General features: G+C 46.2%; 2 protein-coding genes and 1 long non-coding RNA gene across 3 annotated transcripts; 2 read left to right on the plus strand and 1 right to left on the minus strand.

Annotated features, from left to right (window-relative positions):
- Positions 1-4,967: 4,967 nt before the first annotated feature.
- On the plus strand, positions 4,968-21,818 carry LOC144141579 (uncharacterized). The gene is made up of 3 exons (XR_013316647.1): positions 4,968-5,086; positions 16,974-17,093; positions 21,676-21,818. It is a non-coding gene; the product is annotated as an uncharacterized LOC144141579 (long non-coding RNA).
- Positions 21,819-34,744: 12,926 nt separating this feature from the next.
- Positions 34,745-82,061, plus strand: LOC144142966 (uncharacterized). The gene is made up of 13 exons (XM_077674794.1): positions 34,745-34,769; positions 41,822-41,980; positions 44,437-44,667; positions 47,603-47,890; positions 50,860-50,961; positions 51,116-51,193; positions 67,881-68,195; positions 70,017-70,163; positions 71,791-71,943; positions 74,423-74,464; positions 76,243-76,365; positions 80,253-80,339; positions 81,932-82,061. Exons 1-13 carry the CDS (start codon positions 34,745-34,747, stop codon positions 81,952-81,954), a joined length of 1,773 nt encoding a protein of 590 aa, XP_077530920.1. The 3' UTR covers positions 81,955-82,061.
- A 12,121-nt stretch (positions 82,062-94,182) lies between these two features.
- LOC144142967 (uncharacterized) lies at positions 94,183-94,788 on the minus strand. Its single transcript, XM_077674795.1, has one exon. It carries the CDS (start codon positions 94,786-94,788, stop codon positions 94,183-94,185), a length of 606 nt encoding a protein of 201 aa, XP_077530921.1.
- Positions 94,789-105,981: the final 11,193 nt, after the last annotated feature.

Below are 105,981 nucleotides of genomic sequence, written 5' to 3' on the forward strand. Positions count from 1 at the left end.
TTGATACGTTCGATCATCCGCGAGGTACTGGCAGTGCAGACATCGCACGGTTTGTCCGAACCGCGCCGCGAGGCCTCCATACCGGGTCTGCGTGAACTAATCAAGCAGGAACTGGCTTCCCTTGTGCCTCCCTCAGAACCTAGAACGGACGTTCACCCAGTCTCTGACCCCGCCTTGGTGGCTCCACTGCCTTTTGCTCCCAGTGCTCCAGTTCATACGGCACCTCTCCCTGAACCTGCATGTTCCCCTCTGGCAACTGTCTCTGCTCTTGTCAGTCGACCGCCTGTCCTTTCGCATCCAGGCCATGTCAATCCTTACCCAGTGCCACCTGCTGTTCCTCCGCAGTTTGCGTACGGCTACCCGGCTTGGCATCTTCCGCGACCCATCTGCTTCTATTGCGGCATCCGGGGGCATGTCTCCCGCTTCTGTAGACGGCTCCAACAAGACGAAAGACTCGCCTACTCCACCATCCCACAAGGCAGCCGTCAGCCATCCTACCAATATTACTCCCAACGGTTCCACGACGCCATACGTTTTCCCTCGCCTAACGACCACCCGGATCAGCAACGCAGGCCCCGGGTCCCGAGAAGAAGTTCGCCGTCCGCCTCCCGCCGCCGCTCTGTCTCGCCGCTTCGTCCGGCCTCCCAGGGCGCCAACTACCACACGGAAAACTAGAAACTGCAGTTTCTGGGGGCGAAACTGCGTTGCGATGGATTTCTAGAAGTCCCCCTGATCGGCCATCAAACACATTATCTGTTGTTGTTGAAGGAATTGATATGGAAGCTCTTGTCGACACTGGTGCTAGTATTTCTATAATTCGGGAAGACGTGTGTTCCGAATTGCGTAAAGTATGAACCCCCTACCCTGGTCCCTCTCTACGTGGTGCTAACAACGCCATGATCAAACATTCCGGAGTCTGTACAGCCCGTGTTACCATTGCCGGCATTCCACATCCCATTCAGCTCGCAGTAGTACCTTCATGTGTTCATCAGATGATATTGGGTTGGGACTTTCTCAAATCGGCGTCTGCTGTGATCTCGTGCATAGAACCCTTGCTTCGTATGATTGACACTGACCTGGACAGTGTTTCTGATTCCCCAGAACTACGACTGGTGGCCGCCTCCTGCGATTTTTCTCTGCCTCCTGGACAAGAAGCTATGCTCTCCGTTCACTGTGCCGAAATTCTCGATGGCGATGTGTTTATTACTCCTACCGGAAAGTTCTCTCTTCGAGGTCTTCTTGTACCCCCCTGCCTAATACGGTTTTCTCGTGGAACTGCTCTTCTGGTCGCACAGAATACTTCGGCCGAGACTATTTTATTACCTCAAGGCGCGACCATTGCTTCTGTTCCGCGCGACGAAGCAGTGAGCGTCATTTCCTTTGAGTCTATTTCATCTGCAGAATGCTCGGCCGGTCATAAATCACCATCGCTCGCCATTGATGATACTATCAGTCCTGATCTCACACCGGAGCAAAAGAAAACACTATTGGATCTTCTGGCCAAGCACGAAACCCTATTTGACTCCGCCTCCTCCTCCGTTTTGCGGCAAACATCCGCAGCCACCCACCGAATAGAAACAGATGGTTCTTGCATTATTCGCCGCCGCCCATATCGCGTCTCACCAAAGGAGCGAAAAATCATTCAGGAACAAGTCGACGATATGCTCAAAAACAAGATAGTCCGTCCTTCAACGAGTTCATGGTCGTCACCTGTTGTTTTAGTCCAGAAGAAGGATGGTTCCGTGCGGTTTTGTGTCGATTACCGGGCGCTAAATAACATCACCCGCAAGGATGTATACCCGATGCCTCGCATCGATGATGCTCTAGACACTTTGCAAGGTGCAGAATACTTTTCAAGTCTAGACCTGAGATCGGGGTATTAACAAATACCTATGCACGAACAAGACAAAGAAAAAACAGCATTTGCCACGCCTGACGGTCTTTACGAATTTAACGTAATGCCGTTCGGGTTGTGCAATGCCCCGGCGACATTCGAAAGAATGATCGACACGGTTCTGCGTGGTTTGAAATGGAAGACGTGCTTATGTTATCTTGATGACATAGTTATATTTTCGACCACTTTCGAAGAACCCCTTCAGCGCCTTAATGACGTTTTAACCTGCCTTGCCAATGCCGGACTGACCCTTAATACGAAGAAATGCCGCTTCGCAAGTACACCTATTAAAGTATTGGGCCATCTAGTTAGCAAGGAAGGAATCCGGCCCGACCACGATAAAGTGAATGCTGTGCTGAATTTCTCGCGCCCGGACCGCCAAAAAGAACTCCGCAGCTTCTTAGGATTGGCATCCTACTTTCGTCGTTTCATCCGAAACTTCGCTTCAATTGCTACGCCCCTCCACAAACTCCTGGCATCTGGTACCCCATTTGTGTGGTCCGAGGACTGTGAAACAGCCTTTCAAAAATTGAAGCACGCACTTACTTCCGACCCTGTTCTCGGACACTTCGACGAGGAAGCACCGACCATCCTTCAGACCGACGCCAGCGGACACGGAATTGGGGCTGTGTTATTACAGTGAAGACCTTCCAACGTAGAACAAGTAATTGCCTACGCAAGTCGCTCTTTGACACCTGCGGAAAGGAACTACACGATAACAGAACAGGAGTGTCTTGCAGTAGTTTGGGCCGTGCAGAAATTCCGGCCATACTTGTACGGGCGGGATTTCACTGTGGTCACTGACCATCACGCTCTTTGTTGGTTGGCTTCCCTCAAGAACTTAACTGGGAGGCTTGGACGCTGGGTGCTTCGTTTGCAAGAATACAACTACCACGTTGTGTACAAGTCCGGCAAGAAGCACACAGATGCAGACGCCCTCTCACGTTGCCCGTTATCCTCGACCCAAGATGGTATTCAGGCGTCTTCTGAAACAACGCAATCCTTAAATATTGCGCCAGTGGACTCTCGCATGGAACCACCCAGTGATTTCAGTGCTTTCCAAAAAAACGACAGCTACTGCCAGAAGCTCATTGACCAATTGAGCGGTGCGAGTCGACCCAGCAACAGCCGCTCACGACGACAGCTCAACAAATTTCGAATTATTAACGGCACTCTTCACCGCTACAACTACCATCCAACAGGCGATAGATGGGTGCCCGTCATTCCCCGTCTTCTTCAACCCAAAATTTTGGAGGCATTTCACGACGATGCTGTCGCAGGTCATCTAGCCTTCCACAAGACATTCGACCGGATAAGAAGCCGATACTTCTGGCCCGGCCTATCCGCTAGCGTGGCGAAATATGTTGCGTCGTGTGCCGCGTGTCAGTATCGCAAGCGACCCACTTCCGGCCCCGCAGGGACACTCCAACCCCTGCCTTGTCCCTCATCTCCATTTGAAGTTGTAGGGATTGATCTCTATGGCCCTCTCCCCGTTACCTCGGCAGGACATCGGTGGATTGTTACCGCCGTAGACCACCTCACTCGCTACGCGGAAACGACTTCTGTTCCCACAGGCTGCGCTACCGAGGTGGCTGAATTTTTTGTGAAGAATATTTTCTTACGCCATGGACCTCCCCGACTTCTTATTAGCGATCGAGGTCGTGTATTTCTTTCTGCCGTGCTTAGAGAGGTTCTCCGCGCAGCCGAGACTGTTTACCGCACTACGTCCAGCTACCATCCTCAAACAAACGGCCTCACCGAACGGTTCCACCGCACCCTTTTTAACATGATTTCTTCTTACATTCAACCGGACCACAAAAACTGGGACATTATTCTTCCGTTCGTCACGTACGCATATAATACCGCCGTTCAAAGTACTACAGGATTTTCGCCATTTTTCCTTGTTTATGGCCGCCAACCAGCTTCTGTTCTTGATACGTCTTTCTTGTCCGCACCAGTACTTCCCAGAACCAACATACCCGATGAGTTCATTCCTCGACTGGATCGTACCCGTCATCTAGCTCGTCTGAGGACAACAGCTACACAAGAAGAGCGCAAGGCCAATTATGACGCCAAGCATCGCGTTGTCTCCTTCAAAGCTGGTGATGAAGTTCTGCTTTCTGCTCCCCTTCGTGCCCCAGGACTTTGTGAGAAGTTCTTGCCCCGCTACATCGGACCTTACACCATTGTAGAGCAGACTTCCCCAGTGAATTACGGAGTGACCCCCAACGCTAGTGTCACCGACCGTCGCTGTCGTGGACCCGAGATCGTGCACGTTTCCCGGCTCAAGCGATTTTTCTCTCGGTCTACACACTCTTAGCGCCCGAGTCGGCCGCTCCACAAAGGGGGGGATATTGTAAGCGCTGGTTAGTGCCCCGACACCAGAGGAATGTGCGTCCGGACAATCCCCTGGTAGTTGTACACAAACGGTATGTGCGAAGTACTAGCAGAAGGGTATGCGCCAGTGGACTCGTACACCGGAGGCCTGTCTTCCACATGCAATCATGCGTCATCGTCATCAGTTGTCTATCATCATCAACGCCCGGCTTGGTTGTTCTCTGGGGCTCGCTCCCTGTCACGTAGGACAAGGCTCGCCTAATAAAGACGTTCCCCAAGACTACTGGTGCGCGCCTTACAATATAAATATTTTGGTACGTTACAAGTAATCCGCCGGATAAAGGAGAGCTGGGCCACGCTTCTCACATGCTCGACGGTAAATAAGCACTTTTGGAAAACAGTCGTAAGCACGCACTCCTCTGCAAATGTACGATAGCATGAGTGCAAACAGAATTTACATAACGTTTTTGAGAAATATAGCCCCGTATCTTGTTGTAGCCCGGCCCCGTGCAAATGAGTTGTTTGTGTATCAGTTTTTTACCGAATTTCGCTTATCCTGCAGCTTCTAAAATGCTTACTGTTTGCAACGTAACTCCGATATCGCCCCTCGACATCCGGACATTTTTCGTGTCCATGATCCACGTTGAATTTACAATGCGTGATAAAAATATTGGTATCGGCATGAAACATTGCCCGTTGGGTTTATCCTTGGTTTCCTCCCCCTCGCTTCAGGTGCAGACATGGCTGTAAAAGTAGCGGCCGGGGTTGTCGCCGCAGCAGTTGTCGTCGGAGCAGTAGGCGTTGGTGTCGCTGCTGCAATCGATGCTAAGAAACACCCCCGCAAGCGGCGATTACGTAAGTTTTCGTATACTTGTATCAGACAGTACATTTTCAGTTTACGAAAGCCTCGTGTTTTCTTTGATATGTTTGGCCAATGTAAAGTCGGAATTAATGTGTTTTTAGCGTTACGGTGGAGGGTGCGTTGTCAGCAAGAGATATGCCACGTCGGTCGTGACCGGAAAGGTGGTGTTGGAGAAGGCAAAAGAAGACCGGTTACTACACCTGTATCCTGGGTGGTCCTGGCAACTTGAAAGTTAGAACCTCTCGGCTACGTCGTTGGTGACATGTACTCTCTGAAGAGTGTGTCAAAATGAATTTTGCTGCATGACTAAATAAAAAAAACAGCGCTAGGACGGAACGAAAAAGGCAATATGAGAAGGGTGCTGAACAAAGAAGGAGTTCACTTTGCCGTCTCAAATTGTACAGCATATCACAGCTATCATGCACCAAGATTATAAGTAGCAACGGCGTTACTCGAATGAAACCTAGGCCATAAATTTTCCAGTACACCGGAGTATCAGTAAGTATTTTTTTCGTCATTATGATCTAATAATATTCATAATTAATTATCTGACTCGTAAATTACTGCCCTAATTACTGAAGTGTCAAGGGGCACTTGTAGGTACCCATGACAGGAATCTAACTGCGGTATTTTCAGCGATGAACTTAATGCGTACCCTTTTATTCTTGATTGATTGATTGTAGGGTTTTACGCGCCGACGCAACGCAGGCGATGAGGCGCGCCGTAGTGGAGGGCTCCGGATTAATTTTGACCACCTGGGGATCTTTAACGTGCGCCGAAATCTCGAACACACAGGCGTTTTTGCTTTTCGCCTCCATCATAAAAGCGGCCGCCGTGGCCGGGAATCGAACCCGCGACCTCGTGCTCAGCAGCGCAACGCCTTAGCCAGTGAGACACCGCGGCGGGTCCCTTTTATTCTTACTGATACAGAAACACCGATAAATATAAAAAATACCACGTGATGGCGCTCCCACGCGCATCATAAACCAGCGCCCTGAAATAAGCTGATCGAAAGCAACTACTTTGCCTGTGACACGTCCCAAAAGAATGCGCATCACCTTGATAAGGGTGTGCAAGGGAGAGAGAGAGAGAGAGAGAGAGAGAGAGAGAGAGAGAAAGAGAGAGAGAGAGAGAGAGAGAGAGAAGAGAGAGAGAGAGAGAGAGAGAGAGAGAGAGAGAGAGAGAGAGAGAGAGAGAGAGAGAGAGAGAGAGAGAGAGAGAGAGAGAGAGAGAAACTTTAATCACAGTTGAAGTGAGCATATTTGTGGTCGGGGTCGTCAGTCCAAGACTCCGTTGGTACGACCGGCTGTCTTCGCCCTTTCCGCTAGCAAAAGCTGCGTTTCAGGAGAAGAGCTGGTCAGCGTACTCTCCCACTGCTCGCGTGAGGAGTTGGGGATGGGGGGGAGATCTGGGTTCAGTTGACATTCCCAGACAATATGGTACAGCGTGCCTGGTGCTTGGCAGTGAGTACATAGGGGATCGTAAAGAGTAGGGTGGATGGCGTGTAGTCGTGTTTGGTGGGGGTAGGTATTAGCAGAGTCCTTCAATGCTTTACTGGTCACGAAACTTCGGCGCTCGCTTCATATAGGGACCGCGCGCGCCACTAGAGGCGCCACCGCCACACGAAGGTCATCCAGCCGCCGCGCGTGCGGCGTATTGGCCAGCTCTTGGCGTGCAAACGCTCGCTGCTTTTGGTGTCTGCGCGCTGATTAAGTGTGTTTTTTTTCGTAGTAGTTAGCGATGAATAGACCAGTTATTGTGTTTATCACCTGCCTTCAATGGGGTTTTATTTTTTCGAAGTAAGTTACCGTAGACTTCGGCCGCGAACGGCAACGGCTTCTGTGTGCTCTGGCACAAGCGCTGTGCCGTCGTGATTAGGGATATTTAAATCTATATTGCTTCTTTTCTTAAAGCAAAGTTGTAAATACCACACATACGGTAGCTGTGTAGTCACGGACTGCTGCGGGCCTATCGATAATACAATAAAAAAAACTGAAAGAAACTAAGTACGCGTCGTTCAGACTACCCTTAATGAAGCCGTTGATTGCTCTGGAATGCACAGAACGCTAAAAGAGATAGCCCAATAGTATTGTCGCTTCGATGAGTGGGTACATACTTCAGAACATCTAAAAACGCTGCAGAAACGCGAAGGATCAAAACACGGAGATATATATGTTACTCCATGTGTCTTTCTGCTTCCACACTTTGCAATCCTTGCAAAAACAGGAAGCGAAAAAAGAACAATGAAACTGTATTTATCACACGCAACAAAAAATTTCAATGTTACGAAGGGAGACAAAAGAGCGTGGTCCAGCCTACAAAAATTTATTTTTTCGCGCTGCGGTGGAGCACACGGAGGAAACAGAATATTGCCACGTAGCCAAGAACGACTCAAAGCTTTTCTGAACGCAGCGAGCTAGCGATCTTCTGCACTACAAAAAACTAGAATGAAACACAAACGTCTAAGAAGCAGTCCGCAGTGTGACGTGAACAGATGAACGTCGATAAAGTGAGTTGCGCGGCGTTTGCTATGCATATAACTATTGGAACGTTATTAATTTCAGATCCATGGAAATAGGATCGAGAACATTGTCGAAGAAACAAAAAAACCTCCGTCGCATGCCCCCGCGCGAGGGACACGAGTAAATGCAGAGCATTGGGGGTGGTCACGTGGCGTAGGTTGTGGTAGTTGGCGGTGGTAGTTGTAGTTGTTGTCGTACGGGTGCGTCGATGGCGCTTGAAGCCCTAGTACGATGAAATGCGCGAGGCGTTGGAGCACGGGGAGTTTGCGAGCTTGGACGAGTTCCTGCGCGCCTTCGACGTGCGGTCCGGGGAGGAGTACTCGGAGATTCTGCGGGCTGGCGCGTCGCGTCCGTGCGTGCTTCACGCGAGGACCCCCGCCGAGAAGCGCGTGAACGCGTTCAACCCGTGGATCGGAAGGGTTCTCGACTCCAACATGGACCTGCAGATCATCCTCGACCACTACGCGTGCGCGGCGTACGTCGTGGACTACGTCAACAAGGCCGACCGCGGCATCTCGTTCTCGTAACGCGGGGTCCGCCGCTCGCCGCTGACATTTCGAAGCCGTGTCTCTCTCTCGATTCGATGGATCCACAGCTCGACGCTGACGACTGGCGGCGGCCTCTCGTTCTCGACGCTCGGGATCGGCCGCTCGACGCTGACGCTCGAGCGCGCGCAGTAGAGGGAGAGGAGGTAGCACCTGCTGCTGAAACGCCTCTTTCAGCGCCGGAGCACGCGCATGCGCGCCCGCACCTGTTGTTGAGAGCGGACAACGCCGAGGGACGACGGGTGACAGTGCGAGTTAAAGAAAGGTTCTGCATTTAAAATCAAGTTAGCGACAAGGTGGCACCCTTTCCATATCAAACAATATTGCCCGACGGGACGTACGACAAAAAGAGCAAACGGGCGCTCCGGTTGAAACGCCAGATAAGAAACCGGAATCGGCCACGCGCGGTTACAAAACAAACAAAACGAACCCTAAGGGATAATTCGCGGAAATATGAAAAGTAAAAGCACAAGGATGTCCCAAAGCTTTTTTACACGCGAGCCTGAGCGCAAGGTAATACAAGTTTGCCAACAGGTAATGAAGCACCGCTACAACCTGACTGATATGACAAAAATCCGGCTTTAAGTTAGCCTTGTACAATTCTAGGCCCACGATGCTCTCAAAAGGGTACATTGCTTTTTCCATTCCCACACACAGTGTATTTCCACACACTGTCGCACACTTATAATCGAAGCTGAAATCTCCCGTTGCTTGCCTTGGAATGGTGCTCCTCCATTTCTCACACAGCTGCCCGTCGCTCGGTCAACAGAACAAGGAAACATTTTCTGTGGTATCGTTGTACAAGGAACGACATCCTGGGACGCAACACATGTTCGGCATAGTCGTTGCACTACTTAAGTCGCATCACAAGAGCGCGATATGCACGTTACATTTTTTTCCCGCACAAAACAAACACAACTCGCCGCGGCTCCGCCGTTCGAGCCAGCGCAACGCCGCCCGAGGAGTGACCTCAGTGAGAGGGTGGCGCCACCGCGCGGCGGCCAAACACAGCATATGAAGCTCTCCCATTGAGTTACGGAGCAGTTTCGTGACCAGTAAAGCATTGAAGGACTCTGGTATTAGTCTGCAGTTGTGTCAGGAGCAACAACGAATATCGCGGGACTCGTGTGGGAGATTGGTTAGTTGGTTGGTTGGACCCTTGAATCATGGCGCATACCCACTGGGGGTACTGGCCAAGAAGCTGCCTGTAATGATTAGGCTGTGACCAGGTTCATTTTGGAGAAGAAAAAAGACGTAATAGAAAAGATTGTAAGAAGAAAAAAAGAAATCTTGGGATATAGCGGAATAGTCAGCACAAAACATGCCAAACGAAGAAACAGCTGTCAGCACGGCAGCCGGTCTATCGCCGTAACAAAGGAGTGAAAGGCGAGCGCAACATCTCTGTGGCAAGCGCCTAAGACCGAAACACCCAGGCAGAGAACGACGGTGGAAGATAAAGGCAGATTAAGCCGATTAAACGTGCATCCAGGAAAAGCTTGTGCAGTTTAATTTAAAAGAAAGTGTTTTATAGTTTCAGGAGCATTGCAGGAATGAAATTGAGGAGATAAACCCGGACTAAATTTGTGTAGATAAAAATTTAAAAGGGGAATTCTGCATCGAAATTTTGGGATTACTACCTCGCATTTACGAGATTCGTAGAATTTAGGCTTCCATATTTGGGAGAGGTATTTATAGTCGGAGCATGAATGAAGGGCATCTTAGAGATTAATTTGTAAAATTTGAAGGCGCCCGAAGCTTGCACCTCCGCCCTTCCGGAAAACTGTCAATTAGACAAATTATGATGAGAGAACCACAAAGAGCGAAATTGGCTAAGTGGTCTGCCAGTTCATTTAAGATTATCTCTGCGTGGACACAGACCCACGCTAACCGGATCTTGTGAAGCTGTTAGGAACGAATGAACGGAATGACCGGAGAATGGGAGAATGGGAGAAAGCAGTGCACACGGATAGAGAATCAGAAAGAAAAAAGGCCGCCAAAAATATATTGTGTAGTTTATTAAAGGCCAAAGTTATCGCCAATAATTCCTTCTGAAAAATCGGGGTATTGTCCGACAGCCTGATTGAGAAGGACCAATCTAGAGACTGAGAAAGTGAGGCACAAACTCGGTCGCGATTTCTTCTTTTTCTCTGTTCATTATTTCATCCTGGATAATTCAGGCGCAGCCTGTTGGAAAGCATTGCTTTTCAATGCGCGTGGTAGCACCGCCACGGGGTATTTTTCATATTCCTCGGGGTTTCTTTATCGGTCAGAATAACTGAGTACACAATGAGTTTGTCGCTGAAACTAGTGCAGTTGGAGTCCGGTCATGGGTACCTACAAGTGTCTGATTGACACTTGAGGGATTAGGGCAGCAGTTCTCCAGTTGGATAATTATTTAAACTTTATCAATTACATCTTAAGAACAAAAAAGTACTAGCCGCTACTCCACTGTACTGAAAATATTATGCGCTACGATTTGTAACACTACTGCTTTTTTTTAAATCTTGGAGCATGATTACACCTTGTATACTCTCAGGGAAAAAATGGCGGCAATGGGGAAGGAAAAACGCACACTTCGACGATGCAGGATATATGCTGGAAGAGTGCAGGTAATAATGAAGGTACTTCTGCTCATTTGTTCAGCAAATCAATAGACACCCCGCTGACACTGTCATCAAGCGTGTGTGGGCTAGGGGCGCTTCGAAAACTTTCCTGGCTCATTGATCCTTGTAGCGTTGTCGCACAAGTGTCTGATCGAGATTCGTCGCACTTGTGGCGAGCAAGGTTGCTATCGTTTCCCAGCAGGCTGCACTTATGGGAAGAAACTTTCAGCGCGCCTTGCCTGCAGTCAAAGCGTGGGTGCCCTGTTTTAGGCGAAGAATTTTTAGTTACCTCGACGCGCTCTAGAAGTTCTGACAACAAAAACAAGCTATATGCATTTTTGGATTGTTAGATTCAAAACATGTGTACTTTACGTTGGCGCCAAAAGAGCCAAGAGATGGTCGCCTCAGGTCTCTTTAATTTCCAGCTCACATTGCACCAAGATGACCCGTGTTCCAAATATTCTTTCAGCTCTGATAAACTACTGATGATTAGCTCAACGCATTTGATGATCATCAAGACGGGCTTTGCCATCTGGGTTCAAAGGGACGCTATCAACAGGTCCTGCTCGCATTAAATGGTAGCCACATTTTAGGGTCAGGCGAACAGGTTTTCAAAGGCCGGATTCGCCGCAACTACAATGTTCACTTTGTCTGAAACACTCCTGAGCAAAATTTTGAGGCGCAGCCCGGACAGAGAACGTTCGGCGATAGATCGGGAGAAAATGGCACTCATATCGTACATCCCGGCTGTTTTTCAAAGCCAACCAATTCCAACTTGAGGTGGAGTCACACCGAGTGGTCCGCGTGAAAGATTGTATGCAGATAAAATTATTTAAAAATGCCTGTGGCTTATCTCAGCTTACCCTGAATATGCAAAGTGAAAGCTTGGGTTAGCCTGTTAGGTCTTGATTTAACTTAACCATTGATTCAGCTGTAATTATTGCACTGTTCATGCAAAGCCTGCCTTTGTCTGCGGTTGTGGTGGCACTTCTGGCGTTTTCCGAGCCGAACAGCTTGCCAGGCAATGCACGGAAGAACGTCAGGCACCGCTTTCCGACGACCACTCGAAGCCTCTATCTCCGGGCTATGCTAAGAGAAGATGGCCCACCTCACTCTCATGTATTTCCATGTTCCCAAGCATGCGGTGGGTCACGTGTTAAGGTGCGAACCAGCTGCGGAGAGCGCATGCGCCAAGGCGGCGATGGGCGCGGTAATGGTGGGCGTTTTTTTTTCTTTATTGGGCGAACGCGCCCATCTGCGGAGTTCGGCCCTGTGAGTCATGTGACGCCTCGGTAAGGGTACGGCGCAGTTGCAGTCCAATGAAGGTCTACTTTCCACGACGGCGATACCGCTCGACGAGAATATTAATGCTTTGATTTAAAACCGGTTCAAACCAACCAATTGCCAAGCTACGGCAGCAGATGAGATTTATCTTCATAATTTTTTTATTTATTAATACTGCTAGCCTCAACTGTGGAGGCTGCGACAGTATTGGGGGATACATAAATAATAAGCGTGCTGTTTTAAGTGCGAATGCACTTTATAAGCGACCCCAAACCATCCACCGCCGGCGGCGGCGGCGGCGGCGTCCGCAGTGCTCCTCTATATTTAAAAAAGGAACAGCATCCGGCGCCAGGTTTCGATCCGAGGACTTTGCGGCCGCAGCGCGACGCTCTACCGACCAAGCCATGGAGGCGACGCTGATATCAGTGTTAGTGACGCGCCTTATATCTTTAAAGCATTCAAACTACGTCGTCAGCGGCGTGCGTTGGCGACTCAGCGGCGTTATAGCGGCTTGATAACTGCGTGGTGTACACGTGATACTACAAACCCGATGGAAGAGATGGAAGAGAAGGCGGCGAGGCGGTGGGCTGCGGGGGCCGAACGAAAGCGCCGCAAGCGGGCCGACAACCGTGCATTCGCACTTTCACATTCTCCCCTTCGGGGAAATGCGGGGGAATTTTTTTGAACAATTCACAAAAGCAGAATCAAGGGTCGGGGTGAAAACAACAAATACCAGCTAAATGAACTACACACATAAACACGTGTCAATTCAAAGGATAACAACGATTATGCATTACATATAGTAGCACATGAAAATTTCAGCAATAGGCAGTACAGAACACACATCAAGAAGGATTATTTAACAAAAAGTTAGAGAATTGTGAAGCAAAATTATCAAGGGATGGACTAATAACAATTTCTTTTGGAAGACAATTCCATGAGCTTATCACATATGAAAAAATAGTATTTAAAGGATGTATTTTAGAACCTGTACTCTATAAGATGTTTGTCGTGTTTTGTTCTTGTAGACCTAGGAAGAGATGGAGTAATGGAGTAATTTCTTACGAGGTATTTTTAGACCGCCATGGGTTATTTGAAACCAAAATTTTAGGCATAAAGTTTTAGCGCATTGACCTATTGTAGGTAGTTCGTTGCGACGTCATACAGGGGCCAAAGAGGCCGTTGCCTGAATCACCGGCTGAACGCGCATGCAGAGAATATTAATATTGGAACCTCGAGATATCTTGCCCTTCAGTGCGCGAAGTCCGCATGCGCGCCGAAGCATGATCAGACAGGCGTGCTACGAAATTACAAGAATCAACAGGCCAGAGAAATTTTCTAAGCGCTCGTCATCCCCACACGGAATTACTCCTTTGTCAGAATGGCCACGACTTGACCAAAAAGAGAATGAATGTCTTCACGACAGACTGCAATCTTAAAGCATATTTCTTGAATTGCACTGCGGTGCGTTTTCCCTTCACCATTCCAGTTAATTTTCCGTTTTTCGGGGGGTATATCTTTTGCTATGGAGAAATACACTGTTAATAAAGCGCACTGTCTCGCATCGGCTGTTGCGTCCCGTCATAGCGCTGTTTTTTTTATAATTTAGATAAACCATGCTAAAAATTAGACTCACCTGAACAAAATACAGTTACGTGCAGGCTTGAAACCTGCACGCTCAGTACTGCCACGCCACTAACGGAAGTATGAAGCACCATGCAGGGGTTACAGAATCCCTCTGCGCTGTAGAATTACTTGCTCAACGTGCCAGGTTCCCTCTTTGAAAGCGCTGTGTCGGTGTGCGCAAAAGAGGAAAAGAGAACGCTAACGTTTACTTACAGTTCGTTTTCAACCTGGTTTATAGAGGCAACTACACTTGCCGTTTGCGTCTTCTTTGCTTTTAAAGGATTGCCTGGATATAATTCAATATCGGTAATCTCAAACAGATCCTTCCATGTGAATTGAAATGCAAGGATAACAGCTGAGAACGAAATGCGGTCACGGACCAAGTCAAGGTGAAAAACACAGAGACGTTTCGGAACCCGTACGGGTTCCTTGATCACACTAAGCAGGCAAGAGCCGTAAGTCGCTTCTTAGACATTCTAGAATAAGAAGCGACTTACGGCTCTTGCCTGCTTAGTGTGATCAAGGAACCCGTACGGGTTCCGAACCGTCTCTGTGTTTTTCACCTTGACTTTGTCAGTGACTGCATTTCGTTCTCATCATGACACCTGACCAGACGAACTTTCGTCGAACTCTTGACTAAGGATAACAGCTATGCCACTATGCAGCAACAGTTGCTTATGATAACGACGACTGACGTGTACCGCGTTATCTTTTCCCGTTGTAAGAAGGGTAGCAATGTTCTTAAAGCGAAGTTTCTAGCTCTAGCAGGCAAGGGTTCTCTTGCAACCGTCGGCGTCAACAGAAAATTCCCGGAACTAAATAGAAAAAAGTTCGGGCAAGACAGGAATAGAATCTGGATCGAATAGAGAAACGGAGCGAGAGTCCGTTGTCTTGCCAACTGAGCAACGGGCGCACGCAGAGACGGAGGAGACAGGCGGTGTACTCATCGAACACAGCTGCCGATTTTTCCCCTGCGTTCTCGCTGAATGAGACGTGATAGCATCAGGAAACCTCTCGCACCGCTGTGCGCTACGTCCACGGCACTTGCAGCGGCCGTGTGCATGCAAATGGTTTGTCCATTTCGTCCTTGAAGAGTTCGGAATCGTGTGCAACACCTATACCAAACAACCGACTATCATCCGTGGAACGTGCCTCGACCTAACGTTCACGAAGAACGTTAAGTGCAGCGAAAATGCAAAGTCTGAGTGTGTATCACACCGATCATGAGGCCGTTCTGAACGTCGTGCTCAAGTGAAATCATAACGAAATACAGGTACTGTGTAACGTGTTATTAACGCAACTGGGACTAGCCACCCGTGGTAGGTGGTGTATAAAGCTTCGCTTCCAAACCACCTCCACAGGGTGGATTGATGCGCGTTATTTGTATTCAAGTTTGTGCATGTATTTTGATGCCACGCGTTCAGTTGTCACCTTACATTCGAGATGGTGTTAGCAATTTCTGGATGCACAACTTTGTTTAAAATTTCGACACTCAATTAATCATTCCTGACAGCCGTGGAAATGATCTCAGTCCTACCTACGTTTAGCCGCATTCCACGCGTGTAATCGTAAACCCTGCTGCAGCAAATGGGGCGATGAAACTGCTACCAAACACTCTAGTTCTAGGCGATGACTGCTGTATATACTACAGTGGGTACACCCAGATGCTCTACTGAGCCCTTCTCATACAGCAGAATAAAGCAATGGTGCGGGTCCGGCGGGAGTTGAATGAAATAATCTCCGGCGGGAAAAATAAATACAACAGTGCCAACGAAGATGTTCAACCGGTTTTCCCTACCCAATACCGATGGATCCGAAATGAAGCTTTAGCCTGTCCCTTTTCAAGCTCAATGTGTAAGTGGTTGAGGCCAAACTAAAAAAAAACCCTGTTCCAGGAGGGTATGCGATTACAAATAATTTTTCCCAAAACCGGAAAAAGGAGCTAAAGATATTCTTAACAGAAAGAACAACGCCAGGGTGAGCTGCAGGATACTGATGTCCAAAAGCCACATTTACGCCGCCGTGATAACAAGGTCCAACAAGCCCATCGGCATGCACAACCTCAGCACGATTTCCTACACATCACGTGTAAGGAAGCAATATAGCATCTGGTTCTACATCGCGTTACACCTCGCAAGGGTAACAAAACAAAATATAAACAATGCCACCCATGAATAATTTTCTCCCGCATTTTTGGACGCAACAAATACTGCTACAAAAGAAGAGAGAAGGTGACTTACGACGGAAGTGTTTCAGAAAACAGTGACATCCTGGAAGTGGTCGTGAAGGGCGTTCCATGGTGTATTGCACGAGTGTTTACTCAGCTATACACCCCGGCATATTCTCCTGCTGAATAAAAATACAACCTATAAAGAAAGCCCAACAATGGCGGAAGTTTTTCATGGACATGCAACCTTCCATGCGTGCGCAAGGAGTTAATGTGAGAAATGTTCTTGCCCCACTATCGTTGCAGCGTCACAATAACCAACGTAAGTACACATGTGCATAGGAAAATACGTAAGCCAATCAATGAAATCTAAAGGAACCTTCAAGGTCGCCAAATAATCAGGCCTAGGTAATTATAGTCGTAGTCGCAGCCTTGCTTTTTTCTTTCCGATGGGTTTCTTTGCATTTCTGGATTTGAACAGCAATAAAAGCACTATCTTCTACTAAAAAAAGCGCTTTCCTGCGTTTTCGAAGTGTATATTAACTGTTGTTAATTCATTTAATGAAAACACATAAAATTGTTAACATCTTTAAAATTTTTGTGTACTGATTTATTTTTATCATATTGATTTTTGTTTAAGAGCTATATACTTCTGTTCTTGCGTCGTTATATTTGCACTCAATCTTACTGAATGACCACCAATTCTTCGGCTTGAGCCTTCTAGCTATGAGACCCTCATTTGTACGCCTAACTTAACGCTAAAACTTGCTGCAATTTTACAACCAAATTGATTTCACGAGCTTGGTACAAATGGCACAAAACGCCGTTGCCGAAGTTTTACCCAATGCGGCATTTTTAGCTTACAAATAAAAGCTTTTATGCCTTTATTTGTGTTTTTCTCAACACTGAACCACATATTACAGCTCCGCGTAGCTGAAAAGGAGGCTAGTTCAAGCACTTGTCGCAGAATCGTACCTTGCCCACAAATATGTATCGACACACTTCCTGGCAATGCGTAGGCAGCGTTACCTAAGGCGACCAACTATTCGTCCCCAATTTTAAACATGTAAAAATAATTCCTCTGGAATAACACGTATGACAGTGTCCATGCAAATTGCCCATTCTGAATGCAGATGGAGCTCTGAAACGTATGGCCGCGGTAAAAAAGAAAATTGCCGCAGCTGCCGCTGGCCGAAAGCGCAGATCTATTCGAGAGTCCAAGGTTCCAGCAGAGATATTGGACGAAATTCCAAGTAAGTGTTACTCCTAATTAAAAAAACATATTCTTGAACACCTACAAGTCATGATTTTGCATACTGCAATGTCTCAAGCCTCACATAACTGCAAGCTAGAAGAGTTGATATGGGCGAAGAGCAAGTGACAGCAATTATGCGTTTGTTGGAAAAACGTTTTAAACACATGTGTTTCGCAACTATATTTAACTGTAGCTATTGCTATGATGAGAACATCAAGAGGTAAGCAGGTTGGCCGAGTTGAAGAACTAAGATCGTCTGTGGGTTTATTCTTGGGAACATAAAATAATAATAAATGAGAAGTACAGTATGTCATCAACATGTAACAATATTAGCTTTCTGTATAGTACCGTATATTCAGAGGCCATTAAATACAAGAAAAAAATAAACCCTTTCCGTCAACTTGAAAGTGCAGAGCAGTGATTCGCCAGAGAGGTTGTGGCGCCGTTATCCGCTCACGGCTAACATCCCTCACGCTCTTCGCCTCCTGTCTCCCTCCACTCTTGATTGATAAAATGGAGAATTCTCTAATGCAATTAAGATATTCCAACTTCGCAGTGCTCGCGCGCCCTCTGCTTGGAATAGCGCTAGCGCGAGTTCAATTCTTTTTGTGCTAGCGTTCATCTCGCATGTGCTGGAGCCTACTGCGCCACTCTGAACTCGTCGTTTTTTGTTTGTCTTTTCCGCGGCGAGATTTTTTTCGTACTATTGTAAGAACTAACCCAACGAACATTTTTAACTAACCGAACGCGCTGACTGCCGATTCACCAGATATATCTGTCCCAAATGTACCTGTAGTCTTCTTTGCGGTAACTAACTGTATGACCAGTGTCAGCGATTCGAGGGATTCCAGTAGTTCTGCATGTACAAACGTCCTGTTCATGACTCAACTGTTCGTCCAAAGATATACTCGAGGGACAAGCGGGTATTTTTTCGATGTTTTTGGTTGGGTGTGCGACGCGGCTTGACTGCAGTAGTTCGATAGCGGGACAAAGGACAAGCTACTACAACAATCAGGGCCTTAAGGTGCTCTGCACCTTAAAGAATGGCAAGTATTTGTGGACACCACGCGAAGGCTATAAATGATGTGCTCTCACGTGAGTCAGCTCACTTTGCAAAATGGCATGCTCTTTTCAGCAAAAAAAAAACAAGACTGAAATAATGAGCGTAAAAAGGCACGATTGCCGCGCATTACGAAGTACAGGAGCAGTATATGGTTTCAACGAAAAGTTAGCCGGGTGCATGCGACTTTTTACCGGGATTTGGCCGTGCTGCGCAAGGTCTGAGCTTATCTTAAATGGGCAAGATTTAGGTGCAGAGCGTTTTATGGTCACACCGTGTCGTCATAGCTTGTTCGCTGTGACACGGTCTAGCCATCGCAGCAAGCAGGGGACGTAGCGACGTAACAGATCCTCACAGAGCCCCACCGTGCAGCGGTTCAGCGGACCCTAAACAGGCTTCGAAAAACAAGTGGTTTATATATACATAACCGTACGCAACTCCTCAACCGCTGGCGCTTGTTATACATCTACCCGTCATTTAGCGCTAAGGAAACTGCAATTATATTTGAGGCTAAAGTTTAAGTTAAAATTTGAAGTTTGATGTTTATTTGTTTCTTTCCGATGCGAAAGAGGAAGCCAAGACCAAAGGGATTGAAGACTGACAAGTTCTCTGCCCCTTTTCCAGTCTGGAAGCCGTTTACATGTAGCTATTGAACAAGTACAGAAAACAGAATAGGCGCGATAACACATCATTACAAAACCGGACGTACATCTCTACACACGTCCTATAAGCAGGGAAAGACCAAATAACAAAGACAGAACCGCACAGAGGAAAGGTAGAATACATACCTGTGTAGCCCGATACACGTGCAAGAGTAAAAATAAGAAATGTACACCATCTTCGCGCGAGGGGAACCATGGGGTAGATGCAACGCATCGGGGGTTGCCGTTGCTGTGTATATATTTACGCAGCATGTTCACCCCCGATGCGTCGCATCTACCCCATTGTTCCCCTAGCGGGAAGATGGTGTAAATTTTTAACCGAGCGCAAGCTGCGCGCTAACGCACATGTGCACGGCGACGGGAGCGAGCGCAGCCGAGCGCAGCCGAGCGCAAGCTGCGCGCTGACCGCGCTGACGCGCAGATGGCGTTGCGGTGAGAGCGGCGGAGCGCGCAGCTGCCGCGGCGAGGAGAATGGGTGAGGGATGCGGACTACGCCGCGACAACGACGCGGGACAAGGCGAGTTAAAGAGATGCGTTGCATCTAAAAATATGAGCACAACAAAAGCCAAAGTAACAAGTACTGCAACGCACAGATTAAAAGTTGACAATATATCAGTGAAGCCCTGTACACGCTTAATATTAAAAAATACGGCAAAATCGCGCCCGGGATGGCCGTTGCATCATCTTGGAAACACTTCTAGGGCCTCGGTGAGGTTCCGGAAGTGCCGGGCTGGTGGTGGGCGGGCCCGGTCGAAGGAGTACGGCCTCTACAACAACGGCCGCGTACAACAACCTTTCGCTTTGTAATGGCAGTGGTAATTGGCGACTTCGGAATGCTGGCAGCCACCTTTCACAGAATGGCAAGTTGGGCGAGTTGGTGTTGATTCATTTTGAAAACAGGCGCGGGAAGACGTTGACTAAAAATGCAAATACACAGGACGATGCCGGTCGTCTTGTGTATTTCTCTTCTTAGTCAACGTCTTTCCGCGCCTGTTTTCAAGATGGGCCACCTTTCGCAGATGTAAGGGTAGCTCACAACGCGACTAGCGACGGTATTTACGTACCCCAAGATCGGCCACGGAAGACTTGTAGTTTACCTGTACGCATATTGTTGGATAGACGCGCGACGCGTGCCCCAGCGCCTAAACTGGGATTAGGCACCGCCGCCGTCGACGCGGTGGCGTCATCTGTCGGCCAAGCGGGTATCTTCTCTTGGCATGATGAGCATTGACGGACATTGCGAGTCGAAAAACCGTTCTGGTGTGAAAAGATGTCACGAAAAGGAAAGAAAATACTCGCAAAAGAGGACAAGTACTTCCCGGATACTTATGCCTGCAAAATAAAACGATTTAGAGCGGCCAAAACTTATCTAATTCTCTTATTATGACGGAAACAAAAATCGACGTACAATACACCGCTGGGTGTCGTTCCAATCTAACTCATAGTCGCAAGCTGCAGTGACCAGTTTTCGTTCAACCAAATTCATAGATGAAATTCGCTGTCGAAAAATAGCAACAAAGCGTGCCCAACTTTATGGTCCAAAAATAAATTCCCGACAAATGCGCACTTTCAATAGCATGACTAAGCACAGTTGAGTATTAGATCTCGCAGTGAAGGGCATTCAGTTATCGGCACGAACGAGGCTAAAGACAGAGTAACACAGCTGCTTTCCCGATGCGCTCAAATGTGCAGCCCTATCGGTGACTTTCATGTACGCCGCCTTACAAAGAATAACGTAAAAGGAGGCACTATAATTAATAAGAACCTGTTCACCAGGAATGTTGGTGAACACTTGACGACATGGTTTTGTGGGCTTAAACACTGTCATCAGGTCACAGTTTAGGTACCCATGGTAGATAACAGCTCTCAGAATAACTATACCCCCTATCATAAGAAAAAAAACACACCTCCTGTCTTGGATCTGCAATTCACTGTTGGCCCAATATACATGCATTCATTAGCCTTGCACAACATGTCTAAGGTTGATATAATCGTGTCCCTTTCCAAGTATTGATTTAACTAGAGTATATGAGGTTTAGCGTGCACGTGCAACGTTACTTTATATTTTTATGTTAATCTTTATCCCTACCATTGACCACCATAATAAGCGGTCGGAAATATTCTTTACACGTCCTCTCCCCATTCGCAAAAATTGCTATATCACCTGCGCATCTCAAGAGGATGAAATATTCGCCATTTGCTTGCATTTCCAATTCGTGCAATTCTCTTCGTAATTACCACATCTCGGCAGCGTGCAAGTACTGTACACTAGTACTGTTGTACACACCTACAAACGTCCATATAGTTGGTTCAATTGAGAGATTCATGATTTCAGCTAAACCACTTGGTATCGACAGAGTAAACATGAAAAAAATAATTCTGTGCACGCTCTATTGTTACCTTATGGTAAAGTTAGATTTGTTGCGGAATATCCGTACTTTGAATATTTTACATGCTACCATCGGGGTTTATCTCAGTCGAGGCGTTCTGTGGAAACCAAACCTCGAGTACAGAATTCCTATACACATTTTATACGAAAAAACGGCTGGGCAGTGTGGAATATACAACCAACCTAGCCACTTTCTTATTTGCTTACGGTTACCTGAATTTGAACTTCTTGCGCACGCAGTCTCAGAGATTAAGCAAAATATTTTGTTTTATTTAATGTTTAAATAGCTAAAATGTTAAATCTAAACACTGAAAGCGTTTGGTCTGTTGTTGGCCATTCTCCAGTAGGCAATGTAAGCCTACGTATGCACCTATGCGTCACCGTATAAGTTTAGGCAGGCCTGTATACAAATACGCAAAGTTGCCGCTACACGATGCTTATATTTCTTGCTGTGTTCCGTTCTACGCAGTGAATTTCGAGCGACTATACTGAGGACTGCCATGGACTGAAGATGAGGCCTCTGTGTTCCTCGAGCTGTCGAACACCGCGAAATAAACAGAAATGCATTCCTTTGAGCTTACAAAACGTTAGGAAGCGATGTAAATAAATACTTAGAACGAACATATGCGTAACTCACTGATTTTAGAAGTGTGGTACCTTGGGAAACGTTGTAACGGAAAATAAAATATAATTTTCCAACCCTGTGTGAAAACGTTTCCTTCTGGGTGGGCTTTTTTCCTCCCTTTGGTTAGTTAGTGGTAGTGAAATGCGCAGACTAAGCACAGAATATATCTACTACTGGTGTGGGATTATTTCATATAAAAATGTTGTGTCTTGGAACACGTGTAGTCACCCCAGTCAAATAAAATATACTTGGGAAAACCACTGAACAGAGAGCAGCGTTCATCCTGCGTGCGTTCACACGCATTTATTTGTGCTGTATGATCTTTACACCGCCACAGGTAAGATGCAATAGAGAAAATAATTGACTAGAAGTTATCCGCAAATAAAAACTTAGTACAGCATGTTTTGCTAGGCTAGTTTGTAGTGCATTTCAAGAGTAGAAAAACTGCGCGTGAAAGACAAGACCAGTGCGAACGGGACAGGACGCGCGCCCGTCATATCCTCTTTGCATTGGTCTGGTTCTTGACACGTAGTTTTTTTACTCTTGAAGGAAAACCTTCACGTGCGCTTTTTGTCGCATCATATTGTCACAAGGCGCGGCAAAACGGAAGGCTTCTCTACAGATCAAGGTACACACAGTGAATTTGGGTGCACAAAAAACGTCACGAAATAACGTACTTGGAAGATGGTGTGACCCGTGAGCAGAAGTGATGACCCTTTGAATGCTGCTCTGTTGGCGCGTGGGCGGAGAAGCAGGGCACTTTATTCTTATACAAATATGTCTCTGTCCACCAAACAAGAACACGTTTTCAGTCAAGAGCAGTGTTGATACGAGCCTACATATTGGCGATTAAACTAAAAGAATTCACGAATGACGATCTATTCATACAGTTTTTCTGCTATACCAGAACGCTATTGCGATCTGCACCGCTATGGGGTGCAGCGATCTGCACCGCCACACCGCTATTTGGTGCAGCGGTGGTGTAAAAGGGGAGCATCCGCCTCTTGTGCAAAGTGACCGTGGTTGGAATCCCGGTGCCGCACAATTCCCACCGGATTAAAAAAAAACCTGCGTTTTGATGGAATTGCGGAATGAGGCTTGGGATGCGGCTGGATACCGGCGACCATTGCCTGTAGCGCACTCCCTCCCCAGAGCAGGACTGGCCATTCTGGTGTAGTAATGGCACAAACCTCCCATGAATACGCCAATTCACCGTCGGCCCTCAGACTCCAGTGGCTGCAAAGCAACTGACCACGGCGCGGTCAGACCTGTGACGCAGCAGAGGGTGCTAAGAAACTCGTCATCCGGACAGGCTGCCATTGTAATCTGAACATGAAAAGTTTAGCACGACGACTTTATCTAGTGAGGCGAGTCTAGAGGTGTGTTTAGAGGAATAAGAGGGCATTAAATGGGATATAATTTGACCTAGCGAGGTTAAGAGGACAGGTAAAGCCTTTAAAGTCCAGAAGAATGAACATGTCCTATCTTACCGTGGTCTAGTGGAGAGAAGAGAACTGGCTGGGAGTGAGATTGCTGGTCTTCGCTGGTCTTGTAGCTGGTCTTGTAATTAGGCTAATAAAAGGTGCAGACTCAAGGAGGTACCGGGATACGCTCCTACATCCAGCCACGACGACCTAAGACAGTTGACATACGGAAGTGTGATATGGAGACGATTGAGCATGCTGTAAAGAACGGAGGCAGCCTGAATGCAGCGAAGCTGCATCTACGCATGGGAAAAAAATCAGTTGTATGCTCATAAAGACAAGCAAGGCAATGTCATTACAAATAGGGATAAATTAGTTACAATATCGCAGGAGTTTTACAGAGATTTGTACAGTAGCCACGACAAGCAGGATAATGCATTACGACAAAGTAGTACAGAGGAGACAGACATCCCACAAGTAATGACAGAAGAACTAAAGAAGGCTTTGAAAGAAATGCAACCGGTCAAAGCACCTGGTGAGGATCAGATAACAGCAGACCTCTTGAAGAATGGCGAGGAAATCGTACTTAAAAAATTGGCAACCTCTATACCCATTGCCTAATGACCGCGAAAGTACCGTTGGAATAACGTGAACATCATCCTAATTCATCGGAGGGGTGACATAAAGGACTTGAAAAATTACAGGCCGATAAGCTTACTGTGAGTCGAGTACAAGGTACTTACCAAGGTTCTCGCTAACAGAATTTCTGCCAATTTAGGTTTCAATCAACCTAATGAGCAAGCGGAGTTTTGTAAAGGCTATTTAGCAATGTACCATATCACACGATCAATCAGGGGACAGAGAAAACCGCCGATTTGGCTCAACGCCTATATATGATTTTTATAGATAATGAGAAAGCATTTGACTGTCGAAACCTCAAGAGTCATTCCGGCTGTAGACGAGCATTACGTAAGAATACTAGAGGATATCTACAATGGGTACATAGCTACCATCGTCCTCCTCCATAAGAAAAGCAGTAAAATACATATAAGGAAAGGCGTCAGACAAGGAAACCCAATCTCTCCAATGTTGTTGACAGTATGTTTACAAGAGGTATTCAGAACATTAAATCGGGAACAGCTTGGCGTAAGGGTTATAGGAGAATACCTCAGTAACCTGAGATTGCTGATGACGTTGCTTTGCTATGTAATTTGGGGTGTGACTTACAAAGCATGATTACCGCAATGGACAGGCAGAGTAGGATCGTGGGCGTGAAAATTAATATGCAGAAAACTAAAGTAATGCCTAATTACCTCGGAAGAACACAGCGGTTTGAGATAGGTGGCGAGGCAGTGGAGGTGGTGAGCGAAGATATCTATTTAGGTCAAGTAGTGACCCCGGATACCAAACATGAGGCAGAGATAACTAGAAGGATAAGAATGGGGTGGAGTGCATTCAGCAGGCATTCTCAGGTAAGGAATGGCAGCCTACCATTGTCCCTAAAGAATAAATTGTATGAACGCTGCATCTTACCGGTACTCACCTACAGGGCAGAAACCTAGAGGCTCACTAAAAGGGTTCAACCGAAATTGACGACGACTCAGCGAAAAATGGAACGGAAGATGATAGGTGAAACATTTAGGGATAGGAAGAGAGCGGAGTTGGCCAGAAAAAAAACGCATGTTAAGGACATATTAGCAGAAATAGGAAGAAATGTGTGTGGGCAGCGCATGTATTGCGAAGGCACGATAAACGTTGGTCATTAACGGTAATAGAGTGGATCCCTAGAGAAGGCAAGCGGGGCAGGGGGCACCAGAAAGTTAGATGGGCAGGTGTGATCAAGAAGTTTGCGGAGATAGATTGGTCACAGTTAGCACACGACCGTGATAATTGTACACCTATGGGAGAGGCCTGTGCCCTGCAGTGGGTGTAGGTATGCTGCTGCTGCTGCTGCTAGTGGTCGTGGTGGTGATGATGATGATGATGATGACCAGAACGCTTGTATGGGGCATCGCCGGAATCAACGAATGCTTGCTTTTACGGCGCAGCCCCTTGGCGTCCACGTCTGTGGTTTCGTGGCGGCAACAGCGTCGTAACCGAGCGAAGGAACACAGAAAGAAAACGGCAGTGGTAAATGTGGCTAGGGTATGACCGGAGAGCAGTATACTGAGCCCGCACGAGAAGCTTGTCGGAGCGTCTGAAGAGGGTCTGACGGGGAGGGCGGCACTCGCTGCTATGCCGGCACATCTTCCGCTGCATCCCCTTCGAACATACGGGAGACGCTGCTACTACATACGTGGCGATGCCGAACCACGTGACATTTGCGCGTCAGGCGCCTGACGTTCCAACGCTAGTTGTAACACCATGGACGTCGGCTGCGGTGATGGGCGTGAGGTAACGGCAGAGTTGCGGGTCCCACAGTGCGGTTGCTCGACACGCGATCACTTCCCGAGACGTAGCAGGTGGCTTGAGGAAAACGAGGTTGCAACGATTGAAGTCCGCATGATTCCAATGGCTCAAGCCACTAGCGAAACACGGTCCCAACGCAACTGCCGTGTGTTTTGTCGCAGAGGTTGGCATGTACAATAGCCTATATTATGGTAAATAAAGGCAATCCGGCTTTATTATCATCAGTATGGAGCGCCTATGCAATATCCGAGACTATTCTGCTGCAAGAGACGAGTAGAACTGGGCCTGCGACATGCAGTTACCGGAGATATGCCGCTTTTGCTATCCGACGGATCTTTCCTCGATGATCGGTACAACTGGAAGTGACACAAGAGGGTGGTGTTTACGTCAGCCAAGGAATTCCCCACTACGAAGTGCCTACGATGGAATTTGGCAGCAATGCAGAGGTGGTTGCGGTTTTCGAACAGGCAGTATCACTGCGAGGGACTCTCAAGTACAACGAAAAAGAAGAAGTCGTCACCCGTTTGTATTCAGAGCCAGGTTTGACATGCTGTGTTTGGAAAGAAGCCGCCATCTGTTGAGGTAGAGGAGAGGTGAATTACAGGCTTCATTTTGCGGAAATCGCGAGTTCGAGTCTCCCCGGGCATTTTTTTCCTACGGCGGTTGGCATTTTCGAGGACTGAAAACCAATATTTTAGCAGAAGAAACGCCCCTGACTCAAGGAGAATTGTCGGACAGCGCAAAACACGAGCGGAAAGCTTCTTCACTGGGTTCGTTTGCCTAACGCCCCCGTTGATTTTCGGCATGGAGGTTCATTTAGCCACACTGAGTGCAACCCACCGTTGACGCCGGGTAAGCGCGGTGTCTTAGCTCTACATAGTTCAGCCTGATGAACATACGGTGTGATGCCGTGGTTGATTTTCCGCCGCGCGAACTTCGTTGTGAAAGTTCGCTCCATGTATTCTGGCATTCAGGAAGTGTAGTAAGCGTCAATGTTTTATTTCTGCTACATATGCGATAATTCGGCACAGATGTTTGGATACAGAGAACCGAACCTGAAGCACGAAGATTGGCGCTATCAAAGATAAAAAAGCGATGGGTAAGCTTGAATTTCCCTGAATATATATGAGGGTCTCTGAAAAGTAAAAGAAACGAGGGTCGGATCATTCAACCAAATCCTCATAATAACCTGTTTTGTGAGGAGGATATAACTAAAAGATCGAGGGTATAGGTATTAAAATCATATTACCCCACAGTAGGCAGAACAGCACGCACTGGCACCTACGCATTTGCCCAATATAAGCGGTTCTTATTATAGGTCTTCCTAGGTATTCGATTTGAAGAAGCCTACCGTTCTTGTTCGGCGCAAACCACCCATTTAAAACAACAAACGGAACAGGAAATTGTGGTACTTGCCTTTTACGAACTGGTGATGGTGCTCTGCGTAGAAGACATGGTAAGGTAGTGTTTGTGTGAATTTGTGTGAGTCGGCAAAAAGATATCTTTAAAACATAGTTTTTTTTGTATTGCGCAGAACTTAGGCGCCCGCTACTGTGGTTCCACGGCCGCGCCATGCCTCGTAACCGAGCGAACGAAGGGGACACTAAAGGCAATGAAAACGGAGGACCAAAGTGTATCGGAAGCGTGAGGGGAGGGTGGTATGCCAAAGCGGCGCGAGGCACTGTCTGGCGGCAACGCACTACAACACTACCGAGTAAATGAAGAGGCCACTGAAGATGTGCCCGGAGGAAAAAGGAGGATGAAAGAAGCATGGCGCACGTGTGAAAGGGAGGGCAATATGGCGAGGCTGCGCCGCGAAAGCCCAGCACACGCTCAGTGCTGCACATACATCGGTGCTTTGTCACTCTTCTCGTTTCGTGGCTCTTCCGAGCACGTGAAATGTGCGCGGGAGGTTGAAACACCATTACAACAATATGCTCAGCGGCCGCAATGCGCTGTGAGATAACGCCAGAGTATCGTGCGCCGCCGTGGGGTCGCTGATCACGCGATCACTTCCTGAGACGCAGCACATATATACTTTGACCGACAAGACTGCAGTCCACGCTGCGTACAAATTTTGAGTTTGGGAGTGTCGTCATCGTAAGCCTTTTTGGTCAGGTGTTGCCGGTACGGCTTTATAGGGGTGCAGTTCCTTGACTGTATGTGTTTTTTTTTTATTTGTTGCTGGCACCACTGAAAAAGTTGCTTTTTTTGCATATGCGGCTTTACGTCTTTGGTAACAAATCGTAAATGTACACGTCACTCCAGAGGCTAGCCATGGAGGCCCGCTGCTCGGCGGAAGCTCCCTACCCCACCGTGTCCTAATCTTTCTCGTGTCCCGCGCCACATCTTGGTTGTCACACGGCACACTTTGATGTGCTTGGCTGCCACATGACATTCGCCACACTCGGCCTCTCACCGAAAGAAAAATACACGCAGTCTGCAAAATCACCTTCCTGGGGCAGTGTCGCCAGCATTAGGATTTAGAGTTTGACAGGAGGTCCCTCTGTGTTTTCGTCTTCCCAAGAGCGGAATCTAGCTCCTGTTTTTATCCGTCCGGCATTTATTCCATCGACTTGAGTGCGTCAAAGCTCCTCACCGTGTACGCGAGCAGAGCAGCGGCTGTTCTGGTGAAACGGCTGTGGAGGATGCCCATATGTGACCCTGCGTGCATCTAAGCCTAGGGTGCACCTTGTCTGGACAATCGCATTCAGGGGGTAGCAGGCATTTTGGTTATCAACGGCCAGGGTGTTCAGTACAAGTTTCTTCCCCTTGAACTATCCGTAATAAAGGGAGGCGAAATGAACTGCAACTAGAAGCACGCAGGTACAGAACAGGGACGACCTGGAGAAAGTTTGTAACCCCTAAATTGGTTATAAGGTCAGGGAGTCACGAGCAGAGGAAGGCACCGGATGAGGAATTAAACGTGTGTCTATGTGGCAGCGGTGAAAGTCCCCAAATCGTCCTTCGGAGAATACAGGGGCAGCTGGAGCGAACGTTACCATGAGTGTTGTACACAAAAACCAAAACACAGATGTCCAAAAACAGACGCAAAACTAGCTGAGACACATGAAAAAAAAATAAAGAATGATGTGGGACTGATGAATGACCAAATTGATGGGTAAGAAAACGTGTACAAGGAGTAAAAAATTGGCCGCGTATCTGCTCCTTTTGTTGCAAATGCCGACAAAAGACGATAGTCTTTATCGACTTTTGCCAAGTTTGGGGAAAAAGTAATAAAGGGAAGTAGGGCACCTAAAGGACGGAAAGTATCGGACAGGCGCACTGATTGCGAGGAAGAAGGTGAGTGAAAACTAACGGATGGTTGAACTTAGGAGGTAGGGAAGTGTGCATTACCTGGCAGGAACGGCAGAGGTACTCCAATATTTGAAGTACTTTTCATGAAATACACCGTATACACATCAAATTGTCACTAAGTGGTAAGTGCTGAAGTAATCCCGCTAAACTGTACGAGCGTTCTTGCATAAGCAAGCAGGGAAGTTCAGGCGTGGGGCCACGGAAATATGCCACAGCATTGTTTGATGCGATTGTTTCAAAGGTGTTAGGGATAAGTGAACAAAGCATCCTGCAAGAAATACAGCATGAAATAAAATTGTCAGCTTTGAAAAAGTCGCATCTAAAGTGGTATATTCAGGAATTTTGAAGGGAGCATAATGCATTAAAAACACTACAAATGGTTCTTATGATGTATACAAAAAAAAAGAGTAGCAGTTTCACAGTCACTGACCTTGTGAAGTCGACATCCCATAGGTCTGCCGCATGTTCTGGGAGGTCCTGGCGAATGTCATTTAGTTCTGAGAAGGATAATGCGGATTTACGTAATGGCATCCATAGTTTACAATTGAGCGTTTATGAGGGTAATCTTTTGCAGCGAAGATTACAATTACGGGTGGCTATTACATCGATATAAGGATACCGCCTAGGGCTCAAGTGAGGGTACCGACAGAAACAAAACTGAATTTTTAAACGTATTGCGTTTGTTTTAGAGCTAATGTCAACTATGCATACGAAGGTGCGGCCGCTGCAAGAACAATCTATTTACGTTACAAACTTAAATTCGTTTGTTCGTGGGAAATAAAGGCGCTTTTTCTGTACAATGCCTCTGTAAAATCATCGTGGTTATACGGAAAACGTTTCTGTGCCACAAATTCTTTTGTTGGCAGTAAAAAAAATATCAGTGTGCTGAGCTTGCTGGAGGACAAACTCAATGGCTTTAGAACGAAGGTGATTTCACCGATGTTCCGATATGGTGGAGCAGCTTGCAAGATTGAATAGGAGAAATTTTTATTTTTTATCTTGCTTTTCCATTAGGAAGTTACCATCAGGGCACATTCCTAATCTTCCGACGGAGAGGAACGTGATGGGTGCCGATGGCTAGCGGCCGGAGGAAGGAGCTTAGGCCTACATTCAGCCGAGACCTCGCTGCCCGCGACCGGTCAACGTAGGCCTGCATCGCGGCAGATATCTGTTCGCCACTTTTAAAATAAGACCTGACAACAATCCCTAGCACAATTTGTCACCACAGTAACACCTACTCTCTCCCATGCGGGGCTTCTTTTTAGTGCTACCGTGGTCGGCGGCGGTTCGAGCCGCTGAGTGCGCCGAGCTGGCAAGCGCGGCCGCCGTGTGTGTGGACTGCTTCCGAAGGCAGAAAACGCTTCACGAACGCCTGCTTTATCCATTTCTTGCAAACAACACGCGCTATCTACAAATTAAGGTCTGCGATCGTCGTAGTTGACCATGGAGAAAAAACAGTGGGCGGAGCGGCGCCGACGGCGCATCGCACGCGCGCATCGGGCCATGTGTCTCAAATTCACGCGTACGACTAGTCGTGGCGGCAGTCGTAACAATCAGTCCCATGCAATTCGCATCCACCAATCGTCCATGTGTCCCGCGCTTTAAGAAAATTGGTTGATGTGATTGACTAACAAGGCAAGCGACCTGATTAGGCATTAAACGAGTGAAGAGCCCGACAAACATACCCGTTGAAACATACAAGCCCCACTGCCCCAAATGAGAGTAAATTAGGCACCCACAAGGGGAAATCCAGGCGCCGGAGGGAGCCTGCATGCAACAATTTTGGAGGGAGGAGAACCACCGGCAAGACAACAGGAAATGGTCAATTGTTTCCTCCTCTTCACAGAAGCCGCGCATGGCCGATGGCACTATGCGGGCGCTGACGTGCTTTCGCTGCACACTGACGTGCAGCGAAAGCACGTCAGTGTGACCTCGCACAGTCGAGACTGCGCCAATTCACACTTCCAAGAGTACCGGAGATGCTCAATGTCAAGGTAACCAGAGATAATGCCTGGTGGGAAGCTGTCCAGCGAACTGTATCTTTGAAACCTAGACGCAGCACGTAAGCTATCGGAACACAGTATCAACTACAGAAACAGTCAGTACTGCTCCTGTCAAGTAATTAGCGGGTACGTTAAGTTCAATACCACTTCTGAACTACTTCTTCCTTCTCGTCGTCGTCGATGCGGCTTTCCCTTGAGCAAACGTTATGCCACCGGTTCGGCGGATTGGCCACCACTCTGCCCCGGCCCTTCACTACAGTATTATTTCATGGAAGCGTATATGTGTTTACTTTCCCTTTAGCACAATGGCTGGAAGCCAATCAGAAATTGTGTTGGGGTTCATTCCAACTCAACAAGCAGGCACTCCAAGGGGAGGCAGTGCCACCTTCCAACGAGGTAATGCTGACAGGCAGGTGTAAAATGTACCTGCACTGTTTTTCATTGTTGAAGAATACGATTACTTTAGTCGCCTCTGCGTTTGGACACCACTGGTTGTATGTATACGTGCTAGGACTAAGTGGTTAGGTTGGCTTTTGCGAAGGCTCAGATTTATTGTTCTGCAAAACGAATCCACGCAACAACCCTCAACTGTTGCGTTGCTTACCGCCTGGGTTGAGGAATGGTGTTTTATAGTACTTGCTTATTGAGGTTTCTATCTCTTAAAGTACATTATCAGGAAGCATTTTTGCACAGGCTTGTACGGACAAAGTCCTTTTCTGACAGGCTGCTCTGAAAACACGTCAAGGTTGCGGGTACCAGTCACGTTTTCTCATTTATGATTGTTTATGTCACAACGTGTAGTTTAATAAATTGATAACATTGAAAAAATGATAATATCAATTTGTTTTCGCCAGTTTCTTTTTTTCTGCAGAGCTAAGCAACTGCTGCTCTTGAGGGTGGCATTTTTGTATTTACCGCTCTCTACCCTACCGAGAAAGGGCAGTTGCGTGCGCAGTTCAGCGTCTTTTAAAAAAAACGAATGCGCCACTGCACCTCACGCACTAGCAAAGCGGTTACCGATCACTATCCTTCCTATGCCGGACACTTAAGCAGCGTGTGTAAAGTGTAAATGACGGTTTTATGAGTGATGAATAATACTGTTAGGAGGGGATTACCTTATCTTGGTGCCCCACTTACTTCGATACTGAATATTTTTTGAAATCCCAGTGGACATTTACTGCGCCGGAAAATTTTCCCGCGTAGAACTGTGGCATGAGAGAAACCGTTTTAGCTGGGCCCATAGGCTGAACCCAATTCACGTCTTTCTTCTACATCTGTTGATACTATTGCAGTTGGAAACTTTTCACATCGAATCTTATACTTTTCTTAAATATATTTTGTTTTCTGAACTCTTTTCTTACCAAAATAACTAAAACTGAACACTGAAGGCGTTTGGTCTCGTGTCGACCGTTGCACAGTATGCAATGTAAACTTTAGAACGCACGTATGCATCACAGGGAATCAAGATCTGTGACGAAATGTGGAACATTGGCGGTACAGGAGTCTTATATATTGTGTTTTTTTCATGTCATTGTACGCAGTGAATTTCGAGCGACAATATTGAAGACTGCCACTGACGCAAGCGAAGGCCTGCGCGCGTTCCTGGAACTGCCGAACGTCGATCTTTGCGTTTACAAACGTTAGCCAGCATTGTAAATAATTTTTTTTAAAATAGCCCATGTATAATATCAGTGATTTTAAAGCGGAGGGGTTGATTGAGAGATCGTATCGAAAAATAAAGTACGTTTTCAAGCCTGTGTGACAGTAATATTCAAGACGTCCATTTTTGTCGGCTTTGGTTAGTCGGCAGAAGTGAACTACACAAATACGCCTACAACTGACTTAGTGAACACTCAAAATTAGAAATATCATAGATTTAAGCTTGGCTTTATTTCTGGTTAGTCAAGCATAGCATGTACTTCAAAATCACTAATCAGGCAGCGGCTTTCGCACTTCGTGTCGCCTACACCCTCTGTTTGCACTGTAGTCTCCTGACACTGCCACACGTAAGCCAGAACAGCAATATTGTAAACTCAAGAAAATATTCGAATAGTACCAAATCGCAAATTAAAACTTCACCGACAGTTGATATCGCTAAATAGTTTCATAAGATGCAGAAAAAGCGAAGGTTTCTCTACAAGATCAAGGTTGATCAAGCGAACCCTACGGGAAAAACTCCACAACATGACGGACCTGCAAGAAGCAGTGGCGTTTTGAGCAGCAACAATGACCCCTGTATCTGGTTCTGAAAGCACATGGGCAGCAAGAGCAGGGCACTGTCCACGCCACAAGTGGCTCCAGGTCATCCAAACAAGATTAGTCAACATGAGTTCAAAGATGTGCCTACATGTCGATCAAATAAGAACAGTGTACGTGAGTGACGAACGGTTTACACTATTTCCTCTACGCTTCTCTTTTCATCAAGGGAAAGAAAAATTCAGCGCTTTCAGGCACAAATAGAAAACGCAAGAACGGGTTCACAAAGAGTGGTTGCGCAAAATGTCGGGGTACGGGCGTCATAGCTAACACGCGAAAAGTGGTGTAATGATAGCGACAAAGGCGACACATAAGCGGCAATACCTCCCCGTAGGAGAGTCAAAACGTGTCCTTGTCACAGCAAGGGGAGTGAATGCCGTCGTAATAAGAATAGCCGTGATGATACCCCCATTTGCGACGGGAAGTCTGGCCACTCGGATATGAGTTTTAAAATCGCAATATCTCCGCAGAAATAAAACGCAACTCATGAGCCATTGAGGCTATATTCTATTCAAACAACATTGATTGGATGGTTTTTGTTCGGAATAACTTTGAGCAGGTGTCACTTCGTTGTTGTGTTTACCAAACATTAAGAACAATAAAAGGAGCCACAAATCATTGCAGGTCTATTATAGGACAGTGAGATGGTCCTACATCTAACAAACATAATGGCGTAGTATTTGCTTGGGATACTCGAGATGGCATACACGCATCCACAATTTTGTCATATTTTTCTTTGTTTCTTGCACTTATGTAAGGTTTTATAAGGAGCAGTTTTCTACTCGCTAGGCTTTTGTTGCTTCGTCAAAGGCTAGAATTCTTTTTGTATTAGTCGTTTTACAACTTGGAATTATACCAGGGGACGGACGCGTCACTGTTGACAGTAGGCACGGTAGCCCTAAACTTCGACATATTCTTTCGCATAGTTTCACTGCAATAACGTCCCCAAAATATGTATTGTTCTTTCAGGTTACTGGAGTACACTAGTAATTTATGGAGCCCATTACAATATACTTTTGTATTGGCTTTTTGAGTGCATAGGAAACACGATGTTTGGAAGACTGGAAAGGGCATGAGGCTGTGTGCTCTCATTTGCATGACGTGTTCTCCTCCGGAGAAAATGAGGGGCAGAGACAAAAAAGAAACAAAAAAGAAAGCATTTTCTCTCAATATGCGCGTACACAAGTTGCTGAGACGAGAATACACACGGAAGATATTTCTCACACCAACGCATAAGGAAACAAATACGCTGTGCAACAAGACGCCTCGAGCAATAAAAAACTTCAGCTCTCGAACCAAACGAAGTTATATGAAGCCTTAAGGCTATGAAGTATGAAAGATATCGACAAGAAATTAATGAAAGAGGTACCTTTCAATTGCCCGTTTCTTTCTTCCCTACCCTGGTGGCTCACCAAAAGTCTGCAAGAGGAGGGAAGGGCAACGTACAAACCCCGGTATCAGGGTTTAACTAACTGACGCAACACTGCCACAGCTCACCGAGGAATGCATGGTAGCCTCACTGGCCGAGGTAAGTTGAGTACAAACGTTGATGAGGCCCACGCATTCTCCACATTTGCCATGGGCAGCTAGATTGAGAAATAACAGAACACAGCGAAAGTTGCTCCTCCATCCGTCACAAAAGGCATACCTTTCCATTCTCATTCCGCAACATATTCAATCCTTGGAAACAGATTCCAAATACAGAAAGCAGGGTAAGTGGTACCCCAAAAGGTTTTATACTACTAACACTTTTCACAGTGGATTCTTTTTTTGTGACACTGAGAGATGCTTTGGAAATGATAAAAAGAGTACAGCTGCCTCTGAAGGCGACACTGCAGGAGTGGCCTACGATAATTACTGCAAAGCAGTATATGCCTACCCCCCTACCCCCCAGTTTTCATTCCGATGTCATCGATTTTTTCGATGCCATTCCACGGCTCCCCCTACCCACCGTTGGCACCTCTTTCACAACTATTTTCCTTCTCGCCTTCCCCGATGCCCCCTTGTAATGTTGCACAGGCGGCAGCTAATGGCGATATGGGGCTATCAGATAATTGCGAAAAATAAACTGAAGCACAGATGGGCGCTAAAAAATGCACTGACGATTACTACAAATTGTGCGCAGCAGGAGCTGCAGTCCACTCGGTCACGGCGCATTTCTACTGCGTCTAAGGAAGTGTTCGCGTGATCAGCGAACGTATGACGGCATTCGCTACTCCGCTGCTACCTTGCAGTGCACCGCCGCCACCGGCCAGCATGTTGAAAATCGTGTTCGAATCTCCCGCGCTGATTTCCCGTGGTTTGAATTAGCCCCGCGCCAGGGACCAGCGAGCATGTTCTTGCATGTCGTGTTTGAACCTACCGCGCAAAGGTAAATAAGTTTGGTTTAGTGGAGAAAGGAATAGTGTCTGGGGACAGTCTAGGGGGAGGCCACTCCTTGGTGGCGACACATGAAACATGTGTGAAAGAAAGGCAGTGAGAAAGATGACGCGGTTGCCGCACGTGCCATACTCCAATTCACCTCACCCTTCGCTAGACGCTCCTCTCCGTTTTCTATCTTTCGTTGCTGCTGCGCTCGCTCACTCGGTTACGCAGACATAAACAGACGCCGCTCCCGCGAAGCTTACGTTTCGGCTGCTTCAGGGCTGCCCCCTAAAACGACTGAATTCCGCCGTCGCGGCGTATGTCACTTCTAAGCACGCGTACGAGACCGGTTCCCGGTTTATGCAAGCGCAGTTTTGTAGTGAAAAATAGTGGTAGGGAGGAGGGGCGGCGTGCACGCGCAGCTATAGGTTTCAAGCCCGTACTGATGCATGGTATGTCTGTTGTGCTGGTACGAAATTTAAACACGAACGTTAAACGCCCCAGTGTGACCCTACCTGGAGTCCATTGTGGTAGAGCGGATTGGGTTTGTGTGTTAGGCTAAGTTCAGATTACTGACGCAAAATCTATATCGTGATCTATGGACGTAAAATATTAGTGCCTTTCCACTCTGTGAAGAAGGATGACCTGCAAAGCTGGACTCAGTCCACGGGGCGCACAAAGCAAAAGACGTTTGCGATAGAGCATATTTCCTAGGCCATTAGATGAATGACCCTCTGACGGATGAAAGCTTTGGTCTTGCAGATAAACATGGTACTGCCTGTGTCCCTCCGGCGTCGTAAGCATCTTACTGTTTGTGCAAGGCCGGGTTCAGACTGTTGCCGCAACTGTCGCAATGGCTTAAAGTATGACGTTATTTCACGTCTCAGCTAACGAAACTGTGTGACATGGCATTTTTTTACGTCCATATATCGCGGTATGCGTTTGGCGTCTGCTCTACTCAATCCGCTCTACCACTATGGACTCCAGGTAGGGTTACACTGGGCCGTTTAACGTCCGCGTTTAAATTTCGTACCAGCACAACAGACATATCATGCATCAGTACGGGCATGAAACCTATGGCTGCGCGTGCACGCCGCCCCTCCTCCCTACCACTATTTTTCGCTACAAAACTGCGCATGCATAAACCGGGAACCGGTCATGTACGCGTGCTTGGAAGTGACATACGCCGCGACGGCGGGTTTCAGTCGTTTTAGGGAGCAGCCCTGAGGCAGCCGAAACGTGAGCTTCGCGGGAGCGGCGTCTGTTTATGTCTGCGTAACCGAGTGAGCGAGCGCAGCAGCAACGAAAGATAGAAAACGGAGAGGAGCGTCTAGCGAAGGGTGAGGTGAATTGGAGTACGGCACGTGCGGTAACCGCGTCATCTTTCTCACTGCCTTTCTTTCACACATGTTTCATGTGTCGCCACCAAGGAGTGCCCTACCCCTAGACTGTCCCCAAACACTATTCCTTTTTCTACTAAACCAAACTTATTGACCTTTGCGCGGTAGGTTCAAACACGACATGCAAGAACGTGCTCGCTGCTCCCTTGCGCGGGGCTAATCCGAACCACGGGAAATTCGCGCGGGAGATTCGAACACGATTTGCAACATGCTGGCCGGTGGCGGCGGTGCACTGCAAGGTAGCAGCGGAGTAGCGAATGCCGTCATACGTTCGCTGATCACGCGAACACTTCCTTAGACGCAGTAGAAATGCGCCGTGACCGAGTAGACTGCAGCTCCTGCTGCGCACAATTTGTAGTAATCGTCAGTGCATTTTTAACGCCCATCCGTGTTTCAGGTCATTGCGACAGTTGCGGCAGCAGTCTGAACCTGGCCTTGCACAAACAGTAAGATGCTTACGACGCGACAGGGACACAGACAGTTACATGTTTATCTGCAAGAACAAAGCGTGGATCCGTCAGAGGGTCATTCAGCTAATCGCCTAGGAAATATGCTGCATATAAAATTACGAAAAACTTGTTTTGTTTTGTGCGCTCCGTGGACTGCGTCCAGCTTTGCAGGTCATCCTTCTTCGAAGAGTGGAAAGGCACTAATTTTATCTACACTTTCATTAAACAAGTAATTATTATCCCTGTCTTTTATTTTAAATACTTCTTCTGCAGACGACAATGTCCTGACAAAGAGACTCGGCCGCATGAAACAATGGCTAGCGGACTTTGAAGTTCGTCCTTGTTTTTGAAGCATTTCTACTGACGCAATTGTTTGTAGGAAGCGGATGACGAACAGAGAACTGTGTGCCGAATGGTCCATACTTTCCAAAAGTCGTTATCTGTGAAATCGGCATCACGAAAGAGGGGGTGTAATTTTTTTATATGTTAAAATACTGCATACTTTTTTTATTTCGATGTATGTTTCCTGGGAAGTAGTCACGACAGCACTGCAGTGTGCCGACAGCGCAGCATAGGTTTTTTAGTCAGTATTTCAAAATCGGCGTCCCACGTCATGCGGTGCGAGAGCACCACTTTAAAGCCTATATAGGCTTTAATGGCATGTTATCTCTCGATGCAAACAAAATGCATGCGGTCTGGTTCAAAGTAGCTGTTATACAGTTTTTGTTAGACAGGTCGTGCAGTTTGGTGAGGTGGCGGGGCCAAATCAAGCTACGTGCATCAGCAGAGCGAATAAATAAAGTATTATCATTTAGCTACAAATAAGTGGGCGTCTTTAATATTAAACAAGACAAATACTTAAAGAGTTTTTAAGCCTTCCCAGAATATTTCCCCTAGAGAACCACACAATATCTGTTTTATGGAGGTTATACCTATGCTGTACTGGATACCACTCATGATTATTCATATCTGATTCAAAAACATGCGTGGGAGATTACGGATTCCGTATTAGTAATGTTGTGACAAAAGTACGCCATGACGCAGAGAATCAAATGCTTTGCAGTGGTCCATGAGAATTACAAGTATAAGAGTGTTGTGTACCTTTGCTATTGCTTCTCTCTTACAAGCACACAAGACCACGTAAAGCCGCCTATCATTCCCTTTGAGTTTCCTATTAAAGCTCTGAAACTGCATCTTCTTCTGCCGACTTCTGTTTTCGTGGAGTCAATGAGTGGAAAGGCCTTCTTAACCACATCTTTGCAATGGCCTTAACAAAATAAATGACATTGTGCGGGACGGTGTCATACCACGTAAACGTTTTGCAGGTTTTCAAAAGCTCTTTTACGTAAGGGGGTCATCGTCCTAAACCCAGAACTGTGGTACGTACGGGCAGACGAGTTACAGGGTACTCTTGAGAGCCGCAGTTTACAGTTCTTGGAAAGGACGTTTTTGTGTATGCCAGATAATAAAACAAAATCTTATAAAAGGATCATCAAAAGAACCTGTGAATTTTTACATTCTTTGCAGAGCAGGGTTGATAACCCCGCCTAATGAATTGGACCTTGATATTTTGGTTACACAAAGTATTTCTACTCAATAAAGTCAGCACCAAATTAATAAATGTTACCAAAGCCTCAAGCAAAGTTTTCTAATAACCGTTCCTCCTTATAAAAATTCGACAGATATAAGGGCACTTCGAATAAAATTGGAAGTGCATTAGTAGTTCCTTCAAAGCTGCCAGGATGAAAAACGTTCTTTTGTAGGTATGGGCGGCTAGTAACTTCAACCACCCCGTTTCTACACGACAATAGTCGGTCTGACATCTCTTTGTCTTTAAAAGAATTTAGAATCACTGTTGAGTGAGCACTTGGCGAGTGTATCTGTACAGATGTGGCTATGAACACGTGTCTAGTTTCAGAAAAAATTGGTTCTTGAGCCTGCCGGGGTTGAACGGTTCTTTCTTTTCGTTTCACGAACGCAACGAGGCGAAGGGGATGAAAAAACACCTGCATGTTCTTCTCGCCCTGGTGGCTTTCGTAGGCCTAGTCAATGGCAAGTATCCAGAACCAAGGCGATTGTTTATTTAGTTGTTCAAAATAGGTGGCGCAGTATTTAAATTTCTCAAGTGCGGACTTTAAATGTTACTAAACACTTGCTATGAGATTTATTAGTTTACTTTTTATATTCCGGAGCGTATTTTTAAACTGGGACGTAAAATAACCTACAGTTGTAAAATCGGAACAAAGAAATGCATACCTCAATTATCAGGATAACTACTAGCAGAGTAGATTGCTTTTTTGATGTGCTCAGTTGTGCTTGATTTCTCTTAGTATTTCAAAAGCAAATGTTTGCGGGTACCTGATCACAAAAAAATGCACACAATAAAAATTCGCTTCCCGAACTTGGCCGGCAACCACAAGCAGCTGCATGCGATCATGCGCAATTTCGCCTCCTTGAAACCATGATTAGGCCACTGAGGAAAGCCGAAGCACTAATTTCTCAAGAAATATGTTTTGATATAGACACTTAGTCGTGAAAGTGTTCTTCATACCGTCGTTTTGCTTTAACGCATATTCCAGTATACGTGTGAGAGAAGGAAGGGCTAGACCGACACTGCGAGCTCTTTAGGATATTTATTTAGAATAGAGTCTTTTTGATTCAGCACCACCCCGCCCCCCCCCCCCCCCCCCAAAAAAAACAACGTAGTTGGGACTCTTCTGAAATGCAGCTTTTTTACGGAGCTGCAAGTTTACTTACCAAAGTATGTGTGTTACATTTGCTTGGTTGGTAGTATAACAAGAATATGACTCGATTGTTTATTTGTTTGCGTATGAACAACTAGGTATTTAAGAATACGTATTGAAAAGTGGCACGTCTTGTAGAACTGCCAATAACTACATGTATGTTTTCATGGTAATGGGAGAGTTTGCTCGTGATCACTACAAATATTAATTTGGTTTCCGCGTTCGACTTAAAACCCACCTATTATCTGACGTTATAGCAACACAAGCAGGAAACTCTGTTGTTGCTTTGTTTTGACAACCTGATTAGCATTTGCGGCAAGATCCAAAGAACAGAGATGCCCGGAAGTCTTCGCGGGGGAAGACCACAGGTCAGGGGTACCATTCTACGCTATAATGTACCAGGCTCAGTCCTGAAATCTGCAAGTTTGGAAGTTTATGGATAAGCACCTAGCACAAATTCAAGGGACAGATACGTACAGGGCTGCGGAGATGACAGTGAGCGCCATTTTATATGTAGACAAGGCAGGATTCAGAAAGCTTTGTACTTAGCGGTGAATGTACAAGATATATACTGTTTTGTACCCCGTAGAACCTATTTACCCGTTCTCCCCGTTACCACGAAAGACCAGCGTAGCTTCGATGGTGGCTTGGCCGTTAAGCTGCGTTGCCATGTATACTTGGCCCGCAGTAAATCAAGGCCTTCAGTGACTCTTTGCGGTTTCGCGTGGCTGTGCAGATGCAAGTGATACTCTGTAGCATAGCAATGTTTCGTCATTATTTTCAGTGGCCTATAAGGCCGTTCCAAACGCGGCCAGAGGATACGTCGGCGCAATAGGAATTATATACCATTCGCCTGCCGTGGTTTGCTAATGAGCACTACAGTTTTTTGCACTGACCAAGTACTAAACGACATTCAAACGTATGCTCTGGCGAGTGCGGGTGTATTCAAACCATGAAATGTATTGAGACCCACGCCTCCAAACCGGCCGAGCGAGCAATCCGCCTTTCCAGGTGTTGCACTTGTGTTAAAAAACAAACGCACATTAACTCGTATCAAGTGCTTGAGTAATCAGTCCTGTTGCAAACCTATGAATCTTGCGGACAGCAAGAAATTGACGCGCGTCCATAGACCATACTGTTAGTTTAGTATTTTCAGGCTCCTGAACAAAATTTGTAGCTTGGGAAATTTTTATTTCCTAATAACAACTGTCAACACATTACACCACTGTTGCTCCATTTCAAAATGCTTGTTGCAAAATATATAGGGCATTCTTTCAACTGCAACATTTCTTTTGCGTTATGCCCAGATAGTCTGTAGCATTATATTTTCATGGGTGACAGTACCCGTTATCTAGGTCTGTAATTTTCAATGCCACTCAAGTTACAAAAAACTGGACATGTTCAATAATGCAAAAAGTTTGCAGGCTTTGCGTATGCGTCCTAATTTTTGTGTTTGTATTGGCTGAATTGTGGTCCTGCTCAAATACTTGAAGAATTTAAGGCCACAGTTTTCTTTAACATAAGCCGGCCTATTCTTTGGTTTGGATTGTTTATTTGGGGGCAGTCTTGTCACAATTCCAGAGAAAGCAGCGCAATATCGAAGTGATGTGCGATTTCGTGCAGGCCTTGGCGGAGGCGCTAGTGGAGGCGCAAGTTCAAGCGCTAGAAAAACTGGAGGCCTTGGAGCTAGCGCCCCGAAAAATAGTTCAGCGGAGTCCTTGAATGGTAAAGGAAGCTCTGGACCTTCGGGCAACAGCTCCAGTCCGGGCGCCACCACTTCAGGTAAAGAAAAACATACATATTGGGTTAACAACCATTTGCAGCTGCAGTTATCTACTGGTACGGTTATTCACTGTATTGGTTTTGCTGAAAGAAGGGTAATTGTCAGGGATGTCACTGTCTCTCTTATCTTATATTCGATGTAATTGTAGCTGAGTGGCTTAAGTCGCCAATGCTACACCTAAAGATTGATGGAAGCCGTCTTAATAGCTGCAGATTGCTTTGACCACCTGGAGATCCTTAACCTGGGCCAAAAGCTCGGCACACAGGCGTTCTTGGTTTTCGCCTCCATCACAAGAGCAGCACCCACAGTACTCGGGATCAGCGCCATAATGCCTTAGCCACCCAGCCTCCGCTTCGGATTATCTTATATGCGATTTCATGGTCAAGAAGTTTGGACAAAATATGTTCGATCGCAGATTCAACACAGTTGTTTTGCTGTATCTATCATTAGAACCGAGAAAACTAGATATCTGCATGGTTAGAAAAATATCAATAAACCTATTATTTTTCTTGTTTTCTCCTATCTTCGTAATTAAAAGTAGCTTAGACATTCTGAAGCACACTGCGACACAAATCGAAGGCTGGTCAACCAAAACTGTGTGCATAACAAGCACCCCTTCCCCAACTCCCGGCCGCATTAGTACCCGTTACTGTGCCAGCGGCCAAGTTGTTTTAAATTTTTCTGGGTAAGTGTGCGATTCCTAATAAGAGCGAGTTTTAACTGACTGTTTTTTGTGGTCCGCTCCACTCCAATAGGAAGCGGGAGCGCCACTGGGAATGCGTGGCGCACCTGGCCGCGAACGGCATTGGCTCGGGTTTCGCTGAGCGCGCCACCAGTACCAGAGCGTGCTGTCGAACACGGTCAGCTAAAACTGTCTAATATATGCGCCAGCGGCCCCGTGTAGCTGCTGATCTCATGTTTTGGACACTGCCAACGGCACGCAAGAACTTTTCTTAGGCGGTCCTACGAGCCGGGTTTGTCCCACGCATGTAAATGTGCAAAGCCAGAAACCAGTCAAGTCCCTGCACATTGGAGCCGATTTTTTAATCACTAGCGGGTGTAGCATGTAGACCTTTGACCTACCCACCACGGTGGTGTCGCGGGTTCGATTCCTTGCAGCGGCGGCGGCTTTTTTGATTGAGGCGAAAAGCATAAACGCCCGTGTGTCCATCATTTAGGCGCACGTAACAGATCACCAGGTGATCAAAATTAATCCGCCGCCCTCCACTATACGGCGTGCCTCATCGCCTGCGTTGCGTCGGCCCGTTAAACAGTACAATTAATCAATCAAGACCTTTGACTTAAACCTAAATGAACTTAAGCCGAACTAAGAAGGCGAAATTTCTGCCGGGACCGAGTAGTAAAGTTAAAGACACTGTACTTCGTTTTCGGGTGCTCATCAGCCATGCTCGACGGTATGCAGCCTCGCTATTTATGGAGCACACAGCGACCACATTTACATTCAAGTGCAGGACCCTTTCCTCGTCTTCGGGTGTAACAACAAAATTATAGAATTACAACCGTCAATAGACTGTGTGATGGTCAGACATGTGTCATTCAACCCAGTGTTCTTGCCTGGAGACATCGCGTTGTTCCTGGGTTCCAGATTTGACTGGGTTCCAGGGTCATTTTTTATATTTTTGCTTTGTGCTCACGTGCCCATAATAAAGAGACAAAAATGGCTGTATTCACCCGTTACGTCCACAAAATATCCATTCATAGTCCAGACGGCGGGTTTCTATATTAACGGGGCAGAACTGCATGGTGCGAGACCGGTTGACGACAATGTCGTCCTTATTGCGGGGTGTAGATATTATCGGGGTCCATACGAACGCCACGTGACTGTATCATGAGGCCCTTTCTGATCACAGTGACAGCTCCAAAGCATATAGAAACACCAAATCTTTTTTTGAAAGCGGTCTTTATTAAAGAGTTCTTCGTGGAGGGCGCTGACAAACCTGCCGAGAAAAAAAACGTCTTAATACAGCATTTTATTTTTACTTCAATTGACTGACGCCCTTTAGGCGGCGACATCTATAGTGCAGACAATTTTTTCCCCATTCAAAAGCTGCTGTCGGCTGTGAAATATTTGGGAGTGCGACCTACATTTCGGTGCGTTGTCATGGTGCTGGTCGTGTCGCTTGAAGACGAGCTACCTGTTTAGCACAGATAGTCATAAATCGAAGGGTTCCATAGATGTTTGAACACGTGACTAACGCTGAAAACTCTGAGGGTCTTCGGCGCAACCAGCGTGGAAGCAGTCTCTAAGTTGTCGGCTCTGTATATATGCAGAGTCCAAAGCACGCTTGGTGCTTTCGTCTATAATGTCGTTTGGCAGGAAGTAAAAGGGTAAACCTGCAAACCGCAATCCCATTTTTCCGTTCGTTGTTTCATAGATGCAGACTCAAGATAACTACCGCCATAAATTACACGAAATGTAATGACTCATTTCCAGCAGTCCTTGGCGGAGGCTCTGGTGGAGGCACTGGGGGAGGCACTTCAAGAAGCAGATCAGGACGCACTGGTGGAACCGCTGGAGGAAGTGCTTCTAGAGACACCAGAGCAAGTGTTGGTGGATCCGCCAGTGGAGGCGCCGGTGCAGCAACAGCACGGCCGACTTCAGGCACAGGTGGTTCAGTCACTGCGGGCGTAGATAGCCAATCTGGTGGAAGCAACCCCGCACAAGGTAAAGAAAAAAAGCATACCATGTGTAGCCCAGAGCCTTTCATACAATTAGAATGATGTTTCACTATCTACTTGAGAAGTATTGCATTTTATTAGTTGATGTAACAGCTTGTATTGCGTTTAACAAATGACAGCATCCCCAATAAACCAAAAAAAATACTCGTCTATAAAACAGCCTGAGAAGCACATGCCTAAAAAATGAGTTGCATCAGTGATGGCAGTGATGGTGTGAGGAATGTAAGGAAACCCCCTGTAGTTTCTGGAATGAAACACAGGGCGCCAACATTGCTGCCATGCTCATTTGAGGATAACACCAACCGGGAATAGAGTGAAATAAATAGCTTTGTTACAATACCATTTGCCCTTAGCCTTCTCAAATTACTCCTGTAGTCAACAGTATATGCCTTCTGCAAAAGTTGTTTTTTTAATTGACGGCAGCAACGCATTCCCTAGGTCCCCCTATCGTCAGCTATATCAACATGCTATGTTGGTGTTGGGAGGAGTTTCCGTCCCTCATTCTTAAGTTCTCGCTTCCAACTTCACAAACACCCAAATAACCGTATCTCGTTGGAATGATTAGAAAAGTTGATTCACGCTTTTATGATCAATCGGGCGTTACTTTGAGCATTGTTTAATTGGCTATTTTTGTGTAATGAGACTTTTGTGCGACAATATAAGCTATTTTGTGTGCTTTCTTTTTACCATAAGCCCTGGAGCTGGCCCTGTCGAGTTACCTAATACTTCTACATTTTCAGGGAAGTAATGAGTCGTGATTATAATTAAAAGTGAATTTCTCGTGTGTCCTCTTCAGTGTTGATGGGTGAAGTTTGGGGAAAGGTAGTAAAGCAATAAAGGTAACATAGGCACAATTTCACGCTGATAGCTTGAACTACTCTCATACAGGTGGGAAGTTTTTCGGTATACGATTGTATTCTGGGTGTCTACACCGTGTTTAAGGTTCCTGTAGCCGCGTGCTGAGAATGAAAGCACCAAGTGCTTCAGTTTGTTTCTAAATTTCTAACACTAAACCCAAGGTCCTGCTCGAGGGGGGCAGAATATTCTTAACTGGCACAACCTCTGACAACAAAACACAAACACATTGTTTGTGTTTTGCGGTCACATTTTGCGCTCAAAATGAAGAAAACTATTGTGGCAGTAGATTTGGGCCCACAAAAAAACTGAAACCCCATAAAAAATTTCCCTGCCTACCCACACCTAAGGGTTCGCCCACATTCGCGCATCAGGTCAATTCAAAATTTAAGGCAAATGCCTTACTTATATACAGTGACGTTCCCTTGCCTCCCGAAATCGCTATAGGGCTTCTTTGGAAATTTTGTTGGAGAGGTGACTGTTTCCGCAGTCGTGTGCCATGCTAGTAACTATTGAACAGTGTGGGCCTTGGAGTGCCATATACGTGCTCGCTCACTGTTCTTCTCAGGAATAGGGGCGGTCGGCACGGAAGTATCTGTAATTTAGTTGTGTAGTCTGATCCTTCATGGCATCCGCTGTAGCATCTTAGCACACTGTCGTTTAAATTAGAAGCCACAGTACTAACGATACAGTTAAGGTGCTGGCAGGGCGAATGTGTCTATAACAGTGTTATAGGAGTTATAGCAGCCATGGGGTCGATTCAAGTGCCCATTAGTTGTGAGTTCGTCGCTGAGCCCATGGCTGTTTCGCATACTACTCAGGGTTCTCCTACGCGAATATGGTGTAATTTTATTAGATGCGATTGGTGCTATAAGCCTCCCTTGTCGCTGTTGCGTCGTCCACACCACCACTGCACATGCTCGGCTTGCTGAACGCCTGGTGGTGTCTTACCCTTTAATGGCTCCTGGAGCGACAGTGTTACCGGTGTCATCCTGGGCCGGCCCGAGATAAGCCGAGCATGCGCAGTGGGGGTGTGGACGGCGCCACAACAAGGGAGGGACATAGCCCCGACATGGAGATGCTGGAGTGACAGTGTTGCCGGTGTCTTCCTGGGCCGGCACGAGACGGGCACGCTTCCCCTTAAAGGGCTCCTAGAGCGGCAGTGTAGCCGGTGTCTTCCTGGGCCGGCGGATGGATGGACGACGGACGACGGACGACAGAGCGGAGAGCAAGAGGTGCTTTGCATCTAAAACGCAATTTCTTTGTCATGACGCAATAATTTTGAGCGTTTAGGAGCTCGATAACGGTTGGAACGGCTCGCAGCGTGTTTAGGGCTATACCCTACACCACAACGTTGCTTTGCAGTGATAAATACCTCACAGCCTTCCACATCCTTAATGCACTGCTCACTTCTCATCTCCTGTTAGGAGATGCTCTTGTTGTTGGGATGTTCTCAAGACAGATATTGTTATAGCCTAAGAAAATAAAAATCGATTTTGTAGAATTCAAATTTGGCGCCCTTGGAAGACCGCCTCATAGTCTCTACAATGGCAGAAAGAGGGCGCCAGGAGTCCGCTAGAAGTAGGAGTTCCTGTATAAACATCCCCCTCGCGAGGGGCACGATCAAATGCAGAGCATTTCCGGGGGCGCACGTCGTTAAGTAGTTTGCGTTACGTTAATGTTGTTGCACTTGTGGCAACTGCTGACGAGAGAGCGCTCGTCAGCAGTAATTTGAATGAGTCAACGATATAAGGCGCGTTAGTAGCGTCCCACTCTGTGTCGGCTTTGTGGCGCAGTGGGTAGAGCACCATGTACATTGCGTTCCGCCCGCAGGGTCGAGGAATCGAAACCCGGCGCCGGATAGTATTTTTCTTTTTTATATATTAGGGACAACGACGGTGCGGACTACGGATGTCAACGCGGGTGACATCGTGAGTTACTGAAATGCTCTGCATTTAAAAACTAATATAAAACATCAGCTGTTTTTTATGCGAGGGATTCGTGAACAACATTTGCCTATCTTTGACAGTACCTATGTTTTTCGGTGTGTTCACTTGCATGGCTAGCGTCGTCTACTGGCAGAGCTGGCGGAGGAGGTGGGGCAAGTGCTGCCGCTGCTGGAGGGCCATCGCAAGCTCAAAGTGGTGGTTCCAGTAGGTCACCCGGAAGTAGCGCTCCTACAAGCCGCCCTTCCAGTAGGGGCTTTAGTGGTGCAGAAAATCTGAGCCAAGGCCCCGGCGTTGGGAGTTCCGTGGAGAGTGGTAATGGTAGAAGAACTGGTCGTCGAGGAGAAACTCTTGAGCTTGGTCCCCTCGGCAGTGGAACCAGACCCGAAGGTGGCAGCCCTATTCGAGGTAATGTACCAATTGTGGTACGAGCACTAGGAAAGTGGAGCACCCTTATCTATAACACCAATGGCGTATTCAATAAGGATAATATTGGGCTGCGAAAGTAATTACGTAGTTTGTGACGACTAGCTTTTCATGCTCACTGTAAAAGAGTATTATAATTGTTTAACAAAAATTAGTCTAAATCAACTAAAACCTTGCAACTACATACATTTTTTTCGCTAGTGCAAAACATATCTCTGGAAACATAAAGAAATATAGCGTTGTCTACAATTTTTTTTAAATGCGTAAGCTTTAAAAGTGAACAATTAAGAGGGTTTATTTACTCGGGCTTTCCAGTAGGGTCAATGGTCAATATCTAGGCACATAAAAATACTAAGAAAGGCTATTGTAAGGTTACTGTATTACTATTGTAAGGCTATTGTAACACTACTTAAGCATTCCTTGATGCGATACATCAACTCATACATGCCAAACTAATTGAGTCATCTATGAAAGCCCGCCAAAGTAACACTTTTAGGAGTGAAAAAATCAAGGAAGATAAAGGATAAGCAGACATGCTACAAAGATAGAACACGTTTTTGTCCTACACGTCTTTGAATTTTTAGCACAAAAGATGTTGATCGTGCAGTACCAACAAACAGGAACCCACACGTTATTCAGCCAAAGCAATTCATAGCGAATGTTTCTGAAAAACGTCTGGACGTCTTTCACCCGCGGCTTGAGAATAAAAGCGTGGTGAAAAATGAAAACTCTTCCATCCTTGTCAGCAGTACAAACCATAGGTCACCGAGAATCCGAGTGAATCTTTAAAAAGCAGGTCACCAAAACAAAGTAATTTCAAAAGAAACTGAAAGTTTTGAAGATGAGCTGCTTCCAATAAGTAAGTTAATCGGCGCTTAGACAATTACTTATTAAAGCTTGAAGTTTTTTGTAGTGCTCATAGTGCAGACGACATAGTTCTAGCTCGACATTCCTAAAGTTGTCGAGGTAAATTACCTTTTTCCCCCAAGTCAGAGATGCGGTAACGCTGGAATAAATGTTACTTCTATATTGTGACCAACAATAAATTTGGTCACATTAAAAAGTAGAAGTTTAATAAAATTTTAGCAAGAAGAATTGTAAAAATATCTGGCGTTCCCCGGCCTTGCCAGATATTGTTCTTCGTGTTTATTTTTTTCAAGGTTGCTGGTAATTTTAACACAAAAATCTTACATCTCCTAGTTTCAGGCACGCGAGTTGGGATTGACATTAAAATTAGGTGGTCCTAATGCAAAGTTGCACGATCAGGGTAGCGTAAGCCGGTTTTTCACGTCAGGAAATGGCGCGGGCCTTGAAGCATGAAAGGGGTGTTGTGTTCAAGAAAGGGAAACATCAGAGCGGAACGAGGTTAGGAAGAGGCTTCTCAGAAAAGTTTACGCAGCACGTACCGGTAAGGGAAACAGCTATGGGAGAGCAGGGCGAGAAAACGACCGTGAGAAAGGGTGATGCAGGGCTCGCCAGAAAAGAGGAACAGCAGAGCGAAGGGGGTTGGGCTGCTGCCCAAGTGCATTATCAGCCACCTTGACAGGTGAAGATAACGACGGGGATGAACAGGATAATCATAGCTATGGCTGGTGAACGAAAGAACCTTCGAACGCTGCTGCCGAATGGTTGTTCATGGGCTGCCTGGCGTGGCCGCAAAGTTCATCAGAAAGTTCTGCAGCAGTTTAATAGGAGGCTCCGGGCGATGGCGAGAGAGCGGAACAGGACTCTGTCCCCGCTCTTGTTGTGTGCTGTCCGGAGCGGCCACCGAGTTCAAAAGCAGATCAGCAGTAGTCTCATGGCGATGGCGAACGAAGGGAACGAACTTTCGTGTTAAGGGGTTTTCGAGCACAGCCACGACATTGTATATTAGATTCCACAGCATACAAAAAGCTCCAACTAGGTTTCGTGTTCACAATCTTAGAAAGTTTTTAAGCGTCGCCGTTATTTTTTGAGACATTTTCTATATCACGAAATGCAATAAAACTGGCATCTTCATATCTGCTTATATTTCATTATACTTATGATGTCTCCTTCAATTCTGTGTTCTATTGCAAACGTGAGGCGCTTGCTTTCTTCCAAAATATGTGTTGTATTTCTATTTTTGATATTTGGGGACGCGGATTTTTCAGGCTACGACTTGGAAGGCTGCAGATCTTTGAAACCATTTCGTGATATGAACATAGCATGCGTTGTTGGGAATGCCAGGGCTTGTTTAGTCACTAACGGCAGAGCTGCTTTGCAGGCTCGCTGAGCCGTTCTTGGCATAATTCCCGCTTACGTAGGATTGAAAATACCCACTATATAAGAAATATTCACTAATATATACGAAGGTCATGTCAATAATGGGAGTTCTCGTGTGCGATGCGAAACCGATAGGAATCATCAGATGAATATTTTCTGCAGGCACTAATAATGTACGCGTTGCAGTTCGTAGACACACCCTGCTGCAGGTTTTATCCGCTGCATATTATGTTGTTAAAACTATGAATAGAATTTTACTGACTGGTCCCTTTAGCAAATTAGGCATGGTGAAAAAGCGGACTACCTTTGTGTGGTGAGATTTTCGCGGAGCTTAGCTAAGAAATTTGATAAAGCCGAGTTGCATAAAAAGCCACCAAAGCTAAAGTTTGTATCCACTTTGTAAACGAGGGCGGAAAAATTGTTTGCCATCTCAGAAGTCCTAGAACAATAAAACAGTCCCTACAAATATCCTATAGTGCACATTTTTGTCATCATTCCCTGTACTGTGATACACGTGTTAAAAACCTTTTATGAATATCCTCTTTCCATAGTAGCCCTCATTCAGTTCATCGAACAGTTAATCGCAGTTACAATTCTCTGAGTTTAAAGCTGCTTATACACGATTTCCTCGAAGTCACTGAAATTTTGCCCACGAAAAAACATTAGCCCAGCTCTGACAAGAGTGTTGTTGTAATGTCTCTCCGCAGGTTTTGGCTTGTCCGTGGGTGGAGCTGGTGGAGGACTTCGCGCAAGTGCTGATGAAAGTGGAAGACTCGGCTCAGGGCTATTTTTTGACGGACAGAGCGTTGGTAATGTCTTCATCGCAAGCGGTGCCTTTATTTACGATATAATATGGCTTTTCTGCGTGTTTATTTTCGAGAGGTAGCTGTGGCTTTGCAGGAGCAGGCTGTAATGGTGGCTTCTGTGCACTAACTGACCGACGGAATTTTAATGGTGGTGCAGGTGGTCGAGAAACAGGAACTCCTGGATTTGGCGACTTTGGTCGAGGCAGAAGTGGTTACTTCGAAAGCCCCTTTTCAGGTGAATTACAAATTGTTTGGTTCTGCGCGTATTGAGTGTGACATGTTTACCTGCAAAAGCAATTTAGTTTTTCAATTGTCTGAAAGATTTCACCAGAGAGATGATATCCATGCTACGCATGTACCTGTACATAAATATGTGCTGGAGACACAGTTATTTACCTTAAAGGGAAGGTGAAGCGGTTTTAGAATTAAAAGAAAAGTTGACTAGCAGCCAGTACACATTAAATAGTTCATGTGTACGAAATATTTTCGCAATACATGGAATAGAAGCGGCGCAATGAGCAAACAAAAGTGGCCCGATGCCCCGCCCCCATCTCGCCGCGCGATGCCGGAAGACCGAAGAGCGCGGGCAGAAACCGGCTGAAAAACGTCATACCTGGACTTCCGGCCGGATCGGCCGCCTCGGCCATGCTCTTTTAGCCGTGTTTTCTTGTGAATGATACTTGTTGTTTGGTTGATAGCACTCATTTGTACAATTTTCGTGTTCAAAAAGTATGCACGAACGCCAAACGAGGCATACGTTATCATGCCGTATTCCTAAGCAGAATAATGCCACGCCGGGATGCTTGATAACATACGGAAGCGACAGCCGAGGTGGCTGTGCTTGATCACAGAGAATATACTACACTACGTTAAATACTTTGTAAACCGCTCCAATGCGGTTTTTTTATGCGACATACGTGAATGTTCACATTAGATTCTAGATTTAGGAAGGATGGGGAATACTGCTGTACTTTGGCCGGGGATGTTTCGTTCCATTCCAGAATACAAGTCACATTTGTTCAGGAAATACTTGTTTCGTTAAACGCGCCGGTTTTCTTTCCCTATGGGCTCAGGACAGTGTTCAAAAAAACAATTTTTTGGCGGAACTAAAACAAGGGGCCAATCCTGATAGAAGTTCTCTCCCGGCTAAGAGGTAAACAGTATTCCTACAAAGTAAAAGAACCAAGACAACCACATTACTTATTTTGCAAGTATACATGTCACGATAAGGTGATGTTTGTCTGGAATTAAAAAAAAAAACACCACTCCGAACAACCACCGTGCCATAATTTGTGTTGACTGCGGGGGCCTAATTTTTTGCACAAGATTCTGTGTGGCTGCATATTATAACCTGGCAAGCACTTGTTGTCACTGAACCTCAAGTGTGCTCCAGTGATAGTCGGTGATATATATAATGATAATACTAAAAAAATTAGGAGCGAAGAGTAAACATACGGCCTCTGTCCGACTAGCGCGGTAAATGCTTAAATCTAGAAATGCTGAAACAGGCCAACGATTCATTATCACAAACGTTTGGTGATTGTTACCTAAAGTAACGTAACTACAACGTAACTGCCTTGTCCGACTGGTCTGTTAATTATAACGAGGTGGCCGTAATATTGTAGCAGGATGCGCAACGCACAAGCGAAAATCAAGCCCTACTACAGCCAATAATGCTGAGCAGGCACTAGTATGCTGCAGTGTTTTCAGAATAAATGCATGTGAAGCAGTAAGACGCCACTCATGGAAGTGCAGCTAGCAATCGCGGAGGCGCCGTAGCGCCGCTGCCGAAATGGCGCGCGCATGTGGGTCTGTGTACGGGGATGAGTAACGGGGCTGGGGTGGGCGACAACGAACAAAGGAAATGCGGAAGCAGAGTCTGCTTGTTGGTTTCTGCGTGTACCGGCAAGATGTGTCTCGCATATACGTTTACAGCGCATGAACGCTATTTTTTCGCGCAGTGCACGTACGTGCTTTTCGCTGGTAGATTGTTTATAAAACGCCCATCAATCTTCGGCATAGGGTAAATGGTTTTGTGTATAATAAGAAACAGTTAAGGCAGTACCTAATATTAGCATAAGGTATAAGATCCCCCTATGCTGGTTGCCTAATTCAAAAATATTTTGATGGAACCCACTAGTCGACGTCACAGTCACTGCTTTGGGGTTGTCTGTCATGTAAAGCAAATTTAAGCTCCAAGAAAATTGAACCAACAGCACGGGAAATTATAAAACAAACTTACAGTCATGTGCGAAAATTAAACTGCAAGCTAAATTGCCGCAAAGGCAACCGTGCGATCGTTCGCAATGCTTCCGACAACCCGCGCGGCCGAAGGGTGTCCTCCTTTGACGTCATGACGGGCGCAACCAATCAGGGGCGTCAAAAGGCGAAAAGCGCGCGTCTTTCAAACGGGGCCGCGCTTTTTGCAAGATAAATGCCACTTGGACTCATGTACGATAAATTTCAATGTGATATTCGGAATCAGCGCGCAAGAAACTATATAACTGTTAATCTAACTCAAATTTTTTGGAAAGTGCATCAGCATCCCTTTAAAGCCCCTAAACCAGCAGAGTTTGTGAGCCAGATTTTATTGTTCCAAATGCGCCTACAATCATAGTAAGAGAAAAGCACATAGAGCGCTTTCTGTAGCGGTATGCATTGCACTTCGCTCAAAAGTAAAATTAACGTGAAATTGCTTGTTTGAAGAAGTCTTTTTATTATAAATACGTGAAATAACCATGCGAACAAACACTAAATAGTTGGAAGTCGGATTAATTTCCATTTGGTACTCAAGTACACCTTTTCCTCAAAACAGGATCGTGCGCATAAAGTCTCTGAAAGTCTGAAATCCTGCATTGGCACCAATGCCTTCAGACCTCTTCCACAAAATCCAAACCCAGAAACATTTTCCCACGGTACCAGCTTTTAGAAATTGTGGAAAATTATGAGTGGGGTTCTCTATCATGCAAAAGTTCTTTGGAATATCTTTATCAAAATATGCTCGATATTGGAATGAACAGGAAAAAAGCTTTTTGTGAGAATTCCGTGAAAACACTTGTCCAAAAACTGGGGATAGTAACGCCATAGAAAGCGAAAAGTAATCCTGTAAAAAAGAACCATACGCACCATTCGTGGTACCGAGAGCGTAGGGTTCTTCTCCACTGTTTTGGGAACGACAAGTCGTTACTCAACCCTTTCTGAGCAAGTGGTGGGTATATATGGTGTTTGAATACTACACTGCATAGACATCACGGGCGCATGAAAAACAGAAGTCTGAACACGAATGCCTGGATGCCTGAAAGCACGGAAATCACGCGAGCCACTTGAGCTAGACATTCGAAGGCATTGCCACATGCTTTCCTAAAAAGTATTAGTTTATGCTGAGTCCAAAGAACTACAATGCACTGGGCTTAAGGCAAAGTTCGCGTTCTCCGAACCCGTTCTACCACACAGGTAGCAAATCAAGACGTGCACAAGTTACTAGCAAAAATGGGGCCCGGATTCTGCATGCTGAAATAATTTCGCGTGTGCAAGAGTGATATTTCTCTTCAGAATAGTGCTTGTTATTTCTACAGAAGGGCGATGGGAAGAATAAAAATGTTCATAAATTGTCGCTTTGGATTAGTATGAAAATGTGCCAAGATAATGTTGCTGTTGAATTAGAAATTGATATTCGAATACCCAGTGGTGTTCATGTGTTCAGGCGAACACATGGTTGAAATTCACTTGGGCACACACTTTCAGTCGGTATATATACAAGAACCGGAGTCACTTCAGATTGTACCGCTATACTTTGCTTCTTTGCGAGATATTACGATAACCAAAGAACGTCTTCTTAACTTGCTGTTAAAAATCTAAGTAAAACAATCGTCAAGCCTCTAATACATGCAACTTTTGTTCTCTAAAAGCTACGTCCTGCGTGTGATGCACATTTGTGTGATATCTTCAGAGCCTTGCTTTGAATATGTTGATTGCCTGGGGACTGGCTTGGCGCGAGGATTATATCAATCTACAACACACGCAACCAGCTACAAAATGATAATTATAGGCTCATGTCTCTGACAAGTACTTGCCGTAAGCAAATAGAGCGTATTATTATTAGAGCTAAGTCAATGCTTTAGGAACAATAAAGACGCCCTTTTATAAACAGCAGTGCTTTCCCAGAGGACTGTATACTGCAACAAAATTGCTTAATATATTGTTGACTTCAGCGTAACTCGAGGATTAAAGCATATGCAATTATTATTGATCTTCCCTAAGCCGTCCACCGGGTTTCCCATCGCAAATTAATAATGCAACTTTCACTGATACGCACAACAGTAAGGTGGTGTCATGGGTACGAGCCTCGCTTTCGCATCACAGGCAACATGTTACAATAAATAATAAGTCCAATCCTTCAGACGTTTTTTCAGAAGTGCCGGAAGGACCTGTCCTTAGGCGTACACTTTTCCTAATTATATAAATTATGTATATGCTCTGGCATTCCGTGCACGCTTCTCTTGCATTTTATTTATGATGCTATCTCCTGTATTTGGCCTGGCGAATGCTCACCGTATGAATAAATAAATAAATAAATAAATAAATAAATAAATAAATAAATAAATAAATAAATAAATAAATAAATAAATAAATACAAGTGGAGATTGTTTCGGTTGAAATTACGGATGTGATGTTCATATTCTTTGTTAAAACAAAAACTTGCCTTGGGTGCACCGCACATTCAACATTGTTTTCTGCTCTTAAGTCTTTTTCCGTATCTCAGGAGGAAAGGGGGTTTACTATAAGCGCCGTTGTTAACGCTTTAATTAAGACTTGACGGGATGGTGTATATATACGTGATTGAGAATCATTTTTGCAGAGAGGTAGCAAATGTTTGTACAACAGTCATATGTACCAGTTGAGAATAAACGCAATAGTTGTCTAATAAGGATTGCACAGCATTCGAAGCGTATTTGTCGCCATTCGAGCGTCGCCGATTCCACAGCGAATGCATTGTGATCTCTGATATTATAAGCAGTTATTTAGGCAATTCGAAAGATGTAAGCCCAGCATCCGGGTTGCTCCTCTCTGAGAACACAACTTGGACGCAGCACCTGGCTGCAAACAAGCTATAATTGGGGACTTTGTCTTGTATTCCTCTGGCCCGTTCGAAAGCTAAAGAAGCAAAAGAAAACTTCATTAGTCTTTACACGTTTGGTTGGGAAAGTGGTAATGCACAAAAAAGACGGCGTTTAGTTAAACACCAATGCATTCGCACACTTCATATCACACATATTTATATGACGGCTTTACCGAAAGTAGCAGCCCTAATACATAGCCACATATAAGGCACGTCATTTTTCCAACAAAAGTCAAAACCTTTTGCAACAATTGTGCGTTCATGAGAACCGCGGGCAGCGTGTTAATGGGTTTGGCAGAAAGTGTGGTGTGTGTACTTTTGGGGCCGAGACTTGACTTGCTATTGTTCGTAAGTTTGATTATCAGTCTATGCTCGTAGTAATTCAACTGTAGTACCTTGACATTGCCTTGCCGGCAAATTCCTTGTCCCAGAGTTTACTGTCGAATGCTTCCGGGTCCAGGGCCAAGGAATCTTTTTTGCATATCTGGCTACCGTGGAGCTAGTAACTAGAATACCTTTAAACACGAGCACTTAGTGAGGAAGCGCGATTCTGCACCATATGCAATTCGGGAACTGCCTGCACTCGCCCGATCGTTCAGTTTTACGACAAATATCCCCAATTCAGTTACTCCTACTCAGGGAGATATCGGGATTTAATACTTGCTTATCCTCTTCCAGAGGAGTAGTGACACCAATTTTTTGTGTAACGTTGTTTCGCTGCTATCGGTGCCTACGGGCCAACTAATCATAGAATGGCACTTTAGACGGCAGATAGCAGCGTAAATAAATATTCACAGCCTCGTTTATTTATGTCAGTTTCGCATTCGACGAAACGAACACCGAGGGCGCCGCTGTGACGGCAGGGCGCTCATGACACCACCGTTCTCGTCGCACCATTGCCATTGTGGACGCGGGCGCGCTCGCGCGCGCGTCCAGGCCGACCCTGGTCCCCGTCAGCTCCAAGTGCCGGGCAGCATGACGTCAATCCCAAAACCGCCACGTGTGCACAGGGCTGAGCAGCCCGCGCCGACCGCAGCCAGCGTGTTGGGCACGTCACGGGAACCTTCACTTCAGCAGTTTGGGAGCTCTAGTAGTAGATTGCGTCATGGTGCGGATGATTGCGAAAGGGTGTTCGATCTGAGCTTTCCCGTGCGTGCAAAGATTGAAATACATTTAAAATATTGTCACGGCCCTTTTGACATTTCACATGGCAATGCACTGGATCACCTGGTGGTCAATCCATCGTACATTTCATCTATGGGTACCTGCCGTATCAGTGGGTCGCGCAAGGCAAGCCGAAGCGAAGACGAAGAGGTCGCGCAGAGACAGACTGGCTCGAGCTACGCTGGTATCCTCGGCTTCGGACTACACGCCTCATTATTTGAGAATAGATCGCTTGTAAACACAGCGTGTAAATAGTCCGCATCTGCCTCGTAACATCTTTTTGGTGGAGGTTGCGGTTCCCGTCCCTGTGCCTATCAACAGGGCAGCAACACCACACCACGCATCTTCGAAGTGGACGACACATTCCTCGACGCACGATGCCTCCTGCCAACGAGACCGCACCCGTTGCGCCCCTGATCATCGTTTCTCAGCCCCGTGACCCAGGCGTTTTCACCGGTGAGGACGACACTGACGTGGAAGAATGGATTCGCATGTTCGAACGTGCCAGCGCCCATAACAGGTGGGATGGTACAATAATGCTGGCTAACCTACCGTACGATCTAAGAAACACAGCCAAATCCTGGTATAAGACCAACGAGCACACGTTGACCAGCTGGTACATTTGCAAAGAAAGATGTGCAAAATATTTGGCAGCCCCGTGGGTCGCCAGCTCGCCGCACGTCAACAGCTCGCTTCGAGCTCCCAGTCTGCCACGGAATCGTATTCACGTATATACACGATGTTTTGGCTCTCTGCGCAAAGGTTGATCCCGAAATGTCGGAAGCCGACAAGGTAGGCCACGTCCTTAAAGGCATTGCAGATGAGGCCTTCCATCTGCTGATGTGTAGGGATGCCGCTACAATCTACGCCATTCTTAACGAATGCCGACGCTTTCAGGAGGCGAAATGCCGCCGCATTGCCCACCAGTTTACTCGGTTGCCTCACACGGCGGCAACGTCGTCGTGTCAAGATGTGTCGGTGCCACCACGCACAACGCTGACGCCTAGCACGGAGGCCCATACTGAGAGCCTGACGAAAATAGTGTTGCGAACTAGTGGGCAATTCCCGATGTACCACCATTGGCGACGACGAGGAGGTGGCTGACGCGCAGCCGGTGCAAGTTCGGCGATAGCCGCCATGTAAATAGTGTAGAATACATCGTCCCCATCTCATTGCTCATGTCCTGCGCCACGTAACATGTTTGGTGGAGTGTGCGGGTTTCTCCCCGTCCTGGCCCCACATCGCTACGTCTAGGCACGGGCGGAAACATCGAGGGTACCCGGGTCGTGTCGGGCAGCCCCAGCCCCGCCGCGATCAGCACATGACGATGCCCCCGCCCCGTGTCCCCAGCCCATGAGAAGCCGATCAAAAACCGAGACCTGACGAGACGTGACCAGCGAAGACGTGTCGCCCATGCCGTGGCCCCAGCCTTCTCGTCCGGCGCGGTCCCAGCACCCTCATTGGTTCGCCGTGGCCTTCTCGGCGTCGATTTTCGGGGACCAGTCGACATCGGAGACCGCCATCGTCATTGGCCGTGGAAAGGACTTCAGTGTTTATACGCATCGCATCTCATAGTCACTGCACCCATCCATTCACGGGGACCGAGCACGACCGGGAAGGTCTTCTTTCGCCGGGGGGTGATGTTGCGAACTAGTGGGCAATTCCCGATGTACCACCATCGGCGACGACGAGGAGGTGGCTGACGCGCAGCCGGTGCAAGCTCGGCGATAGCCGCCATGTAAATAGTGTAGAATACATCGTCCCCATCTCATTGTTCATGTCCTGCGCCACGTAACAATAGTACGCCGTGAGATCGAGGCTATGGCTCCAGTCGCTCAGCACTGCGCGCACGACCGGAACGGCCCCACGATTTCTCTCATCCAAGCCGTCGTTAGAGACGAGATCACGTCCCTGGGCCTTCACTCAGTTTGTGCCTTGGGACGCCAGGATCCCTGCGTCGGCTTCCGTACCCCTTTCCCCCGTACTGATGTCCCACCGCGCTACGATGTTCCACCGCGCTACTGACGACGCAGTCCTGGTGAATGGAGAACAGCCGATGACCGTCTCATCTGTTTCAACTGCCATCGTGTTGGACACGTCGCCCGTTATTGCCGCAGCAGCTGGTCGCCATTTAGCCGTCAACGGTTTCCCGAGAACAGCTACTCCGACGACTACCCTCGACGTTTTCCGCTACGTCCTCAGCAGCCCTTCGCACCCGACAACACACGACGCAACCTATCTAGCCGCTCGCCGTCACCTCAGCGTCGCCAGTCGCATTCGCCACAGCCCCGCCGCCAGACTCCTCCGCCCACTTTCTCGACCTCCCTCTCGGAAATCTAGCCAGTGCAGCTCCCGGAGGTGATGCTGCATTAACGACCCGGCCTGCAAATCCTCTGTTGACTTCGGTTCCAAGACCCAATTTGATAGATGTTCACGTTGACGGGGTTTGTGTTAGTGCTTTAGTCGACACAGGTGCCAATATTTCAGTCATGAGTTCGAACCTTCGCCGCACTCTTCGGAAAGTTATGACGCCCGCGATATGCCCTGCCGTACGAGTAGCCAACGTAGGAACGACCATTATAGCCGGAATGTGTACCGCCCGCGTCGTAATTGCCGGACACGACATCCCTGTCTTGTTCACCGTCTTGGACAGATGTCCTTACGACATAATATTCGGACTGGACTTTCTGACAGAACACGCCGCCCTCATTGACTGCGCCGCCGGGGTTTTACGTCTTGAGCTGCCCACAACACCTCTTGATGACAGCACGCCCACTTACCGGCTTTGCGGCGCCGAACATGCTCGATTAGCTCCCAAGACCATGACCTACGTGCGTTTATCGTCGTTCCCGCCAGTTCCAGATGGTGAGTACCTTGTCTCGCCCGTCACTGATATACTCCTTGAACGCAACGTGACCCTTCCTTGTACAGTCGTGACTGTCGCGAAGAACGAAATCGGCCTCCCATTTTTGAACTTCGGTTTCTCCACCCAAGTCCTTCCCCGCGGAATGTCGCTTGCTACACTGATCCCCTTGGCTGAATGCGAAGTTTCCGTGGTGACAAATGACGACTCTGAATCCTCTACGGATAGCCAACGGGACATTTCACGAACTACCACTGATTTTATGGTCATGATATCGTCGGACCTTCCACCTCCGGAAGCCCATCAGCTCCGTTGTCTCCTAGCGTCATATCGGGACATTTTCGACTTGGACAACCGTCCGTTGGGCCGGACTTCCCATGTGGCACATCGCATAAACACTGGTGATGCGACCCCTATCCGCCGACGTCCATATCGTGTCTCCCACGCCGAGCGTACCGTCATTCAGCAGGAAGTCGAGAAGATGTTGCGGAAAGATGTTATTGAGCCCTCTTCTAGTCCATGGGCGTCTCCAGTCGTGCTTGTCAAAAAGAAAGACGGCTCATGGCGATTCTGTGTTGATTACAGACATTTAAACAAAATAACCAAGAAGGACGTTTATCCACTTCCTCGAATTGACGACGCCCTCGACTGCTTGCATGGCGCGTCGTATTTCTTGTCCATTGACCTGAGATCAGGGTACTGGCAAATTGCAGTCGACGCCATGGACCGCGAAAAGACCGCTTTTGTAACACCAGACGGACTGTACAAATTTCAGGTCATGCCGGTCTGGCTCTGCAATGCACCAGCCACATTCGAAAGGATGATGGACTCTCTTCTCCATGCATTTAAATGAACGACATGCTTATGCTACCTGGATGACGTTATCGTCTTTTCTCCCACGTTTGAGACACACTTGCATCGCCTTTCCGACATCCTGGCAATTTTTCGCAGAGCTGGACTTCAGCTAAATTCGTCAAAGTGTCACTTCGGTTGTCGTCAAATAAAGATCCTTGGGCACCTCGTCAACGCTACCGGAGTCCAACCTGATCCAGACAAAATACGAGCCGTAAAAGACATCCCTGCTCCTCGATCCGTGAAATAAGTTCGAAGCTTTGTGGCGCTCTCCTCCTACTTTCGGCGCTTCGTCAAAAACTTCGCTGAAATTGCCAGGCCCCTCACGGATCTGCTTAGGCACGATAACCAGTTTTCCTGGGGCCCTGAGGAAGCTTCCGCTTTTTCACACTCGTCAATCATCTCACTAATCCACCTATTCTGGCGCACTTGGACCCTTCCGCTCCGACCGAAGTCCACTCGGACGCGAGTGGACACGGCATAGGTGCTGTACTTGTTCAGAAACACGCCGGTCTCGAATGAGTGATAGCGTATGCCAGTCGCCTTTTGTCACCTTCCGAGAGGAACTACTCGATCACCGAGCGCGAATGCCTGGCTCTTGTATGGGCCGTGAAGAAATTCCGCCCATATTTATACGGAAGGCCTTTTTCTGCGGTAACTGACCACCATGCCCTATGCTGGCTTGCTTCCTTGAAAGATCCCACTGGTCGCCTTGGTCGCTGGGCTTTACGCCTTCAGGAGTTTGACTACTCCGTAGCCTACAAGTCTGGTAGGCTCCACAGCGACGCCGACTGCCTGTCGCGTCAACCGGTCGACCAACCTGATGCAGCTGACAACGGCCTTGATTCTTGTGTCCTTGCACTAACTGACTTTCTCCACATCCCCGACCACCAGCGTCGCGACCAATCATTGCAGTCGATCATTGCACGTGTCACCACCATGCCCTCAGACCCTGCATTGAACGCGTTTTTGCTCCGCGACGGCGTGCTGTTCCGCCGGAACTTTCGCGCAGACGGCCCTGACGAGCTTCTCGTTGTTCCTGAACACCTCCGATCTGACATCCTCCATCAGCTGCACGACGAGCCGACGGCTGGCCACCTTGGCGTCGCACGAAAATACGACCGTGTACGTAAGCGATTTTACTGGCCCGGACTTTACCGATCAGTCCGCCGCTACGTAACGGCATGTGACCTGTGCCAGCGCCGGAAAACCCCTTCCTTGGGCCCAGCCGGACTGCTCCAACCGATAGAGATTCCTTCCGAACCTTTCTTTCTGGTCGGTTTGGACCGGCTCGGCCTTTTTCCTCTCTCTCGTTCGGGAAATCGCTGGATCGCTGTTGCGACCGATTACGCGACCCGCTACGCTATTACGCGTGCTCTCCCCACCAGTTGTGCTACCGACGTTGCTGATTTCTTGCTTCACAACGTAATCCTATAACACGGTGCTCCCCGTCAGCTCCTTACCGACCGTGGCCGGTACTTCCTGTCTTGGGTTGTTGACGACCTCCTCCGCTCTTCCTACACGAAGCACAAGCTGACCACCGCCTACCATCCCCAGACTAATTTCTTGACGGAAAGGCTTAACAATACCATCACCGACATGCTCGCGATGTACGTTTCCGCGGACCATCTGGATTGGGACGTCCCTTTGCCGTATGTTACATTCGCATACAACTCGTCCCGCCATGACACCGCCGGTTATTCACCGTTCTTCCTTCTCTACGGCCATGAACCCACTCTTCCCTTAGATATCCTACTTCCTGATGCGACACCTCTGGCTACCGAATATGCCCGCGATGCTGTCGCTCACGCTGATGTCGCCCGCCAGGTTGCCCGTGCCAAGCTTTCGGCTTCCCAGTCCTCTCAGAAGCACCGCTATGAAGAGCAACACCGCACCGCCCACTTTACGGCCGGCTCCTTGGTTGATGTCAGCACCCCTTGCCGCCGCATTGGTCTCTCCTAGAAACTGCTGCCCCGCTTCAAAGGCCCCTATCGGATTAAGCATGTGGTCACACCTGTGACGTACGAAATTGTTCCTGCCGCTCCTTCCTCACCGTCACTGGACCCATCAGCTCAACTCGTCCACGTCGGCCGCCTCAAGGCGTATTACTCAGCGGCCCCACCTGTTCCCTGACCCTCGATTTCAATAAGCACCGAGACGGCGCTTCTCCGCCGGAGGGGTGTCATGTCACGGCCCTCTTGACATTTCACATGGCAATGCACGTGATCACCTGGTGGTCAATCCATCGTACATTTCATCTATGGGTACGTGCCGCATCAGTGAGTCGCGCAAGGCAAGCCGAAGCGAAGACGAAGAGGTCGCGCAGAGACAGACTGGCTCGAGCTACGCTGGTATCCTCGGCTTCGGACTATACGCCTCATTACTTGAGAATAGATCGGCTGTAAGCACAGCGTGTAAACAGTCCGCATCTGCCTCGTAACAATATGTTATAATGTTATACTGAACGGTTATCGTTGAAACGTGCTGGGAGATGTCTTCATATAAAAGCGAAACCTGTTACATAGTCATCCCTGCTTCGAAGGTTTGCGTCAGTACTTTAAATTCGTAAAATAGTACATTGGCTCTGCAGCCGCAGAAGCTTAAGGTAGTACACAGGAAGAAATTCTTTTCTGCAATATTACTTGCTACACGTACACCCTCGTGTGGAAAATACTTCTAATGCAAAGCTATGTTTTGCTCAATAAACTTATTGTTTATGAAAGAAAATGCCAAAAAGGTGCAATTGTCAACCATCGTAATTGGCGTCGCAAAATACAACACTCAGAATAATTGCACAGTGATGTAAAAATCACGGCCAGTGACTTTTCTCAAAACTTCAAGCGGGGTAGACTAAATGTATTGTCATTCCGTCATCACTAAAACACAAAATGTCATCTATGTATATTCATCGTTTTCACGTAACATACATGCAAAAAAACTTGGAATTTTGCACCGTATAGGAAATCTGATGCTCCTGCTTTTATCTCAAGCCCGCCATATTTATTCATTGATCGTTTGGGGCTACATCTCGTTCTTTATTAAAGGGCTGGTTAAGTGCTTTTAGAATGAAGAAAAAATATATTTTTTGCAGTAAAAACAATGGCGCATTTATGCCTGTATAATTCTTTTTCGTCATTTTTTGCTAGGGGAGAGCGGTATTCGTCGGTAAAGTTGACCCTACGCCCCGCCCACTGCTCTCTCTCGTATCGCCGTAAGAGCGAGAAACCGAGATGCAGCGACCGGAAGTAGCGTCATATTCGGAAGATGGCCGCTGGCGTGCGGCGCCGCTTCACTGTGTCCACGTTTTGTGGGTGAAGTTCCGAACTAAGCATGCGTGTAATCTGCCATTTACTTATCTTTATTGTCCTGAGTTGCTTCGTCGTTAATTTTTAACCGCTATGCCACTGTGTTTTAGAAATTCCCTAAAGTGACTCCTAGATACAAGAGATTTCCTACCCGAGCGCCCGTTGCTGCTACATTGCCTTCACGAGTAGTCGGGGCCGGTAGTGTCGTCGGGTGCTCTGTGCTCCATACGCGAAGCGACGGACTCAAACAAATACGGATGCGCTCAACGTTCCTCATCCTCTATTATAAGGAAATTTAGAAAATTTACGGGACCACAGCGCTCTGGGTTTCCCGAACTTCTTGCTCGTTTTCCCGATCAACATTGTTAGCTATGGCGACAGCTAAGCTAAGTAGGTAGAGTTTGGGAAGAAATCAAGCAAGTTGGAAAGCAGGAAGCGTTTCCTGCGTGTGAGAGCGCTCCGCACACTCGCCGGTCGTGCATTCCCATTGGGCACACGATATGGTTCGAACCGCGCCTGCCGCGGCAGCAACCGCTCTTTGCTGCTGTCCAGAAACAAGTCAGCCTCGAAAAGCAAGGTAAATGTGCAAGAGAGTAAACGATAGTGTGGTGAAAAAATGTGCTAGAGATTGTCATTCAAGGCGATTCAGAAAGAGGTCATCGAATTTGAATCGCGATGCGAAGCGCCGAACGGTCGCGGAGGCTCGTCGACGGCAGCAAATGCACCTGCCCGAGCACGAGATGGGGCGAGAGGCCGATGGATGGCGCTACCTGCGCGCAAGAATGAACACAGCACAGATCGCTAGAATGACTATCAACGTGAAAATATGGTTCCACATGCGAGAAAGGGGATGACAGCGTGGCGAAAAATTGTTAAGGATAGTCATTCGCAATTTGACAGATAGCAGCGACCAAATATCTGCCTTGGTGCTAAGCCTAAACTTCCGGACATCCGAGGTGATTCGTGCAACCAACCCGGCTAGAGCTGTTGGGGGAGGCGTTCTTCTAAAGCTCGTCGCGGGACAGGGTGCTGCGTTTGCGTGCCTGTAGATTTTGGGGGGCCACCAACGTTAGGTTTCCCTATTCTAAAACTGCGTATACGTGCAGCAATGCCACGTTCCGCTAACCGGCCGCGCAGCGACCCGGAACCAGCACCTCCGTGCGACGCGGCGACCGACAGATCGCTAGCTGCTACTTGCGTGCATCGCGGGTCGCTGCACATAGCTTTAAAGACCATAGTCTTTCTTTGGCTACTTAAACGAACAACGTTTGGTCTGCCTCCATGTCTGTGTGTCTGTCCATCTGTCTGTCTGTAACTCGATTCAGCCACCCGTCCAAAGTAAAATGCTTACTGAGCAATAGTCTTATATACTCACACCCAAATGTAAACGTCTGGGCACGGTTTAGGTTTCATACTTGTCAACTTTGTTGAAGAAGAAGAAGACATTACGCAAATATAAGACAGGAAATTAGTACACGAGGGAAATTTACAGTGTTCCTTTATCAAAAATTTTCTGGATGCTTGGTTTTTCGATAGCAAATGATATTCTACATCTACTGCAGAAAATTTCCGCCGCCGGCTGTTGCCCGGGCCACCTCCTGGCGGTATATGAGAAATCACGTGGCAGCAGCAAAGAAAGTTTCCACTAGCTAGGTTTCACGTTCTGCTTGGAAGGCATGTGGAGCAGGGCACCGCGGTTCTATAAACCTTGAAGTCGGCCGTCTCGATTCGCGCGCGTCTCCGCCGTACTCCAGCGCTGGCATCGAGAAACCCCGCCCGTAGCAGTGCAACGCGGTAAATTCAAATCGCCTTCAGCAAACCTTTAGTGTGTTTACCTTGGGATGAGCTCGACGGAACAGGAACAGCATGAGAGGTGAGCGGGAAAGGAAAGGGCATTTCCTTGGCAAATGTCTACAAAGACTATCGTCTTTTGATGAAATTTGCAACGAAAGGAGCAGACACGCGGCCAATTTTGTACCGAATGTCCGAATGTAAAAACTAAGTTACACATGCGAGGAAGGGGATGATGGTGTGTTGAAAAATTGCGCTATGAATTGTGACTAGCGCTGGTAGTGAAAGCGGCGAACCAATATCTGCACAGCGTCCCTGCATCCGAGAAACGGAAGTTGGCCATGTGCCGTTGGGGGAGAACCCCTTTTGAAAGCTTCCTTCGAGCAAACTTGTTGCATTTATACTTCCCTTGGGCTCTCCTATTTTAAGGAAAGATTGTATGACTGTTCCATTCACCAGAGGACTTTCTGGGCCGTACCTGAACGGGAAACGAACGAGCTCTCTAAGCCGAGCGGTGACCGCAGCGCCGGCACTTCCAAATACGACGTCATCCGCCGCCAGCCAATCGCGAATGACAGCCAGAGCTCTCGCCGTGCCCCCGGGCAGGGGTTGTTTGTTTTGATGAAAAACGGTGGTTTAGGGGTATTTAAACATAAAATAAACATCTGCTTCGAAGTCAGCGTCACGTAAACCATAAAGAAATGCCCCCAACAAAATTTTTTTGAAAAGCTCTTCACCAGCCCTTTAGTAATTTTCTCGTAACAAACCTTTCATCCCTGTTTTAAGCAGAAACGCACGATGTACGTTGATCAGAAGACCAATGCTAAATGACGTCTTTCTTATGTTTTCCGTTCTGTCTCTCGGGTTACTGGGTCGTCCGGCGAAGATATTTGCCAGAGATTTCTCTCTACATAAGCGTGAAATCCTATAAAGCACAAACCCAACCTCGCCCGTTAAGAGGCCACCATGCTCCGAGATATTCGGCCTTTTTTAGGATACATGAAGACGTATTGAACAAAAATGCTAGGAGTGTGATCTTATTATTCTTGCAGCCGCATTTAGAGAATGGCCGCTGTATGTTGTATCACGTAGGTTCGATTGTAAAAAGTAGGTTCTACTTCCGTTATTTTACACCAAACATGACCGTCTTCACATTACCATTTTCTGTTGCGTATATTGCGCAATTGCGAAGTGTGTATTGCCGATTATACAGCGCGAAAGCGGCACTTGTGTCTTATATCTATGACTACCTTTCCTTAGAGGGCCGGAAGTAAATGCTAAAAAGAGTTCTAGTATGCTTAAACTCGAGGTGTACATTATTATCTTTGTAGAGTCAAACGATAAGGACGCTTTTTTCGATTTTGATACGGGCGTTTGTATTTTGCGGTGTTAGATCTGGGTGAGCCTCACGAGTTATTACTTATCACAAGCCAAAAAGTTAGCTATGCCAAGCAATATAATAAAGTCAGTTCACTACTTCTTCATGTTTCTAACCCCAACTCTAGAACGTTTGTTTTTCTTATCATTGTTTCTTGCCTTCAATAGCCTTACCGCTCCACTGTGCCCCAGTGTTGTCCTTTTTCATTTATGGCGAAACTACTGCTCGTTCTGCTTTGACACGATGGCACGAAATGTCGTATTTAGATGCGGTTTAAACACCACCCCTGTCTGCTTACGGTGGGCCTATGTTTTAATGTTATGGTACGTTATCACCCCACAAAGAATTACGTATGGTCTGCGATATACGAGAATGTTTTTTCCAAATGAGTAGTGGTTTACTGCTGCACTTGCGACCGTTTTTAACGGCTCGGCTTCTTTTTTGGAACAGACCCGTCTCTCGGCGGAGTTGGGGGAGAGGCTGCCGGACGTGCTGGTGGACGTGGTGGACTCGGCAATGAGGACCTTTTCGAGGATGGACCGGGCTTTAGCAGTGCCTTTGGAGCAAGTGGCTTCCCCAGGAACCATGAAACCGGTTTTCCAACCAGTGGAATTTCAAATCGGGGCTCTGGTCTTGGAGGAGACTTCTGGGCGGGGAGCTTCGGAACGGACAGGAATGGTGGAGAAGGCGGTTTTGCAGGAAGTGCGTCAGGGTTTGGCGGCTTCAGCAGCGGCAGCAATGGCGGCTTTGGCAGCCCTGGTGGAGGTAAATACAAATGTCTGGACCACTACGTATACTGAGATTTTTTACTGACAAGGGCAGTATAGAGCTGGTTTTCATGAGACAAAAATATTGTACACGAGCACTTGATAAAATTGTGCCGTTAAAAGTATGGTAAACAAGGTATTTTATGTACTAAAGAATCAGAAGGGTAAGACCATCGTATTCAAGCATTCGCATACGCTTGTTCTGCTGGTGCGTACCCGCCTGTACCAGAGATCTTTACAAACCAGTTTTTTTTCGCTATCAGCGAACATTTATTATTCATTCCCTTAAGATGACCATTAGTAAACTGCCTTTTTTAGGGGTGGGTAACTCGTTCTCAATTGAGTTAAGAAATCCCACAAATAAAATAGGGTCACCTCAATAAATTACACAAGTGGCCTACTCTAGCTAACTTTCCTTCAATACCATGTTTTGTTATATATCTGGCGGAACAGGTGATGGCGCGAATTCCACCACCATTGATGTAGTTCTGCTAATGTACCCTGCTACATTTTTACCGAGACACAAAAGGTCTAAAAACTGCCTTTATGTTGCTCCTAGTGCACAATAACCGGCGAAATCCGATGGGAATTTCTGGTACTATAAGGCAACGGTGTGATAATTATTCTTAAAACGTGCTGAAAATATGCATCAACGGAACGACCTTTTTCTGTGTGACAATGGTTCGAAAAATTGGTTTCTTGAAAATGTCAGTCGCGCCAGTCAAAATGAAGAGTTTGGTGAAAACAGAGGCACGTGTGGAACCCACGGTATCAAAAAGCTGCGGTACTTCGTATTACCTCATCTCAACAAAACAGAACATTGCCACGAGGCTATTCCCCTGGTGAATAGATGGTTTATGGGGCGATAAAACTGCGGCGCCGCTGCTTACTGGTGTGCGGCGAAATTGCCTGTGTCGTCAGAGGCGTTTTAGAAACTCTTTTTGAGGGATGCGCGCCCAGAAGGCGCACTAAATTTGTAACACAATATTTCTCCCAGTTCGCGAGAATGGCAATTAAAGACGCTTTAGGGTGTTTCTATGGAAGCATGTGCTTCAGTTATTTTCGTTTTGTAGTTTAGTGGTAGTTCATTCCGATTATCCTGCATTCGTGTAATGGCAACTCTTGCAAATTACCGGTGATCAGTGTAAATTGAGTAGCACGGTATATTTTTCTATATCACACCCCTTTGCATTGGGTTTGCTTATCTGTTAATAATAGCAACTAGTTTGGAGCCTCTTATGATATACAAAACCTCCGTTATTTCTATGGGGGGGGGGGGCTCCTAAATCCAATATGTAATGTTCAAACCCACCGCCACACGAAAAATGCCGGGATTTATTTTGATGTGCAATATCAGTCCTCTGCTTGAACTCCGTTTGGGGTAAGGAATCAAACCTTCTTATTTCTGTAGAAAAAATGGGCCTTGAAAGGACAAGAAACTCCAAAACGGCGCGTTCTTCACAAGATAATCCTTTGACGAAGAATTCAGGTTGCCCTCGCCGGTTCGCCGGTAACTGAGTAGTACCTTTCCCCACTACTCGTCAAGTAGAGCAGGTTCATTGAGCCAGTACACGAAACTTTTTCTTTTTTACTCTCTGGGCTGGTTCGCTTGGCTGAGGAATGCCTGAGTCTGAGGTGAGATTGTAAACATCATATGTTACGAAGAAACCTTCTCATTTATGGCAGAAACGCTCAGTTGGGGAACTAAACACATACCTTGCCTTCATTGCTAAGCGAATAGATGGATCTATTAGACTTTTGAGGTTTATGAAGAACCGAGTCGTTTTCCGAATATGAAGCCAGATTTGTTTGTTTAAAGACACCACAGAATTTGGATTACCGGAGGGCCCAAATGGTAGAGCTGGACCCAGTGGAGAAAGCAGTGACGGAGAAAATGGACCATTGCCAGGATTGTATACAGAGCAGGGGCCGCGACCTCTCGCCGGTTCTGACAATAGACCTGTTGGTGAGTTGTCAAATCCTTACGATACTTCACATGACCGAATGTATAGCCGTTACATTGCCGTAAGTTGGAAGAAATATTAGCCATATCTCAAATGTTACTCAAACAGCGAATATATATGTCTGAGAGGACTTACATGGATAATTATTGTGTTAAAATGGACTCTACTTGTGTATTTTCCTAAACTTTTGAGGGTTGTTTTAAAATTAACGACGGGACCGGTCGTCAGTTCATTTTCAGGTACGGCTCACGCCCCAATATAGGATACCACTTCATGATAAAAAATCAATATAGTAATCAGAAAGAAACCTCTCTAAGGATACATGTATTTTCCGTGTACGAATTAGGTAATGCTCACAGTTACAAACAGTGAGCGCAATAAAATGGTTTCGGCCCCTTTGCGATTGTTTTGTTTACATCGGGGCGTTCGAGAAAACCGGTTCACGTTGTTGCTAAGACGTGCGAACTCTACTGTGTTTGCCGGAGAATTTTAATGAGCAGTAAATATTTAGGTGATCCTAATGAATTCTTTGTTCATGCCCGTGCCAGCAAGAGGCAAGATCCCTTGGCAGGATAGTACTTGGCTCTCTTGGCTTCGCTTGCTCCAAAGATCGGGCGTGGAACGAAGTAATTAAACACGTGAAGTAGAGGAAAAATAAGCCCATATGCTACAATGTTTTAATATACGTTTCAGGGTGTAAGTTGACTATATTTAATTAATCTGTTAAACCAGTTTGGTCGGTGCCCAGAAATCGAAATATCAAGATCAATGTAGTCGTTAGAAGAGCTTCGATTTTAAAGTACTTGGTGTGCACCTGCCTGTTTGAGAATAGGGGTTGCACACTGTCAGATAGGTCTTCTAAAAAGTGTAACTGCTTTTGTTTACATATTTTGATTTCTTTATGAGAGCTCGCCGGCTATATCACAGGAAGAGAACTAATGCGTAATTTTACCTGCTGCGTGCAGTGAAAATTAGGTGAAGCCTTCGTAGCAATTCTGGAACATTTTAGAAAGCAAAGGAATCACCATAAAGTACTAGAAAACTGCGCTAGGTTATCAATAGGTTATCTGTATTTTACTTGAGCCCAATATGTACTTTTCAGCTTAATATAGGCCAGCTGCCTCCAGCTTAACTGATACCGAGAAAAAGGTTCGATCGTTCTCAAGGATTTAAACAAATATGAATAAAATATTATGCTTTGTGCAATACCAGTGTAGGCAACAACTGTGAAAATTTGCAGCTGTGCAAAAAACATTTAGTGAACTACAAACATTGATAGCCCTCCTAACTTGCTGGAGGAAAGAATAAGCTGTATTGATGCTTGTGGTTATGCTGCTGATGTGGCGCCTCCTGTGAAAGTTCGCATAGGTAGGTGAAAAATCCAATACTTAATTTCCGTGCTGTGTGATGTAACAAGCCATCGGCACGTACGTAAGTCTTTTTATGTAGTGAACCTATGCAAATTATTGAATTCGGGTTAGTCAAATGGCGTACGTCTCGGTATTATTATGAAGACCTGTATGCATATTTATTGTATGTGATTTGTGTTACGGCGGGTTTGTGTTAAGAAGTTCTATGTAGAGCTTTCAACAGAGGAAACCTCTGAATGATTGTTGACATCCCACCTAGGTCCCTCTGGCTGGCCGAATCGTGAAAACGTTAACGACTTCACCTACAGTGGTCTGGACAGCAGCCGTGGTTTAAGCAGCCCGGCTGCCAATGGCCCTGTAGGTCCCGTGCGTTCAGGACTGCTTCACCGTCTTTGGCAACGTAGACGGGAAGGTGAGCACTTTATTCCTTGTCTAAAGTTATGCAAGTGGGAGCTATCGGCTGTTCTAACGCTAGAATTCTACTCTAGTATACATTCTTACATTGAATCGGCAAAAGGTCCAAAATAATTGCCGAAATAACTTTTACTCCTGCTGTGTCTATATCTTGCATATATGTACGCCCTTCCCCTAGTGTTTCCATTTAGTGCAGCGGGTTGAGGTTGCACGACGTGGCCGGAGAAGGAAAGCAGACGTCGCAGGTTTGTAGTAGCCTGTTATGATTTACGTGTCTGGGCATCCCGGGTATAAACCTGGTGCTGTGGTATTTGGTGAGGCACGCTGTGCTGAGAACTGTGCCGACACCTCCTTTAGCCAACAAAAATAAATATTCGTAGAAAGTCCCGTTAAACTCTCGCTGAAAGCAAGCAAAAGCTGGCCTATTTTATTTATTTACTAGGATATTACGTGTAAAAATAGATCTGTTTATTGAAACATAGTGGAATAAATCAGAAATTGCTTGCATGCAGTCAATCGCCAATGCAAGCTACCGACAGTACACAGATCAGCAGCTAACGACGCCGCTGCGCACGAGGTACTCAGTACACCAAAAAAAATTAAAAAATGCATGGCAACGGCTCCGCTCGATTGCTTGCATTCTACAAAGCCTGCGCCAGATGTGAAAACTGCTCTATATTAAAAAAACTACTGAATTAGTGCTGATTCTTGGTATAACCGTTATGGTACACTAGTATACATCAAAATCTACGGGGAGCATCCCACGGCCGATATGTGTGCTTCCGCTATTCGCAGTCATTAAGACAAACACGTAAAACTTGAAAATCAACAAATCAAGAAACTTGAGGTGGTTTCGCAACATCGGGAAACAGCATTGAACCGATTGACACAGAAGTTTCAATAGAAGAATCGCATCTAAAGTTTTATTCATATTACGCTCAAATATACCGGCCTCCAAACTTGTACTTTGCGTTTGTTTCAGAGTAGGTTTAAGAAAACTAGCTCACGAAAAATTGCCGCAAAATTATTTTTCCTAAAATTATGAGCTCCATGAGTACATGCGTAACGGCTTTCCTGGAGCTACACGAGCATCACGTACAACTTCACTAGCTTTGAACGATCTCTATCATTCAAAGTGGTCTTTTAAAGCGAAGTTTTAAATTACCAGACAAATTTCAAATGCAGGGGTCCTATGTATGCAGAAAACGTCTCCGGTGATACGCTTGCACAAAATAAACAGGTGTTAGAGGAGTTAGAATCAGACTGTGGTTGGGTGTATTCTCTCGCAGCAGAGCGTGCCCGTAGCGAGCTACTACGATCAAGCGTTTACGGCGGGCAGAGTCACCCGGCGGTGTGGGGGAACACTGTCAACGTCATGATTTCAAACACCGGCCCCACGTTATTTGGGATGAGTAGGCCACATATAATACGCCCTTATGAGTATCGTATTAACTAAGGATCAGCCACAATCAAGCAGAAACGGGTACATAAGAATATACCAGAAAGCCGCGACGTATCCAATCCTGTGGTGGTGTCTTCCGTTGAGAGGGCGGGGGGTAAAATGTATTCTGTGTTTATAAACTGAAAAAAAAATGCTACATTTCATAATAGAAGTTTATTGTGACCTACATTTTTGCAAATTGCACAGTGGCAATTGCTTAGAGAAATTGTGCCTCTTCTTCAAACGGATAACATAGGCAGCCCAGAGACGTCAGGCTAGCGTGAGGGCTAAGACTAACCGGGGAAGTTCCCGGTTGTTGGCGCCACCTGATATCACTGAGATTCCTTATTGGGCCCTTTATTCCACCATTGTTTTAGCTGCCTCTTACTCTTCATAGGAAAGCGCAATTTGTTCGGTCTACTCTTTATTTTTGCATCTACTAATGTAGGTATTAAGTGATTATACACGTGGCGCATTGAAGACACTTGCCGCTTTTAAAGAACGGCTGATAATGAGCTAACTTGACGGTCAGCTAGAATTGCATAGAAATCCGTTATATATAAAAGGGCCCACTTATTCCCTTAAATGCGGGGAGTTCAAGCCATCACAGCGTCTAGAGAAATGCGTCACACGCCGCTATTACGTAGCCGCGATCGAGACTGCTGCAGCTCCATGAACAAGATTGTAGAACCTGTTAGAAGTCCATGATGTATAACGAACTAGCAATTATTAAAAACAACTTGTAATGGCGCTCTCCCAGTGCTCATGGCTGTAGGAAAGAATGGTGATGAGGGCACAGAATTCATTCTAGTCATACTGGATGATCTGTTCTGCATTTACATGTGCATTTCGCTGGTGAAGATCGGTTGTTCATGGCATGTTGCACCTTCCCTGTAAATTCGGCCTATGCACCGTTAGTTGTGTCTAACTTTTGTCTTCTGAAATCTTGTGCATTAAACGTGTGGTTTAAATAACGCAACATACCAGTTTCGCGCTCAGACCTTTTGCCCAGCTTTTACATTTCTTTTTTCTGCAGGACAAGGGCGCCTTGGACTTGGCAGTCGTTTGCGAAGACCAGGTAGGTACTAAAGAGAATGCCACTTTGTTAAATTCGCAGGCGTTAGTTTAGAACTATGTAAAACATTGTTAACACCACAGCGTAATGTTGTCCTTGATTAGAATAAACTAAAGCCCATCTAGAAACCCCCATAACTGCATTTTCTGTATTAACTGGCGAATGCTGTTATTCGGCGTTATTGGAGGATAATGTTTTTATAACTTTTGGATTGACAAATTCTGGTCTGTGAATGCGTAGCCTGTTTGGGTTAAGCGCACATTTTTTTTACTAAGATAGATATGTTCTGCAGTTTTTCGTGCAATATATATAATAATTTTTTTGCACTTTTCGATTTAGGTTTGAGAGAAGAACGGGAAGATAGGTATTGGTAAAGGACGCTGCACAGAAGAAAGGTTGGCTTTACACCCAAGCCCCATGCTCATTAGTTGTAGTGACCTTACGGCGCCATAGATCTGTAGTCTTTGCAGACGGTTCATTTGTGCAACGCAATTGTAGTGTTGCGTCCACTAGAGGGACCGAAGCGTGGCTCGATGTGCGCCACGTGGCAGAGGTGCAGGCTGCGAGTTAAAATTGAAATGCCCATTCAGGCACATTGAATTTTAATTTATTGCCAGACTGGCGGGATTGCTGACCACTGCCGTCAAGTTTTTGAGAGGGCCAGTCCTTTCTCCGTGAAACCACTCTTCTTCCAGTCATAGCAGCAAGCAAAGGAAAGAGGTACATTCGCGATTATTTTGCATATTTCTGCGTAAATTGTGTAATAGTAACTTTCAAACTTCATCCAGCGCTTCTTTTGAAACAGCGCTCCATTCCGGACTTCATGCGCACCAGTTATATATTAAAAAATATATGCCCAACCGCCATCCTTAATTCACAATTAGGGGAAAATGCGGCCTAAAATGAGGCTGGTATACACCGTTTCAAACAGATAGGCACGGATGTGTATGCAGCAGCAGCAGCCTTCTCCAACCCAAGTTATTTGTTTTCTAAACGAGCAGCAATACTCCCGTAGGTCTTTAAGGATCCTTGATGCTCATGTAAGGAGTAACACATATTCGTCTGCTTTCATGCGCCTAAAACAGCCCACAAGCTGGCATTCGCAGGCAAATTGGAAGACCTTGTTGAGTATCCAGCAAGCGGAAGAACGTGGCGTTTATATTGTTGGTTATAATCGGTCTAGTGCGCACCGCCCTACGACAAATATTAGCCAAGAATTCCACAGTCGCTGGCAGTGTATTGGCCTCCGAGGTGTGACCACCGGAGTTTATTGAAATCGCCACTAAAACAATATACAAGCCTGGTTTTAAAGCGAGAAAAAGCTGTCCTTCATCGGGTAACACCCAATGCAGCCTGAACTACGAAACTTCTGTATAGCTTCGCCTACTTCCTCCAGCCTGTGCCCTACCTCCGCAGTTTGTGAAGGCCCCAAACACCTTTTTTTCGGGTGTCACCGCTACAACATCAAACGTGACACTTTTGAGGGATGTTTGAATCCGCACCTTTTGTGACATGAGAACTTAATGGGAACGGCATGAGCCATGGGCACAGAAGAGAGTGAATAGGCCAACAAAAGAACCTCCTGACGTTCACAGCTGATAACCAGCATTTCCAACAACCACAGCAACAGCGTGGTGGGGAAACAGGTAGTAAGACCTAAAAAATACTGCGTGTTTGCGGTGCAACTTGACGAAGGCTTGAGTTTATGAAGTCGTCGGCAATGTTATCAAAACTGCAATGGATTTTTGTTGCTTCTTCTCCGTTCTCTAACCTTTTCTCAGACCCAAGATTAGCCGCAGCAATTGCTGCTGGCACTTTGGTTGGAGCCACGGCACTCGGTGGTCTAGGGGCCGGTATTGCAGCCGCTATAATTGCCAGCCGTGCAAGGGATGCGGCGGGATCAGGTAAGTTACTCCAATCGTCTCAGGACGTAAATGTTGCAATGCTTCTTGCATCGGAATGTTCTTTTGAATGTACGCTTGAAAAGATTTGTTTGTTTCCTGAACAAAACTAGGGGCATAATGTATGTTTGGCGGGTCGTAAACGTAGTCTTAATCATGACGCTGAGCAATAACAACCATCGGCAGCTTCTAAAAAATAAGTCGCACACAGAAATTTTGTGCCTCACATTGTTTGTGGAAAACGGCGCAATTGTGGTTTCTGTTACCCAAAACACCTAAACTTTGTTGGGGAGGTCACTGTTACTAACCACGTCTGAGATATGCAAAGGCCCTGCTCATGATCGGTGGCAGCCATTCCTCAAGACGGCGTGCCTGTTGTACTGGTTGGAATGATATCAAAGCAGGTGCCTCTGTTTGGGGCAATTGAGATGTCTCTTATTTGGTTGAAGTTTTGCGCATCCTTCATTCTATGTCCGCCGAAGATTCGGTGTTATTGTGTACTGAGGCTCTAAAAGCGTGAACACATCTCAAGCAATAGTCCTATTTTAAACACAAATTTTTACTTGTTGCTCACTGCAAAAATTTTTCCCACCAGGCCTAGAACTGCACATGGCAAATATTACAACAAGTTTACGTATAAACCAAGCCTAACTATTCCTATATATATATATATATATATATATATATATATATATATATATATATATATATATATATATATATATATATACACATATATATATATGTGTGTGTGTGTGTGCGTGTGTGTGTGTGAGGCAGAAAATAAGGGTTGGCACTGAAGAAAACCTCAGAAAGCAAAGGGGAGGATGTGGTAGGTCATTGAAACAGATGAAGAATTTGGAAAGAAAGAAAGTGGAGAAAAAGTGCCCGCCGGGTGGGATCCCAACCCACGACCTCCAGAATACCGGTCTGGTGCGATGACTCCTACGCTGCCGGGTGGGCTATTTTTCCCCGCCACTTTCTCGGGTATTTATGTTCACCTATTTTCTTCCTGTCCTTGTGGGTGCTAGCCAGCGCCACTCTGACTTCTCGGGGTGAAGGGGACCTTCCATTTAACCCCCCGACCGTAACTCGAGTGTTTGCGACATGTAGAGAGTGGTCGACCAGCGTTGAACCCTCTTAAGCTCCATATGGCACCAAGACTGCCAGAACAGAGGCCCTCGCTATGCATGTAGCGAATCAGAATAGGAAATGAGGGGCTTGTTGAAAATAAGACAGAAAATAAGGGTTGGCCGTTAAGAAAACCTCGGAAAGGAAAGGGGGATGTGGTAGATCATAGAAACAGATAAAGAATTTAAAAAGAGAGAAAGAAAGTTGAGGAAAAATGTCCACCGGGTGGGATCCGAACCGATGACCTTCAGAATACCGGTTTGGTGCGGTGACCACTACACTACCGGCGGGGCTGTTTTTCCTCTCCACTTTCTGGGGTAGTTATGTTCAGGTATTTTTGTTTCCTGTGTTTGGGGATGGTAGCCAGCGCCACTCGGACTACTCGGGGGGAAGGGGACGTTCTGTTTAACCACCGGGCCATGACCAGTGTCTAGGGCATGTCGAGAGTGGTCAACCAGCGTTGAACCTTCTTAAGCTCCCTATGGCACCAAGACATCCAGAACAGAGGCCCTCGCTCTGCATGTATCGAATCTGAATGGGAAATGAGGGCCTCGTTGAATTAAGACCTAAATAAGGGTTGGCAGTCAAGAATGCGTCGGAAAAGAAGAGAGAATGCGATAGGTCATTGAAAAAGATAAAGAGATTAGAAAAACAGAAAGAAAGTGGAGAAAAAAATGCTCGTCGGGTGGGATCCGAACCCGTGACCTCCAGAATACGTGTCTGGGGCGATGACCAATACGCTACAGGCGGGGCTGTTTCCCCTTCCCTTTCTCGGGTATTTATGTTAAGGTATTTTGTTTCCTACAGTGGGGGTTGTTCCCAGCGGCACTCGGACTATTAGGGGAGAAGAGGACCTTCTTTTTAACCCCCGGGCGATGACTCGAGTGTCTACGACATGTCGAGAGTGGTCGACCAGCGTTCAACGCTCAGAAGCTACTTGTGGCACCAAGATTGCCAGAACAGAGGCCCTCGCTATGCATGTAGCCAATCAGAATCGGAAATCAGTCTCATTAAATTATGACAAAAATAAAGGTTGGAAATCAAGAGTGCCTCGGAATGCAAAGGGGAGAATGCGGAAAGTCATTGAAACAGACGAATAATTTTGAAAGACAGAAAGTGGAGAAAAAATGCCCGTGTGTGGGATAACCCCTGACAACGACTGATGTCCCCGGACTCTCGTAAGTTAGGTTCAAGTTCCTCACATCCTCAGGCTGAGCTAGCGCCAGCAGCCCTTATGCATAAAAACTGTGGTATCACACCCGCAATTATGTTTTGTTCTAGGCTTAACCATCCAATTTTTCTTTCCCGCCAGTGCCAATAGTGACACAGTTTTGCTCCCACACATAGGTGCATGGCGGCAGTGGTTTAATACCCCGTCTGGCGCTTTGCATTATAACAGTTCATAAGATTCACACAACTCACAATGTGACATACCCGCTGCAAAGGATCTCCAAGCTTTCATATTTTTTTGTATTTTGCAAGTTCCAAATGGCGCATTCCGCGATGAAAATAGCCCTTGAAATGAAACACGGAGAGTCTAATGTAAAAGCCTCTTGCACTGATCAGGCGAAAAATTGCAAGATGAAAGTGGCAGTAAAATAGTACCATTTCTTTTACTGTTTCAATCAATCCTGTTTGAAGGTAACTTCTTTATTGTAATGATATTCTTCCTAAAAATGTTTACCCCATATCAGCCCAGTGGATGCACAATTGAGGCAGGCAATGTCATTGAACTTTTGAATTTTACACTCAGAAAGTACAAAGGCGCAAGCTGTTGTCGAAGTAGTAAACTTGAAATGTACCAAAGTACAGAACAGCGCCTAGAGAGAAAGCAAGGTAAACAACTTCTATCCGTAAAATTGGACGTTCGCCGTGCGTAACAATGCATTGTGAGCTAGTGCGCTAGAAAAAATTGCCGTTCTGTCATTGTTAGCCATGATATAGGCATGCCGGAAGAAGTTGTACGGGACCATCACGTTTTTTAGGTCTGCGCTTTCCAGTCGTATGAAGAACAGAATGTTAGATTATCTTGTTTTTGTCTTGTCAGAGATCACATCACAGGAAGTGTCCGCATAAATAAAATGAATGAACTCTGCCTAAATGGAATCGATTTATTTCTCCGTTCTTTGTTTAATAATAAACGGTACTATTTAAACATCGACTATAAGAGTGATGTGTTCAAAGGTTTACGTTTACTGAACTTTCATCATTGGTTGAGTGAAGCTATCAAGTTAAACTTTTCTGGACAGAATAACTTTACACCATTGCATATCACTACGCGTAGTTTCCGGCCAAAACAGCCTTACTTGATTCCCTGTTGCAATACATGGTACGTACGGAGAGCTATATTTTACTGCGGCCCGTCTGCGCACAACCAACTTCTTGGTTATACCTCTAGGACAAGTTCAAGACACAAATTCAGAAAGGTTTTTTGAAACAGAAAAAAAGGCACTGCCGGTATCTCCCCGTGTGTCTTTGCCATGTATGTATATGTACACCTCACTTTCCCAAACTTGTGGTTCTCTGGTTTTTTTGTGAGATGCATTTTCTCATTGTCTGCTGTTAATTTATTGCGGTTCTCATCACTACTCTGCTCTGCCATTCAAGCCTTACGTGACTTTGGTAGGCCAGATGTATGTACAGTTTCAATAACAGAATAAACAATCTTTTCTCCCCCTAACCACCAGATCACGGTCTTGATATGTCACTATGTACAGTACAGCTAAAGGTAACTAATAAATACCCCATTTTTATTGCAGGTGGACGCCGCAGGCGCTGTCGTGCTCGCGACCGGCGAATAAACATGGGGCTAAAGGCTGCACAAGAGATTTTAAACCGCATGCCGGGTATGGTTCGTAAGAAATGCGAGAGTCAATGCGAACCCAATAATAGTCTGCAGTTAACGACAAATTTCTGGAAAAGCACAATTGGACACAAATATTTTAACGTGGTATTTTGTTCAAGAATTCGATGTTAACCTGCCTATGGATAAGTTATGCATGCCCTCTCGCAAAAAACGTGGTCCACTGCCGCAACTGAACATTTTGCTCAATCTATTTACGGGAAATTTCATTTTTTCAGGCAGAATTCACGTCGCTTTAACAAAAGAAGTTTTTTTACTCCTTGTGCCGTCTTTCGATATGCACATGTCTCAAATGTTTACCAGGGAAACCCTGACACCTCGGTCGAGCACTTTGAAAGAGCTGTTTTTCGAGCACTTTTGAGATGCTGTAGATTCCATATCCACAGAGGATATGGGACTAAAACATCAAGCTTATAACGATAGGGTTACCATAAAATTGATTTAAGCATCGGAGTTTGGTTCAGCTTTGTTCAAAAGGGGAACCGCAGCAGTGCTTTTCTGGAAACGTCCTGCCAGCCGGATGTTCCACTTGTACTGAACTAAAAAAAACGTGGGAATCTTGTCCTGTTAATGAAATGTTTAGAAGCCATCATACTTCCTACACTCGCCGCAAACGATGACTAGGCTTTATATGCATGAATTACATTGCAGGCTGGTTGCCAATGCTAAAGCCGCCTACCACTATTCGAGAAGTGGTTTGACGCTGGTAGGTGGTGATGGGAAGTAACGGCCTCTAATAAGCTTTTTCTTTCCGTATTTTTGACCTTCCGACCCCAGTGGCCCATCATCCCCATAGACAATCATGAGTCATGGTTACCCTTACAAATATTATGACTGTAATTCACAACAATGCGACTCCAGGCTGATCGCAATCTTCCCGAACCTGGCGTTACCTGGAAGATGTCGCTCTATCTCTCAGATAATTATCTTGTCAGTTGTTCGCAGGCGCATGCCCGGCCAGGGAACGTCTTTCTGTGCAATTTTGCTGCGTCCTACGCTACATTGATAATTCAAGAATCCAATTTTCTCTCGAATAACACATTTGTGTCGTGCTTATTAGACAAGCAAAGGTACTCTTTACAGATTTCGCTAGGACGTCAACTTTCCCCACTATAATTTCTTTCGTGTACGCATCGTTGGAAGACCATTCGTTTTAATGACAACTTATTTATTCGTTGGAAAATTATTATTGCTGTTGTCATTTGAGAGTGGTTGGTGCAAGTACTTTTGTCATCAGTACTACGACGGCTTTCTTTCTTTAGTCATCAACCCCGCACACATTGTGTACAAGTGGGGGAGGAGATATTAAAAAATCTTTTCATGCCCACCATTTCGTAATTCTCGTTCATTGTTATGTAACTACTTGTGCATATAAATTAATTTTCTGCAGGTATGGGAGGCTGCCAGTGACAATTCCGCAGATTGTAATAGCTGCATTTGTACGCATTTACGCGTGTTTATGATCGTGTATTTAGCATGTTAGAGGAGTACAATTATTTACCCTAACACAACTCTCAAAGTGATGATGATGAGGACGATAAATTTTCATTGTTTTCTTCCGTTCGTTCTACGCAGCGCATCTCCAGCGACGATACTGAGGTTCTCTGCCGACCACGATAAATTGGACTCCATCAGTTTCCTCAAGCTCTGGTGTCCGAAAGTAAACAAAACGCACATTCCTGTGCTCGCAAAAACCCTTGGCACACTCCAAAATAAAGATGTACAAGTCACACACGTGTAAAGTGTCTGGTGTTTACGTAGAAGTGCGCAGACACGCAGAGTAGTGCACAAAAAAATTGAATTTTTCAACAATTAAAGACAAAGCGTAATTAGAATTATTACTGTTTTGAAAGCTGTGGTGATGCAGGGGATAGCGAACTGAGCAAGAACATATGTGACTTGGTGGTAATCACGGCATTGATTTTTGCGAACAAAATCAGGTTCCTTCCTGGGGATATTGCGGTCAAAGTTGAAAGGTAAAAGCAAGGTCAAAGTGCGAAACACCGAATGCCCATTAACACTTGTTTGGAGTAATTTTTCGCATGTGCTATTTGCTTTATGCCCCCGGAACATCACTCCAACAAACACAAACTAACGGCGCTTTATTCGCAGGAAAGGAAATCCCTACTAAATACATAATTTACGAATACATTGTGCTGTCCGAGTTCCGGCAACAGAGCATCGTCAGAGCTTCGGCGACGGCAAAAAGTTCCAGTACATGATAAAGTTCAACAGTGTTACCGGGTACTTTAATGCTTAAGGGACAAATTAACGAAGCAAAAAAGGCAATAGAACTCATGTACGTGTGTGTTCACTGTCGGAGAAGTGAGTGCCGCAACGTCGGTTCAGCGCATCTCAGATATATCACTGACTTTTACAGAAATGTGCACCTAGATGAAGCTGACAAAACTTAGGTGAGGATCGCGCAAAGTACACATCTTAAAAAAATGGTACTTTTCCCACGACTGTCTTCGCTCCATAATCGAATAGCCGTGTACTTATGCAGTGCAGAAAGGATAAGATGAGCATGTCTAGATAGGCACCGTGAAAAATACTAACTTAGGACGCCCGGCAACGACATTAGTATATATTTTTCGCTTTCGATGCCCCGGCCTTAACACAAAGGCAAGTAATTAAAAAGCAAACGATTTTCATTTAATTGCGCTGTGAAATTTCGAGCAAAAATGAATTCGCGACATCGCCCCGGTTACCTGGTATTGATGTTCTTTAGTCCTGTTTAGTGATATGTCCACAGGTAAGTTGGCTAATGTAGTGTTAAATCGTTACGTTTCGATATATTACTAAAAAGTTGCCACCCAACGCCGCAGCTTAACGCTAGCCGAAGAATATAACGGTGTACTGCATGAATACTAGTGGTCTCAGAATTGAAGATAATAGAGTTCGGTGTTTGTTACCTCCTGGCTTATGGTACCGATGATAACCAGCCACCTGGCGCCGTATTCAGGCTGTAGGTGTAGACCTTATTTTGATTTTTGTCATGGAAACTTTTGCCTCGGCATTGTATACCTGAACTTTTCACCGTGTTTGAGACAAATTTATTCAAACAATCATCTGGCGCTCTGGCAGGAAATTCTTCCCCAAAGGTAAGTGGGCAGTTGCCATCTGATCATTTATAGCGTATCAAATGATAAATATGATGCAGTTTATTTTTCTTTCATCATCCCGGACTAAGAACGTCTATCACCTGGTAGGGGCCCCAATGCCATCCCGTCTACTGCGACGAATGAAGTTTATTCATTATTATCATCATAATAATCAACTTTGAATATATGAATTCAAAGATGAAAGTTCTTGATCAGCCCCTTCTTCCACTAGAAGGAAATATACTTTGTATAAGCTTTCTAGTACCTTTTCCTCAATATTCTCTGCCGTCTCTAGTATTCGGCAGGAAACTGTGCTCTTGTGGAAACGGGCATTCTGGATTTACATCGCACGCGGTGGTAAAGATATGTCTAATACCACATTGAAAACCGCTGAATACACTCGCTCCTCACGAAGAACGCATGGCTTTATTAATCTAGCCACCTGATACTAATTTTTTTTTCTCAAGGAATGCCGCTTTAGCAGAACATTTTTGTATTTTGGAAGCTAAAACGGCATCATTTTTATTGGTGCTGTTACACGTGTGATGAAGAATTTCTAATCAAGTCATGCGTGGACTTCATTTAATATTCAGCACTAGGTGACATTGACGCACGTCTGCTTTATCAGAATGCTTCAGAACATCAAATCGGCGAAATAAATTGTGCGGGCTCCATTAATAACATTGCCATACGCCGTTCACCGCAGAAAGAACGTGGTGGTTGAGGAAGGCGAGTCACCGAAAACCCTGCGAAACAATAGATATCCTTATGACAATGTCAGGCTGGGCACACGGCAGTTGGGAACTACCGTGTAGAAATAACAGGGGGGAACATCTAGTCGAGTTCGAAGAACAGAATAACCTACGCATAATAAATACCTTCTTCTGCAAACGGGAGAGCCGGAAGTGGACGTGGAGGAGCCCGAGTGGGGAGCATAAAAATGAATAGACTTCGTAATATGCGATACCCCTGACATTGTGCAGGATGTGGAACTGCTCGGAAAGGTAACGTGTACTGACCACCGCATGGTAAGATCTCGAATTAGGCTAGATTTGAGGAGGGACTGTAACAAGCTAGTACGAAAGAAGCCGATGAATTAGCTAACACTAAGAGGTAAAGTAGAAGAATTCAGGATCGCGCTGTAGAACCGATATTCAGCACTTACCGAGGAAGCAGAGTTTACGGCACAGGAAGCGAGCGAAAACCTTACACGTGTTATCACGGGGTGTGCAGTAGAAGTCGCGGGCACGATGACGAGACCGGATACTAGCAAACGTTCCCAGGAGACGAAATATCTAATTAGGAAATGGCAAATCATGACAATCTTCACCCGAGCTGAGAGAATAGAACTAGCGAAGCTTTCGAAGTTATTAAATAAGCGCAAGACAGCTGACACACGGAAGTATAACATGGGGAGGATCGAATACGCTGTGAAGAACGGAGGTAGCGTGAAAGCAGTAAAGGGGCGTCTCGGCGTGATGAAAAACCAGATGTATGCACTTAAAGACAAGCAAGGCAATGCAATCACAATTGGGGACAAAATAGTCACAGTAGCTGAGGAGTTCTATAGGGATCTGTACAGTAGCCGGGACATCCAGGATAATTCCGAACGGGAAAGTAGTTCAGACGAGATAGACATATCCCACCTGTAACGACCGAAGAAGTAAGCAAGGCTTTGAAAGAAATGAAAGGGAGCAAATCACCTGGTGAGGATCAGATAACAGCAGACCCCTTGAAGGATGGCGGAGAAATTGTACTTGAAAAACTTGAAAACCTGCATACGCAATGCATAATGACCGCAATTGTACTGGAATCTTCGAACAACGCGAACATGATCCTAATCCAAAAGAAAGGTGACATGAAGGACTTGAAAAATTGCAGGCCGACCAGCTTACTGTATATCGCCTACCGGTTACTTATCGAGGTAATAGCTAACAGAATTTCTAGAACTTTAGACTTCAGTCAACCTAAAGAACAAGCATGGTTCAGTAAAGGCTATTCAACAATTGACCATATTGGCCAGTAAACAATGCACCATTCAACAATGGACCATATCTAACAATACTAGAGGATATCTACAATGGTCTACAGCTAATATCATCCTCCATAAGGAGAGCAGTAAAATACCTATAAGGAAGGGCGTCAGACAAGGAGACAATCTCTCCAATGTTATACACAGCATGTTTACAAGAAGTATTCCGAGCGTTGGATTGGAAACAGGTGGGAGTCAGTGTTAATGGAGAATACCTGATTAACCTAAGATTTGCTGATGAGCTTGCCTTGCTAAGTAACTCGGGGAACGAATTGCAAAGCATGCTTTCAGCACTGGACAAACACAGTAGAAACGTGGGCCTGAAAAGTATTATGGAGAAAACCAAAGTAATGATCAATAACTTCGGGACAACACAGCGGTTTTAGATAGGTGGTGAGGCAGCAGAATCGGAAAGCGATTATATCTACTTGAGCCAAGTTGTCACCCTGGAACCCAACCATGAGGCAGATATAATTGCAAGGATATGAATGGGGTGGAGTGCTAACGGCAGGCATTATCAGATAATGAGTGGCAGCCTACCATTGTTCCTGAAGAAGAAAGTGTATGACAGCTGCATCTTACCGGTACTCACCTACAGGGCAGAAACTTGGAATCTCACTAAGAGGGTTCAACTTAAACTGAGAACGACTCAGCGGGCAATGGAACGGAAGGTGATAGGTGTAACATGAAGGAACAAGAAGAGAGCGGAAGGGGTCAGGGAACAAACGCGTGTTAAAGACATATTAGTAGAAATTAAGAATAAGAAATGGACGTTGGCAGGGCATGTAATGCGAAGGCTGGATAACCGTTGGTCATTAACCGGGTAACAGAGTGGATCTCCAGAGAAGGCAAGCGTTGCAGAGGGTGACATTAAGGTAAATGGGCAGATGAGATCAAGAAGTTTGCGGGAATAAATTGATCGCAGTTAGCGCAGGACCGGGGTAACTGGAGATTATTGGGAGAGGCCTTTGCCCTGCATTGGGCGTAGATCGGCTGGTGATGATGATACTGTCTGCATGCCGCAGCTGCTTCTCCTAACTGACCGTAGCAAGTGTTTCTCCCCCATTTAAGATCCCAGAAGGATTTCGGGACGGTACAATCACGCCTTGTCACTTATTCGTATTTCACAAGCTCATTCGGAGTCCACGAACGCGTGCGTGGGGTGTTTAAGGGCACCAAAAGCCCGAAAGCGGGCGAAACAGGAAAATTTTGGTATTACCACAGTGATTACCTTGTGACTCCTTTTGCGGCCTCAGTTGAAGAAGGGAAGCTCAGATTACGTTTTCTGCCACCCAACCAATCTCTTATGCCCGTTAAAAGAGTCAAAGCGGCATTTTCACCAGACATAATGCATTCAGCCGGCAATGTATAACAAACCAATAGAGAGTGGAGAGTTGCCTATGTAAGATGTTTTGGCTAGTGTAACACATTTTGTGAAAAGGATTCTGCGGTTCATCGCTCCGGCGAACTCGCTCAGCGGAAGTGGCAACGCATTGTAACGCTGCAAAACTAAGCATCACCCCTTATGCTGTAGGTTGGTTTTGGTATTTAGGTTACTTAGAAAGACTGGTTGCCAATGCTGCTGAGTGGGCCTGGGCGCGTTTTGGACACATCTCGTGTTTGCAGTAACTTATTTGATGACGGCAAATTCTCTTTGACATCATCTATGTGTGAAAAAATGTTCGCAACGTGGATCTTGCTCCGGAGTAACAGACCGGGGATACAAAAAGAAAACCAAGACACGAAATAATCTTGAGGTGCGGAACATTCGGAAACGCCAAATATCATCTGAAAGCTACGAAACCGGATAGAACCACAGAAATGAACGTCGCAGACGAGATCACTGAAATTAACCGCAGACGTTCTGTGCTGCTCACAATAAAATCCCAAGTCGACGGCTTAAGTGGAACTAAGGCAACCGCTGACGCCTTTAAGGCTTCTCTTAAAGAGATGCCTACCAAATACGATGAAGTTACCGCTGGAATGAAGCAGCAACTGCGGAAATAGCAGGGCTAAACAAACGTGTCGTAAGGATAGAACAAAAACAAAATGGGAGCGAAGATGTTGCATCTTTGAAAAAAAATTTGTTGATGCCTCTTTCAAAGAAATCGGTAAAACACGAAAGTGAAATGTGCCTTCACGGGAGCATTTAAATGTTTATTGTGCATCCACATGAGGTTGCACATCGCTATTTATATTACATCGGTATGGCACCGTTAGACACTGGATTGCACGCGCCGGAACATTGCGTAAATTCGAGTGGAACCACAGCCGCTTATACAGCGTGCGAACGAAACCGAACCGAAACCGAAAACGAAAGCAGTAGGTGGTGGAGGGTGCTTCAATTCTCCCGCGTCCCACGTACACGAAGACGCTGGCATCGAGGCGCCAACAGTCGGCCCTCAATAGCGTCATGTGAACTACTTCGCTTCGCCTCTCCTATAAGGCAGCACCATCTGAATGAAAGAAGTTGTGGGAAAGACATAAGGCTTATTTCTAGACCTTTCTTGCGCTTGAGTTGATATCTCAGTTGGCATAGCGCTTTGTAACTCCCGTTGTGGCGAGATAGTTGGTTGCTCGAATACGGGCGGAGCCGCGTCAATAGAACTTTTTCTGGCGATGTCATTTCCGTGACGGACATGATGGCGGTGAGATCTTGCTGCACCCGGGCATAAAACACTTTCGTGTTAAATACGGATCAACGATCTATACTCGGATACAAGTCAAGAAAAAAGGGGCGTCACGGAATCCCCCCATGACGTTGCGGCCGGCCGCCTTGCACCTGCAGGCAGTGCTTGGAGCCAAGCTTTTCTGAGTGAGTCCGCACCAAAAAGTAGTTTTTCAAGACGACTTCATTTTGAGCCGAGATAAAAACCTGAGCTAAAAATTCTTTATTTGCCAATATAATGCAACGCGTGAAATAACATTCGTTATCCTGAGTAGTAAGTTTCCATTATTTGTTGATTGTAAATTTGTGCTCTTCAGGGTTTTCCCTCAACCGCTTGCTTCTGTTTTATGTATTGCCGGTTCTATTTTACGGTTTGGAGCCTGAAGAAACCGCGTCTCAGTGTGCGTCATCGTTCTCGACTGAGGATTGTGGTGCGTTCGCATCCACTCCACGCCGATGGTAGAAGAAAAACAAAAGCGGCTGGGTCATCTGCAGCTGCGGACGGGAGATGATCCGAAACGCGAACGTTCGCTTGCGCCATCTGCACAAAGAGCGCAGCGTTGAAGGAACGGTCGCGACAATGAGCGATCTTCTTGGAATCAGCTTGAGTTAGGTGATGGACGTAAAGAAAACGATATTTTTTTAAAAATAACGATTGCAATCTTGCGACACCCTGCCGAAAGCGCCCGCGAAGCGGTGGAAAGAGACGACGCACAGAGGTGTACTACGAGTTCACGAAGTGCGCATTGCCACCGTCCGTGCATCGCCTTTTTCGCCGCAATGGGATCCCGACAGTGAAGGCAATTTCTGCGGATCTCAAACCTAGCGGGGATGTTACACCTCTCAAGCCATGTACTGTGCGCCGCCTACGGAATGAAATCGGGTTCAGGAATGAGAAGAGGGGCCGGAACTCGCTCCTGATGGAGCGGCACGACATTGGCGTGTGGCAGCCGAAGTACCTCTACGACATCGCCAGCTACAGGATTGAAGACTGAAACACATTCTACTTTGATAAAACCTGAGTGAATACGGGACACCCGATATAGAGTGTTTGGAGGGACACGACCGTTGCTTCCCACCACGACGCCTTCATGCGCGGTCTGACGACAGGTTTGAAGCAGCCGTCGGGAAAAGGATAGCGCCTGATTGTAACGCACATCGACAGCGAGGGTGGCTTCGTCGGTGGGTGCCCGGACATCTTTCGGGATACGAAGACCAGCGACTACCACGAGGACATGGACGACACCCACTTTGAAAGGTGGTTTGGGGCCGTTCGGCCACAACGGCCACATGATAGTGTAATTGTCACGGACAGCGGCAGCGGCAGCGGCATGGACTTTGGAGTGGCAGCGGGGGCAGAACTGCACGCTTAAGACAACGCTTCTGTGTTGCAGGTTATTATCAACACGCGTGGTCAGCGTTCGTCTTCGCTGCACTGTGGGATCAGCCGCAAGCCACCACAAGCACGTCACCGGATCACCAGTGGCAGAGCTGGTGCCGCTGACCACCAGGCGCACGCTGCATAAAGGACACTCAAGCAACCGGCAGCCTCACTTGGCAGCGGCAGTGGGGGCAGAACTGCACGCTTAAGACAACGCTTCTGTGTTGCAGGTTTGAACTCTTGTCTGCGCATTTTTTTTCTTTGCTGTTGTACTTGCTCCTGCTGCTGCTACGAAGAAGTGCATGTTTGTCTCGTCATGAACCCTGACGTGTTAAAAGAGTTGAAAGATGTTAGACAAGAAATTCGTGACATGCGTGCAGCGTTGGAAAGGGAATTTAGGAATGAGAACTGAGAGGTGAAGTCTAGCATTGAATATAAGAACAAATCCTTTGAGGAAATGAAGGCCAACCTCGAAACTATTCAGGATGAAAATGCCAAAATAAGGGCTGAAAATGCTTCTCCAACAAGGGAATGCGCTGAACTCAGAAGGCAAGTGCTTGAAAGCGAAGAAAGGCTCACGCAAATAGAACAGTACTCAAGGAACACAAATCTCGAGATAACCGGCGTTCCCTGTTGCGACGGGGAAAATCTGACCGACATGTTGGCAATTATCGGCACTACCATAAAAGAACCAATCGGTGCTGCTGATATTGACGTTTTCCACAGGGTTCCGACAAAGGATAAAACGCGTTCAAATATCGTAGTGCAGTTTCAGAACAGGACAAAACGTGACGCCGTTCTTGAAAAAGCTCGGAAAAGCGGCCTGTCTACCACTGATATCTGTTTCCCAAAGCCAGCTGCGGCGGTGTACGTCAATGAGCACTTGTGCCCTGAACTGAAAAAACTTCTGGGCATGACCGTCGCGAGAAAGAAGGAAAAGAATTTGCGCTATGCATGGACGCAGGGTGGTAAAATATTCGCAAGGAAAACTCACTCGTCGCGCACGCTCAGGGTAACCCGCGTTAGCAACCTAGAAAAGATTGTCTGAGCACATCTCCTCCCTATCTGATCGTAGCGTCCGACTGGTTCAAAAATGGATGCCGACTATCTTACACCGGAACAAGTAGGCGTTCTGCGGGGAAACAATCGTAACAGTTTGTGTTCCGTTCACATTAATGCTCGGCCTGCGCGAAACAAATAGAAAGAAATACTTGCGTTACATGTGAATTTTGGCTTTGATCCTGATGTTTTGACGATAGCTGAAACGTGGTACCAGAATGACCTAGAAGTTTTAAAATCACCAGGTTACACAACATATGTTTTAAATATGGCTTCACAAAGAGGAGGAGGCGTGCTGTTAATTATTAAAAACACTATAAATTGTTCTATAGTTGAATCTCGCTCAGCGATCACGTGCGACTATAAAATATTGACGGTTCAATGCGGTAATACTGTGTTTTGTGTCCTTTACCGACCCCCAAACGGGAATCGTAGAAAATTTATGTCCTTTCTTCATGACCAACTGGGCTGGATTAATGACTGCAACCATCAATTAATACTAGGCAGTGATCTGAACATCGACCACCTTACGATAGCGCCATTGCAAATCGAACTGTGTAAGTGCTTGATGTCTAATGGTCTTAGAAATGTAATTAACGCTGCAACTCGTATATGTGGTACATCAGCTACGCTGATTGATGTTTTCATTACTAACATTATGGACTCAAATTTGCGCTCAGGCATAGTCATTGCTGCAATAAGTAACCACCTTTCAATATTTCTTGTGGTAAAAAACCTGTACATTCCCATCAACATACGTGACATAAACGAAAGGAGTCTAGACATGTTTCGTCTGGAAATAATGGGAACTGTTTGGTCCGAAGTACGAGAAATACCTGATCCTGAGATTGCCTACGATTGTTTCTATGAAAAGTTTAACAGCGTTTACGCTAGATGTCCCTTAGGGAAAAGATGCCATAATGTATTTTGAATGCATTTAATACATATATTAACTTCGTATTTATTCTGCATTATTTTGTCCACATTCGAAATGCATTTCTAATACATTTACAATGTATTTAAAATGTACCTCAATAATACATAAGCAGTGCATGAAAAATATATATTTAATGCAGTTTAAACGCATTAAAAATGCTCAGAAAATGTATTTTTAAATACGTGCAAAATGTATTAGTAATGCATTTTAAATGCACAGAAAATACTGCTTCAAATATACTCAAAATGTGTTACTAGTGTATACTAAATAAAACTTAAATACATTGAGAGATGCCATGGCAATGTGTCTTAGGGGGAATTGTTAACGTTCAACTAGAAACTATCATATTGTGGTTTCAAAAAGTTTAATAGGCACTAGTAAAGGTATGCTCCATTGTGAAAATGTAAACCGGCCATTCTCGGAATGCGGGCCAGCAATGACAGAAAGGAACAGCATGTATGCGCACAAATTGGCAGTTTGAAAGTTGTTTATTGTACACCTCAGTCGAGTGGCCAATTTTGCCATTACTAAGCAGCAGGAATGAATGCCTTTCAGCCACCTCGGTAGCCAGCGCAGATGATGCGTTGTGCATCAGAGTCTTCGTACTTCGGATTCTCCACGCGGGAAATTTCGCCAGCACCTGCAGTGAAAAGAAAATATGAAAATATTAGTGAAACGTTTTTTTAGAGGCAAATAAATGTCAAATCAATCAGGCCTTTTCTCTAGCCGTGCCAACGTCCCTCGCGAGCAAGGATTTTTTAGTTTCCCCCTTCAGAAAAAAAAAACCCACCGTGAAAACAATTCCCCTTTGAAGGACGTAAGACAATTTATGTAATGGTAAGCATAGTTTATATAGTCATGCGGCATCGGATCTTCAATACAATTTTTAAGAAAAAATGATTAGGCTTATGTTTGGACATTGTCTAGGGATAAAAATGAGCGAAAATTAGCAAAAAAAAAAGACAGAGCTAAGATAACAACGTTACCAAACATGCAACAGAGTTCTTTTATGCTACTTCTCTTTCTTAGGCGCTTGAGTAAACTTGAAATGGTGGCAATTCTAGTTTTTCAACTAACTTGGACAAAACTGGTCTGTGACCTCACAGGACGCTAATAAAATAAGATAAGCAGTAATCTTATTAAGTACAATTATTGTTATGCGTTCCATATTTCGGCGTCACCTTCTTCGGAGATTACGTTCTAAAAATATAGTGCGCAGCGAAACAATTTAAAAATGCATGGGCAGGATTGCAGTAGAAAGCTTACATAAATGTCATTAGATTGGCGTGTGCACTCAACAATGCTTTCAAACGAACGGCAAAGTAAGGTTATTTCGAAAAACAAGAAAAATTTCACGCCGTCCTTAAAATAACAAGCTCTTATATCGTAGGCACCTAACCGAAGCGATTAAAACAAGGAACGCCAGAAAACGTGTATTTGTGCTTGCACACACATGTAATTTTTTTGCTCTCCGGCGCACATCACCGGCAGGTAATTTTATACTTTTTGCTGTACACAGACAACGTCATCATTTAATTAGGGAGCAACGCGGAAAATAACTGTAAATGCTGGCGTCCTTAACATACAAGAAAAAGATAAACACCTGCGCGTCAGGGTCCATCAAGTAAAAAGTAGTCGCTTCATAAATACTCGTGACACCTAAAAGAAACTCGTTTAAGTACACCCTTTAGACGCAAATGGGCAATTGCGGCTTCTAAACACACACAACCGCCAAGCAGCCCACGCTGTTTTCGGTGTCTTTGGGCACATTTCTGAAATTCTCCGGTGGCGTGGTCCAGCGGTAGCGCGTCGGGTTCCGCGTGTCTGTCACTCGACCACGAGCGGCCGAAGGGCCTCTCGGAACGCGCACACGTGTTCGTGAATGCGCTACGAAATGAATACAGCAAGGAGGGAAAAAGTCGCTCGGAAACACAAAAGAGGAAGGGTCCAACGTCCTGAAGTTTCGCGAAGTTTTGGGGGAGCAATCCAAGGAACAAAAAGAGACGAACCCGCCCGGGCGACCCGTTCCGGGAACCGAGGGGTCTCGGGCGGGGAACTGGTTGCCTCCCTCGAAGTCCCCCTCCCTTGTCCGCCTTCCTTCTCCTTCCTTCCTTTGCTGGTTCTTGGTTCTGGGTGGCGGTAAAAACAGAAACTGATTGTAACTTAGCGGCTACTCTCATACAGTTTGTCTTACATTGACAAATCATTTGTAGTCCCTGAGCATGATGCACTTTCACTACTGCCACTTCCACTGAATATTACACGGGTCGCTTTTAACACTTTTGGTCACTTCGAAACAGACGGCATAAACTCTTTCATGGCTTTAGTTGACAGAATGGCGACATGCGACCGACAAAAATCGCGAAGGCTGCTCGGATTCTCGCCGTATGGCCCGGCCATGCGCATTAGTCGGATGCATGTATGCCACAAACTGGATTCCTTCCCCGTACGGCGGCTGCTGTGAACATGCGCAGCTGTGAGCGGCTGCTGTGGTGTTATCTGTTATCTCTGTTGCGGCTGCGCACCAGGGTGCGCAGGCCGAGGTGACGTCACTGGCTGGATTGTATAAAACGCGGCTGTGAAATAAACACGGGGCTTTTTCTTGTTGGCGGCTACATCGGAGTGGCGTCAGTCTTTTGCTCGCATCACCGCTCCCAAAGGAGCGGACACGACATGGTGTCACAAGTGGGATTCGAACCCACGCCCACATTCGTGGACCAGAACTTGAGTCTGGCCTTCGCTAGAGCGGTCGCTAGCGTAAGAGTGGCATCCATCTGGAGAGCTTCTGACAGCTGTGCGTCTCGGAGGCCTACGACAAATCTGTCCCTGATCACGCGCTCCCGGAATTCTGCAAATTCGCAGCGGTCGGCTAGCTCATGCAGGGCTGTCACAAACTTGTCCACGCTTTCTCCGGGCTCTTGCTTCCGGCGATGAAAATTAGCGCTTTCGTAGACTATGTTCTTGGCGGCCACGAAATGAGCGTCAAACTTTGTCTTCACCACCGCGTAGTTTCGGGACTCTTCCTCCGTCAGGCCGAACGTTTGAAAAATTTTCCTGGCCTGCCTGCCCATGGTGTACAACAGCGTCCTCACCTGGGCTTCCTCCGTTCTGTCGTTGAGCCCCGATGCGTAGCGGTAGTCGTCGAAGGACGTAATCCATTCTGGCCACTCGGTAGTCCTGTCGAAGTTGAACGGCGCAGGCGGTGGCAGGGCGGCCGTTGGTGGGCTGGCTGCCGCTTTCTGGTCCGTCATCGTACGAACGAGTGCAGGGTGAATGCCGCAATGCCACCGAGGGAGAGGAGGCTCACCCCACTTCTGACACCATCCCAAAAAAGTTCACGCCATAAACGAGATGGCTACGCCAAAAAGTGTTGCGGATGTACGCAGGTTTTTGGGCATGATAAACTATCTGGCAAGGTTTGTGAGCAATCTTGCTGACGTATCAGCACCGCTCCGCAGTCTGCTCTTGAAAGACAGAGAGTGGCATTGGGGCCCGCCTCAGCAAAGAGCATTCGAGGCTCTAAAAGCATTGATCACCTCGGCGCAATGCGTCGCGAAATTCGACCCCAAGCTGCGCACCATTGTGTCGGCCGACGCATCGTCGGTAGGTCTCGGCTGTGTCCTGATGCAAGTGCAGCCGGACGGCGAAAGGCGGCCCGTTGCGTATCACTCTCGGTCATTAACACCAACGGAGCAACGATACGCGCAAATAGAAAAGGAAGCGCTGGCGCTGACGTGGGCGGCAGAAAGGCTCGAGTGTTTTTTGATAGGGCTGGAATTTCAATTTGAGACAGACCACAAACCGCTTGTATCGCTGCTGGGGCAGTCGCCGATTGATGTGCTGCCCCCCAGAATACAAAGGTTCCGATTAAGGCTCATGCGATTTTGCTTTTCGGTATCTTATGTCCCAGGAAAGCAGATTGGTACCGCCGACGCTCTTTCCCGGGCACCGTGCAAGGAAGCTGGTTTAGCGATGGGAGAGCTAGGTTGCAGCGAAGTGTCGAGCCACGTAGAAGGCTGTATTGGCGAACTCAAATTTTCAGCACACTGGGACAAAATGAAGAGGGCGCAAGAAAAAGATGAGACTTGCAAACAACTTCGCTGGTATTGTAGGGCAGGCTGGCCCCGTTGCGCAAAAGTAAGCAGTTGGCTGAGTCCTTACTGGTCGCAAAGAGCAAACCTCACGATATGTGGCGGTGTTCTTCTGCATGGGTCTCGTTTGGTGGTGCCTCGGAGTCTAAGGAGCGAAGTTCTCTGTTCATTGCATGAGGGACACCAGGGCATTGTGAAATGTCGCGCAAGGGCTCGGGAATCGGTGTGGTGGCCAGGTCTCAGCGCGGAGCTGGCAGCTTTGGTTAATAGTTGTCAGGACTGCGCGACGCTGCGCGTTCAAAAAGCCGAACCGATGATGCAATCAGAGTCTCCCAGCTTGCCTTGGCTAAAGCTAGGAGCTTATCTTTTCCACTTGCGCGGAAGAGACTACCTTGTGGTCGTAGACTATTTTTCTCGTTATCCGGAGCTCGCCCTATTATCTTCCACAAGCTCTTCGGCGGTCATTGTACAAATGAAGAGCGTATTTGCCAGGCACGGGATCCCAGAAATTGTTGTGACTGACAACGGTCCTCAGTTCGCGTCTGCAGAATTTGCTGCGTTTGCGGCCAGTTACGGCTTCCATCACGTCACATCCAGCCCCAGGTACCCGCAATCAAACGGGGCAGCCGAGCGTACGGTACAAACTGTAAAACGGCTCTTGGAAAAATCGGTTGACCCGTACCTAGCCCTCCTGGCGTATAGAGACTCCCCTGGGCCGTTGGGCACAAGTCCAGCCCAGCTACTGATGGGCAGGCGCTTACGCTCTACGCTCCCGGTGCATCCGATAAACTTGTACCATCAAAGGCTCGGGGTTTCAGGAGCCTTCAAAGCAGAGACGAGGCAGTTCGGAACAAGCAAAGGATCGACTACGACCGTCATCATGCGGCTACCCCCTTGCCACCCCTCGCACCAGGAAACCGGGTGTGGATAAAAGACTGCAAAAAGCCGGCAACGGTGTTGAGTTCAGCCCTGAGGCCTCGGTCGTATAGGGTGCGGACCGATGACGGAGCGGAGCTGGAGAGAAACAGGAGGACATTGGTTAGGTACAGTGAGCGAACCAGCGGGCATGCCCCGTCTTACGACTTTCCTGCCACTCCCAACGCTACGGGGCAATCCGAGGAAGGCAACGCCTCTTCAGAGCCTTCCACGTTGAATCTAACGCCGGCCACTCCGCTGAATAAACGAAGGCCGGGTGGTTATGTGACATGTTACGGCCGCGAAATAAGACCGCCAGAGCGATATGGCTACAGTTGATACGTTCACTTGTTTCTGTTGGGGCTTTGTAGATTACTTGTGTGTTGTCTTGAAAACCCTTTAAAAAAAAAAGGGAGATGTCGTGTTATCTTTTATCTCTGTTGCGGCTGCGCACCAGGGTGCGCGGGCCGAGGTGACGTCACTGGCTGGATTGTATAAAACGCCGCTGTGAAATAAACACGGGGCTTTTTCTTGTTTGCGGCTACATCGGAGTGGCGTCAGTCTTTTGCTCGCATCACCGCTCCCAAAGGAGCGGACACGACAGCTGCTGCGAACAGAAAACAAAAGAAAGCAGCGTCCCTGGATACACTTCGCAAATTTCTCAAGCGCGTAAACATGGACGGCGGACTTTCTGTGAAGAGGCTGTGCTAAAAACGTTCCTGGCTGTTATGTGTTTAATGCAAGTGTTAGTCCTCAATAAGTTCAGAACGGAATAACTCGATCTACAGGGAAACTCGTAGCAAGAGTCCCCCGTCCACTCAGCAGGGCCCGAGCTAAAAATTAGGCGCAAAAAGGAAAGCACTAAAATCCATTTTTTTACGGCCTCTTGCTGTCGTTGACTTGTGAGTACATTCCCTTGCACAGCGTAGTTACGGCAGGAAATCTTGCTCGCAGGTAGAGGTAAGCTTAACAACCACGTGCGGATTTCATAAAGGGCATTAGCACTCTTCAATTGCAAGGCAAACCTACGTCCATTAATTGTAGTGCAACACCGTACGCACAAATAGCCGGTATATCGTGCTTACCTTGGCTAGACGGCCAACGCCGCTGCAACGCGCCGTCCAAGCAGAGACTGCGTCCACCCGACGACCGCGCGTTGAGGAGCCCGAAAACACCACAAGACAGGCAAAAGAAACGCAGCGAAGGCAGACAAAACGTGGAGGGGTGAGCCGCTCAACTCGCGCCGCAGGTGCCGGGCACAGAGGAGGAGGTAGTGAGCAGCAGTGAGAGGCGCCGAGCCGAGCTGCTCGCCCACGCAAGCATAGCCAGAGTTGTCCATCTAAGGCGAATATTTTTCAGAAAAAGAAAATTTTCCAAGCCTGCACAGCGATACCGTCGTAACAACGCTGGCAAAGTGCAAATGTTTTCGTACATATATATACTCGTTGAATTCGATGTTTTTGCTTTGCCGATTGCGTTGGAACACCACCGCTTACATATTTGTACGCCGAGTTTCTCTCTAATACGCAGAGTTATGCCTGCTTTAGGCAGCGAAGTAAGTGAAAGTATCTTCCTCAGTTTCTTTTATTATAAGTAAACATCGAGGAGAAATTCTCAGTACGTTTATTCATTTGAGATGTGTTTTATCTGGCGCTTCAGATATGCTTTACGTGAATCTTACAATTCAGCAACTGAAGCAGCGCCTGTAGTGTACTCGAAATGTATTTCGGCAAAGCTTTATGAATGCATTTAAAATGTATTTTCAATAGGTATTTTTCATGCATTGAGAGTGTATCTCTACATGTTTGTTCCACAAACGTAAAAGGCATTTGAAATGTATTTCGAATATATTCAGAGTATATTTCCATGCTTCAGCACACTTTTAAAGTATACTCAGAGTGCTACCTACTCTAAATGTAGTTAGGTAAGTATATTTTTATAATATTTACAGTGCATTTACACCATCATCGTTTGGCGGGAAGAAATGCATTTTCAATATATTCTGAATGCCTTAAGCGCACATTCGTGAGGTTCAGTGCATTTTTAATCTATTTGCAGGGTACTTAAAAGCACTGTATTTTTCCCAAATTTTTAATAATGTATTTTGAATATTTACTAAAAATTGAGAAAATGCAATTTTTAATGCACTTAAAATACATTTACAAATACGAAGCATATTTGAAGTGCACTTCAAGCGTACTCGTACGTATTTCAAACGTATTACTTTTCGCTAAGGGGTTTCCCATACAAAACTATAAAACTGGCACTAAATGAAAAAAAAACCTGGATGACCAAGAAATGTCTCACAGAAATGTCTCGCAGTGTTGCTTTTTTCTGCCGGATATTTTATGTCGTTTGTTATTGGCAGCTCAAGAAGCTCCTGTAAAATATCTGAGGGGACTGGTACAATCCCAGAGACACCTTAGCGGTAATGCGTTTAAGCTAGTATCAAGGATCCCGATGTATAGAGGTTCTTGCGAAAATTAACTGCACACGTTGGCCACACGAGGAGGAATTTAATTGAACGCTCATACCAAAATGCTTACTGTAAGCAACATTAGGCGGGATTCGACGCAGCATAACTTCGTTTTGCTCAAACAGGCCAAATGGCATCTTGAATACGCCGTCTCGGCTGATTGTGTGAAGCGGCACGTAGGTCTCTAGAGGGTTAGTCTAAAGCGGATGTTGATTGTTTTTTCCAAGAGAGGAAGCAACAGCCTCTTTACGAGAAACGGTGTGAAAATGAAATAATAGTCGTTCCGCTTGCAAGCAGCAACTCGATCGGCTTCATATCATTGCCAGTCATGCGTCCGTTAGCTTGTAACATCTGCAGTACAATAACATTTCAGATATTTATAGCCCCGCGTGGGTACATGACTGATCCCGCATAAGCAGCATGGTCCTGCGGTAGAACCATGAGTGTCTCCAACGCGGCGCCAGTCAGAAAAACGTTGCCCACAACTTATCTGGATTGAACACTGTGTATTGAAAGGACGAATAGCAGTCAGTTCCGTGATCATCTACGATGCTTGGTGTCGGAGCGTAGCGGTGGCTGTTTTTGCGTTACCCGCACCCTATTTTTTGTGGCTCCCGAGCCGTGGGATGTAATAACGGGGTACTATCGATAGTAATAGACCTTATGCAAAAGTGCCGCCATCTATCGCAAGAAAAACGAAACGAGCACGCGACGCCATGTTGGGGGATGGCGGCCGCGGGGTTCCTTGGTACAGAGCGTGTTAGGGGCTTTCTCGGTTTGGCGATCCTTTTATATTAAGATTTTAGCGCAACAATATGAGCGACGAGTGATCTGTGGACCTTTCGCTGTTGCCCACATTTGCGGGCGACTTCGTAAATACGCATTATGCATCGAAAAAGCAGTCAGGGAGGCACCGGCAGAGAATCTTTTGGAGGCTGTCGCGTTTCCCCTCTTTTTTTATTAGCTTTGAAAACGCAAACATTGAAAGTACATCCGTGTTGGTTCGCATCCTGCGGGTTCCTCAGGAGGTCATTCCTGAAACGTTTCGAAATTTGCGGGCTGTCCTGGGGTCGAAATGGGGGAGGGGGGAAAAGAGAAAACCTGCCAAAGAAAGAAAAAACACTTATCAAAATAAATTGCATACGTGAAATTTTTTAACAGCGGAGCTGTTGTAGCTGCCTGTAATGTGTAGCGCGTAACGTGTGCGGCGTGTAGCGCGTTAAAAATTGCCAATAAATTACCCATACATTGCCAATAAATATTTACCAATAAATTGCCGAGCGCTGGTGAGCACTTGCCTCGCGGCCATAGCCGAGCATCCCCAGCACGCAAATGCTTTACAAAAAAAAAAACTGCGAAAACCTCGATGAGCGAGAAAATGCCGAGCGCTCGTGAGCGCGTGCCTAGCGGCGACCGCTGAGAGTCCTTTGCTCGGGCCGTGGGCGACAAAACTGGGTGCACACCAGCGCTTAGAAAATTCCGCTCGAAAAATTTGATCTTGGGGAAATAGGCTACAATCGAACAGCAGGCGTCGAGCCGTAAATGACCTATTGACGGAATTGCTACGTACGTTACTTACGCTACTGATGGCGCAACGTGAAGGTTGCAACTCTCGCGGATCCCTTATTTCCTGTAACGTTCGGCAAACGAAAGAATGCGTAGTACTTCCATAAAAGCCTACCGATCGAACTTCCAGAATAAAAAGAAAACGCGGGCGCGAAAAGCACGAACGGCAGACTCAAAACTCTACCCGCACGATAAAGTACGAGCTGATCAATGCACTGCGCCATAACTACCAGCAGGCAGGAGTTTTCAGCGGCAAATACAGGGCTAGAAAATAGCTCACTTTGGGACCTTTTTAGTCCTGCACATAATATTCATTTCGTGACTATGCATGCGATCTAGCTATAATATTACCGCGCGAAGGGAAGTCGACACCCACAAGTGACTTCACGCAGGGCTCGAGTCATGCTTCCATTGAGAAATAAAAAAATATGTGTACGCTATTTCCGTAGTCGTCTTCGTATCATCTTTGTGCACAGCAAGTTACATGCAGTATTTGGGCATCTTGGACAACGATAAATGCTGACGTGCGCGTCGCTAACCCAGAGCTATCATATACAAAGCGGTATTCGGAGTTCCGGGAACCCCTAACATGGCGGAAGTACACGCGGTTCCCGCAAGAGGGCGCCAGTTCTTGCATAAGGTCTATTGGGGCGGTGGGGGCGCTCTAACGCAAAGAACTCCTGAGTATGCGGGAGAAACCTGGCGTGGCTCCGGATGCCGAGTAATGGCAGTGAAAATTTCCAGAGCGAGAATGTCCATAGTCAATTGTTACACGTTGCCGGGCGTCGGGCACTGGTGGCGAAATACCACATTTCTGCTCGTGCGAGAAGCCAGCGGGGGCTCAAATTCCCGGGAAAGGTTGTCCGGATGGCCCAATTTTTGCTATCCGCGTACAGAAACCAATTCCTGCACACACCTAGTTTAGAAAAAGGAAACACTTATTGGACATTGCACAAATAATTGCGGCTTCGCTGCAACAAATAGGAATGCCCTTCTTTTCCTACATGGCCCTCTAAGGTCAAGTGCAAAAAGAATTTAATTCATATTATAGTGACTGTGTGGAGTATAGAATTGCTCTAATGCCTCCTGAAGATCAAATGAAAACGACAAACTAAGTGACGCAATGGTTACCATAGTTCCAGTTCCTGTTAAATTTCAGTGTTCAAATCACACGTGACGCCAGCAGGCTTTGATAATATTGCGTACCATCTCGTAGTATATTATAGCCAATTACACAAAACACACGGTGCGGCAGGAGAAGGAAAATTCATTAGGTGGCTGTAAATTTTTTTCAGTAAATAAAAGCATCGTTTGGTGCCTGACTCGCACGGAGGGTAGTATAAAAACAAATGTTGAAAGAAAATAGGTATCTTCTAGGGTACCTTACCCCTGCAAAATATATCATTAGGGCTGTCATTTTTTTGCCTCCTAGGGTGACGGCACAGTACAGAAAAACAAATCGTTCGAGCAGGGAGAGAAAGAGCATAAACTTTGTTGCTGATCACGCGGGGATGACCTGAACAGGCCTTGAGTAGTGCCATTTAAAATAAATTGATCTAGGGGGTTCTTGATATTTCATCAGAAAAGAGTTGGTCGTGAAAATATATACGCCGAGTGGGCCTCGTGAGACTTTGAAGATGTGCGACTTGTTTTTCTGTATGCTCTGAAGCAGTATATAGTGTCGCAGAGCGTACACACTAATCTTACTTACACCATTTTTGGCCGAAAAGGTGTAAGAATCTTGTCCCATGGCGAACACCTTTAAAACACCATAAGACAGCGAGTACATAGTTACTTAGAAATACTGTGCTCTTCTTGCTTTTATAGCCAGCTGAGGAAAGTCCTCTGACAGAGTCGGTTGGCTTGTGGCAAAAATCAGATATTTTAGCGCTGATTTTGGTGCTATGTATTTTATGTGAGCATATACAAATGAGCATGCGGATTTGCAAAAACGCATTAATCGCGATGTAGTTATTTTGTTCAATAAGTCATACAATTCAAATAAATAATAAAAACATATTCCCACCGTGTCAACACGCTTCAATAAGGGTGTTCATTATTTCAACACCCTTTTTCCCAAAAGAGTGTAAAGATAAAAATTCTGTTGTTGAAAATAAGAAAAAAGGGTGCAAGAAAGGACCGCCAACTAAGACAAATGGTGTAAGAGACCTCAAATCTGGAGGTATTTTATACCCGTTTACACGGGTGGACAGAACATTTTCTACGAGCGGGTATGTTTTGTTCATAACGATGTTTAACACAATATAACTTGGCATAATTCACTACAAGTGAAGCTGTTTAAGCTTGAACTAGGTTCGATAGCTTTGCAAAAAATGACAGAGAAAAAGAACTGCGCCCCCTGTAAATGGTGTACCACCGCAGATAGGTTATTATAACAGTGAAGTCGGCTTTCGATCCAGTTCGAATGTCATCAAAGAATGAGTAAGCGTATGCGCCCCTCTTAATGTACCGTTTTAAAAGTACTTTCTTTTTGGGACTCTAAAACGCAAAAAGAGTTGGCGCAGCTTGCAATGGTGGTGCAGGGCTGGAGAAGCAGCATAGCGTGGGGTCGACGTAGCTTGTTCCTTCTTGGATCCGCTGACACTGTGGGGGACACATTAGAACAGCGTTGTAAAATGCGGTTAAGCTTGGCCTCACCCCTCAGGGCTTATCCTAACTTAGCAAGAACATCGCAAAGCCTAGCAAACGTAGCAACACTTAGAAACACCCGAAGAAACTAAGAAACTAAGTGGACTCCCAGCTCCGCTGTTCTTTTTTTGCAACTGCACACCTATTTCACACCGTTTTAATACCCTACAGAAAGCCAAGCGTGTTGCAGTCGGTGAAAAAACGTTTCGCCACACAACTAGTCTTTTTAATTTTAAAGGAGCCATGAAAAAAACAGAACTTTGTAGTATTCAAGTAATTTCGTGTTTTATAGTGCCCCCAGCGCTTGTCCGAATGAAACGATGCTTTATTTACTGAGAAATTATTATTTAACTTAAAATTTTGAATTTCCCGCCTAAATTGTGCGTTTTTGTGGTCTGCAATGACATCACAGGGACGTGTTTACCGTTAGTGAACCTAGATGTCGCCACCACACCGTGGCAAGTCGTTTTGTGCCTTTGGTTTGTGTGTGAACGTATTTGTACCTGGCTTGTTTTGTTCATAGAAACAATCGTTTCTTGAAACATGGTGCTCGCTCGACAAATAGGGTCACGTAAGACATCGTCGGTTGCGTCAATCGGCCAATGTCGTCTGAAACAACCCCAAATCCCTGCAGACGTGTGCAACTAAACCAAGCATAGTGCGCGCACTACCAACAGCAGTACGGATCGGTACTTCTATGTTTACGTGTGCTTTCGTAACTTCCACTGTTTGCCCACAATTCGTAGGGCTTTAAAAAAATGTGCCCTAAATTTAAGCGCAAATAGCTCGTTCGGCAAGCTTATAAGCTCTGCCTAACTTCTAAGAAAACGGTAGTAATAAAAAAACGGAGGGCTGAGCATCAATGGCTTACCCCTGGTGTTTTGGCACTGATAAAAGAAAAAAATATGCTTTGGGCAAGATGTCGCCGAGCCCCTGACAACACAGCGCTGCGCGACGAGTTCCGTACGGTGAGAAATAGAGTGACCGCGCAGATTCGTTTGTCAAAGAGGCAATTCTGTAGCGAACAGTTCAAAGCGTCTAGTCGCAATATGACTAAAACTTGGTCCTTAGTAAATCAATTACGAGGTAACGAACGCCTGTCTACTAAAAGCACAATAGAACGCAACTTTGGTTCCGCTACTTCCGACCTGGCCAACCAATTCAATGAATCGTTTTCATTGGAACAAAACGATCCAGTGCAGTGTGCAAGTAACAATACACTACCAAATTTTGTGTCATCGTCCGCATTTATCCCGCTCTTGACAGAGCCTGATCTCCTTTGCATAGTCAGTAGTTTAAGCCGCAACAAATCATTAGGGCTTGATAACATACACATAGGTGATCTCTGCAGAAATATTGGGTATTTAAAAGGTGTTCTTTTGTTCATACTGAACAACATAATTGAACATTGCTCTTGGCCAGACAGTCTAAAGTGCGCACGTGTGGTTCCCGTCTATAAAAGCGGCAAAAAAAAGGACCCTTTCAACTACCGCCCTATTTCAGTTGTATCTGGTTTTTCTCAAATTCTTGAAAAGCACATATTGGGTGTCATGACTTCCTTTGTGACAAAACATGAGTTACTGAGCGAACATCAATACGGATTCATCTCCGGCACGGGCACGCAGGTGTTACTTGAAAAGTTGTCTGATACCCTTCATAACAGCATAGATCAGAATGAGGTTTCGTTTGGGTTATTTCTTGATGTTAAGAAAGCGTTTAATACTGTGAACCATGGTATACTCTGTTCTAAATTATACCGTTATGGCTTCCGCGGACCATTTCTATCTCTGCTTCAAAATTACCTTCGGGACCGTTCTCAAGTGGTCTCACTTGGGTCAGTGCTGAGTGATAGTATCAGACTTAAGAGAGGTGTCCCGCAAGGGTCTATCTTGTCACCTCTTCTTTTTAATTTGTATGTTAATGACTTAGCTACTGTTGTTAAAACTTCGAAAATCTATCAATACGCTGATGACACCCTGCTGGTATCTGGCAACTCTGGTTATTCTCTCACTCTCTCAAATCTTCAAGACGATACCAGAAGGGTAGCCGATTGGTTTGAAGCAAATTTAATAACAATCAACCCTGTAAAAAGTCGGCTTGTTTGTTTCCGAAATCGACGGAAAACAGTGCCGAACTACTGCTTCATTACAATACACTCATCAAATTGTGCATCTTGTTCCTGTGCCCGTATTTTCTGTGTCGCGTCTGTTAAATACCTAGGTGTACATTTTGATGGGTACCTTTCGTGGAACACACACATGGCTCACATATGTAAAAAGCTTAGAACTATTGCCTGTATGCTGTATAACTTAAAAGTGTTTCTGCCTTTCTCTGTTCGAAAAATACTAGCTCAAACTTTGGGTTATAGTGTTCTTCGTTATGGCATGTGCTGTTTTTTCAACTTCTCCGCTGCCTGGAAAAAGAGGCTTAACAGTATTTTAAAAAACATTGCCAAGAGTGTTCTTTATAAGTCACACGTGCCGGATTCGGACAGTGTATTTAAGGCAAGTGGTCTACCGTCATTCGATACATTGTTTAAGCAAATTGTCGTACTAAAATACTTCTGGTGTACAGATTACCGAACTCCCAATGTTAAACCTGTACCTCTGCGGCACATACCTCGATATATGACGCCAAGGGTCCGTACGCATTACGGAATGGCTGCGAGGCCATATTATGTTCCTGCTATCTTCAACGAATTGCCTGACGAATTGTTCTCTTCAACAACACGGAAACGCTTGCGTGCT

Source organism: Haemaphysalis longicornis, unplaced genomic scaffold, assembly GCF_048455015.1.
Source record: "Haemaphysalis longicornis isolate Haplotype H1 unplaced genomic scaffold, Haemaphysalis longicornis Haplotype H1 scaffold_6, whole genome shotgun sequence".
Lineage (NCBI taxonomy): Eukaryota > Metazoa > Arthropoda > Arachnida > Ixodida > Ixodidae > Haemaphysalis > Haemaphysalis longicornis.

Excerpts from the sequence above, each read along its gene's own strand:
- LOC144142967 (XM_077674795.1), bottom strand. The coding sequence starts at position 94,788 with ATGACGGACCAGAAAGCGGCAGCCAGCCCACCAACGGCCGCCCTGCCA.
- LOC144142966 (XM_077674794.1), top strand. The coding sequence starts at position 34,745 with ATGCATGGTAGCCTCACTGGCCGAG. Across the intron at positions 68,196-70,016 it reads CTTTGGCAGCCCTGGTGGAG|ACACCACAGAATTTGGATTA; the intron begins GTAAATACAAAT and ends GTTTGTTTAAAG. Across the intron at positions 80,340-81,931 it reads GATTTTAAACCGCATGCCGG|CGCATCTCCAGCGACGATAC; the intron begins GTATGGTTCGTA and ends CGTTCTACGCAG.